Source organism: Vigna umbellata, chromosome 7 (assembly GCF_029865625.1).
Source record: "Vigna umbellata cultivar VRB3 chromosome 7, Vumbellata_1.0, whole genome shotgun sequence".
NCBI classification, from domain to species: Eukaryota; Viridiplantae; Streptophyta; class Magnoliopsida; order Fabales; family Fabaceae; genus Vigna; species Vigna umbellata.
The window spans coordinates 43,891,126-44,035,304 of NC_142171.1; the positions used below are offsets into that span (position 1 = coordinate 43,891,126).

At 33.1% G+C, this 144,179-nt stretch overlaps 10 protein-coding genes and 1 non-coding gene across 11 annotated transcripts; 4 read left to right on the forward strand and 7 right to left on the reverse strand.

The window, feature by feature from the left end:
• Window positions 1-1,092: 1,092 nt before the first annotated feature.
• LOC124833872 (Glycosyl hydrolase family protein) lies at window positions 1,093-10,501 on the forward strand. Its single transcript, XM_088094473.1, has 6 exons — window positions 1,093-1,903; window positions 8,050-8,216; window positions 8,331-8,428; window positions 8,526-8,873; window positions 9,203-9,619; window positions 9,814-10,501. The coding sequence occupies exons 1-6, from the start codon at window positions 1,178-1,180 to the stop codon at window positions 10,419-10,421; spliced, it is 2,364 nt and encodes a 787-aa protein (XP_087950599.1). The 5' UTR covers window positions 1,093-1,177; the 3' UTR covers window positions 10,422-10,501.
• Window positions 10,502-22,852: 12,351 nt separating this feature from the next.
• On the reverse strand, window positions 22,853-28,949 carry LOC124833867 (DNA-binding protein, putative (duplicated DUF1399)). The gene is made up of 9 exons (XM_047308428.2): window positions 28,758-28,949; window positions 28,214-28,402; window positions 27,610-27,727; window positions 27,249-27,503; window positions 26,346-26,801; window positions 25,234-25,772; window positions 24,279-24,471; window positions 23,907-24,062; window positions 22,853-23,796 (listed from the first exon to the last, which is right to left on the reverse strand). The coding sequence occupies exons 2-9, from the start codon at window positions 28,369-28,371 to the stop codon at window positions 23,188-23,190; spliced, it is 2,484 nt and encodes an 827-aa protein (XP_047164384.1). The 5' UTR covers window positions 28,372-28,402; window positions 28,758-28,949; the 3' UTR covers window positions 22,853-23,187.
• Window positions 28,950-32,331: 3,382 nt separating this feature from the next.
• Window positions 32,332-36,170, reverse strand: LOC124833871 (endoribonuclease E-like protein). The gene is made up of 6 exons (XM_047308430.2): window positions 35,856-36,170; window positions 35,108-35,382; window positions 34,568-34,733; window positions 33,965-34,209; window positions 32,967-33,154; window positions 32,332-32,874 (listed from the first exon to the last, which is right to left on the reverse strand). Exons 1-6 carry the CDS (start codon window positions 36,034-36,036, stop codon window positions 32,658-32,660), a joined length of 1,272 nt encoding a protein of 423 aa, XP_047164386.1. The 5' UTR covers window positions 36,037-36,170; the 3' UTR covers window positions 32,332-32,657.
• A 10,149-nt stretch (window positions 36,171-46,319) lies between these two features.
• On the forward strand, window positions 46,320-55,117 carry LOC124833862 (ABC transporter G family member STR2-like). The gene is given in 4 exon segments (XM_047308420.2): window positions 46,320-46,403; window positions 46,405-46,806; window positions 53,299-54,017; window positions 54,142-55,117. Coding segments are annotated over 4 exon segments (2,181 nt in total).
• A 3,400-nt stretch (window positions 55,118-58,517) lies between these two features.
• On the forward strand, window positions 58,518-67,123 carry LOC124833863 (nodulation receptor kinase-like). Its single transcript, XM_047308421.2, has 15 exons — window positions 58,518-59,212; window positions 59,515-60,019; window positions 60,620-61,086; window positions 61,495-61,642; window positions 62,079-62,150; window positions 62,254-62,322; window positions 63,025-63,096; window positions 63,208-63,279; window positions 63,360-63,535; window positions 64,161-64,387; window positions 64,634-64,760; window positions 64,833-64,901; window positions 65,771-65,960; window positions 66,419-66,551; window positions 66,645-67,123. The coding sequence occupies exons 1-15, from the start codon at window positions 59,113-59,115 to the stop codon at window positions 66,981-66,983; spliced, it is 2,766 nt and encodes a 921-aa protein (XP_047164377.1). The 5' UTR covers window positions 58,518-59,112; the 3' UTR covers window positions 66,984-67,123.
• Window positions 67,124-69,725: 2,602 nt separating this feature from the next.
• Window positions 69,726-70,385, reverse strand: BRK1 (BRICK1). Its single transcript, XM_047308423.2, has 2 exons — window positions 70,153-70,385; window positions 69,726-69,962 (listed from the first exon to the last, which is right to left on the reverse strand). The coding sequence occupies exons 1-2, from the start codon at window positions 70,283-70,285 to the stop codon at window positions 69,838-69,840; spliced, it is 258 nt and encodes an 85-aa protein (XP_047164379.1). The 5' UTR covers window positions 70,286-70,385; the 3' UTR covers window positions 69,726-69,837.
• Window positions 70,386-72,066: 1,681 nt separating this feature from the next.
• On the reverse strand, window positions 72,067-85,158 carry LOC124820316 (Zincin-like metalloproteases family protein). The gene is made up of 17 exons (XM_088094269.1): window positions 84,760-85,158; window positions 84,465-84,632; window positions 84,067-84,190; window positions 83,531-83,607; window positions 82,854-82,997; window positions 82,534-82,764; window positions 82,374-82,464; window positions 81,940-82,061; window positions 81,229-81,336; window positions 80,895-81,140; window positions 78,738-78,883; window positions 74,799-74,916; window positions 74,207-74,366; window positions 74,085-74,116; window positions 73,830-73,895; window positions 72,423-72,494; window positions 72,067-72,302 (listed from the first exon to the last, which is right to left on the reverse strand). The coding sequence occupies exons 1-17, from the start codon at window positions 85,141-85,143 to the stop codon at window positions 72,219-72,221; spliced, it is 2,373 nt and encodes a 790-aa protein (XP_087950395.1). The 5' UTR covers window positions 85,144-85,158; the 3' UTR covers window positions 72,067-72,218.
• Window positions 85,159-89,592: 4,434 nt separating this feature from the next.
• Window positions 89,593-89,666, reverse strand: TRNAN-GUU (transfer RNA asparagine (anticodon GUU)). The gene has a single exon. It is a non-coding gene; the product is annotated as a tRNA-Asn (tRNA).
• A 2,656-nt stretch (window positions 89,667-92,322) lies between these two features.
• On the forward strand, window positions 92,323-93,505 carry LOC124847715 (uncharacterized). Its single transcript, XM_088094917.1, has 2 exons — window positions 92,323-92,798; window positions 93,265-93,505. Exons 1-2 carry the CDS (start codon window positions 92,485-92,487, stop codon window positions 93,338-93,340), a joined length of 390 nt encoding a protein of 129 aa, XP_087951043.1. The 5' UTR covers window positions 92,323-92,484; the 3' UTR covers window positions 93,341-93,505.
• Window positions 93,506-102,681: 9,176 nt separating this feature from the next.
• Window positions 102,682-107,048, reverse strand: LOC124829623 (uncharacterized). The gene is made up of 11 exons (XM_088094429.1): window positions 106,754-107,048; window positions 106,335-106,415; window positions 104,963-105,100; window positions 104,376-104,871; window positions 104,093-104,286; window positions 103,764-104,014; window positions 103,518-103,685; window positions 103,334-103,441; window positions 103,168-103,243; window positions 103,001-103,096; window positions 102,682-102,926 (listed from the first exon to the last, which is right to left on the reverse strand). Exons 4-11 carry the CDS (start codon window positions 104,647-104,649, stop codon window positions 102,837-102,839), a joined length of 1,257 nt encoding a protein of 418 aa, XP_087950555.1. The 5' UTR covers window positions 104,650-104,871; window positions 104,963-105,100; window positions 106,335-106,415; window positions 106,754-107,048; the 3' UTR covers window positions 102,682-102,836.
• A 2,056-nt stretch (window positions 107,049-109,104) lies between these two features.
• LOC124829622 (MADS-box transcription factor 23-like) lies at window positions 109,105-119,259 on the reverse strand. The gene is made up of 8 exons (XM_047303168.2): window positions 119,124-119,259; window positions 118,812-119,023; window positions 112,218-112,296; window positions 111,158-111,219; window positions 109,998-110,097; window positions 109,827-109,868; window positions 109,706-109,747; window positions 109,105-109,541 (listed from the first exon to the last, which is right to left on the reverse strand). Exons 2-8 carry the CDS (start codon window positions 118,991-118,993, stop codon window positions 109,383-109,385), a joined length of 666 nt encoding a protein of 221 aa, XP_047159124.1. The 5' UTR covers window positions 118,994-119,023; window positions 119,124-119,259; the 3' UTR covers window positions 109,105-109,382.
• Between the last annotated feature and the right edge of the window lie 24,920 nt (window positions 119,260-144,179).

Consider the following 144,179-nt stretch of genomic DNA (forward strand, 5'->3'; position numbering starts at 1 on the left):
AAGATTATTTCCTCACAAGTAAGCCTTATGTATCAAGTTAATGAAGACTCTCATACCGGTTTAAATAAAATGAAAGAATATGTGTATTACAATTTGTATCAACTGAGTGTATTTATTGAATTAAAGAAACTATAGTCAGTAACAATAACAAAATATATAAAACTGGTAGTAGCTAAAAATAAATTGTGATTTAAAACTAGACTTTATTATAACAATAAAAAAACAAATTATAAAGATCTTTAAAAAAACATTGTTGTTGTTCGCGAGCAAAAACTGGCTTAAATAGCATCATTGATGTTATTCATTTCATGAATAAATAAATAAACGACATCCTTAATTTTTAACTGAAATCAAAATTAGAAAACAAAAAAAAGTGCACTGTTGGATAAAAAATGCCTTTAGGAACTCAAGTGAGGGACTCATCGAGTAAGGTAGTTCACTAAATCATTTTAATCAATACAAAAAATTATTTGAAAACAATGTCAAAATTGTTTTCAAATTAACTAATGTAAAATAAGAATGCAAAAACTTTTAAATGTAATTTAAAAAGTTTAAACGCTAACCACTTACATTTTTTAACAATTTGTCATATAGAATCTTCATTTAAGAAAAAACGAAAGTTAAAGATAAAACACGCAAAGTCTAATTTTAAGAATAAGGCACGTAAACAGCTAAAGAACATAGTGCATAAATGGAGAAAAGTCTCTAAATAGAAGTAAGTGATGTTTAACTAAATCCAACTTCAATATCAGTGAATCTTTACTTGTTTCTTTTTTCATACATACTCGTAATGGGTATTTTTCCTCTTTCTTGTATATTTATCTTTTTACTTAAAAATTATATTATTCTCCTAACCTGAGAGAAAATGTAAATAGGAAATTTAGGAAAGTGTGAATAGGATTAAAAAAAAATGTCTGTATTTTGGATGAATTTGTTGGAAGTAGTCCTGGAAGAGAAAGAACATAAGGAGTTACATGTGACAAAAGCTTTTCAATACTTTAAATTGATTCCATTTATGGATATAAGAAATGAACTTTAAGCAATAAAATGAAAACCGTGAAAAATGAATTGCTTAATTTAATACTCGGCAACACAAACACAAAACTGTTTTAACAGTATCTGGTATTAAGTAAGACAACAGAATAGAGTGAGTGTGTTTGAAGAAAGCAAGAGTGAGATGAGGAAGCAATGGGCAAGGAGTTCCATGATGATGTTGGTTCTGATGTTGTTCATTGTCTCTGAAACAGCCACCGCAATAAGCAACGACTACTCTTGCAAATTCCCCCACCACTCTTACCCTTTCTGCGACGCTTCCCTTCCCACTCTCGCTCGAGCGCGCTCCATCGTTTCTCTCCTCACTCTCCCGGAGAAGATCCTCTTTCTCTCCAACAACGCCTCTTCCATTCCTCGCCTCGGCATCCCCGCCTACCAGTGGTGGTCCGAGTCCCTCCACGGCATCGCCCTCAATGGCCCCGGAGTCTCCTTCAACGGCACTATCCCCTCCGCCACCATCTTCCCCCAAGTCATCCTCTCAGCTGCCTCCTTCAACCGCTCCCTTTGGTTCCGCACCGCCGCCGCCATCGCCCGCGAGGCCCGCGCCATGTTCAATGTGGGCCAGGCCGGCCTCACCTTCTGGGCACCCAACATCAACATATTCAGAGATCCCAGGTGGGGCCGCGGCCAGGAGACTCCCGGGGAAGATCCCATGCTCGCTTCTGCCTATGCTGTTGAGTACGTCAAGGGCCTTCAGGGGATTCGTGGAATCCATGATGCTGTTGGTAATGATGATGATGATGATGATGATGATGATGATGAACTTATGGTGTCTGCGTGTTGCAAACATTTCACTGCTTATGATTTGGACATGTGGCAGCAGTTCGCGAGGTATAACTTCAATGCTGTGGTGAGTTCTCTTATCTTTTCTCTGCTTCCTTCAGTGATCATATTTTCTGATGATTAATTTCTTCTTACTTTATACACAGAAATGAATAGTAGTCCCAAACAAATAAACAAGTAATGGATATGTACTTAATATCTTGAGAATCAGTAGTATACCCTGATGACTCTCTTCAACTCAGTCTTAGATGAACTAATCGGACTTCTGTAAACAGTACCCAAAATCACCAATGAAACAGTACACAAAATTCACAGTACTGATATAGCAGTAAAGTACTCAAATAAGTTTTGCACCAGTAAAAGGAATGAATATTGGAATAAATTTTATTCTAGAAACGGAAAAGTTTAGGAATCATCCTATTGCTGCCATAGGCAATGTCCAGAGAGAGAGATACGGTACATCAGAGAAAAGAAATTATGCAGAGAGAAGGCAAAACAGAATTTCCAACCACTCCTCCCCTTTTTCCCTTTCCACCCCCAATATACGACTATGCTTTTCACCAATAGAAATCCTCCAGCCTGGAGTTTGTTATTTTGTTTCTAGAACTCTTTCTCACTCCTTGATGAACTGTATTAGCATTGGACCCTTCTGCCCTTTCATCATGTGTTACAATTCCACCCCCATTAAGACCAACCTTGTCCTCAAGGTTGAGATTCGGGAAAGCTTGCTGCAGGGTTCTTTGATCCTCCCAAGTGGCGTTATCAACATCTAATCCCTCCCATTGCACCAAATATTGTGGAACTTGGTTCAGGCCTCATAATAGGACCTTGGATTTTAAAATGGCAACAAGGTGAATAACTGGTGGCAATTCATTGGAAGTAGTAGGTAGAGGCACATAAGGCTGAGAATGATCCCCTCTACAAGGTTTCAACTGGGAGCAATGGAATACTGGATGGCTTTTAGTGGTTGGGGGTAGCAACAATTTGTAAGCAACCTGGCCAATTCTTTGAATAACAGGGAAAGGACCAAAAAATCTCATACTCAACTTCTGATTTTTCCGAAGAGCTACAGAGTGTTGTCTATAGGGCTGCAGTTTAACCAAGACCAAGTCACCAATTTGGAATTCCATGAACCTCCTTTTCTTGTCAGCCTGTTTCTTCATGTATTGTTGAGCTTTGTGGAGATTAACTTTCAATTTGTTGATTGTTACATCTCGTTGCAGTAATTGTTCTTGAACTGAAAGAGAATCATGTGGATTAAGGTTGTATTTCACCAAGGCAGGAGGATCTCTTCCATACACGATCTTAAAGGGGGTCATTCCACAACTATGGTGATAGGAAGTGTTATACCAATACTCAGCCCAAGGCAACAACTTTGCCCAATCTTTAGGAGATTCATAAGTGAAACACCTCAAATACATTTCCAAACATTTGTTTAAGGATTCAGATTGGCCATCGGACTGTGGATGGTATGCAGTGGACATGTTCAAAGAAGTACCACTTAATTTGAATAACTGCTGCCAAAAATGACTCAGAAAAACTTTGTCCCTATCTGAAACAATAGTCTTAGGAATGCCATGTAGTTTTACCACTGATTTAACAAAAATTTCTGCAACTGATTTACTAGAGTAATCAGCCTTAAAGGGGAAAAATGGCCATATTTAGATAATCTGTCAACAACTACCAAGTTGACCGTAAAGCCATTTGAAGAAGGGAGGCCCGTGATGAAATCCATAGCAATGTCTTCCCAAATTTGCTCTGGAATGGGGAGTGGCTGTAACAAACCAGCAGGGAGAGTGTGAGACATTTTTGCTTGTTGGCAAATCAAGCAATTTTGAACAAACTGTTGTACATCTTTGTTCATACCCTTCCAATAAAATTGAGCTGCAATTCTAGCCAAAGTTCTTGTAAAACCAGCATGCCCTCCCATCAATGAGCTATGAAACTCATGTAAAATCTGTTGGATCAAAGCATGAGATTGAGGAATAACTAAACGACCCTTCCAGAAGAGTAAATTATCATGCACTGAATAATGGGGGTGAGGAGGCTGATTTAGCAAACACAAGTCTAGAACACCCTTAAGATGAGGATCCTGAGAAACAGCTTCCCGTAATGCATGCAGAATTTGGATCGAGAGAGAGAATCTGCAGCAATATTATCTTTCCTCGGCTTATATTCAATGGTAAAATCATATCCCAGCAATTTGTGCAGCCATTTTTGTTGTTCTGGGGTCTGAATAGCTTGCTCCGTTAAGCTTTTTAAGCTTTTTTGATCTGTTCGAATCACAAATTTATGGCCCAGGAGGTAATGACGGAACTTGGCAATGGCTTCTGTGATAGCAAAAATTCTCTAGTGTATGTGGATTGTTTTTGCATGGCAGCCGAAAGCTTCTTAGAGAAAAATGCAATCGGATGATGCTCTTGGCTGAGAACTGCACCGATTCCCACTCCTGAGGCATCTGTTTCTAAGACAAAAGGTTTCGAAAAATCGGGCATAGCCAAAACAGGGGCTTGGGTGATTGCCAATTTTAATTGCTCAAAAGCTGCATAAGCCGATGGTGTCCACTGAAAATTGTCTTTTTTTAATAAATCGGTGAGAGGGGCGGCCACCACTGCGTAATTTTTTATGAAGCGTCTATAATAGCCTGTAAGGCCAAGAAAGCCTCACAACTGCTTCAAGGTGTTAGGACATGGCCAATCCATCACAGCTTGCATCTTGCTTGTATCCATTGCCACTCCTAAGCCGGAAACAGTGTGGCCTAAATAGTCCACTTGTTGAAGACCAAAAGAGCATTTAGATAGTTTGGCAAAGAGTTGATGTTGCTCAAGTTTCTGCAAAACAACTTCAAGATGCAGTAAATGAGCAGACCAAGAAGAGCTGTATACTAGAATATCATCAAAAAACACAAGAACAAATTTCCTCAATAAGCCTTGGAAAACGTCATTCATCAAGCTCTGAAATGTGGCAGGGGCATTGGTGAGACCAAATGGCATTACAACCCATTCATAATGACCTTGGTGGGTTCTAAAAGCTGTTTTGAATCTGTCCTCTTCCTTTACCAAAATCTGGTGGTAGCCCGAACGCAAGTCCAATTTAGAGAAAAATTGCATTCCATGTAACTCATCGATGAGTTCATCTACGGTTGGGATAGGAAAACTATCCTTAACAGTGATAGCACTGAATGCCCTATAATCAGTACAAAAGCGCCAAGTTCCATCTTTCTTCTTAACCAGAATAATTGGTGATGAAAAAGGACTAGTGCTAGGTACAATAAGTCCTTCCTTCAACATCTCTTGGACCATTATTTCAATCTGGTGTTTCTGGCTATGGGGATACCTATATGGTCTCACTTTCACTGGTTCCGATCCTTGTAACAAGGGAATAGAATGGTTCTTTGACCTATTAGGAGGCAGCCCCGAAGGAACAGAAAAAACCACCTTATATTTATTCAATAACAACACCAATTCAGGGTCGACATCGTGGTGTAATTGCAGTTGTTGCTTTGGAAAACCGTCTAATTGTTCGAATTGTAATGTAAAAAGCTCAGCTATGGCATGTGTATGAGTCATACGTTTGAGATGATGAAACTGAGCTTGTACCGGTAAAGTGTTTTGCTCCCCATGCAATGCGACAAAATGATTGCCCAAATAAAATTTCAGTGTAAGAGTGCTGTAATCTGAAATATGAGGTCCAAGAGTGGCTAACCAGGCAGCTCCCAAAACTAAATCAGCCCCAGTAACAGGTAGTAAATATACTGGCAATGTCAAAAAGTGACCCTGAATTCGGACTTCCAAGTCTTTAACCAATCCTTCAGCAACTAAAGTATTGCCATTGCCAACTAGAACTTTAAAATTGGAGATTGGCTCAATGGGCAACTTTAAACAGTGAGCGATTCTGGGCTACAGAAAATTATCACTCAAGCCACTGTCAAGTAAAACTTGAACTGTAATGCCATTAATTAAACCTTGGAATTTCATTGTACCCAGTCCAGAAGCTCCTTTTAAAGCATTATAAGATAGGTGGTGTTCTTGTAACAAGTTTAATTCACCTTGTTGCTCTGTATCCGGTGGTTCGGGTGGTAAGTCTGCAGCATCCGCGTCTTGGCATTGTAGAAATAGGTATTGCTTGTTGGGACATCGATGGGTAGGAGAAAATTTCTCCTCACATGTATAACAGAGCCCTTTTTCCCTTCTCAGCTGCATCTCAGCTGGGGTGATTTGCTTGATATGGGTATTTCGGATGGTGGTGGAAGCTGTGATCGGAGTTGAAAGCGTAGATTTGTGGATTTACTGGTTTGGTGTATAGACTGGCTAGTGTTTGCGGTTAGTGTTTTGGCTGCTGTATAAGGTTGATATGGTTTGGGTTTGGTCATGTATTTTTCTTCATACAATTTAGCTAAGGAAACTGAGCGAATCAATGTTGAAGGGGATTGAGCAATTACATCCCTTCGAATATCCAGTTTTAACCCTCCAATAAAACAATCTAACAAGGCTTCAGTGGTGACACCTTGGACACGGTTAGCCAGGACAGTGAATTTGACATAATATTCCTGCATAGAATCTGTTTGGGTCAACTTAAATAAATTGGATCTAGAACACTCATAGGGAGAAGGACCAAATTCCAATTCTAGCGCACGAGTAAAAGCAACCCAGGAGTGGAAGGTATCTTGACGGTTCATCATTTGAAACCATGAGTCTACATCCTTGTCCAGATGTATGGCAGCAATCGTTAAACGATGATCATCAGGAGTTTTGTAATATGAAAAGAATTGCTCTGCCTTGAATATCCATTGCAAGACATCGGAGCCATCAAAGAGTGGAAAATCCAACTTGACGTTATGCACCTGAAACGGTGGAGCAGGGTTTGCTGTTTTCTGCTGCAGCAAGGCATCAACAGCTGACTCTAAGGTTTCAAATCTTGTGGCGTTTTCACGGTCTCTGATCTCCAATACGTCGAGGATGCGTTTGACATCAGCCTTGAGGTCTTTGAGGCGAGTATTCTCCACCATGGGCAATGAAAGCACCAATTGTAACAGTACCCAAAATCACCAATGGAACAGTACACAAAATTCACAGTACTGATATAGCAGTAAAGTACTCAAATAATTTTTGCACCAGTAAAAGGAATGAATATTGGAATAAATTTTATTCTAGAAACGGAAAAGTTTAGGAATCATCCTATAGCTGCCATAGGCAATGTCCAGAGAGAGAGATGTGGTACATCAGAGAAAAGAAATTATGCAGAGAGAAGGCAATGAGTTTGTTATTTTGTTTCTAGAACTCTTTCTCACTCCTTGATTAGCTGTATTAACATTGGACCCTTCTGCCCTTTCATCACGTGTTACAACTTCACTCGAATGTGGTAGTTGGCTTAGGTACTTGGTAATTCGGCTCTCAACTTTCCTAGAAAACACATCGACCTTGGTGAAACTAAAGGTTGTTTGGGGGAATCCTCACAAGCTTACATATCATAATACTCAAAAAGGCCCGATTCTCTTAAAAGGAGTGAATATCAATTGTTTTGGGTCTATAAATAGACCTTTACACCATGACCGTGAAGGACACACTATGCTTCTAGCTTAAAATCTCTCAATATCTTTGGCTAGAACGAGTAGGAAGATAGTGTAGGAGAGTTTAGAATTGGAATTTGACTAAAATGCACTTAGTCATACAATCACAAATGGCCATTGATAATGTACCCTCCCGAGCTACCAGCCTATCTAGAGCTCAGACACACCTTAGCATCATTATCCTCTACTGCTCGAGACCTAAAGATTATGTTACGTCCTAGATTTGTGCTAGCCTTTTGTGACGAACTGATTCTTACAGTGTCTAGCTCTTAGGCAACCAGGTTAAATATCGTTAAGGGGATAACACAAGCATACTGGGGTACTGTGACGATGGAGTAACAGTCCATGGAGTTACGTACTGACCCTCAGTCTTGCTAGGAAGCCAGAGAATACCCACTTGAAAGGACCAGACATGGTAGAGCTTTGGACCATCATCTAAGGGTTTCCTAAACTGAACATGTAAATTCATTGATTTTTATAATAATTGATTACAATTTAGAATTATATCTTGTTGGTTGATAATGTAAAAATATTTACATTAACAATGCATAGAATTTTGTTTTTTTTGTAAGGGTTTTATTGTTAGTATTGCTTGGATTTGTAACGTGTTGGTTAGCCTTCATCAATTGGTTTTGTGATTGTAGGTATCACAACAGGATTTGGAAGACACATATCAGCCACCTTTTCGTGGTTGTATCCAGCAAGGGAAAGCAAGCTGCTTGATGTGTTCCTACAATGCGGTGAACGATGTCCCTGCTTGTGCTAGTGAGGAACTCTTGGGACTGGCTAGAGACAAGTGGGGGTTCAAAGGGTATGGGATTTTGGGTCTTTGAATTTGTAGCAATGTGAAAATTTATGATGAAAAACAAAATAGACAAGAATATTTTGTTGATTATCAGGATTGGTGGTTTTGACTTTTTAATAGGTACATCACTTCAGACTGTGATGCTGTGGCCACGGTTTATGAGTCTCAGAAATACGTTAATTCCAGTGAGGATGCTGTTGCTGATGTTCTCAAAGCAGGTGCTTTCGTTTGTCTGTTTAAATGCATCTTTCATTGAATTTTTTGCAGCAACATTGTTCGAACTCGACAGTTTCTGACACTTTCTCAATTCATCAGGTATGGATATTGATTGTGGAACGTTTATGCTTAGACATACTGAACATGCTATTGAACAAGGTAAAATTAAAGAGGAAGATATAGACAGAGCTCTTCTTAACCTTTTTTCTGTTCAACTGCGCCTTGGACTGTTTGATGGAGACCCTATAAGAGGCCAGTTTGGAAAATTGGGATCAAAGGATGTTTGTAGCCTAGAACACAAAACACTGGCGCTTGAAGCTGCAAGGCAGGGAATTGTACTGCTGAAGAATGACAGGAAGTTTCTTCCCTTGAATAGGGATATTGGTGCCTCCTTGGCTGTCATTGGTCCAATGGCAACTACAACCAAACTTGGTGGTGGCTACTCAGGTATTATTTTCATATTGGAATGTTGTAATTTTCCCATCTTCATTTGTTTGTTTCATTTAATTTTGCTTGCAGTAGTTATTTCTGGTCAGGCTATCCCTACCCTGCCAAAATGTTTGTTTCATATACCACTGCTTTATGTACCCAGGACATCCATGCCTGCTAAAATGCCAAATACTTTCTCTATTCTAAAATAATTATCGTTTTAGCAATTTACTACTTGTGTGTTTTATAATTTTTAGTCCATCATTACTCTAAATGTTTCTTTATCTTTTATAAGACCCCTCAATTCCCTGATACTGAACTGCATGATTTTGCACCTAATAATGTAGGAATTCCTTGCTCCTTAACAAGCTTATACGGAGGACTTGGAGAGTTTGCAGAGAGGATATCATTTTCTTTTGGTTGCCATGATGTATCGTGTGAATCTGATAATGGTTTTGGTGAGGCTCTTGACACTGCAAAAGAAGCTGATTTTGTTGTTGTAGTTGTCGGACTTGATGCAACGCAAGAGACAGAGGATCATGATCGAGTTAGTCTTCTCTTGCCTGGAAAACAGATGGACCTTGTATCCTATGTAGCTGATGCTAGTAAAAATCCAGTCATTCTAGTTCTTATTGGGGGAGGACCTCTTGATGTCTCTTTTGCTGAAGAAAATAATAAAATTGGAAGTATTCTTTGGGTTGGGTACCCTGGTGAAGCTGGCGGAAAAGCCCTAGCTGAAATAATCTTTGGGGAGTTTAATCCAGGTATGTATACTTGTAAGTTATAAATGAATATGCTGTTAGACAAGGGTGTCTTCATCCATTTTGAACATTTGAAGTTAGATAAGGGTCTTTGTACTCCAATAGTCATAGTTACTATTTTAAGCTAACTGCTGTTAAATGATTTTTTTCTTCTCACCAGAAGATTTTTAAATATCCAAATCCTTTTTGTGATGCAGTGGGAAGACTACCAATGACTTGGTACCCTGAGGCATTTACTAATGTTCCCATGAATGACATGAACATGCGAGCTGATCCTTCACGTGGTTATCCAGGAAGGACCTACCGCTTTTATACTGGAAGTAGAGTATATGGATTTGGCCATGGTTTAAGTTACAGCCATTTTTCCTACAATTTCTTATCAGCCCCAAGTAAAATTAGTCTGTCAAGAATAATCAAAGATGGTTCTAGAAAAAGATTGCTATATCAGGCACGGAAAGAAGTTTATGGAGCTGATTATGTTCCAATTAATGAGTTGCAAAATTGCAATTCATTGAGTTTCTCAGTGGATATTTCTGTGACGAACCTTGGTGATTTGGATGGAAGTCATGTTGTAATGTTATTTTCTAAAGGGCCGAAAGTTGTAGATGGTTCTCCAGAAACCCAGTTGGTTGGGTTTAGCAGTCTGCATACTGTTGCTAACAAATCTACTGACACAAGCATTTTGGTTCATCCTTGTGAACACTTGAGCTTTGCAGATGAGCAAGGAAGAAGGATTTTGCCAATGGGCCACCACACCTTGAGTGTAGGGGATGTGGAGCACATTGTTTCAATTCAAATTTATTGAGTGCTTGTAAAATGCTAAATGTGTAACTTAATGAAAATTTTAAACAGATATGATAAATTTCAAATAATGTTCGTCGAGAATCCAAGCTTTTTGGTCATGAATTTGTTTATTGCGGGTAAAAGTGGGAACAGAGAAGGTTATGTTGTGTGGTCATGATCGTTTTTGTTTTTCTGCAAGACCTGCTAAACATAATCGGAAAATGAACAATGAATATGTTAACAGCCTTGTTGTGTAGCAGTTGAATAACTAGTTCATAAGTTATTAGTGGGGTGAAGAATGGTATTAGAATGTGAAAGAAACAAAGAGTGTGATGCAAGAAGTAACTAACAAAGTATGATGAAAGAAGTTTTCTTGTTCATTTTGGCCCATATTCAAAAAGAAAAACGAATAAAGGTGCAAAACATCTCCACATAACAGAATTTCAAAAGTTAACAATTGAATTTAGATAACTCTTTTTATCCAATAATTTTTAATGGCGAAGTCAAAATATAAGACAGTTTAAATACATTTTCTTTCTTTCATCCTTTAAGATATTTTTTAAAAGATAAAACCATCACAAACAAATCTTCAAAGTGAAAAATACCTTAAATATTAGGTATGACAGGTACAATAATAACAGTGATAATTATTTCTGGTTTAATTTTTTTGGATAACATAAATTTTTATTCTGTAACACTTCCTATATAAATTACGATAGTTCGTTATTTGCATGCCAAAACTTTTAGGGTATTATCATTATTTTAGTTAACAATGTTGAACTAGAATTTATTCTATTTTTTAGGAATAACCGAATGATTTCAATCCGTCATATTTTATTTATTGTTGTGGATTTTAGCGGATATTATATTATCAACCATGAACACGATTCTAAACCCAACCATATTTTCACACTAGGGGCTTCCAATAATACTCAGACCTCCTTAAAGAAACACTTGTTGAATAAAATACATATTTAAAAGTTATAAAAAAATTCCGATCATTAGAAATTAACACATAACTTTCTTATATGATCATGTTAGTTATAATTAAATTTCAATTTTAATTATGACTTAAATATGTTTTCACTGTACAATAAGTAAGTTTTTTTCTATTTTAGTTTCTCTATTTTTTATTCTTCATCCTTTAAAATTTATAATTTTTATTTTTTTCTAGTTTTAGATTATTTATTAACTATTTATGTGTTTAATGTAAGAACTCATAAAATCATATTTTTAGAAATGGTAGACTGGCCTAAATAATGAGACTTGAATATTTTAATGTTAAAATTTCAAAATACAAATAAAAGTTTTATAAGACGAGTTTTATTATTTTAAATCATACCATCTCTCTAAAAATAGTTTTCTCTAGAGTTCTTCCTTCTCTATAAGTATTCTATTTGTTGGGTCATCTGTTTGAAAATCAAAGGGTGTCAAAGTGATCATTGCGGCAAGGCCTTCTAGTCTAGTCGATCAATTCTCGCAAAAGAGTAAGTTAATTTCTACTTTTTTCTCTAGGTTTCATGTTTTTTGATGCATGCGAATCGTTTTCTACCGCATGTGTCATCTAAGTGTTCCTTTAGATTCTTTGTTGATCCGCGGTTCTAACCGCGTACTCTAATCATGATTTTATGATTTGTAGATATAAGCTCTCTAAGCTGAGAAAGTGGTTTTAGGTTCTTTTAAGACCGTTTGGTCGTTTAACCGGTAAGGAAAGCTAATGTTTGTACTTAAATTAGATAATAATGCATAAAATTGTGATTGTAAGTATGTATGTTATTGTATATCTAAGTTGAATATGTATGAAATGCTTGTTTTGGTGCTAATTGTGTTTGATGTGAAAATAATGAATTAAATGTGCTTAATTCTTTGTATAATGTGTGAAATGAGGTATGATCTTGTGAAGGTATTTACTATGAAGGTATTGGTGTTTACTTTGGTTAAATTTTTAAGAGGAAAGATATAAGTATCATTATAGGTCTAATTTAGTCTATATTGGAAGTTGAGAGGTGATTTGTTGAGATATTATTTTGAGATGATGAATGGTGATTTTGGACAACTAATTTGATCTTTGGTAACTATTTTAAAATAAGATGGTGGTCTTTTTGGGTGTTTACCATGTGGTTTAAGGGTTGTCTTAGGGGTTTTGATAAGTGTTTTTTCTGTAAAACTGGTTGGATGAAGAAAACAAAGGTTTGGGGACAGTTTTCAAGTCATTTAAGACTTGTTGAAATTGTAAAACCAATAAAATTTGGTATGGAGTTCAATAGTGGACTAATGAGTGGGTAATTGAATGTTTTTGAGTAGTGAATTTCTAAAGGAGTGATTTTAGAGAGAAACTTGATGTTTAGGGTTGGTGTTTAGGCCATTTAAGACTTATGTAGCTTTTTTGTTCAACTAAATCTGAGGTAAAATGTTTAGAATATGATATATGAGTTTTAGTTGTATATTGATTTGTTGAACCTTATTTCCTTACCAAATCATCAAATTGTTATCTAATTTAAATTATAAACATGTTTTTGAATCATTCTCACTGTCTAAGATGTCATTTTGACCATTTGGATACCAAAGCTAGTTTTAGAGTTGATTTTCTGGTATAGGGCTGAGTTCCAGGATTGTAGTGTTGAACGCCTCCATTCTAGTGGTGTTGGGGCTGAGCATTAGGAAAGTAGTGTTGAGCGCCACTTTCCAATTGGTATAGGGCTGAGAGCCAGAATGCTGGAGTTGAGCGCCATGGGTGCAACATTGGTTTATGTTCTCTGTTTTATTGTTCTTATTGGCTTTTGAGTTGTATTTGGTACTTTGATAACTTGATTGGATTATTTCTGGTTCTTTTGGTGGATGTTTAGTGGATTCATGTTATTGGTATGCAATGAGGCTATGTATAATGATATTCGAATAATACGTGAATTGTGGATTTAAGTATGATGTGAGAAAAGAATTCCAAGGAGCAATATCCTAAGTTGGTTATGTTGTGTAATGTATTGAACTAGGGACTCCTGGATTGGGGAATGATCCTGACACTCTCAATAACCCTATCTCAAGTAGAGATAAGAGATTATGTTGTGGAGAGTAGCCGGAGGTCCTACTCTATGGTCACTGATTTTGGCTATAGATGTTTGACGGATTAATCTTGGTATATGACATTATGGTTTTGGTTAAGGTTGTAGTTATTATTCTGAGCAAGTTACTCCACCATACATGGGTGCATGTTCCCCATGAGTCCAACATTTATACATCTATCTGGATAGTCGAAGTACAAGGTTGATAGGAATTATTTTATATGTTGCTTGATTCATAATATGGATGTATATTGTTATTGTTTTAAAATGTATGTATATCCTTTTTGTACTTTAGCTTACTCTTCTGTTTGTGTCTGTTCGTATATGTACTTGTTTTCTCTTTTGCAATGATCACCTTAATGATATGAGTTTAGGTGATGTCTTTGGAGAGCAGGTGCTAGTTGGTAGTAGCGGAGCTAAAGCTTAAAGTAGGACGTTCCGACTTTTCCTTTTTATTTGCAAAGTTTATCTTACACTTTTGGTTCAGTGTAATATGTATTCTTGTAGTGTAAAAGGGATAAATATTTCTATTATAAATTATTTATGAATAATCGTAATAGGATTTTTATATGTTTTTTTTAAGTTAAGTGTTTATAATATTAAGGTTTAAATATGTTTTTAGTCCATTAAGTATCACACGATTTTGGATTTAGTCCCTACTCGAAACTTTGATTGCTTTTAGTCCTCATAGTTTTGAAACTGTTATAAATAGTCCCTAATTTTGGATGGCATTAACTTTTTTTTGACGTGACTAACGACCAGTCCACGTTTGATGCCAGGTATGAGTTTATTCTCTGCCATGTTTTCTTTTCTTTTTATTCTAAATTTGCACACAAGCCCCTAATTTCTTCAATGTTTACACTTCAGCCCCTAACTTCTTTTCAAAATTGCATAATAGCCCTTGTTTGACCAGCTAGGTGCAGGATTGACTCAGGTGAGTCTGTCCAGTGAAACCATGCCACATGTCAGTTCACCCTTTACCCAAAATTAGGGTTTTGAATTGAGCACCAGGAAAAAAGTTGCGCCTACGCCGTCATGGCAAGAACATGAGAGCGGGTTGCTCTCTGATGAAGCTCAACTTGCTTCATCGCGAAGCAGAATTGCTATGGAGGCGCTTAGGTGGCGCGAGTTGCTGCGCAAATCTCTCTTAGGTCTGGAGGTTGATGACTTGCGAGAATGGGGATAGTGGCTTCGTGATGGGTTTTTTATGTCTCTAGCTTCTTGGTTTTATTCCTGCAGGTTTTTGGAGGTTGATGCGCTGGCTTGCACGAGGTGGTCCGGTGAAGATGAAACTGCCATCTAGTGGCTCTAGTTTTCTCTCTCAACGATGATGGCACAATTTGAAGGAGATGACGGTTGCGCTTCTGCTTGGGGTTTGCAAGTGGTTGGCTTAGGGTTTTTGTGGCGGCATGGAGGCTAGGTGGTGGCGGCCTTGCGTTGGAGGTTCAACAGCGATTTGGGTTTCGCCTTCTGTGTTTCTGTACGTTGCGAGATGGCTGCCAATGACTTAATCTTTTTGAGGTGTTCCTTCTGAACCTTAATTGCGGTGTTCCTTTTGAAGTGTAAACATTGAAGAAATTAGGGGCTTGTGTGCAAATTTGGAATAAAAAGAAAAGAAAACATGGTAGAGAATAAACTCATATATGGAATCAGACATGGACTGGCTGATTGCCACGTCAAACAAAAGTTAACGCCATCCAAAATTAAAGACTATTTATAACAGTTTCAAAACTATGAGGACTAAAAACAATCAAAGTTTCGAGTAGGGACTAAACCCAAAATCGTGTGATACTTAAGGGACTAAAAACATATATAACCCTAATATTAAAGTTTTAACATATCCTACAACAGTGCAACACTATAAAAAAAATAGGAATATTAAATTTAACGAAATATCAACTCATTATTCCTATTGAGACAAATTTAAATTGTGAGATAATGTTAGTTTGTGAATATTCAATTTGTGACATTTAATTTTTAAGATTAGTAAGATAGATGATATTTACTCATCATAGAATTAATATTATAAACTGAAAATAGTGATTCTAATTTTTTGAGAGAAAAAAAATAAAGATTTTTTTTATAGAATCTAAAACTAAAATTCACAAATTTAATAGAACCTAAAAATGATAATTTCAAAATTTATAGAGAAGAAAAGAATAATTTCTTTTAAATGGATCTCAATAAAGTTCGTTAATTTAAAAAATAATAAAAGCATATTTAATCCTTTCACCATTATTGTCTAACTTAAATTTATGGTTAATAATGTCTCATATACATATAAAACCTTAAGAAGCAGTGATTGGACCTTTATTTAACAATGACAATTACCATAATATTTAATTAAATACACGATCCTTCATCTCATGCTTATTTATTTGTCAACGTAATTAATGATTGTGGCTGGTAATTACTTGTTTAAAAAGTAAGCAATTCCCAAAGCCTAAAAGGAATTATATATATGCAATTTGATTTTGAGGAGTTGGTCACCCCAACACTATGAATACCAAAAGGTCATTGCTGCTTAAATATTCATATAGTACTTCACATTAAACTAATTTATGGAAAAAGAAATATTTTATTTAAAAAAGGTAACACAGAAAAAGAGATTGTCTTTGGAGAACCCTATAATTAGTTTAATAATAAATAAATCCCCTAAATTGTGCTTAAGAAACTCATATTTTGATAAAGGTGTTGAACTGGGACATTGACATGGTATCCGATTAGGATAAATTTATAAATATTAATAAAAAAAAACGATTCTCTTTTATTTAATATAAGTTTTAAGGTTTTGATTAACTTTTTTTTTTTACATTCTTAATCAAACTTAAAAACTAATTAAAAAGATAACTAAATAATTACCAACCACTCCAATAGGCCAATACCTATCTCATCGTCATGTTGTTTGGAACTTTCCATAGTTGTCACTCATCATCAAACTTCTTCAAAAACACCATCTCGTGATCTCACCAATTGAAAATTCAACTCTCCTTTTCATTTGCCTTTATGTATTTTTCTGACATACACCAAAATTTACAAAGGAAAAATTGTGACCAGTAATTTTTGTTTCCTCAGAAACTTAATATATATTCAGCAAAACCACTGACTGAAAAAAATAATAATGATGAAAAACCAAACATGTATTATTTTAGATTATATAATAGAGTAATGACAGACAAACCTCTAATAATAATGAAAAAAACAAACATGTATTATTTAAAAATAATATTTATACTTCAAATATAAAATAATTTAAAATAAACCCTCAAAGAATAAAGTTAAATGTTTTTAAATAGGTGTAGAAAACTTAAGAGGCGTTTATGGATTTTTTCCACATATATAATATATACTCCTATGTTTTACTTAAAATATGTTTATGCGATGAGAATATCTGACTCCAATGGACAAAAATAAAAAAGTTATATTGTTTTAATATTTTGAACTAAAAATGGTGTTAACTTTTATATAAATTAGTCATATATTTTATTATTATTATATTTTTTTAGGTTTGTTTGTAGATTATTACATGTAACTTCGATATTTTGTCGCCTCTCTCCTTTTATTCCAATATATCTTTTACCGTATGTCGATTTTAGTTAATCTCAAATTATTAATTAACAATAAAATGGTTTAAACTCCAAGATTGATGATACTTTTGGTCGCCTGTTTTTGGATCGAATTTTTTCAAGTTGAGTTTTAAATATTCATCACTCGTGATTGATCATCTTGATTATATATCTGTTTGATCAATTCAAGATGGTAAATCATCAGTCGAACAATCTAAACTTCAAGACTGATGACACTCTTGGCCGACCACTTTGGGTCGACTTTTTAAATATATCACTCATGATTAACCACCCTAACCAAATGACATGGTTGACCGATTATAAAATGGTTAGATTAACATCGAATCAACTTGTTAATATCGATTAAGATATGATTGGATCATGATTAGACCGACAAAAAGATAAAAGCCTATAAAAATCACTATAAATAAAGCTCTAAGGTATGACTTTAATAGAGATGTATTACTGCATTAATATTATATCGATCGATATTAACTTTAACATCGGAATACCTTTTGTAGGTATCACCCGACCGGACTAGTAGACTTGATCCATTTTCCGTTCGGGCACAAAACAAGCATGAACATTTGAGTGGCACAAATAAGCAATCTAAGAATGAGTGGTACTTGGCGTTGGAGACCAACTACAAGCCGTACCCATACATCCCGAAAGGGTCGACCTCTTGGACATGACCATCCTGACTAAACGACAGGTTGACCATCTTGATAAAGTGGTTAGATTAACAATAATAATAACAAATCAGCATGTTAATGCCAATTATGATATGATTGGACAAACAAAAAGATAAAAACCTATAAAAATCACTATAAATAAATCTTTAAGATATTACTTTCATTGACATGCATAACTGTATTAATACTATAATGATCGAATATTTACTAACTTTAGCATCAAAGTATCTTTTGTAAGTATCTGGATTAGAAAACTCAATCTAACACTTATTAAATCACAAAACTCGATATGAGCACCCCAAACACTACAAACAAACAATATAAAAATCAATAATATTCCGTGTTAGAAATTGATCCTAACCCTATATTCCGAAACACCTATTTTCTTTACTTATCTCTCGAACTAAGTTATACAACCTAACCTTTGTTTAATATATATATATATATATATATATATATATATATATATATATATATATATATATATATATATATATATATATATATATATATATATATATATTCTGGACTTTTGAAAAGGAATAATGAAAATGCATGGATCCCCACTTTGAAAGGAATTTGAAATTTGCAATCAATGTATGTCATTGCAATATGGCAGAAAGTAAAATAAGACTATTCTTTCTTTTGACAAAAAAAAGCATTCACACAATAACACCTAAACAAGTGCGTCACACCCTCAGGCTGCAGGACAAGGTTCTTTCTAGGAGTAAACAAACAACACCCTATTATTAAACAACTACAATTTTTAACCTTTAAAACTGTTTTCTCCCTATTCGTTTTATTCTGTTTATTCAAGAGGATTAAAAAAAAAATTAAAGAATATAATCAATATCTTCATTATATTATTTCTTTTCAGCTTTCCAGCAAAGTAAAATAATATTAACCACTTCTTTACTGTAGAAATAGGAGTATTTTTATTTTACTTGGTACCGATACAAAGTATAGCTAAGAAAGAATCTCATTTTATGAATAATTTCTGGTTTAAAATAACAAATATTGTGTTTCAAAATAAAAATAAATATTAGTTGTTCCAGCATAAAGTGGCGAAGATAAGTATGAACGAAATCTTCAAGAAGCAACGGGACACACCTCTCAAGCCTACATCATTGGTCAATACCTAATCCTCATCAAATGAACCAGAGATAAAGAATAATTATTAACTCATTATTTATTCACCAAGGCCATTTTTTTTTCTCTGTCTTTATATTCTCTTACATACTAAAAAAAAAGTTAATGAGAATTGGTAAAAAAATCGATTTTTATTAACAACTTAGTAGTGCACTCCTTTGTAATTCTTAATATAACTCCAAATAAAAATTTATATTCTTTTTTTCATTTCTTAACTAGTGTTTAGAAAGTCTTATTAAACATACTATTTTTTTTCACAAAATTGTTTTATATCATTAACTAATAAAAACTATACGTATATTTCTTTATTACACCATAATTTTTATTCTCTAATACTTTTTTAACATAAAAATATTTTTATTATTAATCTGAGATTTGAAATACTGGTTAACTTAGTTTTACAATTTTTGTGGCAAGTTAAAACAAGTGAAACATAAGGTAATCCCTGTCTTCGAAACACGTGGGTTTAATATCATAACGTAAAGCCATTAAAATAAAATCGTTGGCGTAAGTCTAAATATAGGAGATGAGTTCTGAACAGGGGTAGGTTCTGGGAGAACTTGGTATGGAAAGTTGTTTTTGTTCTTCTGGACATCCTTTTTCAATAGAAAAAATAGGTTTTCGTATTGGCGAAGGTGAAAAGATGAGAAAATAAGGATTTTAAAAATTAAGAATAATATATTTCTAAAGTTGACAAGGAAGGAAAGAAAAAAGGAATAAAATTTTTCGCGTGAAGAAAACAGGCATAACTCAGGAACTTCCTTCTTCGTCTGCTTCTGCTTGTGTTACATTTCTGCTACAGAAGACTAACACTCATATCACATCGTAGATTAGAGTCACAAAGCTCTCAACTTTTTGCCACAAATGAGTGACCCCAAGTATGCATATCCCTACCCTGCTCAAGGACAAGGTAAATTTCTATTCTTTTTTCTCTTTTGGTTATGCCCACAGAATCAAGCAAAACATTTAAGTTCATTCTTAATTACACCGAAGTGGGATCCTCTGCAGTTTGGAAAACCACTGCACCATGATTGTACTCATAATAAGTTTCATCCTCTGAATTCTGAAACAAGTCCAGAGTTGTTTTTCTCTCATGTGGATCTTTTTTTCTTCTTCTTTTTTCCAGATTTGGTTCTGTGTTCTTTCATTATGCATCAATTTTATTTTATTTTTTACTTTATGGGGGAACTTTTGTTGGCAGGGTACTATCAAGGTCCTCCGGTGATGGCACCACCGCAATATTATGCTGCTCCACCACCCAGAAGACAAACTGGATTCCTTGAAGGATGGTTAGTTCCCTTTACACTTTTTCCTTTATTACTTGTATTCTTCTTTCTTTCTCGCTTTTCATTACCATCAGAATAATACAAAAGAAAGAAAGAAAAAAAAACAACTTTTTTTGTTCTTGCCGCAGTCTTGCAGCTCTGTGTTGTTGCTGCCTCATAGACGAGTGCTGCTGTGACCCTTCGATCATATTTATCAGTTGACAGCATCAGAGTTTATCACTACAAGTGCAAAACTTAAATAAAGAAGCTACAAATATACACAGGCTTTATTATTAGTTAGTATAATATCTGTACTGCATATTTTTACTTTATAATTTTTCCAACTTGGTCAATTTGGTGTGTGTGGTTTTAGCCTCTCTTACTGAAGGTTGGTTCTTCAATGATTTCATCTGCAATGTGGAAATTAGAAACCAAACTATTCTTGTGCAATTAAAATGAACAAAAATTGTTGGTCATTCAATGGGTTGGTCCCTCTGTTCCCCAATTATATTTGTCTTGGGTCTAATCATTTTGAATTTGGAACGTCGAAATTAGTAACTTGGCATACAGCCGATGTGACTTTATCAAAAGCTGAGTGTGACCCTATAGTTTTCTGCAACATTATATTTTTTGAACACCTCTTCCCTTTTCTACCCCATACCTACTGAAAAATATTATCATTTATTTTTCTAGGTGATTTCTTTTAAATTATTTTATATTTTCAAGTAAAAATATTATTTTATAGGGGTGAGATAGGAGTTGAATGAAAATTTAGATCTTTGTCTATCAACACCATATTTTTTTTAAGGTGTATTTACCTACGAATACATTGACAACTTTTAGTAATAGGTTAAGTGTCCTGCTAATATGTTTAAATTTATTTATTATTTTATTAATTTGTTTAAATTTATTTTAAAAATATATTTCAAACAAGAACAATCACAAATCAAAAATATTTTAAAAAAATTATTAAAAAGATATTTTTCTGTACTATTTTTCCTGTTAATTTTTATGAATAAGTTGTGAAATTTTTGTAAGTTAATACTTTTGTAACTTAATGCTTTTATAACATATTCTAGCAGATTGTATTTTTTTAACTGTTTTTGTTTTTAGCTAATATGAGAACGTGAAAATAGACATGTTTCTAGGATTAACTTGAACTCTACACGGAAGAATTCACTTGAACTCAGGATAATAAGGTCTTAGAAAACAAATAAATTAAGGAAACTAAAATAACAAAGATTTTTCAAATGAGATCCAAGTTGTAAAAGGACTTCTCATGAGTAAACTTTTATTTATAACATTTTCTTCAACTCTTCCTTTCTTTAATTTAATTTCAAACAATGAAAATTTCTTAATCAATTTAAAATTATAACATACGCATAATTTTTTCAGTATGGTTATTTTTCAGCCTCTCCAGCAAAATTTTGTCTCCTGCAAAAGCCATAACCACATATTGTATTATTGGTTGTTTAGAGTTGATACTGACATTTATATATCTGCATAGACACTATAAAAGTGGTGTAATTGTAACCAATTTTACCATAACGTTGAGATATACGACTATTTATCCTATTGAATATACAAAAGCCATGTTTTAATTCCCTCGTACTATCGGAAAGGTAGATCTTAATTAACTCAAATGTATTATACAATTATAATTAATTGGTGGACACACTGAATTCATCCAAATAGATAGGGTTTTATTATACCTCTTTTTTTATAATATTTTTTAATTTCTCATATTAGTCTCAAGCTTCATTGCAATTTTATTTTTAAAATATATCTCAAAGAATGAAAGAAAGAAAGAGTATTTAAACTTGTAGTACTTAAATTTAATACTCTTTTACAACAATTATCACATTTGTTTCTAAGTTTCATTTTCCTATTTTTCAACTTATTTCATTAACTTTTTTTTTGTCTCTTATGTATATGTTTTATTTTTACCTTTTGTAACTTTTCTTTAATTTACTTAGACACTCTTGTAACAAAAATTAAAAAAAAAATGTCCGAGACTTTGAAAGATAATAGAATTTACAAATATGTGACAATTGTATAATATATAATCTTATTTTTATTCAAATAATAGTATGTAATAAAATGATTTTTTTATGATTTATTAAAAACTAATTTACTTTTAAAAATTAAGAAATTCTTAATGTTAAAAATTGATGGAAAGATAATATATATAAATGCATGCAATAATGAAAAGTTAATAAAATAATTTTAATTTACGCAATTAAATGAAATATAATTTTTAAAATGCCATGTGCTAACTTTAGCGGAAGAACTTCAATATTATGTATAATCTTATAAAAAAAAAATTGGTTCGACATATCACAAATTAAGACATTTGTTAACATAAATTTAATTCATTAACAAAAAAAAATAGTATTATAAAATATATTACTAGAGCATTTCTAAAATTTACATGCAAGATGTTCTCTTACCTAAAATATTGAGAAGGACAATGTTATGTCATGAATCATGTTGAGGTGTTCTAAGTATGAAGTTAAATGATAATGTTGAATATGCCGTTTTCTTAATAGGAATAATTGGATATACAAGCAATTTATTTACAACTCAAAGTTTAATATTTCAAATTTGACTATCAAAATTTGTTAAAAAATAATTTGAAATCTAACTCAATCTCACTTAACTAAGTTATAAAGTAAAATTTGCATGAAACTTTCAACAAAATCCACAAACGAAGGAAGAAAACTTTATAAAGTGTAAAATTTATTTCACATATTATTATATTTTATATCCTTATACATAGGACCATGCACAAAATAGGAGCATAAGAACACACTCATAGTTGAGAGTGATTATTATGTTTAGTTGATTATTTATTACACATTCAATCCTTCTCCTTATTTTTCTACCTTTACTATCAAACAAAGACATTGATGGAAGAGAAGCAAAGCTGAGGACATAGACACACGTTCATATATACAATGATAACATGCATAATCATGCATGTTTCATGCATTAACTGCTTCTTCGATCACGTACTCTAGCTCCTCCTTCACACCCCCTCCTCCACCACCACCACTCTTAATTAATCATATTTCCACAGCCACAGCCACCGCCACAACCACCACAATCACCATCACTACCCCCGCAGCCACCACCCCTAATTATACTTCCACAGCCTCCCCCACAACCACCACAACCAGCACCACAACCCCCGCAGCCACCACTCCTAATTATAGCTCCACAGCCTCCGCCACAACCACCACAACCAGCACCACAACCGCCGCAGCCACCACTCCTAATTATAGTTCCACAGCCTCCGCCACAACCACCACAACCAGCACCACAACCGCCGCAACCACCACTCTTAATCATAACACCACAGCCTCCACCACAACCACCACAGCCAGCACTTTCCATTGCATTCCCACAGCCACTCCCGCAGCCACTGCCACAACCTCCACTGGAGAGTCCAGACTTCTTTGATATACCAACATCTTCACTGCACACATCAGGACTCAGCCCCATTCCGTTCAAGACTTTTTTTCCATTTTCCTCATATACACCATTCACCTTCCAATCTTTACTGTTAGCATTAGCAATGACGCCTTCATATTCTTCCTTTTTCATTACATTAGAAGCAATAAAAGCCAAAATGATTGCGGGCAGAACCATCCACTTTTCCTTCGCCTTTACAAAAACAGGCAGAAAAGGCAGAAAACAAATTAAGTAATAACGTAGAACAAAAGTGTCTCTCTATAAAGTGTGTAACATATATATAATAGCACGAAAGTAAGTACCGTGACATGTTTAGATGTCAAGTCAAGCAATGCCACTGCTTTCCCATAAGGCTCTTCTATGGAGAATTCAATAGCTGTCAAGAAGTCCATTTCATTTCCTCGTTTTCCATGGTGTCCCGCTTCATAATCTAGCTTTCTTCCAGCGAAAAATTTCAACTGTAAAAGTTACATGAATTTAATATTATAACTTTGAATTTGTCTCATTTGAGGCATGCGCATCTTTAGCAATCTTATGTGCAGCAATGCTATTGAAAATTGTACTGGTTACTGGATATGTGAAACATGAAATGAGTAATCAAGGATTCAAGATCCAAGAGAGCTCTTGGCAGGACAACATATTTTAAAATGGAATACTTCAGAATAAATACATACAGTCTTGGCACCAGTAAGCTCAAAGAGATGGCCATCGTTTGTGCACTTGTGTGGAAGGTGGAAGAACCACAGATTCTCCAAAACAGACCACCCATTTTCAATAAACTCAGCTAGAGTGCGAATTTCGCCAGACTTCATTACGCCAACAACCTTCTTTCCAGGGTTTCCTATGTTCTTTGCATTCTCCAAATCCCTAAAATGTAATTGGGAAGATCAATAGCTTAACTAATTGAGAATACTTCATTACACGAGGCAGTAATACTGGATAATGTACATAAGATAGATTGTGTTGTATTCAAAAAACATGTATGACAAACACAATTAGACACTGTTAGAAGTTTTCATACTTTTTTACAGCTTTTCTTACCACTATTTTATGGAATTTTAAAAATTTCGGGAAAACTTTGCAGAAAATTCGTTTCTTACTAACTTTTATGAAAAATCCGTACGAAAAGTCTAGTAATGAGGGAAAAATTTCTTCAGGGACGTAAATCTGCTCAACTGGTTCAACTGCATTATAAGTATCCTCTCAAATGGATTTATGGACTAATGATATTTTGAAACCATAACTTTTAGTCATAATTGTGCTTGGATGTTATAATATTTGTAAGAGTTCAACATTTATATTAGGATGCACTGAATGGCAAACCTCAACAATATCTACATACAGAAAACTATAGTCAAAATAAAAATTGGCTTTCAATTTACACGTCTAATCTTGGAATTAGATGACTTGCAAGAACTTGTTAGTAGGAACATTAATATTCACATACAATTTGAACAAGTTGATATGTTCAAGACACAAGACAAGTTGCAAAGCAAATCAGTTTTCAAGCAGCAACTAGCCCTCATCAATTACCTAACACCAGTCCCAACACGACCATGATAAAATGAAGTACACATTTTGGCAAGGAACTTCAATTGTTATCAGGCATAATATAGAGGGTAGATGTACCTCATTTGAAGGCGGATGATTCTGTTTCCATTTTCATCAGTGACATGTGTCCAACTATTAGCATGTTGAGATCTAACAGGAGGGTTGGAGAGGCATTCGTTTTTGGAAGATGGAGGAGAGAGAGTCATTTTGAGTTTATATGGGGCAAGAACTGGGACAGAAAATGAGATGGCTACTCGTAACAAGATTGGCTTTGAGCTCACAGTACCAGCACTTGGTACCAACTCAAACCATTTCTCCACATGGAGTTTTGAAACTGGGTCAAAATAGTCTTTTATAGAGAAAGAAGCTGAAGCGATTGTCTTTGTTGATTTTCTTATAGATAAATTGGAAGAAGAATTGGACGCGAGTTCAAAAAGCAGCTCTCCCGTAGGTTCACACTGGAAAGATGCAACCTGTTTCTGTCTAGATTGCGATAAAATAGTCAGTCTTCTTTTAGCACCAAAGAATGCATCAGGCTGTGATTTGGAAAATAAAACAAATATATCTCCTTCCTGTCCCTCTGGTAAGTTTTTAGCTCCCACGAACTCCAAGAGAACCTGGTTGGATGTAAGAGGAAATTGCAAATGTTATCTCATATAAACAAAAGCTGTTTCAGTGATAGTTATTCAATTTATGCCTGTATACAAGCAGAATAATAGTGCAGCAGAAGCCAAACAATAACAAGTGATAGTAATATGATCTCCAACATCAAGAAAGATTGTCCTTAGTATCCCAAACAATTATGGTTCCATGTGAAAGCAGACAAAACAAACTCAAATAAGACAACTTGTTAGAGGTCTTGGTCTGCATTAGGTGATCAAGCTCTTGGTCTGACAGAGCCTTTATAAACAAACCTTCCAACTTCATTGGCTCAATTTCAAACGGCTTATATGTTATGATGAAAAACATTTATAGGGAGAAACGTCTACACTAAAATTGATCCGGTAAAAGGCTTATACATGCATGGAGTTATATTTGCATATTCGTGCACACGATTCAATAAATTTTGCATGGAATTGTTTATGAAAAATGTTTTTTTAACAACTTTTTTTATACATGCCTACACTGTAATTCAGAGCTAGAGCTTAAAACACGTAACATATGACACATAAGAGGAGATCTTAAAGTACCTCCATGACTTTTCGATCTGGTAGTGAAATTTCTTGTGGGTACTCATTCGAAGAAACAACCTTCTTGCAAGTAGTGTTAGATGAAAGAGGGTTATTTGTTATGGGAGATGGTGCATTACCCCTGTACATTGCTCCAGCTTTCCAATATCTTGTACCAAATGTGACTTCCCACTGTTTGGTGGTTCCAGAAAAACCAATATCCAATTTCTTGCCTTTAGTTCTGTCTGAGTCTGTATCGTCATGTTCCAATACTTTTCCAAGTGCTTCATTGAGGTCTTTACAATAAGAAACTGGATGTAACTGATGAGAGTGCCAGATTAGGTCAATATCATATGTTGGAACACAAAAGCGTTTTCTACCCTCTTCCTTGTTTCTCTTGATAAGATACAGAAACCCTCTGTATCTGGCCACAGCTTCTTTGATAAAGAGATCATTTTTCATGTGGGGTCTTGATACCTATGACAAAGAAAACAGATATTGAATCCCTTGAGATGATGCAATATTATTATGTACTAGCCACGCACATGAAAGACCATTGGTAAATTAATTTCTCGAAACTGTTTGTAATGCTACTAAACTGAAAGCTACATTCATATATCACCAAATGATATTAATGTTATTTGGAGATGCTGTCAATTAAGAATGTCGCAATAAAATTGTATGAACTTAAGATTTTTCAAAACAAGGTACTTATGAAACCACATGCATGTATTGGCAAGCAAGCAAAGCACACTCAGTCACAAATTGATAAAATTGAAGAGTCAGGTTGAACACAGCCTAAATCATGCTAACATTTAAATCAGAGCTTTGATCGAGACAGATGACAGACTAGAACTGGCTTGGTAAGGCTTGGTAATTCTGCTAGAATATCAAGCTTGTGAACAAACACTAACTTTTCTTTACCTGGTAAAAGAAAGGACTCTGCCTTTTAGCAGCTGAAATCAGATCATACTTGGTGTACTTTTCAAGCCTAGAAATCCTTTCAGAGATATCCCCTGGGAAAATATTAAGCAAATCAGCATTGTAGGGCTCATCAGGATACAGTTTATTCCAGATTTCTTCAGTTTTCCTGCCACAAACTCCTTCAACAGTAGAGACAACACCAAAGTTGTCAAGTACTCGTCCATAAAACTCCTCACAGTCAGATTTGTATCTTACCTGTGTAATAAATTGGAACCGAATTTTATTACTAGTACCTCAACACAATCAAACAGTACTGTTAATAATCAGGAATAATATATATATGTCCTTGTCTGAAGCCTACCGGGTTGAGCCTGTGACAATGCCAGACCCATTCACAGTCAAGAGGAACTACCAAAGGTCCTTCAAAAATCTTAGACTCGGAATGTTTGGCAAGCAAGGGAAGCCAACAAGCATTGTACCTGAATAGACACTTTCATTGTTATTAGATCAGCAGAAGAAAATAGTGTTGTTCAGTTGAAACGATGCGAAAGGAGGAAAGAGGATATAAATGATCTTTTAAAAAAAGGGAGTCACCTTACTATTTCTCAATCCCTATCTTCATCTCTTCTCTATTTCTATTCAAGTAAACATTTTAACTTTCTAATTTTTATCTATTTCCACTTTACTGACTAATTTCTTTCCAACCTATTTTTCTCCTCTCTTTCAAACAGAACATATGAGAGATTGATCAACTACAATGAAAAGCTGTCATTTGACAGCAGATAGATGATTTCAAGGACAAATTATAATCCATAACACAAGATTCTAAAGGTCCATCCCTAGTGCCCTTTATAGAATTCTTGACTCAAGCTTAGTGAAATAAATAAGTAAAAATAACAAGCAATTGTTCTTTGAAAGAAACTTTATCCGCAGCAAATACAGGAAATACTTCATGGAATGTTCACCTATAGATAGCCCTCTCAAGGGCAGGGCCATCATAGAGGTGACGGTTCCTGTCAACAGCTGCAAGAAACTGAAGCTGCCTTTTTGCTGCAACTAAAAGATCCACGCTTAGTTGAATCTTCTGAGCTTCATTCCATTCCATTTCTTGTTTGGCATCCATCTCTCAATTTAACCTGAAAAACAGCAACCTTCTAGAAACATTTTGGTGTAAGTTAAAGTGCCCTTCTAGACAGTGTTGTCTCAAAATTTGCAGTAAAAATGGAATTTATTCGCAAGAAAGCATGTTCCACAAACATTTTTTTGCTATCCACGATTAACTGAGGAGATCTTACAAGACAAGAAAAATATAATATTCAGAAAAGGGTCTATAAATATAAAAGAAAGGTATATGCAGGTTGGTCAAAGCAAAATTTCAAGAGAAATCTTTCAACTAAGCTCATGTAACAAAAACAAACATATTACGATCATCCACAACATACAAGCAATATACAAATTCATTGTATCAACACCAAAAAAAGGGAAGAAAACAGGGCATTTGGGGATTACCAGTTTCTCTGAAACTGTGAGGCAGAGATACTGTAGCTGCAGAAACGGAAATTCCTCAGAATGAGGATCTGTATTTGACTGAGCTTTTTATGTTCTTTTCTGATTTTCTGACATCGCAATAGGCATTACATGATTCAACTGTGTCTTACGTTGTGTATATGTTCTGACTTGTACTGCACCTGAAACTAGTTCCAGGAATGTTGTACGTCTGATCTAATTAATAGTACAGCAAAATACTCCATCCACAATCATGACTTGTACCAAAATTTTCAATAATTTTCATTTCTTAAAATAGTAAATAAGGGAAAATATATTGCTTAATTTTTAATAAATTATATCATTACTTTTATTTTAGTCCTATATTCAGTGCATTTTCCTTGTCGTTTTATTCTCTATAAAATTGTGAACTTTTTGTCTCATGGGAAAAAAAATCATTTTAGTTTTTTATTATTAAGGTAGTATATATTTATTTTTTAATATTCATTAATCACGCTATCATTTATTTAATACGAAATCCTTGCATCTCGGATTAAAATTAAAAAAATTGATAGAGACTAAAAAGGATTTTTAAGATAAAAACAAAACACATTTTGTATAAAAAAAACACTAACAGCATTTTTTTTTATATTTTTGATAACATAAGAGACAGTTATGGTTAAATATCCACACCAAAAGTAATAATAGAAGACAAATGCAAGGACCTTCTTTTCTATTTCGTGTACCCTTTGCTAACTGCGAAAACGACCATGGCGTGACCAAATAATATATAGATATAAATATATTAGAAAACGATAATGCTCAATAATAGTTAAAGAGCAAAGTTGAAGCTCGATGCTTCACGCTATGTTACCTATTCTTTGCAATGAAAACAGCTTACTTGATGCTATAATATCATGTGGGCACAGTTTTCCATCACTATCTACCCCAGCAAAAATAAATAAAGATTACAAATCAAAGTTGAAATTATATATATAAAAGAATTAACTTCTATGTATTTGATAATGGATATGATGTTTACCGAATACACCGTAACAATGAGACTTGAACTCTTAAGTAATTAACATCCTTCTCAATTAAAACATCTTAAGATAATAAGTTAGTAAATTTTGATTCTTATATGATATTCTACTTTTTTTTTTTCATTTTGACACAATATAAGGCTTAGAATTATACTTTTTAATATTTAATTTAAAGTTTATACCTTTACTTTCTTAATATGGAAATTCTTTGTTAAATGTAAACGAGTTGAAGTAATACTTAAAATGTAGATTTCTTTTTGGTTCCTAAACTAAATAACTTAGTTTAACCAGTACCCTAAAAATCTTGTTTTTATTTTAATTTAATGTTTAAGAAAAGTCTCAGGAAAAAAAGTGAGGGTTATTCATTTATAAAAGGACAAGTTTACTCAGGATACTGGGGCTATTGTTTTAGGTTGATCCTCGAAAAGAGTGAACAAAAACATTCAAACCGGGTAAGTGGTTATTTTAGTCTAAATAAATCTATTTTAACTGGTTTGGTTCAAATATTTCTTTAATTTTGTTCTCGCACTGAATCAAATTAAATGATGATTCTATATTAAACATTCCAACAATACACTTTAAAAACTATATAAGGAAATAATCACATATTAATAATATTTCAGATCAATCTTACAAAAGATAAGACGTATGCTTATGACCGAACGGTCTTATAAGATAACGGAGAAATTAAAACTGTATAAATATGCAATTTAGACCGAACGGTTTACAGAAGACGTACCGAACGGTCAAATAAAAGAAGAAAACAACAGATGATCAAACGGTTATCACACAAAGAAACTAACTACTAACCAAACGGCTCTACTGTTCGGTCTTAACTTCTACCTCGACCAAACTTTCTTCTTCCAACACCTCTTCCAGCAAAGCTTTTCCTTCTGCTCACATCCACACGGATGATCATTGCAACAGAAGGACAACCACCAAACGTACAAAACGGACAAGACAAGAAATAAGGTAAGCTTATGTAATTTAATTCAATTATCAACATATATCTCACTCAATCAATTTAAACAAGATAACTCATTAACTCTTTCATGCAAAGCCTAATACTAGACTCTGACTGTCCGGACTGTATGAAATCTGTGTAGCTACGATGTTCGTGCACCGGGTGATGTAGTAACTGGGATACCCTCAACAGCTACCACCCGAGGTTAGTCCGTTCCATCCAAATTAACCATAAGGACTAGGACCTCCTGCCATTCCCACACATGACTTACCCTTCTCTACGTGAGAAACGAGTAATCACGGAATATCAGGATGAACCGCCAGCTTAGCATGCCCACATTCATACTTTACCAATTCCAATATACATTCATGAGATATTCCTCCCCTGAATACTCGTTCATAACCAAAGTCATTTCATCCATATCATATTCCATCATCTTTCATTATTAAAACCTCAACTGAACCAATTTGAATAAAGATTCCTTAGGATACCAAATACCAAACGTTAGTTTTTAATCCAAAACAAGACCGAACACTTGGAGTGAGACCGAGATGTCTCCAACTCAAACATAATGAAATTGAGAGAGTTACTCACTAGTTGTGAAAAGGACCGAATATAATAATACTTTTCAAAGACTAATATAATCGAATGTTGTTTACCAAGTAAGCCAATTCAATGAACTGACTCTTGAGAGTTCAAACCGAACACCGTAAAGCCTAGGCCGAATACTAAGACTCTAGGCCGAAACCAATTAAGACAGATACTGTAGGACATCAAATAATAGCACTTGACGGAATCATATGAAGAAACCGAACGTCAATAAATACTTAGCTTCATAATGAGTTAAACAAATAATAGCTTCTTAATGATTTTCGGATCCCCTGCCTTGACACATGTAATCCACTAAGATGGAGTTTTGAGTGGATTTTAAGGGGTCTGACACGATATGTTTGTATTAGATTATCACATTCATTATTAAAATAATAAAAACATAAAAATTTTCATGAAATTTAAATTAAGTATATGATTGTGAAATGATGAAAAAAATTAAATTAAATTCTATAAAGTCCAAAGTTAATAAAATATTAAAAATACAAATATATTATATGATAGTATGAATTGTTGCATACATAAAGGTTAAAAGGGTATTATTATTTTCACATCAACAAATTTTTACATACACTATTTTATCTTTAATCTCTCTTTTTATTTATAAAAATACAAAAGTAACTTTATTAATTACTAAAATGGTCATAAAAGTGAATTATTAACCTGTACAATATTCAAACCTACTTGTAAATTATTTCAATCACACTCACTTAACACGTCATCTTCAAAAATATCAGTTTGACTCAACTCAAAATTGATTGATAGATTAAATAGATCAACACAATATTTTAAAATAGTTATTTTTAAACTAAGAAAATAAATATAAACATTAATTTCTTATATTTAAAAATCATCATACTGAAAACTAAAACTCTATTATACACTTTTAACCTAACAGATGGCGACTTGAATTGACAGATGGTTTTGGATTCATTTTTAATTCTCTACTTTCGAGATCTAGAAATAAAAATTTGAAACACAATTCAATATAAACAAATTTAGATTTTCTTTCGGTTGAGTGGTTCAAATTGGATTGATACGTTAACGTGCCCACCTCCACTCAAAAACATTTATCATCATCCAACTTCCTCAAGCAAAATGCATTATAATCTACACCTAGAAGTACAATCCTAAACTTTGCAATGAAAATCAGATGAAATATGTTAACATCTAACTGGAATGTATTACAAAACTTTGAAAGGGTAGTAACTTCATTTTATTCTCCACTTCAACCCACCATACTCTTGATCCAAAAAAGGCACGGAACAGGAAACACATTGGTAAGAAAGGGTGTTCACGAGAAGCAACTCAAAACTCTACTGGTTTGGAGTCATCTTTCGTCTCAGACTTCTCTGTTGTATCTTTTGCCATATATTCCTGTTCAATAGTATCTTTCAGGATAAACAACCTCTGAATAACAATAGGGTCAGTCATCTGCTTGGCTTCTCTCAAATCTGTTTCTTCCTTGTTCAGATGATACGCATCAAGCATGATCTTAATCCACTTGTGCAGCTCCTGTGGGGTGCTGCTTAACCAAATCAAAATTAAAGCAATATATCATATTTATCACAACACTAAGATAATATTTTAGAGTGAACCAGAAGAAAATTCTCTCACGTGTATAGAGCATAAGGGTCTTTGGCTTCATGGTTATCACCAGGGGAGAAAGCCGTTGCCAATGCAGAAAATCGCTCCTCAGGATCTATGATGTTTAACAAATGCTTGAGTAGTTTTATTTCTTTTGGAGTAATACTCCTTAGGCTGCTCTTTGTGGCCTTGTACAATTGATACATTATATCTTTAACCTGCACAGTACAAAGCAAGGTTGTTGAGCACATATGATAATGCAGTCTAATAATATCTTCTAAGCTTGAGCAGTCAAAATCAAGGTCCAACATGCTAGATGAACAAGAAGGAAGGTGTTCAGATTATACCAGTTGATTTATAAATCAGAACCATCAATTCAGTTTGTTTCATGGACCATGATATTTTAACAACCACTTTTAACAATTTTTTGACAATAAACTACATGTCACTATTTTATTGGTTCGTATATTTTAAACGGACCAATCATAAGCTACCACATATGCTATTGTAAAAAAGTTGTCAAAAAAAGTTATTAAAGAGGTATTTTCCTTGTTTCATTCGTAAGACCCTATAAAAGATTCGTACTTTTAGCTGCCTATCCTGGTAGGTATCAGTATTATATAGGGAAAGACATGAAAACCTCTTAAAATTTCCATCCCACGTAATTTCATAGTCATAACCAATGTACGTAACTACGTGTGGAATTATGATGGAAGATGGTCCAGGATCATAAGTATCCTCCACAAGAGAGTATGTGATTTGAATGCCTTTCTGACTCTGCAATATAGCATAAACAACCAGCATTTTTCTTTTAAGTTCTTTATTTTAAAACTTCAAAAATAAGAATCCGCAGTCAAAACTGTTTCAAAATTAGCAGAGCAAGCAGAAAGCAAAACACTCTCTTTGATTTTAAGTTTTATAGAGCCTTTTATTAATATTTGCTGGGGACAACTAGAAATACATGTTGTCCTATCTTCCAAAAGGATGGAATTAAAGAACAAAACCAAGGGACATCATAAAATTTGCACCTCATTCTTCATGGTTGTAGATTCTTTTGCTTTAGCCCAAGCACTGCTTATCAACAATATCAATGAAGAATCAAGTTCCTTTGCCTTTGCAAGACTTTTGATCTTCTGACAAGCAACATCAATAGAAGGAGAATTGAGGATATCATCAAATTTGGCCTGTGCAGCATCTAACGTGTCCACAACCTCTAGAGTATTATCATATGCACTGACAGCTGACAAGCATCTACTCCCCAACCTTGAAATACCTGTTCAAAACATGCCAATGCCACTCATAAGAAACATCCTACACAAGGAGAAGAATCACAAGTGTTTAACTTTGTAGAGGGTGCAAGGGGAAGGCTCATTATGTATATTTACCAACATTAAACCCCCAAAGCTTAATGCTGTAAACATCTACCAGACAAATGTTAAACTTCTCACATCTTCTTCCTTTCTAAAAGAAATCTAATTTTATGATCAGTTCTTTCTTTCTTATTAAGTTACAACTACAAACATTCTTAACTAACTTTACTTATTTCTTCTGGCCATTATTGGTTACAGAATTAACAATAGTTGAGCCAAATACTCAAAATCAAACATTTATTTGTACTTCTGCATAATTACCATCACGATCTTCCAAGCTGTCATATGTTTCTGAAATAAGAGAGAGGTAGTGGAAGAATTCTCCTGTAAAATCCTTACGCCTTCGTGCAACAATGGCATTAATGTCAGTTGGGCTATCTTGTATTTCCTTCAGGAGTTCACAGTGTACTTCCATTTCATCATCAATCTGCAATGCTTACTCCTGATCAAACAAAAACCGGGGAAAGAAGGTCTAAAGCCAGGCAACTCCCTAGATATGAAATTAAACCTTGATGTACAGATTTGTGCTTTCTTACAAATAAATTGATTGGCGACAAGAATAATGTTATCTTATTATTAGTTTGGCAATAACTTCCAAGATAGTGTATCTCATCTTTTCTGCAAAAAAATAACTGGACTAAAATTTTGTTTTCAACATTTTGGGCCAGAAAAAGGGCGAAAACCATTAGATTTTGTTAAAAGCTTCTTTGCCTTTTTCAACTTTCATTATGCAGCAGGAGAATCTATTTCTTAACATTGGAAGGGGGCATGGTAGTGAGGAACAAAAAACATGGAGACTACCTTCTTCACTTTTCTTTGCAATGAAATGAATTTTTCCTTCATAATTGGATCATTCTCCAAATCAACCCTTCTTTGGCACCTACTGTAGAATCTATCCTTGTATTTTTTCCATTCCTCTCTGAATATTAAGTACCCTCTCCATTCCTTTGTTTTGGTTTTCTCATTCAAAAAGAGATCTATGATTTTGTCACAAAACTGAGTCATAGTATAACCATTTGCAATTTCAACTTCTTGCTCCTCAACCTGAGCTGTGGAAGCACTGCTAGCCTGTTGACCTGAAAGGAATTTCAGTTTGTAGTGAGACACAAAAAAATTACACCAAGAAATTAGTCAGAAAAAAAAAACAAGATAAAAAAAGACATTAAAAAAAGAAGAAAATATAAATAGGCTTTCTTTTCTTGTGGTTTATTAGCATCCCGGCCAAACCAGTGACATTCTAATTTCTTACACTGTCAGCAGTTCAATAAACTAAAACAAAACAAAAACTGCAGACAAATAAAATAAAATAGAAAAAAAAGGGATATGGAACATGTCACTGTAGTTTACAGTGTGAACTTCATAGGTTTTCCCTCCACCTTCACATCATATTGCTACCCAGCCCTAGAGACACCCTTAACACTTCAAATAAAGACCAAAATTTAAACCTTTTTACAAACCCATCAAGTTGAACACATAAAAAGAATACAACATATAAAGAAATAAACAACGGGGAACAAAATGACTGAAAAAAAAGGGAAATGATACTCACTGGACAGAGAAGTGCATATAACATGGGGTTTGAAATTCTGAACTTTAAGGTTTTGCCTTTGGCTAAGGAAGGAAGGAGAAAAGTTTGAAGCAGTATAGGAGGAAGAGGATGTGGGGTAATTCGGGAAGAGGTTATTTTTGAAAGAGGTGAAGGTGGTGGTGCTGTTGAAGTACCCTTTCATGTTAAGGTAGTTCCTTCAGCCACAACACCGAATTGTCTCACCTTTCACTCTTCAGAAGACATTCAACAGAGGCAATGTTGCCCGAAATCATCCTCTCTTATCCTTTTCAGGAACAAAGCAGAGTTGTGAATAAATTGATTAGAATAAAATCATTTGAAAAAACCGGGGATATTTGTATATTTGGGAAAAAATATATTCATCCATAACTATTTCTTATGATTTCTTCAAAAAGAAATTGGATATTCTTTTTCATCAATAGTTTTTCAAATTATCAAATATAGTACTCACAAGTTATGGCATTTGGGTTCATCTTATTTAAAGGAAAAAGTATTTAGTTTAATTATGTTTTTAGTTATAGTAAATTTTTTTAATCTTTCAAACTAAAAAATGTTAACCTTTTTTAAAAAAAAAATTATTGAAATGTAATTTAAATTTCTGAATATTAAATTTAGAAAACTAAAAATTATTTTAGTTTTTCAACTTTAATTATTGTAACTAAGAAAATTGTAAGTACATTTTCTTTCATTTTAATTATACGAAACTATTGGAATGTACAAGAACACTGATTATTAGGATTAAAATTATATTTTTTAAATTTTGAGAAATTAAAATAACTTCTTTTAATTTGAAAACTAAAATCAAAACTACCTTAAATTTCAAATTTCAATAAATAAAAAAAAACATAATTTAGCCAAATCAATTTTTGGAGGAAACTTCAGTCAATCATATTTTATATAATTAATCGTTTATGTATGTTAAAATATCGGTAAACTATACTAGTAAAAAAGAAACTTCCAAATATATTAATTAAAGGTGAGCTGTGATGATTGTATTGATATAAAGAAATTTATTTAATCTTTAGTTCTAAAATTGATAGATGATCGTGGATAAATAAGATAATTTTTTCTGGGTGAAAATTTTCTATTGACTCCTATAGTTACTTCCTTGACACATTATTCATAAGGATGCGTGATCAAAGTGAGTTTAGAAGCAGAAAAAATATATTAAATCATGATTGAAGTTAAATACAAAAATTTCGATGGTTTCTAATAAAATATTAATAAATTATAATTTGTCCATGAATTTTACATTTCAATTTAGCGTTGGATACTTTTGTCAATACAAATTTTGTTTGTAAAGTTTGTCCAAAGATTTTGTTAATAAATTATAATTATTATTATCAATAAATATTTTTGTTCATAATTTATTAATATACTGATGATCTTATTTTGTCGGTAAATCTATTTCCATTTCCGGAGGCAAAATTTTTATCTAATGTGATGATTTTTTTATATATACTAATAGGAGATGCGCCAATGAATTTATTATATCAATAAATTTGTTGGACTTTGGTCAACAAATTTATTCATCCAAAAGTTTATATATATATATATATATATATATATATATATATATATATATATATATTAAGAGAAAGTGAGTGAGGAGAGAGAAAAATATAAGAAAAAGATGACGTCTAGTGAAGGTGGTGGCACATATGTTGGCAAGGTAAAAATAATAATAAAATAAAGAAAGATACCTAATCGTATATTTTACTGATAAATATTTATTGATATGCATTTACTAATGAATTTTTTATTGTTGGTACTTATTAATAGATATTTATATTAGTTAGTACTTACCAACATATACATGTATTTTATTGATAAAATTTATTAATGACTGCTTTACTAACAAATTTATACTTGTCAGTTATTTATAAATAAACATGATTTATTCACGAATTTTTAGTATTACTAACTAATAATAAATATTAGTAATATACAATTATTTTTAGTAATTGTGAATTGGGTTTCCAAAATTACTTATCATATATTTTCTTTTAAAAAATTATCATATAATTTTTTGTCAAAATAAAAACAATAATATAGTTTTAATAAGGTTTAATGTTTCGGTAGGACCTTATTTTCGTTCGGAATCTTAAATAGGTCATTTTCTTTTCTGTGTCTCAATTGGTCCTTATTTTTGTAAAATTAAAACAATTAGAGGCTTGCCATTAAATTGGACAAACGACTTTTAAGTTTGGGTTATGTGACATGGTGAGTGTATTGATTAATCAGACGTGGCATTAAAAACGAGTATGAATTAATTTTTTTATTAAAAAATGGATTACACATAGGTTAAATCAGATGTACTTAAGGAAAAACTGGGCAAAATAAAAAAAAAATTAAGTGCAGTCCTGCAATTTGAGAAATCCAAATCAGATTGGGAAAAAAATTGGACTCACCTTCCCCAATTTGATTTCTATTTCGCAATTGCACAAGAGAATAGGCTCTCAACACTTAATTTAATTTGATTTTCCAACTTTGTCCTTACTTAAATTATATTTCCACTCTATACACTTAATTTTTTAATTCAAAAATTAAAAAAATACAAGTGACACACGTTTTTAATGCCACGTAAATTAAAACTACACTGTTAGCATGCCACGTAACACCCTCCTTAATGGCGTTTGATCAATTTGAAGCCTTTATTTGATTCAATTTTACAAAAATAAGGACCCAATTGAGACGCCGAACAAGTCGGGAACGTATTTGAGATTCTGAACGAAAATAGAGACCTACCAAGGCATTAAATTTTTTAATAATAAAGTTAATATGGGAAAGAAAAAGAGTAAAATACAAGTAAGTTCATATTTATCTCAAGTTAAATCAAATTGTTTATTAAATGTTGCATCTATTAAAAGTAAGTAAATTTAAAATATGTAAAATATAATAATGTAAAGTGATATTTATGTCAAAATCAATTTCATCTAGATTTATAAGAAATTGAGATCAATGAATAAGCCTTTGAATGATAATTACTCTCTCTGTCTGAAACAAGAAGTCTCACGAAACATTCAACTTGAACGATTTTTTAACCTTAGACCCAAATTCTTTATTAATTTTAGTGGATTATTTGGATTTTCACTATGAATTGGTGTGTCCAATTTTTGTGTTTTGGAGTTGAACTTATAGTTTAATCATGGAATTTTTTTTTACTTCATACTTAATTTTTAGTTAATATAATTATCTACACCTTTATTTTTAAATTTCATGTTGGTTTTCGCAAGATAAATGGAAGAACAAATTCGGTTGTCGAAGTCAAAAGAGACAAAGTAGTTGACTCTTAAATTGATTCACTCAGTGGTTGTTGAAAACGATGTCTACGACTATAAACGTGAAGTGGTGGTAAAGAATAATATGATGTAATGGTGTTGGACAAGGCACAACTAGAGGACCACAAATAAAAGAAGTATTGACTGTATTAAATAGAGATATATGAGAAGAATAATAATCTTTAAAGTAAAAAGAAGACTTATTGAAGGTGATATCTATAGAAACAAAATAATGATTAAGAGAAAATGAAAAACACTTGTATCCTTTTTGTGATATAGTAAATCATAAAAAAAACATTTGTGTGATTGAGGAGGTAACTTATGAAGACTAGGACTAAAATTATAAAAAGAATGAAATATTTCATTATTTAAAATTGAAGAGGGAGTGTGATTAATGAGATAACATACACTAAGAATAACATCACTCCAAAAATATTGAGGAACCCTACCATGAATTTAAAGAGCATAAGTTGTTTCAATAAAATGTATATTTTTACACTTAACTACCCCATTTTGTTAAGGTGTATAAGCAAATGAAATTTGATAGAGAATGTTTTGAGAAGCCATAAATTGTAAAAGAATGGAAAAAATATTTACGGTCATTATCACTTTGTAAAGTTTGAATAGGAAAACCAAACTGAGTTTTAATTTCATTAAAAAGTGATTGGAATATATGAAATAATTTAGAATAATTTTTTATCAAAAACAACCAAGCATATATGGAAAAATCATCAATAAAAGCAAAAAAATTTTGAAAACCTAAATTAAGACTTAACACAAATAGGGCCCAAAATGTCATAGTGAACTAAGATAAAAGGGAACGAAGCACATTGGGAGACATTAAGAGAAAATGAACTATGATTATGCTTGCCTAATTGACAAAACTCACACTAAACTAGATAACTTGGATAAGCTGAAAATAAGTTACTACAATTTGGCAAGACTATGATGACCTAACTGAGCATAAGGAAAGGATGAAGACTTAATAAGTGCGCCAACATGTGTAGAATGACAAAGATGATAAAGACCATGAGACTTACATATGATGTCAATCACCTATCATGAACTATGGTTCTGTAAAAAAAATGTTTGGAAAAAGAAATAACACAATCAAGAGAACAAAGACAACTAATGAATAAAAAGTTGAAAGGAAATTTGAGGACATAAAAAACATTATTAATGGATAAAAAAAGAAAAAGGTTATCAGTCTCAATACCATGAGCTAAAACCTTAGACCCATCAACCATAGTAACAGAAGGTAAATTATCCGAAGAAGATAAAAAGAAATCAAATACTTGTTACAAGTAATGTGATATATATGACTTATGAGTCGAGAACCCAAGGACCAAGAGAAGTCATACCAATAAAAATATCTACTTGTTGTGTGTTATAAAAGTAATGGATCTAGAAGGCTGTTGATCCTAATACTGTTTGAGAAAATTACTGTTAGTAACAGATTTGTCGGTGATATCTTAGATGAAGAAGGATCCACAAGAGGTGATTGTGAGGGATGATCAAATTGAACAACAATAGTAGATCAAGGAGGAAGTTCATGTAATGCATAACAACTTTCAATCATGTGGCCTAGCTTACCACAATGGTCATGTGACATCCTTTTTCAGGCTTGCGAGAGAGATAGTGATCATTACATTAGATGTTAATGTAGAGGAATCATGTGCAAAAGAAGGTATATCATTGATGGGTTTACTTGGTATATGCAAAAGAGTGGAACAAGTAGAAATCAAAGTGGGTACAACAGGTGAACCCAAAAGTTGATCACGAACATGAGAATTTTTATTAACAAGTCTATGTAATGCAAATTCTGTGAAAAACTTTGACTGTTGCTTTATTTCTTAGGCAAAAGTAGGGGTAGGAGGTAATAAATCATTAAATTATTGATAAAGAGGATGAATCTTACCTATATAATCAGTCATCGAGTCTTGATGTTGATGGGCAACAACATTGAAAAAATAAGAACAAACACTATAAAGATATTGAGATAACAACGGAAGAAACCATAGATAGAAAAGAGAGAGAGAAAGGAAAAAATCCTAAAAATCCAAGTTTGTCCAATCAATGCAACAAGACCAGATTTGAAAAGAAGAGAAAGAGACAATCTCGACATTGGTCGCTACCAAAAAGGGACAAGTCGCCATGCATGACAAAAAGTGACGCAGGTGCATGACTTTAGGAGGCGCGTGAGGACGAGAGGAAGCTTCAATGAAGGCATTATTAATGACACGGTGTGACTAAGTTAATCAAAACCATGTGATCTTCAGTTTGAACTAGAACTCCAACAACGTTGACAACCACAACGACTATTGAAGTGGCAAAGGTAGCAAAAAATTTTCTAAAAAAAACTTAGGCTTATCATATTGAACATAGTGAAAAATATGTTTGTAATTAATCTCCCTTGTGTAAAAAATACATATTATATTTATAATAAAAGAAATATAGGCTAAACCCAAAGTACAAATAAAGAATAATAATAAAGTACCTAAAGATAAAAGATAAAGATAAGATATCTAATAATATAGTATATCTAACTAACTTTAAACATATTTTTTTGTTACTATAAAATTGATCATTATTTAGGAATTTTCTTGTAGTGTTGGCTTAACCTAGCATTAGGTCAACTCTACTTAATCTAGGTCCGACCAACTTGACATGATCAGGACCTAGACATACTTGACTCAAGTTAGGATAGATCAATTTGGCTCTACTTAGACTTAGATCAACTTGATTTGACTTTGACTTTGAAATACTCGATTTGACCTTGAATGAGTCTCATGTAATACTATCTTACTTGGATATGATCTAAACTTAAAAATAATCTATGTAATTTAAAGAAAAATTTTGTAAATATAAAATGATTTTTTTAAGAACTTTGAAAAAAAAATCAATAAGATGAACCACAATATTATCCATATTTATATTTGTTATCTTTTAACATATTTTTTATATTTAGATAATTTTTTTAAATTTTGTGGTAATTATAATATTTTATAAGTAAATTAAAATTCACTACATTTGAATGATCTTATACAAACAACAAATATTTAAAAAATGAAACAATTTAAAATAAAATTAATTCAAAGTAAATTTATTTAAGGGTGTTGCTCCCTTCACCACCACCCCTTGCTCCCTCCACCTCCCCTTTACTGTTTTGTCCTTCAGTAAAATTTTATTTTTAGGGTTATTATTTTTGAATTTTTACCCACTCTTAACCCATTGCACTAATGACCTATTACTAGTCCCCTACATGAGCAATAATTTTTTCTTTCATTTTAACCTTAGACTTCTTCCTCGTTTTGTTTCGCTATGAGAATATGCTGTGTAGTTTCATTCGTGGGTATACTTAGTGAGAGGTTGCAAAGGTTGGTGGTGATGGTGGAAAGAATTGATCAAGCGGTGTCAGTCTCAGTGGTGCGGTGGTGCGTGCAGTGGTGCTTCCTCCAGATGCGTAATCAATCCTAGAATAAACCCTAAAATAAAAATGTAAACTTTAAACGGAGTGAGCATCCTTCAGCGGATGTCTACATCCGTTTTGGCCTTTGCGGCTCTGAGAGACAACCAGGCACAATAGCAACACATGATAAACATATATACAGATTTAAACTAACCTGAGATGGAGATGAAAAGCCAGATCCACCGCTATATTTACGCTCTTCCTCTACGCTTCTCCAAATCAACACCAACAATAGAAGAAAGCAAAGGAAAAGGGAAGTGGGGAAGAGAAGGTTGAAAGAAAAAGAAAGAGAAGGAAGAAGAAAACCTTAAACGGAGATGGGAAGAGAAGAAGAGTGAAAGATGTGGTGTGGTGATGGGGTGCAGCTGCCGCGGGAGTGAAAGTGAGAGGTAAATTAAGGTTTTGAAATATGTTAAAAAATTTCAAAAGGTAAATAGTAAAAAAGTTAAAACAGAAGGGTAGTTTTGGGAATAAGATAAATAGGAAAGGTGGAGGGAGTAAGGAGTGTTGGTGGAGTAACAACACCCTTTATTTAAACATCCTAAAAATTATGAAATTTTCTATTCAAATGCAAGGTAAAGTTTTGAGTATTATCCACTTAAAGAATCCCATAAAATCATCAATATAATATTGTAAAATGTGAAGCAGTGAAACTTGTAAGATGGCTTACTCGTCTAATCTAAATTTTTAGAAGGACCATGTATAAAATCACTTCACAAGCTTATAATGTGCCCAATTGTTGCTTAAAGGAGATGACAATATGAAGAATCTCAGCGTGAAATAAAATAATATAATTTAAGGTTGGTTCATCCAATAAATAGTATTTTAGGTTGAATTCTTATTGTAATCAAGTCGTAACAAATTATTTCATTCCCTGACTTGTCTTTCTTCACCTTTGTTCACAAGCAAATGAAACCAAGTAAAAGTCACATAAGAAACACAAGAACTAAAACATAAAAAAATGGTAAATATATAAATATACTATTTAAGAAAGCTGGTAAAGTTAAAAAAAAAACAGAAAAGAGAGGAAAAAAACATAATTTTAACGGCAACAAAATGTTATATATAAATATATAGGTGATGTGATGGGTGGATTTCTTAAATTGAAATTAAACCGATAAAAACGAGCTTGAATGAAAAATATTGTTTTATCTTTTCCTTCCTCCTCCATAATTTAATCTGATTGTATGCATGTTTTTTCATCTTATAATTACTAGTTTCTTTGAACAACGTTCTCTTTCACGATTCGCATTTAGGATAGTGGATATATTGTCCGATACGTTTTATTTTAAGGTAAAATCTCTACGTTAACTAGGTAGTCGTGTATAAGTAAATACTTTGACATTTTTATTATAATTTGTGAAGAAGTTTAAGGTGGAATGAGAAATCTTCAATTGATGAATTTCTGATCCAAAGTGGTGTTAGTCTGAGCTGTTGATAGGAGTGGATGGAAAATTCACCTTATGGTGAAATTAAGTATTTATAGACCTTTGAGTCTACAAAGGATATATATTAAGAAAGTACATCTACAAGGATATATTTACTGTCTACCTAGGGTTGCGTGGTTTGAAGTGATGCGAAGCGTTTTGGTGCTAAAATGTTGGTCCTCTTTGTTTTTAACTCTTGATTTGCCTGAGTCTCATTTGCTCTTTTTCGTTATTGTTTTCGCGCATATGCTCTGTGCTCTTGTTTTATTTATAGGTATTATAATGAGATGCGTTTTCAGTAAATACTAGTTTGTTGGATTTATTAAATCCAAGCTTAATTATATCTTACAAGTGTATCCAAACTTTAAAAGAATGTTTTTCGTTAATTTGTTTTTTGACAAAAAAACCTACAAATAAGATAATGTTTAATCCGAATGGCCGAATGATCAGAAGTCCATATTGTAAAAAGTGTAGCACTAAGTGTATTAAGTCAAATCATCTAAGTTGTTTTATATTTTTTCAATTAAGTAGTTGAGTATTAATCAAATCACTTCATCCTCACTCTAATTGTGTAGAATATATTGTATTAGAGTTTACTAGCCCGTGAAACCCAGATATATAACACACTTTTGCCAACTAATTGCAAGAGTTGTTAGATATTTAAGTTGTTTAATAATATTTTAATTAATTAGTTTAGTATTAATCAAATCACTCTATTCTTTTTGATATTATATTATACCTTACTAATCTTTCAAACTCAAATTCAAAACTCAAATTCAAACTCATATATATATATATATATATATATATATATATATATATATATATATATATATATATATATATATATTTCGGATATGAGTCAAGATAAATTATTTATTGTTATACAAAACAGTTTAATTATTCGTCTTCATGTTATAATTTGTTTTTTCTCAATTATGCCGGGGTTATTTGCTGAAAGTATATTCTAATACTGAAGTTAGTAAAAATTTTGATTATCAACCTATTAATGCGTATTAAATATTCTCATAGTTTTTAGTGTAGGTCGGGGTCAACGATTTTGTATGGTATGAATTGTTAGCGGTTCAAATGTTTGTCCTCATACTATCGTTATTTCTTGTCGTTTGTCGTTTTTTTTAGAGGTTAGCTATAAAAGATATTTCGATATTCAAGTTGATAAATATTTGATAACTCAAGCTATTAATACGTATTAAATGTTCTCACCTACTTCTTTACCTGTATTTATAGATTTCGAAATAAATTTTGAATTAGTGAGAATCGACCCAATTGATTATAATTATTATTTTGTCTTAAATTGATTAGTGTTAGAAGAAATAATTTCTCTACAAAGTGACTATTCGACCTATTGCTCACAATGCACAATCTGAGAAGTAGTGAATGATTATGTTTGTGACATGCTAGGCCGTTTGGACCATCAATCTAAAATTTATCATATAATCATATGACATACCTTGATCAATTGGTTTTTCACGTGTTTCGTAAACACACAAAAAAAAAACTTAAAAGTTAGTAAAATTCCGAACATAATTATTTAATAGAAGAAAACTTGGAGATCATGACCAATTGATATATAGCTTGGTTCGGAAAGAAAAGATATTCCAGCAAAGAAAATCACATTTTGTTTAATAGCTAATGGTAGTAACTTGTACTTTTGAAAGGAGGTACAGGGATAAGGATCTTAAGCCGAATACGGAAGCAAAACGTACATTTCAATATCCATTGTTGAAAAGGATGGTGCTATAATATCATTTTCCAATAAATCTTATTGCATTTAATCTTTAATATTTTGCCTAAAAAAGAATTCGAAAGTAGCAATCTTTTGTTTTTCTAATATAGTTGTAATCGGTAAGTCCGTTAGCATCACAATAAATACAATAATGAAATGTATATATAAATCCAAAAAGGTATGGTTCATTGCCAGCCTTTCTTTACTGAATATTATATGAAAAATGATACACACATGCATGCTTAATATTTGCGAATATAATGAACGAAGCGATGAAGAAAACGAGAAGCCACTTTCACCTTTTCGATGGAAACAACCTGAAATGGATTATTCAACGAAGACAGTGAATAGCTTTGGAAGCACCATCTTTCACCGGCTGCACAAAGTCCTTTTCTCACATTCTCTCTTTTAATACATCCTTAACCCTCCACCCTTTCAGTTTCAGAGCCCTTCTGAATAGGGTCTATACCCTCAACATTTTCTCAAACACTGAAATAAACTTCCTTCAGCTTAGCCTCAACTATGGCTGAAGCCAATGGCCACCGTCGTGTTGAAACAGTGATTGACATAAGGAAACCACCGGTGAGCTTCAGCGGGGGTCTTGTGTTTCGAGTGCCTGACTTACACTGTGACAAAAAAGGCAAAGGTGGAGGGGCAGTGGTCGAGTGAAGAGGTGGACTTGCTGCATGATATCACTAGTTATGCTCCAAAGGGGTGTATCACTGCAGTGATGGGCCCCAGTGGTGCAGGAAAGTCCACTCTTTTGGATGGCCTTGCTGGGAGAATTGCTACTGGAAGCCTTAAAGGGAAGGTCTCCTTGGATGGTGCAACTATGAGTGCAAGTTTGATCAAAAGAACTTCTGCATATATCATGCAGGAAGATAGGCTTTTCCCCATGCTAACTGTCTATGAGACTTTCATGTTTGCTGCCGATTTCCGCCTTGGACCACTCTCACTTGCTGATAAGAAACACAGAGTGGAGAACCTCATCAATCAGCTTGGCTTAACGGTATTCAAATCTCATACTAGTTTATTCACTACTTTCATTTGTTTTTTTAAGATATACTTTCTTCGTTATATCTTCTCATCGACATAATTCCAAAGCTTATAGAAACAACAATGTTTAGGCTTTCCCTCCTCACACCACTTTAGGGAATATAGTATATAGTATATACAAGCAACTTTTTTTTTCTTCTAAATAATCAATTCTTTTTAATAATAAAAGTATTAAAGTAAGATACGTAATTAATTTATAAACTAAATTATTAAGTAAAAAGATTAATAAGACGTAGGATGATTATACCTATCTGAACTCATAATAATAACTCAGTCAAAATTGCGAGAAAAAAAAAAACTGATCACGATCAAACAAATTGTCTAACAATATTCAAATCTTCATACTTTTGGACAATGATTATTTGATGCCTAAAAGTTTTTTACACCCATTTTACAATATCTTTCGCTAGTCTTTATTTTATATTTGTCTTTAAAGAAAACAAAATTTTACTTTTGTTAAAATCATTTTACCTTATAATAGATTGTCAAATTATAGTTATTGGTGAAAAAAAAATCTTTTTGTATACTTCATTCTGGAATGCATCATGCATGGGTGTTATTATTTTGATACCCAACAAAATTTTACATAGATTTTACTTTTATTATTTTACCCTTCAATCTCTCTTTTTCTCTACAATTAACTTTTTTTAATTGACCAAAATACTTCTAATAAAAGTGAGTTTTCAATTGGTGTTTCACTGTCAAAAAAATATTTTAACATTAAATGCACACTTAAATATTTTGATCGTTAAAAAAGTTTAGTTTTATATTTATAAAGAAAAAGAGACTGAAAAATAAAATACCAAATATATACTCTGTATAAAAAATTGTTAATTAGGTGTAAAAATAATAGTAACGTAGAACATATGTTTAGCAATATTAGCTAGGTTTGAAGGCTACACATTCATAGGTCAATCTATACCTTTGACTAAAATTAAACTCTTATTACAAGGGAATGAAAGTAACAAGAAACCAATAAGCAGTTATCTTTCTACTTTGTCTTTTTATAAGCAAACACCTATATAAAAATAAATTGTTAGAATTGCTGTAACCATATACAATATATATACAAAATCCAATATATAGAAACTTCTTAAAAATTATCCTTAGTCTGTCATCATAAATATACTTTCATTACTCATAACTAAGATCCAACACTTTTACTACAAATTACATTTAGAACGCTAGCAGTATGGGAAGGATCAATTACAGCAACACTATAAATTACCCAAACTAAGGCATACGTGCCATACTATTTGAAATTACCACCATTTCTTAATGTGACTATTGTAGACCAAATTTGCTCCAGCTCATCATTCTAATTTTACATCCTGTTCAGCTTCTCTTTTTATCCCAATTTTCTTTGGATGTTGTTGATTACTCTTGAGTACTGTGCTTCACCTGCGAAAGAGCTACTTCTAACATAGCAGCATTTTTAGTAATAACATTGTAAACCAGACTGATCAATTAGTCAATCTTACTCAGTGGACTTAGGTAACAAAGAGCCAACTAAAACCAACCTGTGTTTGCAATAAAACTGAACCCTACATTTCACATCATCACATATCGCTGTGAAATACCAATAGTTCCTCATCTCCATTCTTATACAGAAATGAGTGCCATTCATCTCTGCCTCTGTGAGAAATATCGTTTCTACCCCTGTTTTGTTATGTTTATTTGCTTTCTGTTACTGTGGTAGATTTTGGTAGATATTTCTAGCATTCTGTTATTGTGCTAGACAGGCTGTAATCCTCTTTATTTTCTTCTTTTTATTTTGTACAATGTGCTGAATATATATTGAGCACTTTCAGACTTTATTAGATGGAATGAATAATGAGGATTAAGGTGCTTGGCCATTACTCTGTCATGGTATCATCGCTAACACCCACTGCTTCTTCCGCCTGAAGCTTCTTTTTCTTCTTCCTCATTTTCTGAAAATGGCTTCCCTGAGCCATCCTATTACACAAACACCGGATCACCTTGTGAATCCGGCAAACCCACTTTATCTTCATCCTGCAGAAAACCCAGCATTGGTGCTTGTTTCCCCTCTCCTTACGGAGAGCAATTTTCATCAATGGGAACGTGACATGGTCGTTGCACTGGAGACCAAAAACAAGGAGAAGTTCATTGATGGTACTCTTCCTTGTCCCCCTCTCTCAGATCCACTTCACGAAGCTTGGCGTCGCTCAAATCGAATGGTGATGTCCTGGCTCACACGATCCATGACTTCTTCGATCAAGCAATCGGTGATGTGGATGGATACAGCATCAGAGATTTGGAGAGATCTCAAGGATCGATTCTCCCATGCTGATAAATTTAGGGTTTCTGATCTTCAGGATCAGATTCTCGCTTGTCATCAAGGTGATTTACCTGTTTCTGAGTATTATACGAGATTGAAAATCCTATGGAAAGAGTTGGAGCTCTATAGATGTGTTCTCAACTGCAATTGCTTAACTCCCTGTGCTTGTGGACTTCTTGCGAAACTTCAAAAAGAAAGAGAGGATGATTATGTGATTCGATTTCTCCGTGGTCTCAATGAGAGCTATGCCCAAGTTCGTTCTCAAATCATGATAATGGATCCCATGCCTTCGATTGTCAAAACTTTTTCTATGGTTCTTCAGCATGAACGTGAGTTCATTAGCACCAATCCTAAACATCCTGTTTCCGATTCTTTGGCCTTCACTGCAGTTTCGAATGCTCAACCACGGTTCAACTCTTCCAACAAAGTCCCTTTCAATGCTAGTAAGAACAATTTCAAGAACAACAAATTCTGTGAAAAATGCAAGAAGACCAATCACACCATTGAAACCTGTTATTTTCGCATTGGTTTTCCTGCTGGTTATAAAAAGAACAAGCCCAACACCAAAGCTTCTGCCAGTTTGGTTGAAGTAGATTCAGCTGCCTCTCTACAGCACCTTGATTTGGATGGTAGTCCTCCCAATGACCAATTCACTTTCTCTAAAGACCAGTATCAAGCAATTTTGGCTTTGCTTCAACAGAGTAAGGATCACTATTCCTCAGCGAATCAAGCCTCTGTTAAACACTCAGGTATATCTTCTGATTTTATTCCCTGGATATTTGATAGTGGTGCCACCGATCATATTTGTCCCACCAAATCCTTATTTCATAACCTTCATGCCATAACACCCATACACATTAAATTGCCTAATCACACTACTGTCACTGCCAATTTCTCTGGGAATATTCACATAGGTGACTTATTCCTTCTTGATGTTCTTTTTGTTCCTGACTTTTCTGCTCATCTAATTTCTATTTCCAAACTTGTTTCCACTATTGACTGTATGGCAGTATTCTCTGATTCTCACTGTCTTCTTTTCCAGAAATCTCACTTCAAGATGATTGGAGCAGCTAGGAAGATTAATGGCTTGTATTGTCTTGCAGAATCAAATGCTATGCGTTGCAATTTACCTTTCCAAACTGATGTTATCAATAAATCAAATGCTTTCGTTGTAAATGCAGTCAATACCAGTGCACTTTGGCACCATAGACTAGGCCATACTTCAAATTCCATTTTACAATTGTTATCTTCTCAACATGCTGATATTATATACAAGAATTGTACTCCTTGCGACACTTGTCATTTTGCCAAACATAAGAAATTACCTTTTTCTCTTAGCACCTCCAAGAGTTCTCAATTTTTTGAGTTGTTGCATGCTGACATATGGGGACCCTTACGCACTGTTTCTATTGATGGTCATAAATATTTTTTAACACTTGTTGATGATTTCAGTAGATTCACATGGGTTTATCTTCTAAAATCAAAAGCTGAGGTCCAAATTGTTCTTCCCAATTTCATACATCTCATTGAAAATCAATTTGACACTAAACTTAAAAGATTAAGATCTGACAATGGCAAGGAGTTTTTCTTAACTGATTTCTTCTCTTCTAAAGGCATTTTTCATGAAACATCATGCATTGAATCACCCCAGCAAAATGGAATAGTTGAGCGTAAACATCAACATATTTTGAATGTAGCTCGCGCCTTACTTTTCCAATCACATCTTCCCTCTGTTTTTTGGTCTTTTGCTATAAGACATGCTGTACATCTCATAAACAGGCTCCCAACTCCATTTCTCAAAAACCAATCTCCTTATGAAATTGTTTTTAGAAAAACTCCTGATTTTAAAATGCTTAGAGTCTTTGGTTGTCTAGCCTTTGCAAACACTATTACTTCTGGCAGAACCAAATTAGACAAAAGAGCTTCTAAGTGTATTTTTCTTGGTTTCAAATCAGGGGTCAAAGGTTTTCTGTTATTTGATATGACTACACATAAGCTTTTGCTCTCTCGTAATGTCATTTTTTATGAGTCTCATTTTCCATATTCTGTTTCTCATCATCATCACACTGGTACTGCTGCATCCCAACAATCATTTGATTCTTTGATTGCTTTTGATATATCTGGTTCACACTTTAATGATTTTCGTATTATTTCGGATGTTATCTCTAGTAATAATGATAATCATGTTGTTGAACCAGTTATGCAATTTCATAATGATTCTACTGATATTGTACAACCTGTTGATCCACCTGGTAGACTTTCAACTAGAATTAGGAAGCCACCTGCTTATTTGTCTGATTATGATTGTTCCACTGTTTCTTTTGCTCCTACTTCTAGCTCCACAGCTTATCCTTTACAATCATACTTGTCATATTCCAAATGTTCTGACTCTCACACTGTTTTTTGCATGTCTTTATCTGCTTTCATTGAGCCATCTTCTTTTAAAGAGGCTTGTCAACATGCTCATTGGCAGCAGGCCATGCTTGCGGAAATTAAGGCTCTTGAGAGGAATAGAACTTGGTCATTGGTCCGATTACCACCAAAGAAAAGAGTTGTTGGTTGCAAATGGGTCTACAAGACTAAATTGAATGCAGCTGGGGTTATAGAAAGATATAAGGCACGCTTAGTTGCCAAAGGGTTCACACAAACTGAAGGCATGGATTTCTTTGATACTTTTTCCCCTGTTGTGAAGCTTACAACTGTCAGGTTTCTCCTTTCCATTGCTGTTTCTCATAACTGGTTTTTACACCAGCTTGACGTTGATAATGCTTTTTTGCATGGTGATTTGGATGAAGAGGTTTATATGAAACCTCCGCCGGGCTTGATTCTTCCCGAACCTCATTTGGTTTGTAAATTGCACAAGTCTCTCTATGGTCTTCGCCAAGCTTCTCGACAATGGAATGCTAAGCTCACAACTGCCTTACTTTCTTATGGATTTTCTCAGAGTACCGCTGATCATTCATTATTTCTTCGACAGTCTGCTACCTCTTTTACTGCTCTTCTAATATATGTGGATGATATCGTTCTAACTGGTGATAGCATGGATGATATTGTTGCTGTTAAGAAATTTTTACATCAAGAATTCCGCATCAAAGACTTGGGAAATCTCAAGTATTTCCTTGGTTTTGAAGTTGCTAGATCACAACAGGGTCTTGTCTTGAATCAACGAAAATATTGCTTAGAAATTTTAGCTGAATTTGGTCTCACTGGATGTAAACCAGCACCTTCTCCTTCAAATCCTACCGATAAGCTAAATGATGATGATGGTGATCTTCTTTCAGATCCTACTTCTTATAGGAGATTAATTGGCAAACTACAGTATCTAACAAACACACGGCCTGATATTTCTTTTGCTGTTCAGCAAGTTAGTCAGTTCATGTCCAAGCCCAGATCCTCTCATCTCAATGCTGTTTTCAGGATTTTGAAATACCTCAAAGGTTGTCCTGGATTAGGCCTCTTTTATCCTTCCAGCAATCCTCACAGACTTCAAGCTTTTTCTGACTCCGATTGGGCTACTTGTTGCATCTCTAGAAAATCCATCACTGGTTATTGTGTATTCTATGGGAATTGTCTTATCTCTTGGAAATCAAAGAAGCAATCCACCGTGTCCAGGAGCTCTACTGAAGCTGAATACAGAGCTTTAGCCTCTGTTGCTTGTGAATTGCAATGGTTGAAGTATGTTGCTGATGATTTATGCCTTAAAATTCCAAGTCCTTTTCCTACATTTTGTGATAATCAGTCTGCCATTCAACTGGCTAAGAATCCATCCTTTCATGAACGCACCAAACATATTGAAGTGGATTGTCATCTTATTCGTGCTAAGGTTCTTGCCTCTCAACCTTTAAAATTGTGCCTTTCCCTTTCTGTTTCATGATTCTCAAATTATAAACCATCCTAACTTCTCAAGGATTTTTAACATGTTATAGGACTTAAATACCAATCTGAGTAAACAAATTTTGCTTTTTAGTATTTATTACTTATCCATCCCATGTTTTTAATTGTACCAATGTGAATATTTCTGTAGCATCTTCCTAAAGATAATACAGTTCTTTGATTCCAAGTTCTCTTTCTTATTTTGTACACCCTTCGAGTGCAGTGAAACTTGTTCCCATCTTTTACCCGTTTACCTTTGTTGTGGTGGTGCAGTCATCTCGGAACACCTACATAGGAGATGAAGGGACAAGAGGAGTGTCCGGCGGAGAGAGGCGGCGCGTCTCAATCGGCGTGGACATCATCCACGGCCCATCACTTCTCTTTCTGGACGAGCCAACCTCAGGGCTAGACTCTACCAGCGCCCACAGCGTGATCGAGAAAGTGCACGACATCGCACGCAGCGGCAGCACCGTCATCCTCACCATCCACCAGCCCTCGTCCAGAATCCAACTCCTCCTCGACCACCTCATCATCCTCGCACGGGGCCAGCTCATGTTCCAAGGGTCGCCGCAAGACGTGGCCCTCCACTTGTCACGCATGCCACGCAAAGTCCCCAAGGGAGAGAACCCCATTGAAAGTCTGATTGACGTGATCCAAGAGTACGATCAGAGTGAGGTTGGAGTTGAAGCACTTGCAGAGTTTGCACGCACTGGGGTGAAACCACCTCCTTTGTCCAACCAGCCCCACTCAGTGTCCACTATTGCACCCTCTTATGCCAATCTCTCTCACCTTAGCCACAGGTTTGACGAGAAGTCTGTGGAGTTTTCTCACTCCTCGCAGGTGAGTAGAAGGGCAGTGGACGGTTTTGATCACAGTCTCAGAAGTCCCTATAACAACACTTCCATGTCGTGGAGCACTGGGAATAGTGCAGCATTTCTCAAGTTCACACCAGCACGGCTTAAGAATGATCACAAGCCCCACAATACCACAAGGTTTATATAACTTTTTATTTTGAAATTATAGCTATCATAATTTCTAATTGGTTTACGTACAACTCTTTTATAGCAATATAAATACCGTTGTTGTCATGCTTATAATGAATTGTGTGCTGCGCAGAAACAATGCTTCACCTGGCTACTACACATACTCGAGTGAAATCTTTCAAGCCACTCCAACACCCCACAGCAGTGACTACACAGTGAATGAGAATGACTACCTCACTCCCTCAAATGGCACACAAGAACACCTTGGCCCAAAGTTTGAAAATTCTTACATAACAGAGATATGGATACTCATTCGCCGCAACTTCATAAACATAAGGCGCACCCCTGAGCTATTCCTCTCAAGACTGATGGTTCTCACCTTCATGGGCTTCATGATGGCCACCATGTTCCACAACCCTAAAAAAGATTTGCAAGGAATCACCAACCGCCTCAGCTTCTTCATCTTCACAGTGTGCCTCTTCTTCTTCTCTTCCAACGATGCTGTCCCAGCCTTCATCCAAGAAAGGTTCATCTTCATAAGGGAAACTTCTCATAATGCCTATAGAGCTTCCACTTACACCATTGCAGGCATCATCACTCACATGCCATTTATTCTTCTTCAAGCAGCTGCCTATGCAGGCATTGTTTGGTTTGCCCTAAAACTCCGAGGCCCTTTTCTTTACTTCTTGCTTGTTCTATTCGTTTCTCTTCTGTCAACCAATTCATTCGTTGTATTTGTGAGCTCAGTGGTGCCAAACTACATATTGGGTTATGCTATGGTTATTGCCTTCACTGCCTTGTTCTTCTTGTTCTGTGGATACTTCTTGAGCAGCCATGACATTCCCCGTTACTGGCGTTGGATGAACACAATTTCAACGATGACATACCCTTATGAGGGGCTCTTGATGAACCAGTACCAGGTCAACGATACGTTTGGATATGTGGATGGAGTACCCATTACCGGTTTTCAGATCTTGGAGAGTCTACATATCAAGACTGATGGAAGTAGGAAGAGGACAGTGGTGCTTATAATGTTTGGTTGGGCTGTGCTATACAGGATTTTATTTTACCTAGTCCTTCGTTTTGCATCGAAAAACCAGAGGTCGTAGAGAACTGTATCTTAGGGAAACTGTGTGAGTTAGTGAATCGTTTGATTTGTTTTGCACTGCAAACATTGTTTTATGATGTTAAATATGTTGCTTCAATGTATTTTGTCTTGCATTAAGCTTTGTAAATTATATAGCTTGATGGGCTTTTTATATAGCGTACAATAAAGCAAATCTAGGAATTAGAGAAAGCCTTTTAACAAATCTCAGCGATATTTAACTCTTGTTTGCATAAGGAAAGACATGTGCCTTTTTTCAGTGTTTTCTCTTAAGTCAATGTGATATATAGTGGGGTGGAAAAAGAGATATTTGACGTAGGTTGCTGCAATTTGACACCTTTTAATGGGTAAAATTGTCCTAAAAAATTCTTTTGTATTTTTAAAGGAAAAAAGAGAGAAAAAGATAAGAAAGAATAGTATGAAATGAGAGTAAAAAGCTTTTGGTGTCAAATTATGGTTGTGTTTACGAGTTTATGACCATCCGATGAATTTTCTAACGCTGATAATCTTTCTTAGGCTTGATTTTTCAGAAAATAAAATGAATTTTAAAATAGAAATTAAAGTTAGATCTAATCACCGAATCGTATTATTCAGTGTACAAAGTTTTCCCAAGGAAAATGACACAAGAATACTCAAAACACTAAATTCCACCAATATCGTGGAGAAATAGAAATGAAAGAGAATAAATAAAGGAAACCTGGAATTGCTTGGTTAGTTGAAATGTGTTTCTTTTTTGGCTGTTTAAACCTGTGACTGTGAGTAACGTAAGAAACGCTAGTTTATTTTATTTTATAACTTTTTTTCTACTTTTCTCAAACCAAATATATTCGTATATCTTAATCTATTCGATATTTATGTTATATTTGAAGTTTCTTATATTCAATAATTTTAATGTTTTTACAAAATTAAAAAAGGATATGATAGATAGTGTGGTACAAAATAATGAGACTACAAGAGGAACGATAGTTACTCTAGTTCATTTCCATTTGAAAGAAGAATTTGACATCAAATCCATTGAAATGAAGGAAAAGCTAATATTACTTCAATTTAAAAAAACTTGGGTTTTCCAAAATATAAAAAAAAAATTGACACAAATTTTCTTACAATATTTTAATATAGTATACGTATTATTTCTTTTACTGATTTATTATTTATTTGTTATTGTATTGATATACTCTAAATTTAATAAAAAATATATTATATCAAAATATTATAAAAAAAAAACCTGTGTTAACTTATCATTGTTCATATAAAATTAATTAATGTTGAGTTGATAATTTCAATTAGTATTGACTTATTAAAGATGAATGAAATGTTTCCTTTTTCTTTTTATTACTATTATTTTGGTTGATGATTGATTATGAAAGGTCTTCTACCAGTTGTCGTGCCAACTGTTTGGATGATTTTTTATTTCGTTTCTCATAGATAATATGCAGAGTTGAAGTTTGGCCTTATAACAAAGGTTTTGGACATGTATATGTATTATTAGCAGACAAAGCTTAATACAGAAATATGCCACTAAATCCATTGGAAGTATCAAATTCGCTTTGTCGGGTATAGGCAAGCCAACTTGGATGGAATAATCATATTTAAAATCTTAGGCCAAAATATACAATATATATATATATATATAATGGGGGAAAACCTTTAATCATACCCAAAAGGCTAATTTACCCTGAGTTTGGCAAGATGATTTATTAATGTATGTCACCATAGATTAAGATTTCAAACTTGAAGTGAAGAATTGATAAATTGAATTGGATTGACTTAATGTTCACGTAAAATTCCAAAAAATATGATGATGACTGCATCAAATTCTTCTATCTTCGATTTGAATCCTTTACAAGCTTTGAAATTACCGGCAATATATAAATTTTCTATGCAACTTGTTATTCGGACTAATTCTATAAATAACAATATTCTTTTTACACAGAATAGAAGATTTTAGTTAACGAGATGTGCTTGAACGTCTGCTATGGGATTGAGACTGACCAAGCATAACGTTATATGTTAATCATATCAACATCTGTCCTTTCTGTATTTACAATGCCTTCCATTATAATCTGGATTGTTATGCCTTTATATATATAAAATAAAAATAATGAGAAAATTCTATATTATTGGAACAAGGAAAAACGCATTTACTCAACTGAATTACAAATTTTACCTACTAATGACTGTTTGAATTAGAAAAAGTTAAAAGGGCTTTAGTTAGATAAATTACAAACTATAATTTCTAAATTCTTAATTATCATTTCCAGTTAAACATGTCAATTTCCCCCCAACGTGATAGCCACTGCATCCTTTACAGCCTGAGTACATTGTTTTGAACATTTTTTTTCTATATTTTACCAAGCAAAACAGAACGTTCTACATTCACCCAAGTTTTTTCCTTTTTGCAATAGAATTTTCCTTATCCACTGGATTTGAGACTAATTCCAATCTTAATACTATGATACATCAGACGTGAAATTTACTGATACATCAGCTCCCTAGCACTCAAGAAGAGTAATTAAGAAATAACTTCAACTATCAGTAATATTATTAAGCTTACAAACCTTAAAAGTACTAAGATAAATTATTGAATTCTGGTTTACCTTAAGGTATCCTACACATAACAACCTGATTTCATCAGTGCACATTACAGCAAATTTAATCATGATAATATTATGTTCACATGTTGACCATCTGACTTTTGACTCAGTATGTGAATTTTTTAATCAATATATCTAACAAGCTCAAACACAAATGGGATTGCATCCTAAGCACGCTTTGTTTCTATCAAAATAATTAGTGTAAAATATGTTTATAATAATGAATAAGAAATAGGATGTAGTATGGAGTGTGTTTCCTATGCCCTTTGGAATTTTCTTTTTATATGACTAAGAAGTTATATATGAGATTAGGTAAGCAATTATATTGACCAAAAATTCTGCTAAATTGATGTTAATTTAATTTGCAAAGTAAATTTTTAGTCTGATCACGCTTAAAAGTTAGGCTAGTACTACAAGGATGTCAAGGGGTTACCTGCTCTTTTGGGGTTTCCTTGAGCCACTTCCTCTTGATACTTGGTTTCAAATGTTTATCTATAAGCAAAATATTATAGAAAACATGAAAGGGAATAATTGGTGTGTTGATAGTGCTAGGCATGAGAATGAACAGTCTCATCTTTGAAACTCTTCACAATTCCTATCTTTAATAATTTTTTATTTGAATTCTTTTCCCCTATAACTTCATTACCTACCTAAAGCGTAATCAGAAACATGAGACTAACAATAATGCTCATAACCATTAGTATAAAATTGCATAGGTCAACATTAGTGGAAAGCTAAGTATGCAATATATAATAAATATATTCAACGATACGTCACTAACAATTGCTACGTATGTATTCCAGAAAAGTTCAAATTTGTTCCAAGATACCACTCTTATTTTGATCATGTAACATCCATGGTTTCAAATGAGAAGAAGGAAGGCAGAAGAAGACGAAGGAGTGGTCTGTCCAATTATTTTAAACCATATCAATATTAAATACACATAATCAAGCAACCACCACCACCACTCCATGAAAAATAATGTTTAACATCAATAACATATAAAACTATAAAAGAAATATTTAACAATGGATTTATACTAATTCAATCTCCTTACTCGTCTTCCATCTCTTTCCTATCTACTACCTCCTGCAGTTTCCAGGCTTGAAGTCAAACCCCTATTTCTCAAGGATATTTGTTCTTCTAATCCTCCAACCAATTCAGTACTTGTGCAAAATGGCTTCAAAATCTTTCACAAGAGACAAGTTCTCAGAATTATGGGATTAGGCAAGCTTTCTTTCATTTCTCCCCTAATCTGAGATATAGGAAAACTCAAGAGTGTTGGTGATCAAGGCAGAGAAAGAAATGGAATTCAGAAGAAAATTTATGGTACTAGGTGGAAGATGAAGTGTTAGTCGGCATGATTCAAGTTTGCAAACCAATGGGGTAACCCCTATTCCAGATTATGATGGAGTTACGCGAAATTTGGGTATCGAAACTGGTTGTGGCATGTGCTGTTTGTCTGCATATATTTATCAGATCAGTTTCTGGCTCTGCAACTGAAGGTTAGTAGTTAAGATTATAATTCTTTTAGATCATGATGTCTATTACCTGGTATATTTTCCAATAATGATAGCAAAAAATTTAATATAAACTAAAGGTCAACTGATGATCAAGGTTAAATCGAGAAAAAACAAACAAAATTTGTGAGGATAAAGAAACAGAACTGATAGTTTTATTCTTTCCAGTTTCCACCCACAGAATCGTAAAATCATTTTACACTTTCTTTTATTTATGTTGCTCAAATTTATTTAGGGGAAAATCCCTTTTAGTACAAAATAAGTCTAATTCGTGACATTTTTTGTAGGGTTTGAAAACATAGCATGTTGTGCTGATTCAAATTACACAGATCCCCAGACCACCTTAAATTACACAACAGATTACACATGGTTCCCTAACAGAGGAAGCTGCAGAAGACCTAAAATTGGTTTGAATGAAAAAGTTCGACTGTTTTCTATAGATGAAGGAAAGAGATGTTACAATTTACCAACAATTAAGAATAAAGTATATCTGATAAGGGGCACGTTTCCATTTGACAGTATAAATTCTTCATTTAATGTTTCAATTGGGGTAACACAATTAGGTGCAGTGAGACCATCCACGCCCCAGGACTTGGAAATTGAGATTGAGGGAGTTTTTAGGGCTACCAAAGACTACATTGACTTCTGCTTAGTGAAGGGGGAGGTGGATCCGTTTATTTCTCAGCTGGAATTAAGGCCATTGCCAGAAGATTACCTACTTCATGATTTGCCTGCCAGCGTTTTAAAATTGATAAGCAGAAATAGTCTCTGGGACACAAAAGATGAAATCAGGTATGTCATATACTTTAGTTTGAGGTAAACTTCACCACCATTTGTCAAAGAAGTGTATCTCCTAGAAATCTACAAGGCTTAGGAATTATCACTTTATGGTTTTTATGGAAGCATTATGTTCACAATATAGGAAATGGATGTTAAATATTCAATCAACGTGTTTATGGAATAAATAATAGCAATTTTACATTTTTCTTGGTAATGCTTTAAACAGAATGAAGTTGAGCTCCATGTGCAAGGATCATACCTATAAATGCATGAGATAACCTATCTTCACCTAATAGACAGAAGTGTAACACACCTTTATGTACAGCTTCTTTTCTTTATGATGCAATAAGATGCATCGTAATGAAAATAACAAAAAAACGAGAAGCCAAAAACCTATTATCACTCAATCCATTATAATGTGACTCACAAGAATTACTGTCATAACTTATAAACCATAAGTGGTGCAAATTGAAAAAAGGGTGTCAATGGGATTTATCCTTAGTTTATTGAAGTGATTTGTGTTTAGTGTTTGGTTTATAGCTTTGTGTTGCTTCTTGATACCATGGACTATGAATGGAAGGTCTTATAATATGGCTATTTACCAAATTATAGGTTCCCAGATGACCCAAGTGATAGAATATGGAAAGCAACTTCAAGTCCATCATCTGCTCTCCCGTTGTCTTACAATGATAAAAATTTTGACCTCAAATCCAACATGACACCACCTCTACGAGTCCTACAGACAGCTCTTACCGACCCTGAGAGATTGGAGATCCACAGCAGCCTTGACACTGAGGATTATGAATATCGTATATTTCTCTACTTCCTTGAATTAAATAGCACTGTCAAAGAAGGGAAAAGGGTGTTTGACATCTATGTTAATAGCGAGATTCAAAGGGAAAAGTTTGACATATTGGCGAGAGGGTCCAACTATACATACACTGTCTTGAATGTTTCAGCAAACGGTTTACTTAATTTAACCTTGGTCAAGGCATCTGGTGCTGAGTTTGGACCCCTTTTGAATGCTTATGAGATCTTGCAAATGCGACCATGGATTGAAGAGACCAACCAAAAAGATGGTAGTGTGTCTGTGTTGCATTCCTCCTTTTTTGGGTGGGGTTATTGCACTTGGGACCTATTTGGATAAACTTCTCTCTAAGAATTTCTACAAGAAAAAGCTAACGAGAAAAAATAACATCAGCTTCTTCAAAAGTTAAAATTATTTTACAAAAAAACTTTGTAGAAACTTTCACGTATAACTTCTCTAGATTTTTATTTTTTAATATGTGGTGAGCTAATTCTGAGTAGTTCATATAATTTTTTCTTGTTTTTCTCTTTTAGAAAACCTTATGGAGAAGGTTGTCCAAATAGACCCTTTGTTTTTTACATTCCATTTTCTTATTCATGTCTATAATTAAGATGGTTTATGGATGTATTTTAATTTGTAACCAGTCTTCAATCTCTTTCTCTCTTATTTTTACTTTTAGTGGAAGTGATTCAGAAGATTAGAGAAGAACTGTTGTTGCAAAACCAAAACACTAAAGTGCTAGAGAGTTGGACCGGAGACCCTTGTATTTTCCCCTGGCACGGAATAGAGTGTGATGGTTCAAATGGCTCGTCTGTTATCACCAAGCTGTAAGTCCTCCAGTTCTAGTTAAAACACTGCCACATGTATATCAACTCGAATTATGGATTTAGTAACCCAAGACTGGATGATCACAGTGGAAATGAAATGCAACCCTGGTGAATTTAATCCAGAGCCAGTGATTTGAATTCTTACGAGATTCAAAAACTTTCACAGCTGAGTTTTTGAAAAAAATAAGAAAGATGTATTTTTACTCCATGCATACTTTACTAAACATCCACTCAATCTCACAACTATGTCTATAGGAATACCTAGTCAAAGACCACTATGTAGACAAGGTTTTAATGCTTTGATACATGATTGCCAACCAATCCATATCTCTAGCTAAGTAGGTTCTTGTTCAGATAAATGAAGTGTTTTTTTTATGTGCTTATTCCCCTTTTCATAATCTTTTTATTGTTAACTACATTTTTTCTCTATTTCCAGGGATCTTTCCTCAAGTAATTTCAAAGGACCAATTCCTTCTACTGTTACTGAGATGACCAACTTAAAAATACTGTATTGCATTCAAAACTCTCTTTCAATTGCTTCTGCATCTATTTTTGGAGGATAACCTGGGACTCTGTTATATGCATGGATGTAACTATTTGGTCATGTGCAGGAACCTGAGCCACAACAATTTCAATGGATATATTCCCTCGTTTCCACCGTCCTCCTTGTTGATATCAATGTAATGACCCCTTCTAATGTTTAGCTATGCTAGATGTCAATTATAATACTTCTATTATACTTGTTAGTGTTATCGTGAAAATAAGCAGAACCAAAACACTTAATTACTGAACGAAATGCTAGTTAGGTTCACTACACGACTCAACATGCATTTACCTGAAATTTGATTTAAATGGGTGGCGAAAATACCATGATTTAATAAAAAAGTTTAGTTCCTAGCCTTTGTTCTCCTTCTTGAAGCAGCGAGGAAGCATAACCGTGTAGTATTACATGGATTCAGTATCCTACACACATATGGAAAACACATAATTGCATTAGGGTTAGCACTCTATTGAAATAAATCCTTCTGATTTGATGTCTCTGTACATGCTCTAACATCCTATGCATAATTCTAGGAATTAGGTCAGTCACATAAGAGATAGAAAATATCAAATTAAGCAGTTATCTATAATATTCACGAGCATCCTAACCCTTATTTCTTTGTGACACGTTAGTAGGTGCAGATATGCCTCTGTATGCCATCTCTGTATGGATAATATTTGGAAAGACGTGCTTTGACATTATTATGTTACATATGATGATCTTATTTGTTCCTTCCTGCACTTAGATTCAGATCATAGAGAATATTCCTACTAGTGTCATCAAGAAAATTACCTACCACTGAAAGTTGTTCATATGTTGATTGATTTATATTTCCGAGCAGAGATCTAAGCTACAATGATCTTATGGGGTCACTTCCAGAATCAATTGTCTCACTGCCATATTTGAAATCTTTGTAAGTATTTGAGTTGACATTCTATTTCATCCGTACCAAGAAGTCACTTTTGATTATTTAGTTTTTTAATATACTTTCTACAAATTTTGCTTGTACTCTATTCACTCATAGGTATTATGCCTGCAACAAACGCATGAGTGAAGACACTCCAGCTAATTTGAATGGTTCCCTGATCAATACAGAGTATGATGCACTCTTTGAAACGAAAAAACAGACGCTTTAAGTAAAGCATAATTTGATTTTTTTTAGCATTAATATTTCAGTTACGGAAGATGCAAAGCAAAAGAACCTAGATTTGGACAAGTATTTGTCATTGGTGCTATCACATGTGGATCACTTCTGATCACATTGGCAGTTGGAATCATTTTTGTTTGCCGCTATAGACAAAAGTTGATTCCATGGGAAGGATTTGGTGGAAAGAACTACTTAATGGAAACAAGTAGGCATTTTGTCTTCTCTAATCCTTTTTTCCTTTTTTATCCTATGTCTCTCAGCATTCTAAAACAGTACATTTACTTTTAAGATTAGAAGATATACTCACTTTCCTCTTTAAATACAACCCCAGATCGTGAGATCAATGGTCCTGAAAGATTATCACCTTTATTATGTACATGGTTTTACATACAAAAAGAATTAGTTTAAACTTATGAATGAGATTCTGCTGTTCTGAAGAAAGGTTTAAAGAGCCATACATCTTTAATTGCATTATCCTTCTATTGATCTCAACGGCCTGTCTCCAAGATTAATTCCAGTTTCTTCTATTGTTTTTAAAACAAATTTAGGGTTAAGCTACCATTTCAGCTAGGAACTCAGCACATACATAATGTTGTGTATAGTGATGAAAGTAACAAGGGGGAAAAAATATTAGAAAATTAACATATCTCATGCAAATTTCTACATAAATTACTGTTACAAGTTTGAAATCCATACCTGTGCACTTAGCACGAGAACTTCATTGATCACACCGCTACCAATGTGTTTTTTCTTCTGCGTGATAGGGATGCTGATTAGTTTGTTCAATTTACACGGAGTATATGACATAATTTTCTACAAAAAACATGCAGATGTAATATTCTCTTTGCCAAGCAAAGATGATTTCTTAATAAAGTCTGTATCAATTCAAACATTCACTTTGGAAGATATAGAGGTTGCCACAGAAAGGTACAAAACTTTGATAGGAGAAGGAGGATTTGGTTCTGTTTACCAGGGCACTCTAAATGACGGTCAAGAAGTGGCAGTGAAAGTCCGTTCAGCAACATCAACTCAGGGAACTCGAGAATTTGATAATGAGGTACAATAGGCATTGTTCAGTTTATTATACTAACAGTTCCCAGGAAATTTTTCTAATTAACATTTTTTGGATGCAAGAGTAATTCAAAAGCTGATGTTTGCATCCTGGCAAATGCTAAAGAGAATATAAGATACTCCCCTTTTTTCACTACATCCCTGGCTCTTACATTCCCCAAACCCTCTTTGTTTAAATTTTAACAATGGCCAACTTTTCCACCGACTGACCAGTCTGTGATGTATCTTGCAGTTAAACCTTCTTTCGGCAATACAGCATGAAAACCTAGTACCTCTTCTTGGTTACTGTAATGAAAATGATCAACAAATTCTTGTGTATCCTTTCATGTCAAATGGTTCTTTGCAAGACAGACTCTACGGTAAACATTCCAAAATCCTTTCAGCTTATTTGTTTTGGTACCCATTAATTCTAAAATTCAATTTTATAACAGGGGAACCCGCAAAGAGAAAAATATTAGACTGGCCAACTAGACTCTCTATTGCTCTTGGTGCAGCTCGAGGCAAGTAATATATGTTTTACTTTTCCTAAGATGCAGCAAATATACCTAATCAACACATAAGCTTAAATCAAATTAGGAAGGAAAATAAACTAAAATGATTCATATTGATTCTATGGAATAAAAGAACTCCAGGAATCACATGAAAAGTGACGAAGCTTCACTGATTGACAACGATGCTGAAATCAGATTGGTTTCTGCCACCTTTTAGCTTAAAATGATTAGGATGAAGATATTTGAGGGGGAATACCAGAAGAATCCGACAAAGAGCATACATTTCATAATAGTATTTTTCATACCCAATGGCAACACTTTGGACACACTCTACAAGTATTCAATTTTCTTCAAACAATTTATCAATTTTTGTTTTAAATTTTGCTTCTGTTATTGACAATGTTGAGTGTTGACAATAATCTTTTCAAACATTAAATCTAGAAAATAGTGATTTAAATTGGAAGAGGAGAAAGCTCATGAATTCTTGATGTTAAGATCTAAAAAAAGATAAAGTTTAGTCAGACTATCATTGCATAAAATAATTTATTAGGTTTTAAATAGGGACAGGAAGATTAGAAGGTGTTCGTGAAACTTTTTCCTTAGAATTTTAGATAAAGGAAACATGGTGAGATTTACTGGAAGGGGCAGAAACCACATCATTGATAGTTTTTCTTCATAGTTGCAATACAGTAGAAGAGAGAGATAGAAAGACAATATTCACCAAGTAATATCTGACAATGCTCTAATTGGTTCATCATAAATCTACGTTGATATATAGAGAAACATGGCACGATGCATCCTTAGACTTAACTCTCTTCGTTACAATTTTCATTTTCATCCATATCATGTTGAATGCTAACAAATATTTTAGCAAGCAGGTTTGGCATATCTTCACACATTTCCAGGACGTTCAGTAATACACAGGGACGTGAAATCAAGCAATATACTTCTAGATCATAGCATGTGCGCCAAGGTTGCCGATTTTGGTTTCTCAAAATATGCTCCTCAGGAAGGAGACAGTAACGTTTCTCTTGAAGTCAGAGGAACTGCAGGGTACCTGGATCCTGAGTAAGTGGACATTTTCGATCATGTCTTAACCTCAACTTCTAATACTGCTTTACTCCATCACTTTGAGAAAAAGAATTATTAACACTACCCACATGAAGGATTCTAGGAATCATCTCAAAAAGGAAAGGCCCTTAAACACAAATAATATCTGAAAAAAAATGCTTACCCTCCTATCATGTACCAATTGAGTTGTGTGTCATGGAAACCCTGTCAACTACAGACAGCTTGAAGAAATGTCTCTGAATAGAATTTCCTATAAGAAGTGTATATTCATTCATAAACGTTTATAGAAACAAGACGGTTCCATACATAAGACAAATTACAAATGATAATCTGTGCGATTTCAAATGAGACGAAGAAGAATCTGTCACTTCAACTCAATTTTTCCTTTGTTGCAAAATGCAACTATGATCTAAACAACTTTGACAATACCAGAATTTTATCCCCATGCATTGCAGATATTACAAAACTCAACAATTATCTGAGAAGAGTGATGTCTTCAGCTATGGTGTGGTTTTACTTGAAATTCTGACTGGGAGGGAACCTCTTGACATAAAGAGACCACGGAATGAGTGGAGCTTGGTTGAATGGGTATGCTCCATGTCCTAAATGTTTTGTTTTACTGGATTGTACTAAATCACATTTTGCTCACGTCACTGAGAAATAACTTTGCATGCACTGCAGGCTAAGCCATATATACGAGCATCAAAGATGGAAGAAATTATGGACCCTGGCATCAAGGGGGGATACCATGCAGAGGCAATGTGGAGAGTGGTGGAAGTAGCACTGCAATGTCTTGAACCCTTCTCAGAATATAGACCAAGCATGGTGGACATTGTCCGTGAGTTAGAGGATGCGCTCATCATAGAAAATAATGCATCAGAATACATGAAGTCCATTGACAGCCTTGGAGGATCCAACCGCTACTCTATTGTCATAGAGAAAAGGGTGCTGCCCTCAACTTCATCAACAGCAGAATCAACCATCACAACCCAAGCCTTGTCCCATCCTCAGCCGAGATAGTATATGGTTGAAAATGGAATTCTTTTGATTTGTTTTTCATAACTGCTTTAGTAATTATACATTTCATATGGTAAAAAGGAGAAAATGCTAGTTTTTGTGATGGTACTTTCATCCACTCTATGCACCTTCAGACTAATCTCTTGCTCGGCCTCATTTTTATGAGTGAAAAGAATAAAGTGGGAGTCATGCAAAAGGCCATATCATTTGTCAAGTCCAAACTTGACTGATAAAAAATTGCGTAAACTAAATTGATTGTGATTTAATCTTAAAACAGTAGAACTGTGCATTGAACAAAGCTAAATCTTTTATTGATGGACTTGGACTGGTTGCATAAAGCAGGAGGAACACCTAAATCTGTAAGGAATATACTAAGTCCAGCCAAGCAATTATTAAGGGGTCCTTTTATCTCTTTTTCTCAGGGTACAAATATGTCAACAACATATGGCAACTTGTATGTTCTTATTATTGTGGAATCACGATTGAAGTACTACTGATAAACAATCATCGCGTCAATGTGTTCCTAGAACAATGGTTTATGGACGAGGAATGAGTTGACCATAAAAACCAGTCACGTGTTGTTTCTTAGGAAGCATACATAAAACTCAAACCTTAATGAATATTTCAAGTTTTGGACTGTCCAAACTCTCAAATGAAACGGAGGGAGAGGAAAGGTTTTATTGTATTTTGCGAAGCAACTTTATTACAAGAAAACAATTTCCTCGGAAACCAACAATCCTCATTCTGAGTTTATAGCGTCCCTCTGAAACATCTATTCTTTGATGGGTATTATTGAACAAATGATTGACTGTGACAAAGCATAGTTTTTAACGAGTTATTACATCCTTACAATATATTCTATTAACATTTTTCCACAACTTAATTTTTTTCTCTACATTAATGTCTTTATCTTACCGTATCTCCTTATCTTTTTCCCAATCGTAAAAAAAGTCATAGAAAACGATTGCAGGAACAAATTTTTCATTTATAATAGGCTTGAGTAGATACATTCAAAATGTACATAGAGACCGAATGATGCTGGTTTAAACGAGATAATGTAGGAGCAAAAGAGATTATCAGGGTCGCCTGATTCAATCAAAGTTATTTTCATCTCCGTTTCAGAGAAAAGAGGGAAATTTTTCATTTCAGTTCGGACACTCTTCTTCCTCCCCTTTCCCCCCCACCTGGGATGCCCCTAATTAATAAATAACGTGTTGATGACAATACCAAAGAAAAGGTCTGAAATTGTAGTGACAGCATATTTTCCATACTATGCAGAAGCAATACTAAAAGTTAAGCATAAGAAATTATTTTCTGATTAAAAGGCAAGCTTGAGTTCCACCGTTACACTAAAGTGATAATAATTTTTCCCCTCCAAGGAAAAATTACCTACACAATCATATTGAACAACTAATCACTGAGGGTTTTGCGTGATCAACTTCATAATCCTAAATCACACTGTTTCTTCCAAGTTGTAAATTATGCCCCTTAAGAAAAGGCATAAAAGGCATAAAAGGAATGCTGTTGGGAATGAGCGAAAAATCTATTAGGGGCAATGTTAACATTCCTCACTGTGTATATGTAAAATGTCAAACTCAGTAGACCGTTTTGAAGAAAAAATATGGTATACAGTCAGTACAGATTAAAAACAAAGAACAGAGTATCAATGGTACTTTAAATTGTGGTCTAACTTACGTCACATCTCATCCCCAAATTAGTATGTAACAATCCATTTATATGTAGACAAGAAATCCGTATTCTTTCAACTAAGCTTCCTTTACCTACAAAGTGGAAGGTATTGTTGAGAATATTTACTTAATATATGTATTATTTAAATTAGCTTTTAGGAAATATTCTAGTTTTAAAAATATCTTTTAGTTCTAAAAATTAGTAATTATTTAGATTTAGGAAATCAAGATTGGTCTATTATAAATATTTGATATTTTGTTACATTTTATATATAGAGAGAGAGAGAGTGCATGAATAAAATAATAACAAGTTCTTCCATACAACAAATATTTCCTATATCTCTCATATATCTCATATCTCTCATATTTCCAAAACCCCGTATAATAATAACTCTCAATCAATTGATGCATTCTTTCAATTACTACATTCTTCAATTACTTACTACATCTAAGATGACTTATGCTTCAAACCTAAAGCGATTGATTATGCATTAAAAGAATGTCGCAAATGAAACTAAGGTGGCAGCATTTTATCATGTAAGCTTAAGCACTAGACAGGTGCAATGAAAACACTCTGGCTACGATGAAAGGGACTGCAAGCCTAAGTAGATAAATTTTCTTTAAAAACACTTATAAAGGAAAAAAAAGGAGAAAAAGAAAACGAAAATTAAAATTAACTTAATATATTAGTTGGTTTATAGAAACCTTCTTATATTAGTTTTTTTAAAAGCTGATTTTCATAACTTATTTACATACCCTATTTCGGCTAATTTAAGGTTACGGAGTTTTTTTTCTTTTTCTACTTATTCTTTTTCTATAGATGCCTCAAGAGAATTTTATCCAAACAAATATACAATGGCATTGGAATTGGCATTGGAAGGGACTAAGTTAAGAGGCATTGTGAGTTAAGTCACATGGCAAACAGGGTAAGAATCTGAGAATTGCAGCAACCCGTGCTTTTGAACTCCAACTTGCAAATAAAGCAGTGCAGTAAAATAGAGGATCACACAGTAAATAGAGAAACCAAGAGCTATAGTTACAAAACAAAGCATGACAATGATCAAACACTTCACTTTTGATTTATAAACGACTTACATATTAAGAATTGCGTTTAGATTTTACATCATAGATGGAGAGTGCTTACTGGAAAGCCGTATTACAACACAAAATCATGTGGCAAAAAGAGAAGGGTTGGCCGAGGCATTGCCCACTTGAACTTCGAGCAGTTCCAACCTGCGCTCCAACACATCCAGCTTCTCATTCAGAGACGCCAACTTGCTCTTCGTCGTAGCCTCTGAAAAACACATTAAATTTTAGAGGGGCAGAATAAAAATTCAAACTTTGAAATGCTTTTGGCGTGATTCAACGTGCTCCAACACTCATGGGATACCCAATAAGGTGAAGGACATAATGGTGATGAGGTTTCACGGATAGACAAAACGACACCGTGACGGGTAGTTTGGGAGAGAAGGAAAAGTGGGTACCAAATTGAACAAGGAAGTCGAAGAGGCGACGAACGTTGAGAGATATATGAGAGATGAATTCGCGGTTCTCCCAATCGGCTTGCACTGCGATTCCAACGTTTACTGCATTTGTTATCCCTCCCGCGCGAGCCATTCTCCTTTTCTTTCTCTTCTTCTTCAGCTCGCTTTCAGATCCAATGCTAATGCACTCTGCAGATTAAAATGCACAGTTTACTTCCTCCCCCTCTTTCACACGGCTAAATATATATATCTACAGTTTTGTTAAATGTAATCAATTATACATTATTTTAAATTCTATTCTCAAATTAATTATTATACAATAGACCATTTTTTTACTGTATGTTTATATTGTTTTACCAATAGTGATTGATTTTAGTGGAGACTACTAATTTATTACAAGGTGAGATTTGTCTTAGAGTACACTTTTTTTTGTCCTGAGATTTCAAAATTAGGTGATAAATATTCTTGCCTGACACAATGACAAGGATAGATATGTGGATGGAAATTGAATCATAAGTTGACAAAGGTTAACTCTATTGCTTTTATGATATTAAATTATTTGTTTTTCAATTGAAATATATTTTTTATTGTCCTTTTTTGACAGAGTAAAATTGATATGGAGATTTTTGTTTGCTTTCTGCAGTGGCAGAAACACAAAGTGAGTTAGTTGAAAAATGGTAATGGCAAGGAAAGGGAAAGAAATGAAGGGTTGACTTCATTATTGCCAGTGAGAGAGAAGAGAAAGTTAATGCCAAACTAACATATCCTCTTTTAGGTGGAGGTTATCATTATGAAACTTTTATGTATGATTTTTCTTTTGTTTAATTTTTGTTACAGATAAAATATGTGAATTAAATGGCAAGACTTGATGAGAATTTTTGTAATCCATTAAGACCATTATTACGCCCGCTTGTTTCAAAAGGCGAAAAGTTGGAAGAAAAAAATCAAAGAAAAACACGAGAAATAAAAAAATTCTCCTAAATCATTCTCCTAAAGCATCAAGTGGTTGGAGACCATTCTTCAGTTCTTCAAGTATGTAATAGTTTAAATAGGATTAATTTAGCAATAAATAATTTATGTGGTGTGTCTGGTGTATTTCATTTGAGCTTTTCGAAGCCAATTCAGTATTACTTACATTTTGATTTTGTTTAATAATTTTGCATTGAAGAAAATGGAAGATAAAAAGTTGAAAGAAACGTTTGTTGATGGTAGATAGGGCAGCCACCTATTTGGAAGACGTGAAGGCAAGGAATGGAAGTTGTTAGAACGTAGCCTTCACATTCATCTACCAGCCACTAACAATTCTAGGCCTCTTCACTCTATTCATTCTCAAACACCATGTAATCTAATTCATTCTCAGAATCATTAAATTTCATTTTAGATGATAAATCTTATTGCATGTTCTTGAATGTCTCTATAAACCCTTAAAGTTTCAATACTGTTTTTTCAGAAAGAGTGAATAAAGTTTGAAAACTCCAAAAGAACAATTTGTAATTTAATTTTTTGGTAAGAGGGTAAAGAAGAAAAACCTTTTCTTCCTGGGTAGATATTGTTGGTTTAAGTCGAAAAATTCTAGCAAATTTCCTTTACTACTGTAATTGACAATTATACTTTTTATTATTTTAATTGATCAAAAATGTAATTTTGTTATACATTAACCACACAAAATTTAATAATGTTTGGTAGTTTGAAAAGATAGAAAGGAAAGTTTAAAAAATAAAAAGATCAGTCCCCCTAAAATTTTCCGATTGAAATTGGAAAGATACCAAGAGAAAAAGTGCAATTCTGTACTTCTATGTCAGTCTTCGTACTGCTATTTTTCTTTCTACTTGTTTTTCTCACGCTCTTTCGTCGACTTTTATTTCAGAAAGCGAATAAACCATAAATCATAAGGGGATGTTGTTGAAATGTAAATGGCAGAATAATCATTTTTCAAATTTAAATTCCAGTGTCGTAAAAGCAAACTCAAAAGAGTAAGAAAAACTATAAATGAAAAAAGTACGATTCCCTTTTTTTCTTTCCGTAATTGAGTCCCATTTATATTAAGTATAAAAGTGGCAACTCTATCATGAAGCTGCAACTGGTAATAGGCCATTGTGCCTAAGCAATGCATCTGGTGTTGGTTCTCGGCCACGGAATTGCACAAAAACCTGCATACACCACACCACCGTTATTACATGTTCAACACATTAGGTGAACAGGAATAGTATAGCCATAATCAACAACACATTGAACTGTCTTATGACAGTCGACAAAAGAAATTGTCTTACATCCAGTGGTTCCTTGCCACCTCCAAGAGCAAGAATGGTCTCCCGGAACCTGTGCCCCGTTTCTTTAACAGCCTGTGCATATAATCAAACTCAAACATGTAAGAATCATAGGCCAAGGAGAAACAAATTTGCCCATCTAGGCTCCATGTTGAGGACTCAATGGACATCATTATTAGAAACACTAATATTCATTTAATTCTCATCTTAATAGTTTTATAAATTGTATCTTTTAAACCCTATATTCAAAAATCATTGATTCTAATCGTAGGAACTAAAAGAGATTAAAAATAGTGTGTATAGACACTAAAATAAATTATTTTCAAGTATAGAAAATATAAAAGATATATTGTTCAACTGTAGTCACTGAATGAGTAATTTAACCTTATTATCATAAACACTAAACCATCAGTGATAGTTTGGGTTTGAGTCATATGATCACTAACTGATAAGAAAGAAGCAGGAAGGCAAGGGGAGTTGAAAAATAAATATATATACCAATACCAAGTTGCAAGTAACATGTATGACAACAAAGGTGAGCAAAATCAAGTATGGCTGAAGTATCGTTTTTCAGAAAGCGGAATGATATATTTTTCCTCTTTTACAATAGAAGGGAAAGCAAAACCACAAGACAAAAAACAAAACCAGGGCAACAAAACTCAACCTTTGCATTGTATATTGTTATACACTAGAACGTAGGATAAACACTGCTAATTTGACCAGTAGTAACTTCATGAAATGTGGTTGTCCATTGTAATGCCACATCCAGAGGCATACATAAATCCATAGATGTCTCAACAGTGCTACTAGTTTAATAAATTACAAATTAAAATTCATTTTAAGATTCCATTATCACACTATGGTCATTTGAAAAATAACTGAAATCACTATCGTCCTCCAACTGCGGGAAGTAACATCAAAATTTCCCTTGGGACTAAATTGACGTCAAATTTCTTTAGAAGACTAAAAGTCCATCTCACCAATATTTCAAGGAGCAGATTATGTCAAACCAGTCCTCTGGGGAGGAAAATGATGGCGTCCTCTTAGGGTTTGTTTGGTAAAAAAAAAAAGAAATAGATTGGATAGAAATAAAAATGGCAGATGGAAATATGAGAAAAATAAGGAATAATAAGGAAAGATAGAAAGATGAATGAAAATATGTAAAAAACAGAGTAAAAAGGTTAGTTTTGGACTCCATCCTATTTTCACTCTATTTCCGTTCAACCAAACAACAATTATTTTCACACTCCCTATTTCCACTTTCTTCCTCCTATTCTCATACTACTAATCAGGAGTATTAAACATGGAAAGGATTTTGTTCATTAAAGACAAAGGCAAGTCCATAAACAGTAAAGTGCAACAATATTAACAGTATAGGTCCTCCATCCCGCACAGAAAAAAGAAACGTACCTTGTCATTATCCAATCCAGCATCCTCAAATGCTGAGAAAGCATCTGCAGACAGCACCTCAGCCCACTGCATAACAGACAAATTTACCATAAAAAACAAATAGCTCTGTCTCCATTCATTGGAGGACAGGGATATTTCTATAGGGGAAAAGGGAGTCTACCACAATCATAAAAGAAAAGGAGTGGAAAACACATTCAAAAGAGATCCTCAAGACATAAGAAATGTTAATCAACATTAAAGCAATGCGGAATATACCTTGTAGCTATAGTATCCAGCTGCATATCCACCTAACAAATGGAAACCCCAAAAATCATTTTTTTTTGTTGAGACACTTGCATAATTACCAACTACATAGAGAAACAAGAAGTGCAGCAAACCTGCAAATATATGGCTAAAGCTGCAAAGGAACCTGTCCTCTGGTAATGGAGGAATCACTTGAGTTTTCTCAGAAACTCTGCGGTCAACATCATAGATGGACTCGGGTCCCCCAGGAACATATTTTGTATGAAGTTCCAGATCTAGACTTGCGAATTTTAACTGCACATTATATTTATAGACAGATTAGAAGACATCATGGGAAAATGCATATTTTAACGATACAAGAAACTAAGGACACAATTAGCATTGATAAATAAAATACTAGGATCAATTAACAGAATATTTAAGCCAGACAGAAAAGTCAATATAGTAAAGCCATGGTGCAGATTTTACTTTTTCGGGATGCAGGGTTGCCAAAGCACTATATTTATGTAAATGAATATGGAATAAGGGATGGGAGGTCCCAAATTAACCTATACTGAGGCAGACCACTTTTAGACCACCAAACCCACATGAACAAACTAGTTACCACATAATAAAGTTCTGAATTAGAAATGAAGTAGTTCAGCTTTGATTGAAAAGTTAAGGAGAGTAACATCCGCAACTTCAAAATTACAAAAAGGAATAACCAACCATTACATTCACACTGACCTGTCGAAGACTTAGAGAGCCAGCTCGAAAAGTCCTAGCAGCAACAAGCTTCAAATATACTTCTTCAGGGAGACTCTCACCAGTTTCAAAATGCTTTGCAATGCCCATTAATGTTTCTCTATAGTAAAAACGAAATATCATAAACACAAAATACCTGATGTTTTTTTATTCAAAAACTGTAATGTTAATTTTGCAAGACTTGAACTCGAACAGTCTAGTCATATCATACAGCTCGTCCATTAACTGCTTTGATGATAACAAATAAGATTAATTGAGGTACTAATGTTTGATTAAGATATATTAAAGTTACAAGATAAACAAGAATTCACCAATTTAATTAATTGCAAACAGAACTTCATGTGTTATTTGACTTTTTATGCTCAAGAACAGCAGACAACAGTTACAAGCATGAACATTCTGTAAAAGGCGAAACTCAGTTGCATGAAGAACAAGAACAGTCAAAATAAACTATCTTTTTCATGCAAAAGAACTTCAAAAGTTGTGTGTGAGCATACAGATGTAAAAAGCTAGCTGTTTACTCAACCTTGTAGACTTGAAGAAAAAAAAATTGTAATATTCGTCACCAAGGGACGTGAGATTCTCATAAGGAGTGTGATAGGCGTTAGAAAGTGCCTTAGCAGTTAGAAAAAGGCGGGAAGTATGGGTATAAAAGGAATAGCGCATTATACTGTGATTAGACAGAAAAATCAAATACTTTGTATAGACCGGTGTCAACACCTGGTGAGAGGGGTTAGACCCTCGTCTTACACATGTTCTCTTTATTCATTTCATAGAATAATATACCCATTATTTGATTCTTTCTTTTGTGCGAGATGCGTATCAGTGAGCGAGAGATACAGTTAGGATCCTATTCTTGGATTCCTAACAAAGTAGGCCGACCTGCCGGATCCTTGTGGAGAGAGATCGGAGAAATGAAGGGAAGAAACAAAGGACGCCTAAACATGATGGAGAACCAGCTCGAAGCGATAGAAATTGTAGTAGATGGATTGAAGCTGAAAACGTGGCGATAAGACAAGATTCAGCGGCCATTCGCCAAGATCTTCAGGAAATCATGCGGATGTTGGGAAATCGCAATCGTGACCACGAAGGTGGATCGGATGGGAGTCAAGCATCCGTGAACGGCAACCGGAGGACGAGGCGAGAGGGTGAGAATGGAGGACTTGAGACGGATCGAACGGAGGGACAATTCAATTGCAGAAAGAAGGTGGAACTTCCCGTATTTGAAGGAGTGGATCCTCTGAACTGGATCAACCGGGCGGAGCGTTTCTTCAAATTACAGGGAGTGACGGAGGAAGAGAAGGTCAAAATCGCATATGTCAGCATGGAAGGGAGCGCTGGCTATTGGTATCGATTCTGGCGGGAAAAGGCGAAAAACCACACTTGGGAAGGGCTGAAATGTTCGATGATCGGAAGATTTGGGGAAAGTAACCGGGGCTTGATCTTGGAAAGGTTAGTGACGAACCGTCAGACTGGAACGGTTGACGAGTACATCCGAGACTTCAAAATTTTGGTAGGGCAAACGAGCGGGGTGACGGACGAACAACTTCTAGGCTATTTCCTCGGGGGTTTACAGGATGACATGAGGAGTCGAGTGCGACCCATGATCCGCAAGAATTATTGACAGTGATGCGAATCGCGAGAGATGTGGAGGTCCTACCGGGAGGGGCGGAGACCTGGGGTGGAGGCGCGAATCGACCACAGGTATCGGGGGGACGAACGTCGGGGACGATAACCCGAGTGGAACCGATGCGCAATCAGGAGGGGCGGACAGCCAGCACAGAGAGCGTAGGTTCTGGGGGAAGAGAAGGCAACTCAGGGAATGTTGCGGGGAGGGGTGCGAGTGCTACGGGGAACAACACCATGGGAAAAGGAGTGTGAAACCTTCCCTATCATGAGTATCTCAAGAGACGGGAAGAAGGACGTTGTTTCAGGTGTGGGGGCAGTTTGGCCTTGGTCACCATTGTCCGAAACGCAGCTTGAGGGTGATGATTTTGGGTGAGGATGAGGAGGAAGACCCTGGAGAAACAGAGGTAGAGGTGGAGTACAAGCGGCTAGAGTTATCTTTCTTTTCTGCAGGAGGTTTGACCCAACCGAGAACCATGAAACTTCAAGGGACTGTGGGAGACAGGGTGGTGTTGATCATGGTTGACAGTGGCGCTAGCCACAACTTTATATCCAAAGTGTTGGTTGAAGAGCTTCAATTGGAGGTGGATAAAGGCCAGACTCATCCAGTCTGTTTGGGGGATGGACAGAGGAAACAGACCCAAGGCTGTTGTAGAGGGGTAGTATTACAGATGGGAGCAATCGAAGTTACAGAGCAATATTATGTCTTCGATTCAGGAGGTGTAGACTTGATCCTAGGGGTGGAATGGTTGGCTAAGTTGGGGGAAGTAGTGACGAACTGGGGCAACGTAACCATGACATTCCAACAAGGAGGACAGGAAGTGACGATCAGAGGGGACCCGACTTTGGCTCGGGAAATAATATCACCAGAAGTGCTGCTCAAAATCACTGAGGACAATTGCAGTGATATGGGGGTTAACACAAATGGAAATACTTGGCGAAGAAGGGAAGAAACAAGAGCTGATGAAGGAACAGGGGAGTGAGCTAGAGAAGGTGCTGGAAAAATATCAGCAGGTGTTTCAAGAGCCCCAAGGTTTACCTCCAAGGCGTGAGAGGGAGCTACCAGCTGATATGCATATGGAGGGACCGACTTGTTGGCCAATACGTATTTTGAATAGAAGACAACAGCAGCTAAAAGAGGAGATAAGAGAGCAAGTGCTGATAGAATGGAATGAAGGAGGGGTGGAGGGAGCGACATGGGAAGACAAAATTACTATCCAAGAGCAGTTTCCGAAATTCAACCTTGGGGACAAGGTTGATCTTCGAGATGGGGTAATGTTAGGGGTTAGAAAGTGCCTTAGCAGTTAGAAAAAGGCGGGAAGTATGGGTATAAAAGGAATAGCGCATTATACTGTGATTAGACAGAAAAATCATATACTTTGCATAGACCGGTGTCAACACCTGGTGAGAGGGGTTAGGCCCTCATCTTACACATGTTCTCTTTATTCATTTCATAGAATAATATACCCATTATTTGATTCTTCCTGTTGTGCGAGAGTGCATATCAGTGAGCGAGAGATACGGTTAGGATCCTATTCTCGGATTCCTAACAGAGTGTTTATTTGTATATCCTCCCTAAAGGAACTTTTCCTATAAATTTCATTCAAACATATCTTTGTTCACAGCAAAGAGTGATAACTAAAGAGTACTCGTGAAAGGCAGAAACAGCTTACTGTTGAAGTATACTAGACATTCTTAATCTTAAAGAGATTAAGAATTTTTTTTCAGGAGTGACCTGGTGTATTCATGAAAGCCAACAGTAAAGAATACTTGTTATAATCAATTTGATGAGAATAGTGAAACCTTTCAAGAGTTACTAAAAGAAGAACTAGATGTAAATCAGGTTGAGTGTGAAAATCGTTTTTATGGAAAGGTTTTTAAAAGCATACACGTTTGTCTATTAGACAGATTTCTAGTAGCTACTGTTGTTTCAAATTTATGAACAGAGAGTACCACTGATAAAGGGATTGGCTCAAAACAAAAAGCCTAAGAATGCAAAGCATAAAGGTGAAATGAAAAGCAGTTGAAATGTTGAATTTAAAAGCAAGAACAAGCAATGTTGATGTGGATAATGGATAGTTGGAAAGAATCAATTTTCCAGCACATGTGGCAAAAGTTATTCATAAGACATTGATAAAAAAGAGAATCAAGCATATAATAATAATAATAATAATTATATACAGTTGGGAATAACACCAAGAAGTTCTTTCTTAACTCTCGTTATGAAAAAAGAAAGGTCAAGAGTAACATCCGACCAAGACAAGGGTATAACCTCACATGGACATATTTACTTACCTGTGGTAACACCAGTTTTCCATGAACTGAGAAGGTAATTCAACAGCATCCCACTCTATTCCTCTAATACCAGCAACGAGACCCTCATCTTGTTTGGTAAGCATATGCTGAAGTGCATGACCAAATTCATGGAAGACAGTTTCCACCTAAGAAAAAAGAAAAAGATAGTTTAAACCACACGATGTTGTAGATAGGTGAATAGATTAGTAACTGCCGCCGATTCTATACACAAAATTCTATGCAAAATATGGCCTGTTTGGACAAACTTATCATAAGCACTGCTACAAAACAAAAATAAGAAAAAAATGAGATGAACTCCTTCATAAGCTAAAAATAGCTAATTCACAAATTGAAAATAAGAATTTAGAAAAACTATATGATAGACTTTAACAAATTAATTTATAAATACTTTAATTTTAACTTACAGAGAAATTCATTTCAATTTTTTTCTTTTTCTTTTCTTTCTCAGATGTACATAGAAATTTGTTCAAACATATATTGTATCTCAGTTTATATTTTGTTAGGCCAAATTTTAATAATTTTTAACTTACTTGTATCGTTTCAGTTGGGTAGTTAACAAAAATATGCCAAAACCAACTCAACCTAACCCAATTCTAAACTATCCAATCAGGTCATTTTCCCCCTAAACCTCACTTGTATGCAGCCCACAATAAGAATCAGGTATCAAGTTGTTGAGTTCGGAACATATTGGGGGTTTTCTCAAACTAACCTTTAGCTAAGGGGTCTTGCAGCCATTCTATATTATTATTATAAGCAGCCATCTGGTGCAACTACTGCTTAGTTTAACAATTGGCAGAAACATGAGAGCCTTGAAAAGTTTAGACTTAGTATTGCTTTATCTTTGTCCACCATATCAAATCAAACAAGATGTTTCAAGATTTTCCTTTAAATTTTACGAATTTAGTATGGACGGGAAATATTCTGTTTTCCATTACATACTAATTTATGAATATTTTGATTGCACTGCCATCAAGATACAGTGTTGATTTTTAAATTTTATTTGACATTGTTAGCATAAGTAGTAGTGACTTGTGTCCCTTAATTAAGTGACCCAAAGTCCGAATCTTGGATACGGAATAAATAGGGCTGAGGGCTTCCAAAGTAAGCCTTTGTTTAGCACAGAATTATTTTGTGAAAAAAAAAATCATTGTCAAAAGCTCAATAATCAAAAGCCTACCATTAACCCTAGACTCTAACTTTATTTATACTAATTAATTCCCACACATCTCTTATTAAATATTTCCCTAGAATATATATGCATTTAATATAAATGTCCCTATATTTAATATAAATATCTCCCCATATATTATCCTAGCATATATCCTTAATTATAAATATCTTATATTGAATATTTCCCTGAATATATATTTATTTACTCTAATTAACTTATACTATATTTATTTACTCTAATTAATTTATACTATATTTATTTACTCTAATTGACTTATACTGAATATTCTCTCTGCTTCCCATCGGCCTGGTCGCTCCCCGTTGTCCACCGTTCGGTCTAACCTCCCCATGCCTCCCACTGTTCTGCCTAACCTCTCCATGCCTTCCACCGTTCGGCCTTCACGGTCAATACCGTTCGGCCTCACTTCCCTCCTACCTTTCTTCTCCTTCTCATTACCTCCCACCTTATACCCTAACAAATTGTTTCCTTTTTAACCCCTAAAATAAGCTAACTTTCATGATTACAAACTTATTATTACAAAGTAGTGGAAACACAAGCATTGTTGTGCCTATGAATCGACATTACTGTAAGGTGAAATTGTGAAATTGTACAACAAAATGTGAAATAGTTATCATAACATAAAAGCAGCTACCAAAACGGTAATGGTGAAATTGTACAACAAAATGTGTACACCCAAAGCAGTAATTGAAATTTGTATCCTCTTTATATATTAGTACAGAAGTATAGATGTTAATCCTTCACTTATTTAAGAGGAAGCTTTGCAATAAATGCCTTCACTTCAACAATTTGACTGAATACAGTCAACTGAAATCAAACCAAAAATCACTTATCCAAATACGAAAGAAGTGTTTCAATTAGCTTTTAAGCAATTTTTTTTTCCTCACAGATAACAATCATAGCAAAAAGTTATAAAATAGACAGACACAACATAAAATTGAGGTTACCTCACGGAATGTCATTAGACTTGGCTTGTTTCCTACTGGAGGAGTTTGATTGCACACCATGTGAGCAACGGGCAACCTTGCTGAGGTACCATCACGTGATAATACACGACTCCGAGCAAAGACTTCATCCATCCATGCACCTTGTCTTTTTTCTGCAGGACGACTATAAGGATCAAAATAAAAATACGCAATTGGCCTACCAGAAGAATCCTTAACACGGAAGAACTTGACATCATTATTCCAGACCTGAATAACAATAATAACGTGTCAGGAAGTTTAAAATAGGTGCTCTCCTACAAGAATCATAGCTAAACAAAAAAAGAACCTAGTTTACCGGAGCTACACCATCAGCTGGTTCAATTTCAATGCCAAAAAGTGAGTTTGCAAGTTTAAAGAGACCGTCCATAACCTTCGGCAGAGAGAAAAAGGGACGCAGCTCTTCCTATGACATACAGAAGCAGAAGCATGAGCATTTCCAACTCCAATAAAATGTTTACAATAAAAATACGACATACAATTGAAAGTAATTAAATCTTGTTGAAACAGCAGGTACACTAGTCAATGGTGTGAACCAGTATTAGCAACCCATAAACTGTAATTAGAGGGTAGGACTGTGAGAAGAATAAACGCTTCTTGGCAATTGACATGAATACAAATAATAGCTTCGATAATTTAAAATGTGCAATGAGCCTTACTGTGAAATATGAAACTTTAAACAATCTAAATATTTTAAAACAAACATCAATGGATAATTTACAACAGTCAAATATTTTGCAGGCCGATGATATATTCTTGTTACTTTACCATAGGAAAAAAGCATTCAAACTTATTGTAAATCATAACAATTCAACAGCTAATAATAAAATAGTTGTATAAAAAGTATTGATTCCATGAGTAATTCCATACATGAACAATGTATTTGATACTAAATAATGAAGATCTTTCTTCTAATCGTTCTATATTTCTTAATTCTCTAATATAACATTCTTAATTTATTTATTTTTTGTCTTTCTAAACCATAACTGAGATAGTGCAATAGAGAAACCTCATTAATATCATATTTTGACTCGCGTAGCCTCTCACTCCAAAAGGTAATGTCCCAATGAGTCAAATCACTAGCTTCTAATGCATCCTGACTTTTGGAGAATTCCTTAAGGTCTTCAATATCTGCAAAGAAAGATGCAACACCTAACTTATTTCATGATTGAAGGAAGAGACACATCTATATAAAAAAACAAATTTTAAATAGACAATACAGTCTCCCATGGTGCATATATGTCAGAACTATCATGAGTTGGCCATTTAGAATCCTTCCAAAACAACATCTACTTTTTGCTATTTTAGAATATTCAACGACAATGAAAGGCTAATTCTAGAAAGCTTAAATGCAATGCATTATCCTCATGAATATATAATAAAAGGATATACAACTCAAAGTCTTATACAAACACAATCACAAACACATTTTATACACACTACCTTGCACTGCAGGATCCCAGGAAGCTCTGCGAAGCTTTTCAAGAAGTTCTTCGGCTTTATCAACAGTTGCCATTTTGGTTGCCATGCTAACCTGATATATGATTTATACATAAGCAACCTACAACTGGGTTGTGTTCATAATATGGCACATGAATCATACCTCAGCATAGTTATTGTAGTTGAGAAGTTTGGCCTTTTCCAACCTTAGCTTTAAAATTTGATTTATTATTTCTGTATTATCCAAATCTCCAGTAGATGCCCGTGACACATATGCACGATATATCTCCTCACGCAAAGATCGGTCGCGAGCATGTTGCATAACAGCAATAAAACTAGGGGCATCCAATGTAATTACCCATGGCCCATTCTCAGCAGTGGCATTTTCATGCCCCTGCATTTGCCCATTAAGTAATCAAAACTCAAAAACATAACTGATTGTCACAACTTGAGAATAATACAAAACATGTAAGATATATATACCTTGGTTACTGCACTTTGTGCAGCCAACCCAAGTGCAGTAGCAGGTAATCCTTCAATTTCCTTCTTATCAGTGATTAGTTTTTCAAACTTCTTTGTTGCATCTAGAACATTCTCCCCAAACTTTTGTGATAACTTTTCCAGTTCCTATGGATAAAATCCAGAGAGAAAATAAAATTATAACTAAGAGAAAAGCACCAGTGCATGAAATATTATATTGTTAAGTTATGAAGTCTGATCACTATGCTTTTGGAATTTGAGCACACAAAAAGAATTATTTAATCAAAAATTTATTACTTGGTTTAATTTGGAGTTGGGATATTAAGCAAAATCCTCCACTCTTCTCAATTTCCAAAAATATGTACTGCTAATAAAATTCGGATTGCTAAGTGCTGTTCAAAATCCATATACTGCATTTGGATCTTTCTCAATTTTCAAAGTTCATGTTGCCTATTATGTTATTTGTCACTCACATTTTCATAATATGTATAATTAAGATTTCATTTCTACCCTTGACTGAGAACAGGATAGGCATGGTTGCTTCCACAGAATAGAGAACAAAGATCAAGATATAACCAGATTAGAAAACCTAGTAGATAATCCTAAACGATGGGAATCAAATAGCATGTGTGACTAAAAGATATAGTTTACAATTTTGTTTAGTAGTTAAAATAGCACACCTGTTCAATTTTGTTAAAACTTTCTCTTTTATCATCTTCAAGGGAAACTCCATTCAAAACCGCCTCCTTTATTTGGCCTGCAAAGACACACATTCTTTTATTAGTTAAATGTAAAATGATGGGCTCAAAATAATACATGTTTAAAATTGAGAGATCAGTGAATGGAACAACATTCTGAGATTTAGCATGGCCTAGAGTATAGATTATACAAGGTATTCAACTACGTGTAAGACAGACAATGTCACACAGGTATTACATATCACAAATCAAACACTAAAGAGAAGACGGCGACAACTCTTTCGCACCAAAAAAGCTCAGCATCAAATTGGAGACTAAGTAGACTCAGAAGTCAGAAAATTTTGCACCAACTTCACACCCTGCGTCTTTCACCTTATTAGATGAAAGTCTATAAGCTGAAAAGAAGTATTAGGATACAGACAGCAATTTCAAGCAACTTTTACCGTAAAAGCATGGCAGTACTGAAACAAAATCACATCACAACAACAACATATCAATAAGATATCACAATAACTTACTTTCAACAATGCGCTTACGAGCATCACTAAGTGTCTGCCAATCAGGAGATTCTCGAATGGCTTTGAACGCATTATAAATAGGCTTGCTTTGACCCAGTCTAAGCTGAAACTTAACCTTCTCTGCCTGCAAACAGAAAGCAATCCACCAATCCTCGTTAGCACACCAAAGCTACTGTTTTCATTTTCCAAATATAAAAAGCTGAATAGCATATTCTAACATGGCTCATGTATTATAAGCCAACCAAACAAAACATACTAAATCTCAAAAATTGTTACACTACAACCCGACAGTATAAAAAACAATTATACTAATACAAAAACAAAACAGAATATAAAATACCCAAATACGTATTAAAAAAAGCACCCAATTTATTTATTTTTCAATTTAAAAGCAATACCTGCACATCTTCAATAGCAGAACGTAACTCAGAACTATCCTTAACAGCCTTTAGATGATTGACCATGCCCCAAACAACAGATAACCGATCAACTATCTTCTCCAACGGTTCCACCAACTTTGGCCACGACGGTTCCACATTTCGTTCCAGATCTTCCAATTCACGTTCCTATCAAAAACCCGAAAAACCCCATCATGCAAACCAGCCCCAAAAACCCGAATCAGCCCCGACCCATTTCCCGAATCCCGACGGAGAATCCAAAATGAGAGAAAAGTATCGAACTTGTTATAATTACCAGCTCGCCGAGGAGAGCGCGAATTCCGGGTCGCACGTGCTTGGGCTCGACGACATCGAAGGGTGGGAAATCGAAGTTTTGCAGAAGAGGGTTGTCTTCGATGACGCCGTTGGGTGAAGAAGCAGCCATGAAGGGAGAAGAAGAAAAAGAAGAAGAAGCGCGAAGAGGAGAAGTAGACTTGTGGAGTCTATGGAGGCAGAAGGAGAATGAGGAAGACCAGAGAGGACAAGGATGGGATTTGGGGAATTGTTTGAGGTTTGAAATGGAACAGGAAGTGCGGGATAGGAGTAATGGGGGAATGGAACGAGAGAAAGTAAGGGAGAGACGTGTTGCCATGAGCACGTTTGCTATAAGAAGGGTACCTAATAGACTTGTGCGTCTCATTTTGAGAGTTTCTGTATACAATGATTTTTGTGTCCAGGTTCGTCAAAAAAATCTAGTATGGAACACTTTTGTTTGTATTTACTTTCCTATTTCCTATTTCCTATTTCCTATTTTTACTTTTATTCTTGTAATTCAATTCTGTTTCACATCCAACTCTTATTCAGAGTACCTTAACCTGTGTCAGTTAAATTTGTCAAACCCCTTACGACAGTTACTTTTGGTTGGTTTTGCCTTTGATATTTGTGTCCTGTTATGATTCAATGTAGGTGTTGATGAGATTTTTCTTTTGTTCACTATAGATGTATTCTTTTCGAAAGAGTGATATAGGAGTTTTCGAGTTTACTTTACGCGTAAAAATTGCAATTTGAACATATACAAGTTTTGAACTTTAAGAAAATAGGCTGAATATGCATTTGTTGAATTGGTATTTATTGGAAACCTTTTTTATAGTTGTTTTTGCTAAAATATGAAGTGATGAGGAGAGATTAAAGTAAAAGAGTACTTTTTTAGTAATTTTTATTTTATTTTATTTCATTGGGTTTCGATGCTTATCAGATAAGTTATACTTTATTTTTTTTTAGAACAATATTTTTGCCTTACTTTAAATCGATTGGATTATTGTCCTTTCTCTTTAGACCTTTAATTAGTAGATGATGAAAAGGAAGAATTTCGCTCAAATTAAGTTGTTCATCTTAATTTTACTTTGGTATCTCATTTTGTTCCATTTGAAATATGCTAATATGGTGGTGATAGGTAAGGATTTTGTATAGTTTCAGTTGTGTGTGATGATCCCTTTCTCTTTTGGTTTAGTAACTTGTCTATGAAATTACTAGTTTTTTTTTTCATACCCTCGTACTAAATCAATTACATGGGTTGACACTATCAGTGTAAAGTAAAGTCGTGCATCAAAATTAGTCATTGATCCAAGAATGTCTTAGGTAAAAAAAAATTGAATCAAGTGACAATTTAAAACAAAAGAAGCTCTTGTTTTAAATATTGAGATCGTACTTTATGAAAATTGAAACAGATGAATACCGTATAAAAAGAAAGGTAAAAGATTATTGTGTTAAAATGTTATATTCAAAATAGGGTTTGATATCATTGACCAAGATAAATAATAAAAGTATTGTGTATAAGATAAATACTATATAATGATAAATAATTAAAATTTGTGTATTAAAATTGATATTTTGATTTATTTATATACATGTGTTCATAGTCAATTAATATTAAATCTTGTTGTTGATGTATTTTTCTAGATAATCAATAATTTATATCACATAATCTAGACCTTTAACATATATATTCTAGGATTTTTTTAATCGTTGTGTCTTCGTCTTTATGCATATATAAACACTTTTGTCTAATATTTTTTATAGGTTAACTTTCTCTTTCATAAATCAAGAAACTAATGCTTTTAAGCTTTTTTGTCAAAAAAAGAAAGAAAATAAATTCAAAATCTCGTGTTTAGATATTACTCAAACAAAATTTATCCAAATTTAATATTAGGTTAATAATATAGTCTTATATCAATATCTCTTTGTTTTTGTGTTAGACAAATATATAATTAATGAGTCTAACGAAAGGTAAAAATTAATTGGAGACAATAACAATGAAACACAAACCCCACAACCTTCAATCCAAAATCTTATCTTATATAATGTTCAACTTTCTCATTTCTATGTAATGTGGAACTTAAAAATACATTTAGAATCTATCACTAATCAATATATAATATTTTGGAACTGAAATGTGTATGATTAGCATAAATGTATAACTAAGAGAAAACTTTTTTTTCTCCCGTACTTCATGTTAGTAGCTTTACCAAAATCAAGAAAATTGTTTTCCATGTGACAAATATTTATAATCTCTTATTGAAAGTAAGCTTATAAATGCATTATGGCTATAAAGTCCTTCATTTTTTAATATGATTAAAAAAATCATTAACAACCATATCTTAGCTTATTAAACCATTTAATAACCAAAATCAACCATGTTTAGATAAAACACAAACTGAAAAAATATATTAAATATTTAGAAACTTTTGCATTATATCTTAATCTTCACAATAAAACTTACTACTGCATCACAAAAATCTCTCACCTGTACGAAATCTTCAACAAATCCCTTTGAATTAAAAGTTAGGATTCTTAAAAAGGTAGTATTATTTTCACCCAACAAAATTTCACACAAACTTTACACTCATTATTTTACTTTTCTATCTCTCTTTCTTTATAAATACAAAAATTAACTTTTCTAACAACTAAAATATTCCTAAGAGTAGGTTGTTAACTAGTGTCAAGAAGATTTTTCCTTCTTGAAATCCACTATATTTGTTAAGATCATGTATTTGAATGAAAACACAAAAATCAATAAAAAAATATGTGTACATTATTGACTGTAAAACCAATGGCAAGTGCATCGGTCGCAGCGTAGCAAGTGATAAATATTTTTCTCTTCCTAAGAGACTTGTGCAACACTTAACAACTCTCACAATTCACAACTCAATTAGACATAAAGATATCAACAACACAATAAACTCTTTTTACATTTTTATCAAACAGTTGGTGTGCAAGGAAATGTAACATAGAGTATTTACAATTTGTTGAGACAATAGTTCAAACACTTCATTCTCATGCATTAACAAACATCTCAATTTCTTATTCTTGTCAAAATCAACTCACGGACATATTTAAATCCTATCCTAACAACTTTGAGCATGTGATAACTCATCAAGTTCCAATTCTTTGAATCTTCAACAAGCAACCATGCATTAAGTTCAAAAGTCTTAAGATTACTAATGAATCATGTTCTATCCCTAGATATAAGTTCTATTAGGTATTCAATTTCAGTTCTAGGTTCAAGTCACACTTCTCAATACATCAAGAACCACAAATCAAGTCATGGGTAATCAAACCACAACAAGCATTAAGCATAGAAATCAAATAATAACTCTGAAATGGAAAATCATATGCATTAACATCACAAAATACATAAGATTCAATTTATTATATCTAATCTCAACGAATAAGAATAAAACATGGTGGAAAACTTAGGATTCTACAAATTGAAGAGAAGGAAGAAATTAAAAAAAGATATTTGTTAATGCATGTCAGTAGAAAAATTGAACTTACAAGTTCTTTTACTTTCCTTTATATTTGTTATTATTTATTTATCTCTTTGAATTCTATTATATATTATATTATTGTTTTGGTTATGTTATTTGTTGTATACAACCGATAAATATTTGGTGGACAAGACTCAAGTTTAATTTGCTAGGGATGAAAAATAAACTCTAAAAAATAAGAATGGTGTGGATTGACAAGTATGAGATTTTTTTTGCATAGATTGGTTAATAAATCTCATATAAACAAAGAAGAAAACAGTTATATATTTTAAAACAATTAAAAAGTGAAAATACTCAACTATTTTAAGAAAACTTAAATTATAATATTCTTTTGTTACCTGAAGCTAATAAAATAGCAGCAAAAAGAAAACAAGATCACACAGCCCGTTCAGATTGGGGTAAGGCCATGTATACATCGATAGAGTATGTTGCTCCCTCCACCACCACCAAATGCCCTGCACCACCCCATACTTAATTTGCCCTTTCTATAAAACAGATGTCAACATCCGTTACACCTTCAACGGATGTTGACATCCGTTACACCTTCAACGGATGTTGACATCCGTGAACGGATGTTGACATCACTTTACATATTTTATATTTTAGTTTATTGTTTTTATTAAAAAAAAAAGAAAACTTCAACGGACGTGGCACATCCGTTTAATAGATTTTTAAAAAATATTTTAATTATTATTTAAATAATAATACATAAATTAAATTAATAGTAATTATTTTGTTAAATAAAATAAAATAAATTTATAAATAATTAAGTAATAATTTTAAAAAAATTAAATAATATTTATATATTAATTTAAAATACAAAACATTTAAAAAACTAAAAACTAAAAAAAAAGAAAACTTCAACGGATGTGGCCACATCTATTTTAATACATTTATAAAAAAATATTTTAATTATTATTTAAATAATAATACACAAAATTAAATTAATAATAATTGTTTTATTAAATAAAATTAAATTAATTTATAAATAATTAAGTAATAATTTTAAAAAAATTAAATAATATTTATATATTAATTTAAAATATAATAAATTAAAAAACTAAAAACTAAAAACAAAAAAACTCAACGAATGTGACACATTGTTAAAGAATTTTTTCGTTAATAGATTTTGACATCCGATAAAGAAAAAAAATAAAATATAGGAATATTTTAAAATATAAAAAATAATTTTAAAATTTAAAAAAATATGATGATGCAGAAAATAACGTGGGTGGTATAAGGAATAACCCTCACAGCAATAAGCACCCAACATAGGCCCAAGAAAAGAAAATTGAAAAAAAAAGTGCCTAAAACCCAGAAAACGCTAGAAGGAGGGCTTGAACCTCCGACCTTGTGGTTAACAGCCACACGCTCTAACCAACTGAGCTATTCCAGCTTGTTGATTAAGCTATCAGATATAAATATAATATACAAAATATATGGATAAACACATTTTCTCGTTTTCATCTTCATGTGATTTATGGGATATGTAGAAGTTTTTGAATTAGATTAAAAAATTGCAGGTGCATAAATTTAATTTCATTATCTGCCATTTAAAAGAAAATTTTTGCAGCTTACAGGGCTTGTGATGAGGAAGTTCATAATCATAATTCATGTGTTGTGTCCTGTTCTTGGGTCCCTCATGTACAACCTACATCATAGCCATCTCTTACTTGTTCAATATAGCTATACTTCATTGATTTTTACTGTCATCACACTATTCATTTTACTGGTAAACACACCTGATAACCATTTATGGAACATGGACAAACTGATCAAGCAACTCCTACATTAAAATTTTCACCAAACAGGAGTCTAACCTATGAATCAGTGAAGAAGAATATAGTGAATAAAATAAAACAAAATCACTTGAGACCAGATAGAATATGCTTTTAAAGTTATTCCATTTATTGTTCTTTTACGTTCCTCTGTATATAAACAATAAAGTATAATAACTTTACTTTCTGAGGAAAATAATGAATTTTTTATAGCTTTTTTTTCTGTAAGCAGATAATAGTGCATAATTGTTTATAGCTGTCGATGTCTTTTTCATTTGATCTGATTCAATTTTATAATAAGTTGATTGAATGGGGGGCAGTGGAAAGAAACAAGAGTAGGGGATAGGGATTTATCATTTAGTAGGTGAGTGCATGTGGGCTCACAATCTTTCTGCTCCCATCTTCTGATCCACATTCAACATGTGCATAAGATTCTTATAGCCCCCCAGATGACCCTTATGCTTCTCTACGTTGCTCATGACAGTAAGTCTACACAAAAATTCAAAATTTGAAGCATCCAACTACATTCATACTTACTATGTCACAAACCACTAAAACCAGTTTTTGTTTTTTATCATGGTAAGGGACTACAGTAGTTTCAAAGATTGCTATGAAAATCTTAAACTTTGTAAACTGGAATAAATAAAATACACTAGTACTTCCCTGGATAAAAAATGCTGTTCCTAAAGACTAAAATAAAAATTTAACTAGTAGTTATACTTGAAGATTTTCCCGTCATTAACTTGTATATAAAGTTTTTTCTTTTGTTTTGTCTTAGAAACCTTATTCTACAGGTTTGTCTTGGAAGATTGAGGGACTTAAAGTTCAATTCTATATTTGAATAAGATTATATTATATTTTAATGAAATTTGGTATTTGTTAAGTTTATTATTCTATACATTACAGTGCGGCTGGTATATTCCATTATTTATTAATATTAGTTTCATATTTAAAATGTACATTACTAAATATAAAAAATTGTTGCGAATCTAAATGTCGAGTCTAAGTCCTACATCGGATATAAATGAGTAAGTAGAGCATTATACAAGACTCATTAATCTATTGTTTTTAAGATTTTGAGTAAAGAGTGGTGTCAATCTTTTGTGTAATTAGATTCAGATTTCATTAGAGTTTATGTCTTCTAGATAAACTTTTTCTTGATAGACCCAACAAAGTGGATTGAAAGTTCTATATTAATTATAAATATGATTAATTTATAGATTTTATAAAATTGAGTTTGTCTTAAACTCTAAGCCTTACCAAGATCATTACTTTAAAATGTGTCTAACGTGTGCAAGATGAACTAAGATGTAAAAGGAATCCAGCTATAGATTAACTAAGGCAAGCTAGAAAAAAATGACACCAAGACCAAGGGAGGTGCTGAATTTTCTTTTAGCTAACGACACTATCCTCTGGTTCAGCCCTTGGTGAGTCAGAGAGACACGACAGATTCCCAAGTCCCCACACAAATACAGCGTTAGGTGTGGTTTGTGGAGCTGTGATTGTACCAAATTCACATGCCCCCATCCTCATCATTTCTTGCTCTTTTTGCCATCGCTTAATTTCTTTTTACCTTTTCTTTCACACCGTTTCTCTCGAATGTTTCCGTTACTGAATGGTTTACAAAGACATTATTCCAAAGAATTGCTTGGCTCATGTTGTGTCTTTTTCTTCTCTCCTTTCCATTACTCTAATCCTCCATTCAGAAAGGGCGGGTGCATGTCCTCATCAATCCCATTTTCTCTAACATTGATTGGAAAATTGAAAATCTTTATCTTACCCTTTTATCATGATATGGTTTTGTATTTCCAATTTGTATTATGCAATATCCATTAACCCCAAATTCATAATCTTTTCTCCCTTAAATATGTAATCAGGGTACAAAAACATGGGCTGAAAGATATCAGTGTTACTCTTTACTGGGTGAAAGTTTCAGTTCAGTAAAAGAAAATATTATTTATCTTTAGTGATTGATGTTATATCTGTCTCTTACCCTAAAAAAATAAGGAATCAATATCTCTGTTTCATTTTTTCAAACTAATAATTGATAGTAATATGACGATTTCCTAATAATAATTCAGTTCATTGATTTTCAGATTTGGCTCTATACCTTACACCGATTGTTCTTTTGTCACTTACATACGGCTACTTATTTTCTAATCCATACTGTTAACTCCAATTTATAACCAGAATAAGACAACGTACCATGTGATATAATTAATGACAGATTAAACCAACACACATTTAAAAAGGCTGTGAAGAAGAAAACTTTGAATGAGAGTTACCCTTTTACAGCATAAGATACTATGCAAAAATGGTAACAGCCTAAAGGCACCATAGGCTCCTCAAACCAACTCTTAGCCAAAGAAAATAATTGAGAAGATAAAGAAGCATATACTCACACACACACACACACACCTCAAAAGGAAGGATAACATGTCAAACTCCACTCCAATGGAAAAGGATCTCACAATGACAGTGCAGCGTTCCTCATACATGCCGGGGTGCATGATGTCCCCTTCGTGCTTGCCAATCCACAACGAGTTCCAGTACTCAAGAATCCACTACTGCAGCAGCCCCAGAAAGAGGGTGAGAAGGTGGAAGAACATTCTCAGAAAGTTCATGAGGGAGAGCAAGACCTTGTGTAGATCCAAACCTATATCATTTCAATATGACCCTGTTAGCTACTCCCAGAACTTCGATGAGGGTTGCCATCTTGATGAACCAAGACCAGGGTTGCAAGATGTTAGGTGGGATTTACATCATTGATTTTATGTAACTCTGGTTTTTACCTGTTTAGGATTGAAAAGAAGGACATTGAAATGACCCTTTTGTTTTGACACATGCCATCTTTTAGGTAGTGTATGGCACAAACAAGTTCTTCCTTCTTCAAAATTGTATATGGTGTATCTCATTCACATTTGTCAAAGTACCGTAGTTCTTTTAATTGAAAACTTTTTTGTATATATATTGGATCCACCAGTAGTACTGATTGAGATGCATTAATATTACTTTACTGTGCAATCTTGTGATTGCTTCAATTCTGATTGTTCTATGTGTGGTGCTGCTTTGTTCTACTGGTGGGATTCTTCAAAAACAATGAAGCAGTAATTTGCTGTCTGTGTTTTATCGCATCTGGCAGTTTGTAGTCAGTGAACTAGAGTATGTTTTATCAACTAAGAAACCCCCTTGGTATTTTTCATTAGGAGAAAAAAGGAGATGCTCTGCAATTGAATTTTTCTCTTTGGATTATGAAGACAGAAGAATGCAGATTCTGGGGTGTGCAATTTAAATGCCTTTTTAACAGTGAAGGCATGAGGACTATGATGTATGGTTGGTATATTTATTGTGGCTTCAAAAAGCCACCACACTCTTAACTGAAATGAAATTGTTTGAAGATGTGTAATACGTTTGAAAAATTGTAATGAGGCAAGCATGTTAACTTGTTTGTTTGTGATTTTGCTCATGTCATTGGGGTGTGGTTGTGGGGTATATATTTATTTATTCACATGTACAGAAAGAATATGCTAGTGGTATTGATAATTATCATGTACATAAATCTGAACTTTTCTACTTTCTTTTTTGTGGTTTTGGGTAGCATAGTTGCACTTCACTTCAGTTTTTCTTGCTACTCTAACTCATAAAGGGACAATTATTTCAAGAATCAGACGCTGATATGAAATTAGAAGTATATTGAAACGAAAAGAACAATCTTAGGAACTCATGCTGTAGAAGAAAAAAAATGAAAAGGAGAAAAAGAATATGAGGGCCACCTAACCGATTCTTTTCACCCTGTGTTTTCTTTAAATTATAAAATGTTTATAATCTTGTCTAGGTACATAGAAATGATTATAAATGGTTAACTTTTAGAAAAAATATTTAATTTATTAATGGAAAAGCTTTATATACTAAAAAAATATCAAAATTCCGCGCATATTTTGTGATAAACTCTCATAACAGTTTTATACTTTATTCATTTATTATATTACTTATTTTGTTTTTTTTTTCTTATTTTTCTCTTTTTATTTTGTAAATAATATATTAAGTTAGCGTAACATTATAATTTTCATTTTATTTTGTAAACCCAACTAAATTAACTTAATAATAATTATCTTTTTATCAAGATATATCCAAATTAAAAATCTAACATAATTATAATATAATGTTACATATTGATTTTATAAAATTAATTATATTTAGTTTATAAATAATAAATGATAAGTAAGTCTAATATAAAGTATAGTTATTTTAAGTTTAATATCTCTTTGATTATTATTTTTGTCCATTTTGTTTAACGTGAGATTCGACTTTTTTGAGTATTTCACATTTTTCGTAATTTTTGTTCAATTTAATCATTTTCTATAACGACATCTAAATCGTTAATGACATAGTGTTCACGCACTAGTAAAAAAAGCCCTTTTTAACACGTTATATATACCCCGGTTTTACTAAAACCGAAGTATATAAAAACGCGGTGGTATTTTTGTAAATATTGTGTAGTTATATGCCTCGGTTGTATATTAACCGATGTCTATAAACTTTACTGTCTCGAGTAAAAGGCGAACCGAGGTAATTTCCTGTGACTGAAAGGCTTTAGGCACCGGTTAAAATTTGACCGAGGTAATACTCTGAGATTAGGCACCGGTTTAAATTTAACCGAGGCAATACCCTAGGTTAAAAAACCAATTTCTCTTTGGCACTCTGCACTCTCGCGCGCCCTCTGCCTCTCACCCTCTCGCCCTCTTCCCTCTTCCCTCTTCCCCTCTTCCCTCTTCCCTCTCGCCACTCGCCCTCTCCCCTCTCGCCCTCTCGCCTCTCGCCTCTCGCCCATCGCCCTCTCGCCCTCTCGCCCGTTCCCCTCTCGCCCTCTCGCCCTTTCCCCTCTCGCCTCTCGCTCTCTAGCCTCCAGTTTCTCTTCTCCACCAAACCCCAACCTCAGGGCACGCCGCAAGCCGTCGTTCAACCCTTGCCGCAAGCCGCGTTCATCCCTTGCCGCAAGTCGCCGTTCATCGTCACGGTAAGCCTTCTGCCCTCAAACATTCATAGATCTAAACCCTCTATTAGGGTTTCTTCTCCTTTTCACCATTTCCCTTCGATTCCACCGATTAAAACCTTGTTTTCACCGTTAGAAACATTTTCCACCGATTAAACTTTGATTTACACCGATCAATGGGTCCAAAATAAGTTTCCTTTTTCTTCTAGGGTTTCTAGGGCGGAAGAGGGCTTTAAGGGCGGCGACGGCGGCAGTGGATGGAGGCTGTTGTTGTTGGGGTCGAGGAGGACGAGGTGTTTGCAGAGGCATGCGGGACAGAAGCCGGTGAAGGCTTCGTCGGGGTGGCGGGGCAGAGGCGTTTGCAGAGAAACTTGGCTTTCTGTTTCACCATGTGCGAAGAGGAAGAAATTTGGCTTCTCTGACTTTCTGTTTCATCCATCTCTGAGTTTTTTCTGAGTTTTTCTGAGTTTTTTCTGTTGCTGTAATATTGCATCTGAGAATGGAATTCTACTGCATCTGTAGAGACAATTTTCACATTATGTTGTAATATTGTTTCTTGTTTGATTCTGTTATGAAATTCTTGATTGTTTTGTTTTAGATTTTTGAATGAACGAATGAATCAAGTTTGGCGTGACAGAGTGAATGAATTTTCTTATCTAACTTCTTTCATTTTTAACGTTTTTAACGTTTTCAACCTGGGATTCTGGGTTCTGGGTTTGAAAAGAATTAAAAAAAAATCCTACTACCTCGGTTGAGGTTCTAACCGAGGCCGTAGAGACCAAAAAATAACCCGGTTTAGAACCGAGGTAAAAAGGTTATCATTTTTTACCTCGCCTGAATATGCCTCGGTTCAAAAACCGGTGTCTATCAGTGAAATTAACCGGTGCCGTATCGTTTACCTGTACTAGTGACGTGAGCAATCAGTAAATAAATTATTAGTTTTTGACATACATGATTAGGGTTGGCAAAAAACCCACGCCCGCAGGTATCCGCGGGGCGGGTAAAATCCATTGCGGGTAATTGGTACCTGCGGATAATACTCGTGGGTAGCGGATAATTTAGTACCCGCTTATTATCGGGTTGGATTCGGGTGTCATGGCATTCGTACCTGCGAGTATTTGTTACCCATAAATAAACTTAAATTACCTTATTATCCTTAGGTTTAAGTTTATGAACTTTGTATTTTATCTTCTTTACTTGTGCGGCTGCCATTTTGAACCATATGCACTTACTAAGCAAAGGGATCCACGATTGGTCAAGAACGGTAATCTACCTTCTCTTTCAACTATCTCTTTTTTTTTTCTTAATTTCTTCTTGTTCTTTAGTTTCCTCGAATGATGTTTGAGGTGTTTGAGTGGGTGGGTGTGAATTGTTCATGGGTAGTGTTTCCGATGAATCCCTTGTTTCCTATGTCTATGAGTATCTTCATGAGATGGAGGTAATTTTGACTTCTTTAGATTAACAAACTCTTAATTTTATCCTTGAGAATTTCATGTATCTTAGTTTTAAATTTGATCTTTTTTTCTCATATGCAAAAAATTAGGAGACCAATGGTTGACTACATTGAGAAAGTTCAGAAGCTAGTTACACTAACCATGAGAACAATCTTGGTGGATTGGTTAGTAGAAGTGGGTGAGGAGTACAAGCTTCTCTTGGACACTCTTTATCTCTCTGTTTCTTACATTGATAGGTTTTTGTTAGTTAATCCTCTGACTAAATCGAGACTTCAGTTGTTGGGTGTTTCCTCCATGCTCATTTCATCATAAGGCTGATATCCTGTTTTCACAAGTTGTTCAATATTTGTTCTCTTTAACTTGCTTAAAAAAATTACATTGTATCTTTTTAATATGTAGCAAATATGAGAAAATAGATCCACCTTGTATGAACGATTTTTGCAATATCACTGATTACACATATCCACCTTGCGCGATGCTATTTTATTTTTGGGAGTACCGCATTGCTTTCTTGTTAGTGATTTGTCTTTTTTTCAAATCTTTGGTTTTCATGGCTAATGATTATATATATAATATATATATGTATATATAGGTTGTTAAGATGGAAGCTCACATGCTAAAGTCATTCAACTTTGAAATGGGAAATCATGTTGTGAACACCTTTCTTAGGTAAGGGCCTAATATTGTGAATATGAATATTTCACCTCTATTGACATGAAATTAATTGAGTGTTTTGTTTAGGATGTAGGATCGAGACTGCACCTTCACACTTTCTACTACTCCTTTTCGTCTTACACGAGGTATCTTTGATAATGTTTCTTAGTCTTTCTCTTCTTCCAAGTCCAAGCTGAGCGAGTAGGTACTTGACAAAGGCACTCCGATGCTCAAGTCAGTTAAATATATCGATCGATTGTCACAGTTAAGTCTTAAATGCTTAATAAATGCAATCACCCACCTCCTTACCTTCCCTCTATATTTATAGATTTCAAAGTGGGCTTTTGATTAGGGTTGGTCCAATCACGACTTAAGATTTCATAAATATGTTTTGCCTTGTTAGTCATGCTGGATTTATGAAGAGTAATTTGCATTGTACTTACCGATCAGTAAGTCCTGGAACGGAGACTAACCGATTATATGGTACAAGCCCTCTCAAGCCTGTTTAGGAAGGTGTTCATAGTTGTGAGGAAGTTGACCTGTCGGTCAATGTAGGGGAGTACGTTAACCGACCGGTTATATGGTACATTATTTATTCAAAAGGTTTGTTGATGTTGTTTCTGACAATGAAATGGTAAGTTAAACTACTCCACTCTGTCTTAAAAGCTTCATTGTGCTTCACCTATTCTTATTCATTGTCTTAAAAAAGCTTCATTGTGTTATTCATTAGTTACTTTCCTTTTATTTGTTATTTCGGATTCCAAAGTCTACATGGTAACTATGTTTCAAAGACATGGTGGCATGTGTCCAAATTGTTTAGGAATGCCAAACCATACAAATTGGAGTAAAATATGAATTTTATCCATAATATGAATTTGGTAATGTTACAAACTCTAATAATTCTCAAGATCAACATGGTTGAACTTAGCCTGAGCCGATATTGACTCAGCCTGACTTAGGTCTCAATCAACACGGTCTCATCCTAACTTAGTTTTATGTGGATTTTCTTTGACTTGGATACAAATAAACTCAGTCTAACCTAGGCATAAGCCACTTTAGCTTAACTTAGGTTTTACCAATTCATATTGACATAGACTTCAAAATTATCTACCAAGTAGCATGAACTAAGTCCAATACAGCTCAACTAAACATTAAGTAAGTTCACTCGACCTAATAGAAATTAACTTGAACTTGAACTCAATCAATTGATTTTTAGTCGACTTAACTTTTATTTAAGTCAAAATCATTATCTTTTAAATTAGGAATAAAATTGATCATAGAAAAGGTAATTTTCTTGATGTTATATTAAATCTCATTCTCCATTTTATATTTTCAAAATTCCTAAATTAATATTTCCTATATATACATGGTATTTTTTTTATTGTGATAGTCAACATACTTTACAAATTAAAATATTGTACTTTTAAAATATAGTATATATTAAAGAATATTCTATGTATAAAATATTTGGATAACATTAATGCATTTCAAAATATATATTTATAGGTGAAACCGGTATAAATATTCATGTCTGTTAAAATAAAATTGAATTATACAATTATCATTTCATAAACCGATTTTATAATTTTAAGTTAGAAATACATTCACAACATACTCCACATTTGTTAAACCAAAAACAAACTGACTGAGAGAGACTTTAACAAATAGGATTTTTGGGTTATTTTATTTGATCTTCCTTGCATAACTACAACCCTGCAAGCTTAAGAGCCAACCTTTACAAATTAGAAAAAACCTAAAAAAAATCTTAATATATACTTTTTATCATGTTGAATTTGAATCTTATAAAAACTAAAGATTTACTACACTTATATAAAAGTTAAAAAAGAGAGATAAAGATTAGTGCTTTCTTATTTACCATAAATAATAAGGAAGTCTATTATAAAAACATATTAAAATAGAATATAAAATAAAATTTAAATTTATTAATAATCTATGTTATTAAAATAATAAGTAAAAACATTAGTTATATTCTATACACAAACAATCCTACTTAAAAATATTTAAAAAAAAAAATTTATAGATAATGGGTCAAACTAACGTGAAGTTTGATATCTGTAAACGGATTATACTAAAAAAACCTATATAGAAAAGGAATTTTTTTATGTATCCTCTCAATTTTTTTATCCTTATTTAACACTTAATAAAAAATATTTTTTTACCTTTTTAGTTGATTTATTCTAAATTATTTTATATTTCAAAATAAAAATATTATTTGATGAGTATTGGATATTAAATAGAAAATAAAGAATTTATATATCATCACCCTATAAAAAATGTCCATCTCACTGTTTTATTTATTACATAATATATGTAATAGAGTTCTATGTATTTATATTTTGTAATGGTATTTGAATGTGGTATACAAAATGTAGTTATTTTCGAACACATTTACTTTCAGAATTTTTATTTAATGATACATTTTAAAATGATTACAAAAAGATAGCATGTATTATAAAACATTTTCAACAAATATAAATATGTTTTGAAATTTGTTTTCCATTTTAAATACTTTAAGAGCTAGTTCAAAAACTCTATCCTACCTGTGTTATTCATAATAGGTATAAAAGTCTTATATTTACACCTAATACCATGGAAGCAGGTATAAAAAGTCTTCCTCTAGAGAGAAAATCTTCTTTTTATACCTACTCGTGCTATAATAGGTGTAAAAAGTGACGTTTTTTTTTAAAAATATTTTATTTGTATGTACTACTATCCATATTCAGACCTGCATAAAATTCAATCACAAAATACAGTTTAAATAATCAATAACAAGTAAAATAATCAAGGCTTAATTACCTACTTAGTCCCCATGTTCGGAGGTAATTTGCTGTTTAGTACCCGGTTTTAAAAATGTAGGCATTTGATACCTATGTTTTGAAATTTGTATCAATTGAATCCTACCCACTTAACGCCGTTATAAATCTAACGTTTTTCTGACTGTGTATGTGATTTGTGGACGAGCGTTTGTGGACGAGCGTTCGCTTCGTTGGACGAGCGTCCTCTTCTGCCTGACTGGGCGTTCGCTTCGCTGGACGAGCGTCCTCTTCTGCCTGACTGGGCGTTCGCTTCGCTGATGAGTCAATATTTTCTCAATTTCACTTAGCTTATTGTACCGAATTTAATCAGGGAATTGTGCTTAAATATCCAGTATTTTCCCATTTTTCTTAATTGTGCTTAATTTGATCGGAAATTCAAATTTTAATTAATTTGAATTATTTGAGCTAATTATTTGCATTATTAATTGTAGGGAAATTTTTGGAAATATAATTTGAGACATTTGGAGGTGAAAAGAAATACCACATCAAATATATTTTAAAATAAAATGAAAGAGAGGTGTGGGTTTAAATTTTTGATGCACATGGGAGTGGTGTATGCATTGAAGAGGGGAGTGACGTCCAGCAAATTCAAGAAGCCAGCAGCAGCAACACGCGTGAAGCAGCATGTGGTGTCAAAAGAAAAGCTGGTCCAGCAGCTTTGAATTGGTACAGCAGCCCACATTGAATCATACGTACGCTGGGAGGTGCACACGGCAGCAGGCCAACCCCATCTTCTTTCCTTTTCCAGCAGCACTTCACATGCTCACGAAAGCAACACCTCACCTGCACGTGGTCAGCAAGTGTCACAATCTTAGTCCAAGAAAGCAGCCCACATTGAGTCACACGTTCAGGAGGTGCTTTGAGAGGTGAAGCGGCCCACACTTGGCATGCACAACAACTCACGGTCCAGCTGATCCAGCAGCTTCACGTCCAAGCAGTCCAGCAGTGTGCGTTGGAAAGTCTTGCATCCAGGAAGCTCACAGCTGGAAGGAGAGGTGCCACGGCCAGCTTCCACACGGCCCAGCTAACGTCTAGCAGATTGGAAGTGGTGTGTGCATGGAGAGAAGGGGGTGCAAAACGGAAGACAACATTTTTCCAGCAGCACACGCTCCTGTGTCACGCAAAATCTCCACGGGTCATTCATCTTTCATTCCTTTTAAGCTCCAGCTGCAACCTAGGAGAGAGGGGTTGGACGTGTGAGGCATCCAGCCGCCACCTAGAGTTTTTTTTTTGGTTTTTAGCATTTTGGCTTTGAACGTCTGAGGAGAATGTAGGAATTTGTTGTTTTTTGCTTTGAATCAGGAAGATCCGCCACACATTTTGGGGCACTTTCACTCTTTCGGTCTTTGGTTTTGGAGACTTTTGTTTTTGAACTTCTCTTTGGCTTTTGAACGCTGTCACGGTGGATGAATGAGGGAGATATTTTGAATTTTATTTTCATTCTGCAAATGCTGTATTCATGAGAACCATGTTTTCTTTAATTTCTCATTCAAGCAAAAATCACAAGGGGTACGTCCAGTATCGTCCCACCACGGTGACTCATTACTTTTGAAAAGCGCATTCCATTTTGTCCAGCAGCTACCACGTCTTGGATGGAGAGGAAGGCACACACTGATTCCAGTAAGCTGCATGACGAGCACGGAGATTCAATGAAGGAGTATTTTGCTGTGCACAGTTATTCATAGATAAAGAGTCTCGGTTTTATTCCAGCAAGAGAATTGAGTGTTTCTTTCATTTAGCAAAGTGTAGCACGGTGACGTGATGGATGGAGAGTCCACAAGCTTTTCTCTTGACGCGTCATTCAAGCAGCACAAGGATTTAATTCTTCTTTTCTTTTAGAATTGGATGGTGATTCATTATTGGGGGGAAAATGCTGATTTCAATTTGGAGTGCACGTGATTTTATTTTGGTGATGCAGCACGGTAAAAAATATATTAGGAGAGCTATCATTTGCACTTTCAATTTCTTTTGATAAGCATGAAGTGGTCTTCTGATTTGGAAGAAGCGTTGGGATCTTATTTTAGGCTTCACACACAAGTTGCAATTTTATATTTCATATATTAATTTTGCATTTAGCATTTTTCTAGTTTACATTATGCCTTTTACTGTTGATGCCTTTCTTTTCCTTTTAGTAGTGTTGATGCGTTCCAATGCTATTTCGTTTCTTGTCTTTTATGTTGTTTAATACAATGAGCAATTTATTTTTTTTTTTACCTTTACCATTGCATCCTAATTGGTCCAAACAATTAAACATTGAATGTTTTATTCCAGTGTTTTCCTTATGTTTTCAATTATGTTTGGTTGTATTTAATTTCTAGTTTTAATTCAGTTCGTTTCGAATCACAAAAACATTTACAAAACCCCCCCACAATGTGTTTGATTTGAGACTGAACCAAAATTGGTCCTTGAGAGACGACCTAGGAGTCGCTTCCTAGTCTATACTGCATTCTTTTATGCACAACTTTTGTGGGAGGTGCGACCCTCTCATCAAGGACGCTCGTCCAACGAAGCGAACGCTCGTCCATAACCGCTCGTCCACAAATCACATACACAGTCAGAAAAAACGTTAGATTTATAACGGCGTTAAGTGGGTAGGATTCAATTGATACAAATTTCAAAACATAGGTATCAAATGCCTACATTTTTAAAACCGGGTACTAAACAGCAAATTACCTCCGAACATGGGGACTAAGTAGGTAATTAAGCCAATAATCAATATTGTTTTCATCAACACATCAAAATGTAATATCTACCTAACAAAGTTCCTAACTATATTTACCTAACATAGTTACTTAACATATTACACATAAAATAGTTCCTAAACTCAAAATGTAATATTGAAACATCCAATTATTTACAAATGGTTAAAAGAAATGCAGCACATTGCTCCCGAACATCCTTTATGACATGTTGTTCCATTGGAGACGTGTCATCAAATATCTACACAATGAATAGTTTGAGTAAAGCTATAATATTAATGACTTAAGATCTTAGTTATAAAATGTTCACGTTACCAATTTCCATGAGTCAACGACATTTGCGGATATAATTTTCTGCATGTGCCTTATGACATAATATCCGCATTCAAAGCTTCCCAGTTGACGTGAGCACTACAAGTTAAATTTATAAAGTATCATAAAATTTATAATTGTATTTATAGTTTGAAAGATTAACTACTTACAGTTGGTGCAATGAACTGCAACTTCTTTCTAGAGACGATATGTGTTCCCTGCAACCTTGAATATGCCTCAACCACTCTATAAAGTTAAATGTACATTGAAATGAGTCCTAAGGAACTTAGTAAAATCAGATATGTCTACACTACAAATAAATTATTAAAAACTTACAATATTAGTGTATTTTTAATTGCCAAAGTGTGAGGTTTTTTGTGCAATGAATATAAGAGAACTATAAGAAACTGTTGAGGAAGAATTAGTAACAATTGCCAGTGACCCCTGTAGATTCAAACAATAATAGTGTTAAATAACATTTACATAAATAAAATTTTATTAATAAAAATTATATACTTACTGTTGCAAATAAGGTGCTAAGTACACTTGCTTTTTTCCGTTTACAAAAGCCTCTAAGAGGTAGTTTTGGACCTCTTCACCTTTATTCCCAACTCCTTGAATGGCAACAGGGTCAATAAAACCGTAAATGTGATCATTCTTCTTTTCAATGGTCAACCGATGTAAATACCTTAAACATTGAAAATGAATAATGTTAGAATAAAATATTGAATATATTTAAACTTCATAAATGTAGAAATTTACTTACAACAACCAAAGTTGTAGTACTGATATACATAACATATCAGTGCCAGAGAGAATTTCAAAAATATCCCTTTGACATATGAAGAAAGAGAGTGAAGATGTCCTGTTTGTGACTTCAGGAGGCATTTGTAATTCTATAGGAGAAATGGAGATCTTCACTGCCAACACACCAAGTTGTTCTAGAATTATGTGTTGTGGCGGCTGCAACTGTTGTTGCAGTGATTCATTCATATCTTCCTGCCCTTGTGCTTCAACCTGGTATACATATTTAAAAACTTACAAAATATTAATATTACTAATAAAAACAACAAAGTGCATAATTAAAACAATTACCTTCTTTACAATTGCTCTTGATAATCTAAGGGGCCAAAGGATAAAATTTCCAAGGGCCTGTCCCACTGTCTGAACATCTTCAGTGAGCATAGGGACTCGAGCTGTAGCATTTCGTACGTCTACAACCACTACTCTCATCATATCGGATGTAATGGTTTCATGGTGTATGGTTGACCCCAATGTATACATTTTACCTAAGTTATCCAAATAATATTTGTAAAATATATCAAAGAATATGATTCAACAAACAAGTACATCTAGACAATATAATAAGATAAGTTACCTAAGGCCACCAAGCACTGTAGGGCATCATCACTAAACAACTCGTAGTCTGCATCAATAGTGGGAGAAGCATTTTGAGGAGAAACATCACAACTCTCCTTTGTGCTTATATAAAGATGAGAATGTTGAGGAAGATTCCTAGGTTGGCTTGAGGAGGAGGCTAATTTTGCTCGCACATCTGCTAACAATTGTGCCCGCATATCAGAGTACTCCTTCTTCAATTGTGCTCTCATATCACCGTACTCTTTCTTCATCTCACTGATCTCCTCCCTCATCTCCTGTCTAATTTCTTCTCTTATACCCTTGAGGACCTCCTCACTAACATGGGTTTTACTATGATGACTTGTTGGAGGACCAAAGAATTGACGGATGCCAATAAATTTACCAACACCTCGAACACGTCCAGAATGCTCTGGACGACCAATGGCAACTGCCAATATGTCCTTACGGCCCTCGGGAGTGAATGTACCTTGTGTGCTCTGCTCGACCAACTCATCCTACAACCAAATATTTAAAGTTAAGTTAATCACATATGGGAGATCATATATTGTTATTATATGAACTTACAATGCGCCTAACTATGCTCACAGTTTCCTCAGATGTGTACTCCCGAGATGGTCTTTGACGAGCTCTCTTCCATGTAACATGGCGTGGAAGACGAGTTATGGTACTCGTATCAGATGTGTACACCCACCTTACTACATTTTTCTCTTTACCTCTTTCTCTCTAACAAGAAAAAAGAATGAATCATCTATAGAATTTACTGCTACCTACTAGAATTACTAGAAATAAAAATAGTTATACGCTCAACCATACAACATTGTTTATATATTCAAACTATGAAACTTTTAGTAAGATAACATGTTCCAGTAAAATTAAATAAAAAAAATCTCGACATTGTAATTGGAAAGTTGGAGAGCCAACACCCTCATAAACAACAAATACTAAACATTTTCTCATCCTTTATAATCAGATCCTAACATCTTACAAATAGGTATGGATGAACTTTTTAATTGAACCTAAACATTTGTGCAAATCCCTTTATATATAGCAGCTTTAAAACACATTATTAGATTTAGAGAACATTTGTGAAAATCCCTTTACATATATATAATAGCTTTTTCACATTATTTACAATTTTTTCACAACGATATTTTGATGCAGAGTCTCTTTAGGTAGTCACATATATGAAACATTACCCTCTGTTTGAGAGGAAAGAAAAAGTTGAAATATGAATTGAAGAGAAAATGGAAGGAAAGAAAAAATTAAAATCTTTTTACTGAAAGTTCATTTTTTTCCCCTTTATTTTGTCTTCAACAGAACAAACAGTAAACATATTATCTATTTTTTCTCTCCTCTCACCTAGATGCAGCATTAGTATTGGGCAACAATTTGCATCTTTAGGCAGCAATTTAGGCACGAAGAATTTATGGGTGTGTGTGATAGTTGTTGAATGGTTTTATATATGTAGATGGCATGACAATTTCTGTATTAAGTGGGTAGTTTGTACTAAGTATGTTTATGAGAGAAAGACTCTGAAAGGAGATCAGTGTATTATTCTTGTTGGACTAAAATTCTGGTTTGATCCAGAATTTCTATCAACAATTATAAATTTTGTAGGTTCAAAATGTCAATTTAACCAAATTGAAGATTATAAACATTTGATAACCAACCACATATAGTCGTATGGTGATGAGATTTTGGAATCACCCCTGCAAAGCATTATAATTTCCAAGCATTATTCACAAAACACCATTGTCTTTTAATTGCATTCCATTCTGTTCTGATAGGAAACTGCCTTTTCCAGTAACCATTAAAATAAAGGTGTAATGAACTAAATGAGGGAAACTGGAAAACAACAAATACAGAAGTGTGCACTGTAGAGCCCAATCAGGCCATTGGGTGCTTTATAATGAATGATAGAGGAATCAGACAACAATAAATAAATACATAAACATACCTCAACGGTTCTTAGTTCATTAAGAAGAGACTCTGATGGATTGTTCCAGCTGCCCACTTCCAAGCAACCCCAAAACTTTACCTACATACAGTTCATAACAACTATAGTAATGAGACTATATACATGGTTTAAATCAACTAGAAAATAGGCTAAGTAACTTGATAGGGCAGTCATCAAATGTTTGCCTTAGACTAGAGAACTTGATGGTTTAATCGGTGCAAAACCCTAAAGGAACCAAGGAACCCTATAATGGACCGATTGATCGGTGGAAAAGGGGTTTTAAATGGTGGAAAGGGATTATAATCGGTAGAATGTGATTATAATCTGTGGAAGATGTAGATTGAAGGTGAAATAATGTTTAAATGAAGTTTCAATCGGTCAAAGATGAAAAAATGAGGAAATGAGAAAGAAACCCTAACCTAAAGGTGAGGAAGATGCTCTGTGATGGTGAAGGATAAGCTCTCGAGCCACTGAAGATATGAATGCTTGCGAGAGAGAAGATGCTCTCGAGCGACTGTGATGGTCAAGATGCTCTCGAGCACAATGAGAAATGCTTGCGAGAGAGAAGATGTGAATGTTGCTTCTTGGGAAGATGTGACAACTATGCAGCTTCACCCAACCTCCTTGTCCAAACGGAGAACAATGGCAAATTTTTGCGTAGAAGATAAAGTATGGCGGCGGGAAATGTAAAATAATCAATAATGTATACCTGGTCTAGAGTTAGTAGGTATAAAAAAAAGATTTTCTATACTTGTTAGGATTGCAAGCGGTGTAAAATATTTGTATTTTATAATCCTCCCACCTTTTATACCTATTTTTAATATAATCGGTGTAAAAAAGTTTATCATATTTACAAAACTGCCATCATACCATATTTTATGCCTGGTGAATTTTAACAGATATAAAAAATTGATATAAAAAATATATTTTCCACTTGTGCTATTTTCTTTTTTATGTATGTATATTTAAAATAAGTATTGTTTTATAACTCAAAACATCATATTTCTGTATCAAAATAGTATATGAAAATATACTTGGAAAGTCAAACACAAATTTTAGATAAAAAGTAGGTAATTTTTTTATATACTCTAGAAAAAATAATCCTAAAGAAAATTAATTCCATGTTAAAAAATTATAAGACTAAAGTCATATTTTTTTTATTTAGGTATGATTTTTTTTTCATTTTTTTTGTCGATTTTTTTAATATAGGACTCATTATTTTTTGGATGTTCAGTATGGTTTTAATTTTAATAATTTATATTCAATTTAGTATTTTTTTTATGATGTCACCCGTTAATGACAGATCGTATACGTTGGCAGTATTTCAACGAGTTATTCAAATTTTTTCTCAGGTGATCCGCCGAATATAGTGTTTATATTATCACGTCATTATCTTCCATCTCCCAATACATCATAAACCTTAGTTACCACTGTCAGCCACCACGTACCTCCACTACATATCGTCAGCGATCGCCATTTTCGTCCAAAACGTGAACCACACCTGCATCTTTCCACGCACAGATTGATCATCCACCTGCAATTGAACATAAATTATCTGATTACATTGAACATCTAAAAAAATAGTCCTACATTAAATAAAGTCGATAAAAATATAGACAAAAAAAGAATTTAAGCCTTTTATTTTATTTAGAGAGGAAGACATTTTCCATAATCATATATTATCACAATTGATTACCACGACAATTGGCCAAACCAAACACACTAAGACCATTTTGAAAAATGGAAAGGAAAAAGTAGTGAATAAACAAATTTTCCAATATATATAAGAAATTTGTTTCTCTTGTATAGACAGACATAGACCAGGAAAGGTAACGTATCAATATTTGCCAAAATTATAATGTCGTGTTTGTCATGGAAAACATGTGGAAAACAGCAGGACAAGTGCAGGTACTAAGTTGATACATATATGACTTGGATCGCACCACTTAATTGATGGTCGGGAATTCAATTGTTCGGTAAAAGTAAGAAAGTCCAACATGAAGATCCATAAGTCCATTGTTATAATGAAACATATTAGTGTTAATATTTTATGTGTGAGTTGAATTCATATATTATTGATATTGCAAATTTTTAGTGATTTTTCTTGAAAAGAGTCATCAATTAATTCCTTATCTTATGTGAACGACTATAAAAATAATGGATACAAGTAAGGTTTTGGGTTGGATACTTTGTTCCTCTCCCACGCGTTCCTTAGATATTCTGTTTCCATCTCTTTATCCTGCAGTGCAGGTACCATCAATTAACAACCATTTTTTCTTCAACCTTCTTTGCATCCACAATCGCAACATCAAAATCCACCCTATTCATATCATTCCATTTTTATCTTAAACATGTATGTCTCTTAGTTGCTTCAATGAAATGCTGTTGGATTGGATTTCTGTAGTGATGGATATACACAGCACTAACACTTGCAAAGTGAACTTTTGCATTTGTGTGCAGCTACAAACAATAAGAGAGCATGCAACAAAATAGCATTTGCATGTGTGAGAAACCGCGTATTGAATGTTACTAGCGTAAATGAAATGCTAATCAATGACTTCGCTTAGCATGAGAGTGATGTGTTGGACCTTCATAGTTGTAAAGGCTTTGTTTTTTTGTGTGTTCAAAATAGCTCTAGAGCTGATACAGTATTTATCTTAGTTTTTGTTTTCTGTGTTTTTGTAGGGTTAACAGAGAAATTTTTGTGTTGGATATCATACATTATGGTTTATCTCCTCCAAGAAGAATTGGTTAAAGAAGGAAAAATTTAGGTCCACGTTGTGTTATTCTAGATTTTTTTTTTCATATGAAGTTTTACAAGCAAATGTCATTTTACTGATTAGATTTTACATAACCAATACAATATCAGGGAGTGCATTGTTCTCTGCTGGAATTCTCTTAGGGAAGTAAAGTGAGAAGAAGCATTCATCCCCTAGGCCTAGAGCTCTTCGCTTCTTGTGTGATTCATTATTGAGCTGCATATATCATCATATAGCTTTCTTTTTCCAAAAGCATTACTAAAATATTAGACCAAATAAGACTTGACCATTATTTTGTGGCAGTGTCTGATGTCTCATAAGCTTCTTGCTCAGGCTGGCATAACTGAAGCTGGACTAATTCTTGTGGAGGCCCTCCTGCATGCATACCAAATGGAAGTGGAACAAATGCATTTCTGCTTGTTGTGGCTGTATCTGTTGTACCATACACCTGGGACATCAAGCCTCATCGTTAAGCATCTGTGCTTTCAATTGTTGCACTTCATGGCCTATGTGAAGATAAGTCCCTTGTAATTTTTTGGGAAGCCATACATATTACCTAAGCTGGGCTACCGTTTTGCATATTAGTGTGTGTTCTTGGTGAATGAGGTTTACCTTCTTGTAAAGTTCCACATTTTCCTGGAAGATAAGGTTTCCCTGTTTGTGAAAAAAAGGAAAATGTGAAGTTCAGTCAATGTTGTAAAAGTTTTGAGAACAGAAGTTATTTTAGAAAGACCTTCCGGTTCAGCTCTTGAATTTCATCCTTTAGAATTTGTTCCTGCAGAATTTGACTAAACTTGTTAATTGATTTCTAGTGCTCAGCTTGGTCCTTAATGAGATTAATCAAGCAAGCAAATTTACTTCCATTCCCTTCTTCCTTATCGAGTGAATTTAAAAAGCACTTGACCTTTTTCATACGGACACCTTGGAGGCTCATTTCCAGTTGATTCTCCAGATCTTGCAGGCTTCTGACACTCAGACCATAAAGTTGTTCTCCCATCATTTGCCTGTGTCCTGAAAATGTTAGTGTCTTATGCATGGGGCTTAATGAGATATGTGAATCCGTTGGTTTATCTGCTATTGGCAAAAGTGAAAAATGACTTCTCATTTGACTGTTTTGGAGTTTATGTTGTGCATTAAAGTAGTGTATGATTGATAATGAACTCTGCAGTTGAATTTTTATTCAATCCAATCGTATCGTGTACATAGTTCTATGATTGACATGTGAAGTTTCCTTTACTTAATTTAGAGAAGAAAAAGTAAAGTAAGAAGGTCATCACTTCTGCCACAACCTTCTTTATGGATTGTACCTGGTGAGACATAGTATTAATGTTTATTGTAAGTAGTCTAAGATGGAGATAAAAGTGAGTGCTGCTTATGCATGGACTATTTTTCATGTTATTCTGAAAAAGAAAGAACTACCGTGTGAGTGATTTAGAGAAAGAAAGGAAATTGTTAATATTCAAATACATAAGTCTATGTTTCTTCCTAGCAAGAGCAAGAAAGTATGCGTGATGATGTTTAATTTTCTAAGAGTCTACATTTTTATTTCTTGGATCTTCTTGTGTATTTTTATCTATAAACTCGCTGATACAGTAGTAGAGGATTTCATACTCCAGGTCCTCACTTCTAATTCAATCTTAGGTTTGTAAGTTCTGCTCAAATTATCAGTGCAGAGTTAATTGTTTTATTTGGTAGTATTGACACAGTAACAAACACAAGAGGACACTTAATGGCAGCGCATGACAATAACCATTGCATTATTTTTCCCATCAAAGTAGCTAATGTTTGATTACTTCATGGTTTCTTAATCTTAGTTTTGGTTTTTTCTGCAAATTCAATAAGAGGATTACTTCTGTCAAAAAAAAAAAAATTAGGAAGTTATTGCTAATGATTTGAGACTGAATAGAGCTTGCAATGTCAGTAAAATCTTAATATATCATGGACATTTTGTTGGATTGGGTGCAACATGACATGACAGCCAATCTACTATAGTACTGTAATGTCCTGTTTTATCTACTTGTATAGAATATAAAAAAATTGCTAAATAAATTTAGAAGTTTGTACCGATGGTTTTCTTGTAGAATCTGTAGTTGTTGCCTTAGAATCTCTGCCTCCCTCTTCCAAAACTAGAAAATTCAAGTAAAATGATATACATAAGTGATACTGAGGGAAAAGAAATGCAAGGGATACATTGTTATCATTTTGACTTAGGTCCAAACTGAATGCTTCAACATCCCCCATAATAGATATGAAATCACTATGTTTAGTAGCTGATAGTCATATTTAGAATCCAATGTAGAGCCACTACAGGGAATAGTGTAAGACTATTCACAATATACTTATAAATATATATCAAGCAAAAAGCTGAAAGAGTTTGACAGGTGTTGCTTTTACAGTGTCTTCACATCCCTAAGAAATGAAGTTGTCTTAAATAGAGAAAACTAAGACATTAATATCCCCTACAGGAAAACAAAATTCCTAAAAGCTTGCATATATAGTTTCCCAAAATTAACAAACATAGTAAGACATGGAAACCTAACTCCAAAATAGAACTTTACTTTCAAAAGCCCTGTTATTATTATTATTATTTAACTTCCTATTGTCCATTTTCTTTTTTCTCCAACTAGGAGGAAATAAAATTGTTAGTATTTGAAAGGGAATAAGGGATGAATTTTATTCTAGACCTTCCTCTGTTTCAGCTTCTGTCTCCAATCCTTCCTCACCTCTTTCCAATATTTTTGGTCCCAAACAGTTTCTTGGTTCTATAAGGACCAGTTTAGCAAATATATGGTTTTAATTCAAGAGTTAAAAAAGGATGGAAACTTCTATTTTGCTTTTATATATCTTTAATTTCATGTGATTAATTTATATAACTACAATTGAAGATCTGTAAGTAATTCATGAGGTTCAAAACTTTGGATGTGCATGCAGTTGATATCATTAACCGAAACAAGTGGCAATAGTTCAGAAATGTTACTGAACAAATAGAAACTTGAACTGAGGTCAATATGAGACTGATTTGAACGGAAAGAATATTCTATTTATTTAAGAATGCAAGCCTCCAATCATAACTACAACAGACATTTTATGAGGAAATTCTGAAGAGTGATTAGCAGGAACATACCTTGACTTCGGCTTCTGGATTTATCTGATGGTGTTGTTCTTCCTTGCATGCATTGTATCTCTCAATTATGGATTTCATGCTGGTAACAAAAAAATATTTTCATTATTCTTATTTTGTATACAAAATTAAGAATTCCATTCATCAAGAAAAGCTGTATCAGGAGAAGACACAGTGAAAACAAATATCACAGCAAACCACCGAAAGATATATCTACCAAGACATTGGACTCTGATATATCACCATCAGGCAGAAGTTGATTTTATTTTTTAGAATTTTTCAAACAATCCTATACTGTATATGGACTCTGATAGTTAAAACCCTCATCTCTGTCTTCAGTAGTTCAATATGTAAAGAAATGGAAAAAGGGCTAGAGCTTGTACTAGTCCTGCCAAAGTATGCGCTTTTCAATTTTAGAAGTCAACTATTCAAAATTTTACAAGACTTGAATGTTAATTTCCATTATGTTTATAGGTGTGTATGAAATATGAGAATTTAAAAACAAAAATGTATGTTATTTGAATATATTTGTGAATTGTATTTATTGGTAAATTTATCAACTGGCTTGCTATAACTTTAAATAAGATGTGTACTTATCTTACATCTGCAGAAGGAGAAACAAACAAGATATATTTGTGGCAAAATGGGCAAATAATGACATGTATTTATTATCTGGACCATGAAGAAATAAAGATGACGGTTAACATTTTATTAAGTGAATATTAATTCATTTCAATCCCTATATTAATTCATTCTTAAACAATTAATAACATAATACTCAAGCAGGACGATAAACCTAACAGGGTATTTGGACTCAAGCTAATTATGTTAGGTTAGGCTAAGTTGAATTTAGCCTGCACTAGATCGGTTATGCATATTTAGATTAGGTCAAGTCAAAACAATTGAGATGGATTAGACTAAGTAAATAGGTTCCATGTTGAACTTAGATAAGTCACACCCACCTTAAGTCAATTATGCCTAAGTTGAGTTTGATTCATCCAATTTGAATAAGATTGAGACTAAATTAGGTTAAACTAAGTTAACTCAAATCTAAGTTAAGTTTAGATTGAGTTGGACTGAAATCAAGTAAATGTGAGTCAAATAAAGATAAGCTTAGATTGAGTTGGATTGAACTCAAGTAAATGTGGGTCAAACAAAGATAAATCAATGTTAAGATGGATAGGTTGGATTTAATTGAATCAAATCCAAGTTAAACTAGGTTTGAGTAAAGTGAACTTGATTTAATTGAGTTAAATCTACGTTTGGTTAAACACGACAATATCAAATTTATATTATTTCAAATTTGACCACATTGAATTTAATTTAATTTTAAAAGTTAATTTGAATATAATATAATGAGTAGACCGAATTTATTTGGATTTAATCCAAATCGAATTGAATTAAAGAAAATATAAATCAATTTGAACTAACTAATATGAATATAAATTTTAGATCCATTTATTTTATTAAATTTGAATTAAATTTAAAAAATTCAATCCATAATCATATCTAATTCTAAATCTTCAAATATTAATATAGAATTATAGTTATTGAGTAGAGCTGCATCTTAATGTTTAGGGTTTTGGGAAGAAAAAGTTATTAATAGAGGGTATTTTATTGAAAGTTGCGTCATGCAGCTTCTTTTAGAGATTAATCACTAATAAAATTAATAAAAATTTATATAGATAAAATATGTATAAAAAAATAAACATTAAACGCTCACCTTTCCCATATTTCTGCTTTATTTGAGAACTTTTTGTTAATCTCTAAGCGCTAAAATTTTTAGAATGGTGTGTTGAATATTTTTGTTTGTCCAAGTTTCAAATAAAGTCACTTATACACTTCCTTAATTTTATTGTATATTATTTAGTAAATAAACTATTGCGTTTCTAGCTCCATGAAAAAAAAAAAAACTTTAGCTTTTGACCTTTTACAGGATACACCATTTTGTTATCGTTTATATTTTATAGTTAGTTTTCTTCTCACACCTTGATCTTTACATAATTTATCAAATTATCTTATTGTGACTTCTCCCCTTGTAACTTTTCATGACTTTTACTATATATATTACGCTATTTTAAGAATATATTTAATATTTCTTTCGAATATGCTCATGCCCGTGAGTATAATCTTCGATAGGTAATCCTAAAACATATTTTGGACATTAGAGAAATATAGTCATAATCATACACATTATTTCTATAAATAAAATAAATTTTTTAGAGTAATAAAATATTTTTGTGTTGAGATAAAAGACAAGAGTGGTTAGGATTATCCCATTTATAACTTCATTGAATTCTAATATGCTATCTACTTTAATATCGGGTAGTAAGTTGAAAATGAATTTATCCCTTGGCTCTAATCGATGTAAAATGGTTAGAATACAATTGATCTAGAATGTGATGGTTTTAAGAAAAATAATCATGTTCTTGACATTTTTCACTAATCGGATAACCATATTGGAAAACTTGGTATTTAGATATGTAAAAAAGATAATAACAAACAAACTTCTCAATCCTTGAAAAAAATATGAATTAAAAAAGAACAATAAAGTTGTTAATCCTTGTAAAAAAAAGAAAAAGAAAAAAAGAAAAAACAGTTAAACCAGCAGCTCCTCTGTAAGACTTTGCTGAAACATACAATTATACCACCGAAGGTGATAAAAGCTTATATCCTTATCACACCTTCAACGATACAATCTATGAAGGTACAAGTTGAGAAGGAAGAAATGATAATAGTATGCAACACAAGGTTGCAATGAAGAAGTAAAGGGGAATGTGTGAATTGTTGCTCTAACGTAAGAGATTTTACATGGTTTGTCTGAATAGCTGATGTAGTAAGTAAATCCTATATTAGCTGTACAAAGAGTTAAAGTATATTTGATGATCCTCCTAAGTTAAATTATGTTGCTTCTTCTTCATGCAACCTTCAAAAAACACACACACACACACACACATAAATATATATATATATATATATATATATAATATATATATATATATATATATATATATATATATATATACACAATTAATGTAACTATTTGTTCTTAACCTATTATATATAATTGTAGAGTTTTCAAGACCCTAATACCAAAACTATGTTTCAAATTCATGCATTCTCATGATTAAATATGAGATATTTTTATTTCACCTAAGTTCTTAATTCAGCTATGGTATATAAACTTTGTGAGCTTGCATGAGGCATATGTTGGAGTAATGCATGCATTTGTTATGTTTCCATGTGCGTCTTTGCATTGCACCAAATTTCCTATTGTAGTTTTTCTTATAGTCTATTATAATGTACGCCAAGCATATCTCAGATAATTATAATTCAACTTCTATCTGTTTTCATTAGGGTTTCCTGATCTTTTTAAATGTGAAAGTATACTTTGTGATAAGATTGTTTAACACGTGATTTTGGCCACAAGCTAACACAACTGAAGCAAAACTTTTTATCCTATTAGAGATAACTAAGGATTTGATATATATATATATATATATATGTCTTCAAATATTCAAGTATGATTCCAAACGTTGTATGCAATATTAACACATGAAATGAAATAATTTTGTTTAACAAACAAATATCTTCACTTATTAAGCTAGGCACAAGGAAGAGTTCCCACTAAACACTTCATTTTTTTTTAAAATTATCTGTTAGTTGGTTTTATCTCGAGTTAGACTGAGTTTCATTTTGTTATAGGTTCGAATTGAACTTAATTGATCCGTATTTAATGAGGAATACCATCTACAATATAACAACAATAGATAAATGAGAACTTGAAAATTATAGGGATTCCCTTCACTGTCTTATATATGATCAATTCGAACCAAAAGGTTTGTTCTTGCAGGAGATATATTTCAGGCTGCCAAGTCATTAATATGCACATATAATTAATATTATTGCGTAAGTTTGGTTAAGGTTTTCGCAAAAAAATTAATTTCGCATGACAAAATACAATAATCAATACAAGTTGGAATAGCTTATTTTTAAAAATTAGTAATATCTTCAAAATTTCAGTGAGAAGTCTGAAAAAGCATAGTTATTATGTTTAAAAATAGTTTTCTTTTCAATATACTGTTTTGCGTTAGGTTTTATTATTTTTTTCTTTTTGAAGTATAACTTTGCAATTAATAAATTTTACTTAATAATAAAAATGAGTTTTACTATGTTTTTTATACTTAACTGTTTCAAAATTTTTATTTGAATATCTAATAAGAGATTTGTTCTCTCGACCTATTTTTTATATTTATTTTTAATTGACATTTATTTTAAAAAAACAACGTTAATTGACGTATAGCATAGTGACTTAACCTAACAAGTTATTACTTTATTTATAATTTGTGCGAGACATTCATATAAATTTTCTAAATAAATTACGTTTTTAATTGTTCATCAACTAGCTTAATACTCGCTATGCACAAATAAGGATTAAAAGCACGTTTTTTTTTTATCAAAAAAATACATTTTTATTGTCTATTCAAATTCATAAATGTCTGGTTGGTCAAAATTTTAATTCGAGAATTTTTTGTTTTGTTTTAAAGTTTGGAGAAAAATGATTAAATCACAAAGAATGTGAAAGAAAGTCCTATTTAAAATGTTACCCCTATGATTTATTTATTTTTTCTAAAGAACTTTTCATTCAAAATTTATTCATCATAATTATTTTGGTTCAACTAATAACCAAAACAGAAATAGTTAGGGTCAGTCTAGTCAAGCGGTGAGGACTTCGGACTTTGGATACCAATAATTATGTATGAGATTTTAATTTTAATTTTCATTATAAAACTTAATTTAAAAAATAAATAAAAACTTATCCTCCAGGCGTCCTCACTCTACACGACATTATGAACTTTAGTTTAAAAGCGAAAGGTTCAATGCATGGTCTAAGACTAGGAAACAAGTATAGAGGATCATAGTAAAACAGTACTCATTCCCACTTGGCCAAATATATATATATATATAAGAAACCAAAATAATAATGACAAAGAAACCTAGCAAAAAAATGCTTGGATAGCTAGCTAGGTTTTAATTACCTGATAAGGTTGTCTATATCAAAATTAGTGGTGACATCACTTTTTATCCGATGCATGCATTTGCCAATGATAGAGATCCTAAATGGGACTTCATCATTTTGCTTATGGGAGGGGACATGCCACCAATGTGCTGCTACCTAACACATCCACATCCTCAATGATTTGACATCGACTAATCAAGGCCATGGTATCAGCTAAAACCGTTTATGGGTAAAATTATTCATATTTCCAATCACGCATACTTTTATATGTAACCTTCTAAAATTAGAAAAGACTAGGTTGATGGGGGCATCATATCTGTAAAAGATGCATCCAATCAGATACTATATACCTGCCTATTCAAAACAAATCTGTGTACGTTGGTTACAGCTCTGTGATCAATCATTTTGCTGGATAATAATGCCCCTTTCCCTTTCATGCCCACAAAAGTTCTACTTTAAATTTCTGTATTTCAACCTTAATCTATCCTCAAACTGTCTATATATCGTTTGTTGTAAAGTCTTATAAACCATATATGCATTATGCAGAATTTCCAATACTGTCTGAGGAAAATAGCTAGGTTGGACTGGTGATGTTCAGTATAAGATAGGTCATGCATGGACCTGAGCTGAGACTAGAAGAAATTGACAAATGAGCAGTGATTTTTCAATATTCCATTTTCCAAATACCTACTTTATACTTATCATCTATCTCTATCTCCCACTTTCCCACTTCCTGTCATGTTATATCATGTATTATACCTATACTTTTTTTTGCTCTTCTTATCTCTTCAAAAGTAAGTTTGAGGTGTTCAAACGAATATAATATAGTTATCTCTTCTTGGAGGGGTCTCTGCCTTTGAATGAGCAAAACAGGAAGGTTAGATTCAGAGATGCGATGTTACATCCTCATGAGTTCAAGGATAAGTTTTTTCTTTTTTTTTGGTTGTTAAGGATATCTGTTGTCCCTTAAAAATATTATCATATTCAAACCGCAGCTCTTTTCATTATTGACTTCAGTACAGATTTCTTACGTTTCCAAGATGATATTCTCCCAATACCCCACAAACTCTGGCAGGTTAAATTCTGATATAGCATCAGCTTTACTATATACAATGTCAGAAACTTGAGAAAAGTGTTGTTAATTCATATGGGTTGAAACATATGAATACACTCGCTATCCAGGACTGTCTAGCATCAGAAGAATCTCCTGTAATCATGTAACTGTAGTAATTTTGCAGATATGTATATATATATAACTACATAATTACCCAAGATTCTCTAACAATACTTTGAACGTAATCTCTAAGAACTTGTAGCCATGCATATATTTATCTCTTTTGCATTATAGTCTTCGGATTTATATGTTGAGTGAGACCTAAAATACATGGAATTTCGCTCAAATAGGGATGACTTAATTAAGGTTCTTATAACAGATAAAGTTTTTGGTACCGATCTATTTAATATGCATCAAACTAGTATGGGAACAAACATATAGTGGGAGCAGTACGTAAGCACACAAATATCCATGGTATTATGCAACCAAATAAAAAAGATGATGGTGATGATGATAATCAAACCTGGTGCTGGCATACTCGTAAAGCTTTCCCGTGCTGGAGAATATGAGAAGGCCAACTTGTGCATCACAGAGGATTGCAAGCTCTTTGGCTTTCTTGATCAGTCCCTTTCTCCTCTTGGAGAAAGTGACTTGCCGGCTTGTGGAATTGTCGATCCTTTCAATCACAATCTTTCCCCTTCCCATTTGTAGCGTTGAGTTCACACTTTAGGGTTTCTAAAGCAATTATGTATTGGAGTTAATTATATAAATAGAAAAAGTGAAGGCATAGAGAAAGTTGAGTAAAGGTGTGATGAGACAATGAAAAAATTCTTACTTGGTTGTGAACGCTATTGAAGATGGTGCAAGGGAAGAATAGTGTGGCGCTGGCTTTCCCTTTTATAAGCAGAAAAAGCAGTTTCTGGGTGAAAGGTATAAGCCGCTTGTGGCAGTGGAGAGTGGGGCAGATTACTATGTGGGGTTAAATTAAAAATTGGATCACTGATAAAACCAGTCACTTTAATTTTTGCATACTTTGTACAGTGAAGTATTCAAGAATAAAATGTATTGCTTCAATAGTTTTGAGAATTTTTATGGCGCCGCCAGCCGTATAAGCCTCTGACACGTTAAAGGTGCATACCATGTTCTTACTAAAACCCTTCTCACAGATCCACTTCAACTCTATTTATTTAGGAAAATATTTTTTTAATAATTTTTTTTAACAAGTTTTTTTACAAGGTACACATAACAGTTTATGATTGGTTTATTTTTAAAAATAAATTTAAATAGGTCAATAAAATAGTAACACAATTTATTATCAAAAAATTATTATAAAAAATTATTAATATATCGTAATCCATTTATCTACCACTATATAAGTTTTATTAGATTTAAATATACAAAAAGAAACACTATTTGTATTTTAAGAATATAATACATTGTATTAATACTATAAGTGCAATGGAATTAAACACTAGCTGTTATATAATATATTTGTAGTCAAATATCTCAATTTATTAAGGTTTATTTGCTTTATTTAGACTTAGATAGGGTTATTGACAAAGTTAATAGTAGTACGTATCATCTACATTTTACAATGAAATACTTTACTGTATGCATGTTGGGGATTTTATTCTGTTTGGAATTGCGCTAAAGCTTGAGAAATTATTGGGTGGGTGATAAAAATATTACAAGTGTTCAAATAAAAAAAGTGTTCATTAGTTATTAAATTTGTTTTATTTGTATATATATATATATATATATATATATATATATATATATATATATATATATATATATATATCATTATATCCAAAGTCTATCATTTTATACAATAAATTAGATGTTAACAAGTGAGCTTTAAACCTAACTTAATCTCACAAAATTGACTTGAAGGTAGGGTTTACATTCACTTATATATTATGAAATCGTCTTATTTATAGTTGATGTGAGATCTCCGAAACACTCTTTACGTCGAGACATATACATCACAAATGTGAGACTAGACATTATATGTGTGATCCAATATAGTGGAAGACATGATAGGTACAACAAACAACACATTTCTCTTTATAGTAAGCGGTACAATAGGCCCAACAAACAAAATATCTCACTAAGATGAGTTATAACCCTTGAATATGATATTATGTTAATAAATGCACTTTAAACCTAACTCATTGGTAAAAAAATCATTCGTACACTAGTGCAAAAACAACGTATAACGTCACACGTTCAACGTCCAACCACCGAATAATCAACGTTAAAATTAACTGATGGTATTTTTGTAAATAAATACAATTATTAGGCGTCGTTTAAAATTGTGATTCGACATCCATTTGTTATATCAGGTAAATTTTACGAAAATGTTTTGCGCGAAGGTGAAAATGTATATATGTATGACGTCAAATTCCTTAGAATTAAACGTCCAAAGGATATAAAACGTTGAATGCCCCAATGTTAAAAGGTTAGTGAATTCAATAAAAATTTAAGCGGCATATTGAAAATTCATTCACTTTATCTTAACGCGCAATACTCTCTTCTCTGCTCAAACTTTTCTGAAAGAAGTTTGACGACCATAACATGGAATCTTTCTTTCATTTGTTACAAATGCATGTTAATTAACTACTTTAGGCATGATTTTCGTTTGTTTTGATCGATTATTTTCGTGATCTTGTCCTTTATAGGTGCATTCTGCTTTCTCTCACACTGGTGGCAACACTTTATTTCGACGAACCCACCTTTTAAATGTTAATTTTCGTTTTCGTTTTGAAAAACTTATTTATTGAACTTGTTTGTTATTTTTTTTTGTTGAACTTGTTTGTTGTTGTTGTTTGATTGAACATATGTTTGTTGTTGTTTGGTTGAACCTGTTTGTTTTTGTTATTTGATTGAACTTGTTTGTTTTTGTTATTTGATTGAATTTGTTTGTTGTTGATACTACACTATACGTTCATAGTTCATGCTTTATAAAATACCAAAAGCTAAAATTTGTTGTTTTTATGCTTTTCAAGTATCGTAGAGTTGTAAAAAAGATCACAATTAATTAAATAAAACAAAAAAAATTGATTAACGTCGAATATTGACAAAATTCGACGTTAATTTGCTTTACTATGAACGTCGAATTGTTTTATGTTCGATGACGTCGACCTCGAATTCGATGTAAAAGGACGAAAAACATCGACGTTATACTGTATTTTTGTACTAATGATAAGAAAATATTTACATATACTTATATATATATATATATATATATATATATATATATAATAATAATAATAATAATAATAATAATAATAATAATTTGACTTTATCACTATATATGATTTTGAGTTCTATATTAAATCTTAATATAAACTTCTTAATATCCACTAATATTACATTTAATTTTTATTATATGAGTATTATTTCCTATATTTAATATGTGTAATTAAAAGATAACCATTTCAAATAACCAATTTAACATGCCAAACCAAGTTTGAATGACAATTACTTATGATCAATTATAAACTATTTTGTAAATAGTATATTTGGACCACTTAATCCTTCGTTGGTTAGTTGAATTTTCAGAGTTTCACAATACATAATTTTAAAATTTAATGACATTTTGCATGTTAAATTAGTGTTTTTGCCACATTAGGGTGTCAAGGTACCATTACTTTTTCTATTATCACTAAAAAAACATCAAAACATGAACAATATTTTCTCTTTCTCATTCACATGTTTTCAGTTATTTCAACTTCCCAAACTCCATAGTATCAATGAGAATGAAGTTATATCTTTTGTTTGGATGTTGTATATGTGTTGGATAAATGTAACATATTGCTTGGGCATAAACTCTTTAATTAAGTATATTTTCATGTAATTTTTAATTTGCTTCTAAAATCTTAAAATGTATGTGTCTACTTTTGTCTAAACATTTTCTAATGTTAAAGTGTATGTCTCTAATTACTCATATATTTATCACATATTTAGGAAAGGAAACAAGTATGGGAAACATGTAAATACAAATATTGATTAACAGATCGAGTTTTTTTGACTTTTCAGTCTATTCCTAATTTTTTTGGCTAACAGAAGAGAGTAAAAGTCTTCTGATACGCTATCGTTGAAGCTATCAAATTAATACTACTTTTCAAGGCAACTTCAGTATTGCTAAGTCAATAGTCAAGAAAGTAGATATAGGATTAAAGTAACCCTGAGTCGTCTTCTAACGAATACGAAAGTGCTTTTCAATATTTTAATCTTATGAATATGCAATGCTCAAGAATAAAAGTGAGAAGTTATGCTAATGGAATTAACGTTTGAAGAACAAAGAGCAAACTTAGAAACAATTATGATGAAATAGGCTAATTCCACTGTTTTTCCAAGATAGATTCATCATCGGTTATCTATAGATCATTGTTCACTTGATTATTGTTCAAGTTTCGAATTAATTAAAATACAATCTTAATTAATTTGAGGGTGATCATGCAATTAACCAAAGTAGATTCTCAATCAAATGCAAGACCTTTCTAGATTATTCACAATGAATTCAACTAAAGTACATTATCAATCAAATCCTATGTTTAATCATGTCTGTTATTAAATCTTCTAACCAAATTAAAGCTAATTAATCAAAGTAAATTTTCAATTAATTATAGTTGAAATTGTTACCACCAATTAAAGTACATTCTCAATTGATAGCAAAAACCCGTTTAATCATATGAAAGTTCCTAAATTTAACCAAAATAGATTCTCAATCAAACCTAGAAACCATTGAACTCATATGATTAATATGCATGTAGATTCAAACACCTTATGACGCAAAAATCATTACTTTTAATATGATTAAGAGATGAAAGACATAGAAGAAGAATAACTCAAATCAATAATGAAAAGAAACAATTTCATTAATTCAACTTAATCTCAGAATCCATAAGAAATTACATTGAAATAGCCCGGGAGCTTAGCCCTCTATGAATGGAGTATAATACATGATGAAATAAAAGTGAGAGGAGTGGTGGATGATGGCTTCCAGTGGGGGAGTCTGAGAATGAATGAGTTTTGTCCCCCCTGGGTCTCTTTATATTGGGCTTGATTGGACTCGAACTTTGAAATTCTATTGACAAGATATTTTATCTTATATCTAATATCTTCCAAATATTCAACAGATTTAATCAGTTTTTGAGAATATTTGATAATATCTTTCATAGATTCAAAAAGATTTGACAAATATTATCTTTTGATATTTATTGATATAGTTAAATAAGATAATTATTTAACCATATCAAATAAAATATCTTAAGATATATTTTCTCCAAATTATCTTTTAAAATATCTAACAGATTTAAACTTGTCCAAACATTTCAACCCTTTTTATTTTATTTAAAATTGCACAAAAGTCCAAAATTTTCCTCTATTGCACTTTAGCAATTTCTTTCTTTTCAAAATTGCATAGGCACCCTGATTTGACCAGATTAGACCGGCTTTGACCATTCAATTTCATGTTTTTAAATGAATAAAATTCTAATTTCAGCTGCACAAATAAACATTAGAACATCCTAAATAATTTATGCAACTAAGAATCACATTTTAAAAATCTTTAATTTCCAAACTCAATAAATCCAATCATCACAAATTCTCTTCAAATCAACCATTTAAGCAAAAGACTCTTAATAAAATTTTGAATTTTAAAGCAGAAATGTGGACATAAATATCCACTCATCCTCCTTTATAAGAGGTAAAAAAACATTATAAAATTATCTGATAAAATGGTTTGATGAGATTAAGCTTGTTGAAGTGTTAAAGAAGAAACATCCCAAAATACAGTAATCACCATAAATCAGAATTAATTACAATTAACAGTAATCACAAACAGTCTTTGTATTAAATCAGATTCACAAAAGCCTAAACGGCAACAGTACAGGGAACGCTTAAAAACGTATACAAAGGACACCCAAAACGGACGTTCTTATATGCACAAAACAACGTACACAAAATAGGGGGATACATGGTTAAGACGAACGGCCTTACAAAATACTTGGCCGAACGTTCTTTAAGCACTAACATTTACAATTCCTATTCTAACGAGCACTCTAAGGCTCAGCCTTTACTTCAACGTCCACCAGATTGGCTTCATCCAAATTTTCTTCTTCCAGCACTTGCTCAAGGGATGCACCACCATCTGCTCACATCCACAACGGATGATCATTGCATTTGGACAAGACGGATATACATGAACAGTAGACAACACAATGGAAATACAAGGGTAAGCTTATAATATTTAATTTATACAATCAACACATACAGTTACATTTCAAAACACACATACAGTTACATTTCAAAAACACACATACAGCATGTGATTCATCAAATAATAATCATAGAAGAATGTAATATAAGACAGACCGTCCGGACTGTATGAACCATGTAGTTACAAGCGTCCTTGCACCCGAGTGGTGTAGTAACTGATCATTCCCCAGCTGCCACTCGAGGTTAACCCTATCTGCCCGAAGTACTCAATGGACTAGGGCCTCCTGCCATTCCCACGCATGAATACCCCCTTCTACTTGAAGAGGCGTATCACGGAATATCAGGATGGACCGCGAGGCTTAACTTATCCAGGTTCATACTTTACCATTCAATATTTCACACATCTGAGACGTTCCTCCTTGGAACGCTCGTTAAATCCACTTCCAATGATTCATTTAAAATATCATTCGCCCAAAATGACCCGTTCTCTTTATTCACATTTTCATTCTGTGTTCCACTCTCTTAACATTAACAACATGCATCCTTTAATCAAATAAAACGAAAGTATTTCAGTTCATTTGACCATACGTTTCTGAACAAAAGGAACAAACTCTTTTCCATTTACGGACGTTAAGAAAACCTAACATATTTAAACGAGATTGAATTTAGAAGATCAGAATAATACTTAGAAGATTTTGAGTACAAGAACCTTAGGTTGAGTAAAGAGGATAAATACCTTACAAAATGGCTTGGATAAATGATCAGAGTAATTGTAAATCAGAAAACAACACTTACTGTCAATGACCGAACGTTCCATAAATAACCGTGGACAAACGCCAGATACGTTCGCTCAGAATTCAATAATAAGGACGAGCGTTCAGTTATAAAACCGAACCCTGCTTGGACGAACGCTGGGTCAATGACCGAGCACAAATCAGAACGACCACTTCGGTATAAGACCGAGCGCCAATTGGGACGAACGTTCAATATAAGGACGAACGCTCTGTAGAACGAACGTTCGACACAAGGTCGAACGACATTAAGGACGAACGCTCGACTTAAGGCCGAACGTCACGTATTTGTAAAGTTTCAAATATTTATCTATACTGAGCTGAACCGAACGCTCATTCACTAATAATGGGGACGCTCGTTCTCGAGCAGAATTCTTTCCAAATGAAAGAATTCCAATCTAAGTTATTTAATGAAAACCGAACGGTCTAAGACCGTACAGTGACGAGCGTCATTTAACAAAGGGGATGATTAAATTGCAGATTTCACAAACTTAACAGACTTTTCCAGATTTAAATTTTTCAAACTTTATAACTTTCATTCCAGATTTAATTCACCTTAAACATCATCATCATACAGATCTCAACATTTTAATCATTCCCAAATATACAATATCCATTCTTCATTCATACATAATCAAATCAACATGCATTTCAAACCACCAACAACATATATATTCCATGCAGCCAGTGATCGTTCATGACAGATAACTCAAACCAGAAACCATATCAGATCTCAGTAAACTTTCATAACAGCTAAATCTTCAGATTGTATCACACATGCAAATCAAAGCATATAACATACCGTATAAATTAAACATATAAGCTTCCCTTACCCGGATTGAAATTCAAGCTTGTCCTAGATGTAAAATAGCTTCGTCCAACTACGTTTTGCTCAGGTTCTTGACTCTTCCAGAACAAACTCTAACTACAGATTATAGATCACTCAGTATACAAGCTTGCATGCAACTAAAACCCTATTTTTCCAGAAACCTAAGGACGAACTACAGTAAAGGGGACTTACCAGGTTGGGTTCAAATTCTGTTCGGTCCAAAATGAAGATCACAGCTGGACGAACACTTCTATGGTGCAGAATTCGTGATTGGAGAAGAGGTGTGAGTTTTACAGTAAAGAGAAGTTTACTGGTGCAAGAGAGAAGTTGGAGAAGATGAGAGGTTTGGTTTTCTGAGGAAGAAGATGAATGGTTCAGGTGAGTGGAAAGATTTTCGAAAATTCATTTTTGTTCCTTCTCATTCCAGACGAACTAGCGTCTCGCGTGATGACACCTGCACTCCCACTTCTGCCTTTAGAATTTCCATCGTGACAAGTGGCATGCGTGCATGCAGAGTTTAGTGCGTTTTTAATGCACTGAGTGTGTGACGTGGTGCGTGTTACAGAGAATGATGAAGCTCGGTTTCGGTGCACTGCAGGGAGATTTAAAAGCAGATTTGAAAAGGGATTTAATAAGCATTATAGTGTGCACTAATCTGGTTTAACACAGAATTATTATTGCTAATTATATAGGGTTTTACAAAGGTGTGAGTTGATAGAACAGTATTCGGCAATCGAGGGAAGCCTTGGCACGCGTGTGTGGAGCTGAGAGCATGGTTGAGCAAAATGGTAGCATTGTTTGCGCCACCGGTAAACAAACTGGGACATCTCCACGCGCTACTATACTTAGAAATATAGATCATGGTGTTTAGGTCCCTAGTAATTTTAAAAATACTCGATTTGGCCTACAATTTTTAGGGCTCAAATGCTCATAAAGCTTCCTCTTTGTCTCCAAATATCTCCACCTTTCCACACATCATTTCTCCAACCCACGTGAACAGTGAACAACTTCTCATTCACCAATAAGATTCGATCTCGCCGGAATTTTAATTTTCAGATGGCACCTCGATCAACGTCCGTAACATCAACTTGCCTGCTCTCGTCAAGTAACTCAGCCAAGTGTCAATCATCAGTTTGTGTACGGAACCCGTTTAACCACTATTTTATTCCGCCAGCTTTGGAAAATGCTGCTTTATTTCACTGGTCATCGTGCCATTGAATCAGTGAAGCACATGAAACTTAATCATTTACAACTACACTCTTCATCTCACTCTCCTGAGTTGCATGTGTGTCCCTTCTTTTGTCCAATTATGATTCGCATCAATTTACGCGTACTGTTCATCAGCGTGGCTCTCAAAAGTAGTAGAACTGAACCCTCAGACCATCTCTACCTACCATGCATGCTCAACTCTATGTTCTTTCTTAATGCTTCCTTACCATGCCATCCTCAACCCACTCATAAATTTATCAAACACTTATTCTGCTTCTCTATTTTCTATTTTTTCACAAACATGTAGCTTTCTCATATCATCCTCATGTCACTGAGTTCAAAAGGATTTACGAGCTACACCTGTCAACCTTTGAAAACCTTTTTACTTCTATGTGGACTCTGGGGTGACGAAATATTTTACATTCATCAAATAGAATCATTTCTAATTTTAGGTTTGTTCTGTTTTTACCACAAAAGAATGATATACATATATACTAGGCCGTACCATGATAATAGAGAAATGAACTTCTCTTCTGTATCAATCCATTGACTTTTCGTTAGTAAGATTTGACTCAATCAATGATATTTTAATAAGTAATTAAAATAAGTTCTATATTATTAATTTTAAGGGTTTGATAAACATTTCTTTTCTATATTATTTCTGTTCTGGTTTAAAGTGAGTGACTTTAAACCATAGAATTGGAGTCTCCTCCCTATGCGAGAGCTGTCTTATATTTGTAAAGAAAAAAATTTAAGGTTCAAAATAAGGAGTGCTAAAAGAAAAACTTTTGAAATTAAAAAGCACTAGAAAATAAACTCTTTTTTTGCTCTGTTAAATCCTTAAATTTTTAACAACGGAATTTCTTTTCAGCATTGATATAATTATTTTTTAAATTAGTATAAATTAATCTAGAAATGATCAACAATTTAACTATAGGATTAATCATTTATTTCAAATTTCAAATTTTAAGGGAACGTAGACAGGTATATTATTAGATTATTGACAAATATATTGTGTGGTATCATACCATAATCTTTACATAAATGATATTTTGACATACAAATTTCTTACATTAATTTAACACTATCTTTTTCTATTTGTTATTTGTTTTTCTTAAAAATATAAAAAAATATTTTTTTATGACCATTTTATACAATTTCTTAATAGTCAATCTAAAAAAACATAAACATTTTTCAAAAAGAAAAAATCGAATCTAATATAGTGGCGTATATTAAAATTTATTTAACACATATTATAAAGATAAAATAATTATAAAAGATGAAATTTTTATTTATAAAAAAAAATCAATTAAATGTAAAAAGAAAATAAAATAAAAAATAATGTCAAAAATAAATGCAAAATATTTATTAAGTGGATTAAAGTATTATTATTCAACTTTATTCCAAGGCAAAAGTAACTTTTGAATTTATTAAGTGTGTTAAAATGTTGACCCACTTCTTTTTATTACTTTTAAAACTCGAATTTGCACATCACTTGTATGAGGAATCAATCTCAAAACCACTTTTATATTGATTTATTGTACTGTTCATATAAACAATATTATGAGCCATTAGTTATGTTTCACCAAAACATTTTAATTTTAAAAAGTACAATATTCCTATCTCACGCCTTTAAACTTGCTATTCTTGCGTCCTCCATTCTAGAAAGTACAATATTCTATTCTTTTGTTCTTATATTTCTTGGTCAGCGTGTTCTTGTTCTTGCTCTTCATTATATTATTTTCACTCTCATTAGACCAACAGATAATTTTAGTATCTATTATTATATTTGGTCACACTAGTACTTGAAACAAACAAAAATTTAAATAAATATGTACCATGCATTTTTCATAATAAAATAAAAGAAATGTTCAACTAGAGAATTTATATTCGAAGACCTAGTTCAACGGTAGATTATTTAGTCAATTTGGTTTACTCCATTTATATTAATTGAAATTCAATTACTTAATTATTATCCGAAAAAAGAGAGAAGAAAAATAAATAAAATTGACCAATACAAACAATTCTTATATTAAACAATAGTAATATATGATAGAAAGTTGCTAATTAATAACTAAGGAATTAGAAAGAATTTGATTTCAACAATACAAAGTGTTGTCCATTGTCCTTATAAACAAAACATCCCATAAGGACAAATAAAAATAATGTATTCTTCTTTTATAAGAACCTGTCCAATCAATAGAATGTAACGAAGACTCTTTGAATTACGAGTACAACTTTTAAAAAAATAAAGTAAAATACTTAAAATTTTTATAACAATAAAAATTTTCATTATCAAAATTCGTGAAATAAATGTACGGATAATAACATTTTTTTTCACAGATTTCCAATGTGAAAATCCGTAAATAATATATATTAGAAGGGAATGTTTCCAAGAATTTTTTTTCGTGGGTGATTTCCGATGGATTTAGTTTGTTCTCTATTATTTTAATATTGTATGTATTCTGTTTTTCTATTAGTTATTTTGTTGTTTTTTTCTGCACGTGTTGTTGTGTTTGCATTATTATTCTGTGTTTTCTGGAAGTATAGGATTGATAATTATAACTGCCAAATTTTGAAAACAATATATTGGGTGCAAATGGATATGTTCCGTGTTCCTGAAATTTAAAATTTAGGGTGTTACTCCCTCCATCATCACTTTTGTTTTCTCTACCTCCTCAACTTTTAATAAAAAAAATTTTTAATTACAAAATTAATCTTTTTTACTTTTTTAAAATCCTAAATTTTTATTCATATTCAGTCATCCATTTTTCTGTGTAGACCCATCTCCTTGCAATTCTCAATTTCTCTTTTCAGATTCTCATCCTAAATTTCTCTCTTTTCTCTCAGATCCATTCTCATCCCCTCCAACTCTCATATCCGTTCTCACTTCTTCCAACTCTCACATCCGTTATTTCTCTTCCATATCCGTTTGTTTGTTTCCTTTTTCTATCTCCGTTCACGCTCGAGATGTTCTAGTCAGGATATAATAGTAGTATCTCATGTCAAACATGTTAATCAAGCTCCTTTCTTCTTTTGGTCTTTTGTAGATTTGATCTCCTTTGTAAGCATTATTGGCGCTATGGCCATAGCCATTAACTCTTGGAAGAGCAACTTACACGCGTAAGGGATGTAAACATGAACAATGTCCGTTTTGTTCTTGCACCCCTTGCACTTGAAAGAATTCTTCATGAGAATTGCACTGGCTATCAACCTACAACGCTCACACAAATGGACCCTGTATGCATCACTTCGATCAAACAATCTCTCCTTTAGGAAGTGAGCAGTTCCATGAGCAATCATGCAGTCTTGTTCCATCTCTCCAAATCAGAGACCTCCATCACATGAGCGTCCCTCAGCAGGTTGCCTTGTGAGGATCTGCACAAGATTACGTCCACAAGAATGGATCTTGTTTTCTCAAGGATAAAATAGGAATAGAGAGATGGAGTGAGGGGTAAAAGAGGAAGGGGAAGGCGGAGGGAGCAAGGGGTGGTGGTGGAGGGAGCAACACTCTAAAACTTATTTATAAAATATTTGAAATAAAATAAAACTCTATAAATGAATTGGACTCTGTTTTAGAATCATTTGGGCTATGTGAAAGGGGAACACATAATTATGAGTAGACAATTACTCCCTGCACCATTTGATTTTCTTCATACACTTATTACTTTCAGAATTTATTTTTTGAAACTAAACAAACTGTTTTGAATTTTGTTTTTCGGAAAATCAATAACCCATCTTTTTATGGAAAACATTTTCCTGAAACTTGTTAATGATGTGAGAAGAGAAATTTGATGGGGGTACTTGAAGCAATTGCCTTATGAGCATGGTGATATTTCTTAGGACCTTTATTATTCAGCATGAGGGTGTTGCTCCCTCCACCACCACCCCTTGCTCTCTTCACCATCCCATTTCTGTTTTATCCCTTCTTCCACCTTTTCATTCCTGTTTTACCTTTAATAAAATTTTACTTTTAGGGTTAATATTTTTTAACCTCTACCCACTCCAATCCCCTATGAAAAGAGAGGTGCGTCACACTGGACAACTTAAGTACCAAGTCTTTCCTAGCCAGAGTGTATTCAAACTAGCCTCAAGTATTTCTCAAAAGAAATTCTTAATAAGAACAATAATAAAGATTTTTCCTAAAATAAGAATGACTGAAGACTACAAAATAACTCAAATTAAATTAAATGTATGTGTGTTAAAAAAAATAAAATAAAGATAAAAAAAATAAAAAATAAAAAATAAAATAAAATAAAATAAGAATCAAAATATTTAAAATACTAACCGTGTTCCCCGGCAACGGCGCCAAATTTGATAAGCTGTCGTTGAAGCTATCAAATTAATACTACTTTTCAAGGCAACTTCAGTATTGCCAAGTAGTATTCAAGAAGGTAGATAGGGCTAAAGTAACCCTGAGTCGTCTCCCAACGAACACGGAATTGCTTTTGAATATCTGACTCTTATGCTATGCAATGCTTATGAATAAAAATGATGTTTGGAGAATGTTTAAAGAACAAATAATAAACTTAAAAACAGTTATGATTAAATAGGCTAATTCCACTGCTTTTCCAAGATACATTCATCATCGGTTATTCACGGATAATTGTTCAATTGATTATTGTTTAAGTTTCAAATTAATTAAAGTACATTCTTAATTAATTTGAGGGCGATCATGCATTTAACCAAAGTAAATTCTCAATCAAATGCAAAACCTTTCTAGATTATTCACAATAAATTCAACCAAAGTACATTCTCAATCAAATTCTATTGTGTTTAATCATGTCTATTCTTAAATCTCCTAACCAAGTTAAAAGTTAATCAATCAAAGTAAATTCTCAATTGATTATAGTTGAAATTATTACTACCAACCAAAGTACATTCTCAATTGATAGTAAAAACCATTTAATCATATGAAAGTTCCTAAATTAAATCAAAGTAGATTCTCAATTTAAACCTAGAAACTCTAAAACTCATATAATCAATATGCATGTAGATTCAAACATATTATGATGCAAAAATTTTTGCTTTTAACAAGATAGAGAGATGAAAGACATAGAGAGAACAACTTAAATCAATAACCAAAGTAAACAATTGCATTAACTGAACGTAACCTCAGAATCCGTCATGGAATTACAGCAGAATAGCCCTAGATGCTTAGCTCTCCATGAATGGAGTTGAATACAAGATGAAAGAAAAGTGAGAGGAGTATGAGAGAGTGAATCAAGTGAAGTCCTCTGGGTCTCTTTAAATAGGGCTTGATTGGGCTTGGACTCTGAATAGTTTGTTGATAAGATATTTTCTGTTGATATATTATATCTTTCAAATATTCATTAGATTAAATCAGTTTTAAAGAATATTTGATAGATATTAACTTAATTATCTTATATCCTATATCTTCCAAATAACTAAAATATTTAGATAATGATAAAATTATTTGGAAGATATTTTCTGTTGATATTCCCAAATTAAATTCAACAACTGAATTTTATCTTTTAGATTTTCTGACTTTCCAAAATTGCACAAATGCCCTGAAATTTCTTCTATCTGCACTTTAGCCCGTTCTGAATTTTCCAAATAAAATCTGATTTTGGGCCTTGAATTGCCATTTGGACCAATAAAACTTATATTCTCAACTGCACAAATAAACATTAGAACATCCAAGAATAATTTATGCGCTAAAACTCACTTTTTACGTCTCTTTATTTCCCAAACCCAACAATTCCAATCATCACAAATTCACTTAAAATCAACCATTTAAGCACAATTATCCCATCAAAAATTTGAATTTTAAAGCATAAATGTGGGCATAAATATGCACTCATCACACTCCCACACTTATCCTTTTGCACTCCTGGGCAAAATTGATTAATTCCAAGACTTTGTTCTGAGTCATTTTATTCCATATTTGCATTTGGATCAAAAGAATGAGTAGCACTAGACATAGATCAATCATCTAGACATTATTTTGTCATGGACATGCAAATGAAATCACTCTATTCTTCACACATAAGTGGACCTTTTTGAATTCCCAAGAAAATGAAATATGAAAGATAACACTCAAGTCAATATGTATTTATTCCTCTCCAACTCTCTCAAGTGTTTTTGGCTTGTGTTTACACTCAAAATACCCATGTAAGTAGACACCCTTGATATTAACAAGACTCTATCATTCACATACTTCAGAAAACATGCAATTATTGATCATGAGGGCTTTTTAAAGGTTGTATTGAGGCCAAGGTAAAGGTAGGAAATTTTCTTGGAATTTCTGAGCTTTTGAAATTGATATAGAAAGAGTAATGACACTTGATTTCAAAAACAACTCTATTTCTTGCTCTTTTAAGGAAGATTTTTTTATTTTTTATTTTTTCTTGAAAACTCTAACTTTTCATCTTCTTTTTTGCTTTTTTAATAGTTATTTTGTGGGTGTGATACTCACCCACACACTTATTCATCACTTTACTTCTAACAGAATTCATTACTCCTTCTTCTTTCCTAAGGTAAGGAACATATGATTTTTCTTCTTTTTGTTTCATTTGACAAAGACTGGGAACGAGAAAAAAAAAATAGGGTTAAGGCTCAAGTGGGTTCCAATGGATTAATGTTAGGATAAGTTTATTTGGCCAAGTAGCTAAAACAAGAAATGCCTTAATCATATCAAATCATGCATATTCTCCTTAGTTGCATAACACAGAATCAAGCTAACTATTAGAGTATCAACAAAACATGGACAATTCACACAAGAAAACTAGGTATGGCACATGGTGGTTCATCCTTAACATTGAGTTCAAAACTCACATGGTTCAAATTTCTTTCACAAAAGATTTAATCAGGAAATTCTCAAGTCAACTCAATCAGCAAATCATAGAAGCAATCCACTCATATCAGCATGACTCATTTTTTTCTTGAATTCATGATCATTCCAGTTACCGATTCAAACTCTCAAATCCAATGCAAATATTTATTAAAAACAAACAAAATAGACAAACAAAATAGGGAACAAAATTAATTGTTTCCCCACACCCCCACACTTAAACTATGCATTGTCCTCAATGTATGCCTTATATATAAAATGCAAAGAAAAAGTATGAGGGAACTTACCTCCTTCATGGTGGAAGGAATGCTAGTAGGACTTCATTGGAAAAGTCATCCTGGATAGGAATGTTATCTTTTCCCTTTTCAATCCTACTAAGATGGTCAACTACTACATTATGTGACCCACTTCTGTCTTGAATAAGAGTCAACTTGTCCTTGTCGTTCTTGACCATTGTGATTCCATATTTGTCGGGAACCACATGTATAGGGCCCACCCAAGTGCTGTCAGAATTTGAATATATAAGACCTGTTTGTAGCAACTTGGTGTCCTTTTTCTTTACAACCCCATCAGTTGAGGATTCAGTCTTCCTTGAGGTTGTCTCACTGGTTTAGCATCCTTCTCCAAAACGGGTGGCTGTACCACAGATGGCAACATCTTACTGCCTAAGGTATTCTCAGCCACCTCAACATCACACTCGGACGCCACAAAGGTATCATCTATTAATACTGCGTCCTCAATATCACCTGCTTTACTGTTTCCTTTTTCGTCTAAAATTAGGGACGACATATTTGAAAAAGAAAAATTGTTTACAACATCTCTTGATAAGTCAATACAAAACAAAGAATGATCTTTAATGTGGTGCTTCCTAGCTTCCAACACGTTGAACCGCACCTTCTCGTCTCCTATCTCCATTGTCAATGATCCTGCATGCACATCTATCTTGGTTCGTGCTGTCATCATGAAGGGTCTTCCCAAGATAATAGTTGTTGGGCTGATTCCTTCATCATCCTTCATGTCCAAGATATAAAAATCTGCAGGAAAAATTAATTTGTCTACTTGGACAAGGACGTCCTCAAGCACACCTGCAGGGTTAACTGTGCTACGGTTGGCCAGTTGAATGACCACACCAGTAGTCTTAAGAGGTCCCAGAGATAGAGAAGTAAACACTGATAAATGCATTACATTTATGGAAGCCCCTAAATCTAGCATGGCATTGTCAAACTTTGAATTTCCAATAACACATGGAACAGAAAACATACCTGGATCTTTGCATTTTCGTGGTATTTCAATATGCTTCTTAATCAAGCTTGACACATTCCTTCCCAAATTCACAACCTCATTATCCCTAAAACGCCTTCTATTTGTACAAATTTCTTTCAAAAACTTGGCATATTTAGGGATTTGTTGAACAACATCTAGCAAGGGAATATTGATCTCCACCTTTTTGAAAGTATTTAAGATCTCTTGATCTAATTCCTCCATTTTTTTGTTTCTCGGCTTCAACCGATTTGGATATGGAGGAGGTGGAGAATAAGATGAAGAAGAATTTTTAGAAGAAGAGTTAGAAGATACTAACCTGGATTTATCAATGGTAGTCTCAGGTGATGGTTCACTCGGTCCTCCATTATCATCAATTTGTGCTCCTTCTTTCTCCTTATCTTCATCCTCTTGAGCTCCTTCAGAGCTTTCTACTTGCTTACCCGTTCTCAAAGTAATAGCACTTACATTTTGCGGGTTGATCACTGTTTGTGCAGGTAGTTTGTTTGATTCCTTAGCCTCTAATTTTTCCACCCTTTGAGTCAAATCTACAATTGATTTCTTGATTTCTGAATTTTGCTCAAGTATTGTTTTCATGAAATCTTGTAGTGACATTTCAGGCTGAGATTGCTGCCTTTGTTGAGGTGGAACATAAGGTTGTCTGTTCTGCTGATATCTATTGGAGGATGAATCATGATAATTCTGGTATGGTCTATTTCCTCCAATCATGTTTGCAGCAAAAGCTTGAGATGGGTTTTCCACAGTGGTCTCCACCAAGCTAGGACATTCATCAGTATAATGGTTAGTTGAAATGCAAATTCCACACTTCTTAACAATTTGTGGAGTTGAGGTTTTAAACAAACTTGCAATCTCGTCGAGTTTGGTTTCTAGCTTATTCAATCTTTCATCTATCCTCTTTCCATCAACTGCACCATTATCAATTTCATGTACTCCCTTCAACAAAGTCACTGAATTTTCTCTTGTTCCATATTGTTGATTGTCTACTGCCTTCCTTTCTATTAGATCTATACCATCTTCTGGTGACCTGTCTAAGAAAGATCCTCCGCTTGCAGCATCTGCCCATGACCTATCAGTAGGACTTAAGCCTTCGTAAAAGCTTAGAATAAAATCTTCCATTTGGATTTGAGGGCATGAAGAACATAGTTTCTTGAATCTTTCCCAATATTCACTAAGATTCTCTCTATCTCTCTGTCTTATATCTTGAATTTCTCTGCGGATAGCTGATAATCTGGATGCAGGAAAATACTTCTCAAGAAAGAGTCTTTCAATAGTTTCCCAATTTGTAATCCGTGCAGAGAGATAATACCACCAATCTTGAGCTGCGCCTTGAAGAGTAAAAGGAAAAGCTCTCATTTTAAGGCTCTCTATTGTGATCCTGGGAGATCTAAAGTTTTCACACAACATGTGAAATTGTCTCAAGTGCTTGTGTGGATTCTCCCTTGATAACCCATTGAACTTTGGTAAGGCATTCAACAGGTCAGGTCTCAACTCCCACTCCTCATTAGGGTATTCAATGTTACTTCGGATAGTTGTATTGTGGGAGGTGGCTAATTGTCTGATGGTTCTTTGTGCCATATTGTTTGGGTTAGGATTAGGTAAATGATTGGATGGTATGTTTTATGATTGGAGATAATGAAGGTGGAATAACTTCAGATGTAGGAAGTGTTCCTTCAGTAGAACACCCAAATTTCAATCTTTTCCGCAGCTTACGCAAATTCCTTTCGACTTCCGGGTTAATTTGATAAAATTCTCCCGGGTTAGCTCTGGTCATGCACTACGTAATCTGCTTGATGTTGTTTCTCTTGACTTCTCTTTTTCTTTTGTTCTTGCTTTAGAGAAAGATTTCAAATAAGAGATAAGAGAGACTTGTTGGATCCACTCCCAGGAAAGAGAGGTGCGTCACACTGGACAACTTAAGTACCAAGTCTTTCCTAGCCAGAGTGTATTCAAACTAGCCTCAAGTATTTCTCAAAAGAAATTCTTAATAAGAACAAGAACAAAGATTTTTCCTAAAATAAGAATGACTAAAGGCTACAAAATAACTCAAATTAAATTAAATGTATGTGTGTTAAAAAAAATAAAATAAAGATAAAAAAAATAAAAAATAAAAAATAAAATAAAATAAAATAAGAATCAAAATATTTAAAATACTAACCGTGTTCCCCGGCAACGGCGCCAAATTTGATAAGCTGTCGTTGAAGCTATCAAATTAATACTACTTTTCAAGGCAACTTCAGTATTGCCAAGTAGTATTCAAGAAGGTAGATAGGGCTAATGTAACCCTGAGTCGTCTCCCAACGAACACGGAATTGCTTTTGAATATCTGACTCTTATGCTATGCAATGCTTATGAATAAAAATGATGTTTGGAGAATGTTTAAAGAACAAATAATAAACTTAAAAACAGTTATGATTAAATAGGCTAATTCCACTGCTTTTCCAAGATAGATTCATCATCGGTTATTCACGGATAATTGTTCAATTGATTATTGTTTAAGTTTCAAATTAATTAAAGTACATTCTTAATTAATTTGAGGGCGATCATGCATTTAACCAAAGTAAATTCTCAATCAAATGCAAAACCTTTCTAGATTATTCACAATAAATTCAACCAAAGTACATTCTCAATCAAATTCTATTGTGTTTAATCATGTCTATTCTTAAATCTCCTAACCAAGTTAAAAGTTAATCAATCAAAGTAAATTCTCAATTGATTATAGTTGAAATTATTACTACCAACCAAAGTACATTCTCAATTGATAGTAAAAACCATTTAATCATATGAAAGTTCCTAAATTAAATCAAAGTAGATTCTCAATTTAAACCTAGAAACTCTAAAACTCATATAATCAATATGCATGTAGATTCAAACATATTATGATGCAAAAATCTTTGCTTTTAACAAGATAGAGAGATGAAAGACATAGAGAGAACAACTTAAATCAATAACCAAAGTAAACAATTGCATTAACTGAACGTAACCTCAGAATCCGTCATGGAATTACAGCAGAATAGCCCTAGATGCTTAGCTCTCCATGAATGGAGTTGAATACAAGATGAAAGAAAAGTGAGAGGAGTATGAGAGAGTGAATCAAGTGAAGTCCTCTGGGTCTCTTTAAATAGGGCTTGATTGGGCTTGGACTCTGAATAGTTTGTTGATAAGATATTTTCTGTTGATATATTATATCTTTCAAATATTCATTAGATTAAATCAGTTTTAAAGAATATTTGATAGATATTAACTTAATTATCTTATATCCTATATCTTCCAAATAACTAAAATATTTAGATAATGATAAAATTATTTGGAAGATATTTTCTGTTGATATTCCCAAATTAAATTCAACAACTGAATTTTATCTTTTAGATTTTCTGACTTTCCAAAATTGCACAAATGCCCTGAAATTTCTTCTATCTGCACTTTAGCCCGTTCTGAATTTTCCAAATAAAATCTGATTTTGGGCCTTGAATTGCCATTTGGACCAATAAAACTTATATTCTTAGCTGCACAAATAAACATTAGAACATCCAAGAATAATTTATGCGCTAAAACTCACTTTTTACGTCTCTTTATTTCCCAAACCCAACAATTCCAATCATCACAAATTCACTTAAAATCAACCATTTAAGCACAATTATCCCATCAAAAATTTGAATTTTAAAGCATAAATGTGGGCATAAATATGCACTCATCACGCACCAGTACATGTGCGCTGAGCGAATTAATGAATTTAAGTGGCTTTAAAAGACGTGACAGAGCGACAGAAACATCCTCTTCTAACAGAAGAAGTTCCGGACAAAAAAAGAAACGAAAACATCTCAGGAACTTCCAGAGACTACTTCAAGGCATCAAGACACCATTGTTGCAAGGGATTGCATCAAATGTGTACGTTTTAGATGACTAGGAGTAGTTAAATTTCTCTTTCGTCAGGATTTGATGTAATGAACTTACTGTGATTTAATTTTCCTGTTCAATATATCATTGTTTGTTCATATGCTCTTTCTTGAATTTATTATCATTGTATGAAAATATAATGTTATTTGAATGTCTTTGATTACTGGAAAGTAACTTTGAACATGAACGTAGATAGAGCACTTAAGTGATTGGGATCTAGGGATAGACTCAATAACTTGATCATTCTTAACATCGACCTTAATGTAAATTGTGTGTTAAATTGACTAAGGGATTATCATTTTAATATATTAATTTAGAACTAGTTGCTAAGGGATTAGGACTAGTATGCCTTGATGTGAATGTTTGAATGAAGTAATGAAATATTGAACATAGTTTTATATTCATATGATTCATGAAACCCAATTCCAACGAAGTTTCTTTTAAATATAAATTTCTTGCACACCAACTGTTTGATAAAAATACCAAAAATAGTTTCTTGTGTTGTTTTGTGCATTTTGATGTCTAATTGAGTTATAAAAGGAAGAATTGTCATGTGTTGCACAAGTCCCTTGGGAGACGATACTTTTACTTATTCATTGTATTACTTGGAACGATTTGGTATACTTGCCAAAAAGTTATCAACTACTGAAAGTGAGACTTGGGAGAGTTGGGGGTGGGGCTACACGAGTGAAAATGGTAAGGAATATGAAGAAGAACCAAACGGATATGGAGAAGAGAAGCAAGAGTTGGGAGATGAAAAGAAACGGATCTGGAGTTAGGGGATGAAAATCTAGAAAGAGAGAAGGAGAGTTGGGAGGTGGGGCTGTGCGAGTGAAAAGTGAAAATGGGTAAAACTTTAAGATTTCAAATTAAAGTAAATAAATAGAATTAAAAGTAAAAAAAATTATTTTTGTAATTAAATTTTTTTTTTGCAGAAAATTGAGAAGGTGGAGGGAACAAAGAGTGGTGGTGGAGAGAGCAACACCTATTACTTTAATGTATTATTACCTAATTGTCCTTGGATTTTGGTCCATACATTATTACGAGGAATAAAAAAAAAACTTTGCAAAATGGACGAATAGAAGTTATAACCAGAAATATTGGGTACACTGCTTTTCACTAAAGGTTTTTCTTCCGGCAGCCCTATAATTTTTAAAACAATACTATCATTTATAAAATGATTTCTTGATGATCTATTAAAAAAATATTCCGGAACAAGCTTTCCAAATTTTCTGAAACATGATTTGCATAGGTTTTGTAGAATAAGATTTTTAGAACAAGTTTTTCATAATACATGAAATACATTTTACAATAAGCATTTTGAAATAGATTTTTTGGAATAAACTTTTGAAACATATTGGATATCTTTTATAACGGACTTTCCGGAACAAACATTTAGAACAGGCTTTGCAAAATATAAATAAGAGTTTTTGAAATGAACTATTTTTCCGAAATGAGCTATTTTTCTTCTTCTTTTTCTCTCAAAGAGTATATGTGAAGAAAAAAAGTGGAACATTGCGCAGTGGTAACGATGATAATAGCAATAACGACAAGCACGAGAAAGATATTTTAATTTTTTTTCTTAGAAGTTTGGAGTGCAATTAGTAATAATGAGACAGGAAGAAAAAGCTTTTAATTAAATGAATAATGGGCTTGATCACTACAAAATAATTGAAATTAATGGGTGTCATATGGGCCCATATGAACACATTTTGTCCACCTGTTTTGTGAAAAAATTAGCAAATTTATGTTATGAATGAAACTTGAAAAAATATAATGCTACGGAATGAAATTTAATTTTAATAGTTGATGGAACTCGACAAATATTATTTTATTCTTGTTATCGTTTATTTTTATTTTATAAATTCCAGTTCTCACTTTTAATAAGAATATTTTATGTATTTACATTTTTAATAGATAAGTCAATTTGATTAAACTCACTTAGTCTTGACCTACGAGTCAAGGTAAGTTCACATAATTAAAATAGCACGAAAAGTTTCATAGGTCAAAGTCAAGTTATAGATTAATATGTGAATTAATATAAGATTAAATCAATAAATTAACTCGTCATAATCTTTGTTGCAGGTTGAGTGGATTATCGATATAATACTACTATTCATATAATGATGAAGAAAAACTACTTTTATATATTAATTTCAGTATTATAATTTTGAATAATTTGAACAATTTATTTTCTATCACAATGGAGTTGCGTCTTTGAATAAAAATAAAATAAAATATGTTTAATATTATTAAGTATAACTAATTGTAATATATTAAAACTATTTAATGTTAAAAATATTAGTATATACAAAGAGGTTAGTGTATTTTCTCACTAATAATTGTTTGTTAAACGATAAATATATAATTAAAAATAAGTTATATATAATAGTTTTCATGTAATAATATTTTTTAATAAATTTTTAGTTATTAATTTAAAATAAAATAAATACTATTTTCCATCATATAATGAAATAAAAGTTATATGTATTTATCGTATTGATAAAAAATAAAATATATTACTTCAATGAATCAGGCACTTAAAAATAATTTAACTGTCCTAACAAATGTATACATTATTTTTATAATAGATTAATTATAATTACTAAAGGCTTAAAAGTACTAACAAGTTGTGAAAGATACAAAGCAACGAAAAAACCACTATGAATAAAATATAACAAGACTATTTGTAGGGATTTTTAAGCCAAACATTATGTTCTTTTTAATTTGTGTAAGAATAAAAACGAAAAGAACAATGATAATTTTTATATTATATTATAATTATTAATTATAAAAGTATGTAAAATGTTTAATTATTTTTTATAGAATAAATCCTTATTTATTATTTGAACAAATGTTTTGTAAATATTCAATATTATTATATTAAAATTAATATATAGAAAATAAATTATAAATTTTAAGTAAGATATAAATATTTAATAAAATTACAATACTAAAAGTAAATTATTCAATGAAATATATATATATATATATATATATATATATATATATATATTATTTATATTAAGTAATATATTACTTAATTAAATTATATGCGTAAACAAATGTCGTTTTTCTTCGAAATAACTTTTTTTATATTAATTAAACTAATTAATAATTTATATTTTTAACAGTAATCAATTATCAGACTAAAAAATATATTTAAAAAATGTCAATAATTTAAAATTAACAAATATTTTAGTAATGACTAAAATAGATGAAGTTGTTAGGTCTAAACACACATTTAAACTTATACTTTTTCTGTATTTTTCATTCTTTATAAACAATATTACATAATTTAATTAACTTTAATTTATATTTTGATACACTATATCAAATTAAGGTTAATCCATCCCATTTTGACTTGCACTGAATTTGAATAGTAAAAAATGAATTGATTTGACTCATTTAAAAAGAAGTGTGAGCTAATCTTTTGATCGATCTTATACAATATTTAACCTGGGGTTTGTGAGGTGACTCATGATTTCGTACAAGAAATTATTTGTTTTGTAAGTTTTTTTTCTTTAGAAATACTAGAAAGTAAGATTTTAGTAATTTTATTTTTATCTAATTATATTAGTAAAATTAATAAATTTATAAACTTATTTCTTAAAATAAGTAATATTTATAATATTCATAATTTTATAACTTATAATTTTTAATTTTTAAGCACATAGCATGTTTAACTAACACAAAAATCAATATATCAAATCCAGAAGTATAAGGATTAATAGTATAAAAGGTCTATTAGTATTGCTGAATTTTACTCTATTTTAAATTAGATATTTTTTTTTATCATAGCGAGCAATTATCAAACTAAATAAAGATATTTTTTTGGTAAAAAATATGAGGTCTAGAATAAAATTTACGCTATTGTAATATATATGACTTATATCATAATATAAAAATAGCTGTAGAGGTATGGTTACCTCAATAATTAAAGCTTGAACTAGATTAGTAATAAATAATACAAACAACATTTTTTTTATTTGACTGATACTTATGTCCAATAATGTGTCTACAATCTATGGGGGTATCAATAAGTAACTCTGTGTTTTGGCATATAATTACAACTTCAAATTGCTTCTAGTAATCGAATTCCTTAGCAATAACTTTTTGTTTTGCAATCTAGGCTTGTCTATAGGATATAGAATACTCATAACGACCTTTTATTTCTGCAATTAAACTTTTCATGGGAATGAATGAATTTGCCTTCACCAAATTGAAGATAACGGGGGCTATCTGCAAAGAATTGTTGATAAAAAGGTATTAGATGCTTCAATTTTTTTAATCTCCCAGTAATGTCAAAACCTTGCTATAAGAAGCTCGTAATCGCCATTAGCATCCATTGCTGTAATTTAATCGAGCTACATACTTATCTTTCTCTGATTCAACCACCACAAATTTGTAATCATTGTTGGTATTGCTTGATGGTAGACAATGTGGCGTCCTTTGATTGAAAGGCTATTCGCTCAACAAGTTGATTTTCATTTTTATGAACCCACTTGTTGAAATTCTTTGGGTTGATGAAGATGATGGGAGAACGTCTTCTTCATCAAATATGTTGTCAATATTGTCACATCTTAAGCATGCAGAACTGGTTGATTGATGAGAGAATTAAAAATTTAATCCATGTAGCTTATTTTGGTCATGAGCTCTTCTTCCTGTATCTCACCTGCACCTCCTATTAGATTGTTTTGCCCTTCATTTAATGAACTTCTGCACCAGTGATCATGTAAAATAATGGCTGTTGGTATAAACCCTGCACCCCTTCTTCGATTCTCACTTGTTATTGTGTTGTGTTGTTCGTGCGAGAGTTTTTGTGGTTATGCTTCCATTTTGTGGTGC

Bases quoted from the DNA above. Each gene is read 5' to 3' on its own strand.
- BRK1 (XM_047308423.2), bottom strand. From the start codon at position 70,285: ATGGCTCGCGCGGGAGGGATAACAAATGCAGTAAACGTTGGAATCGCA. The intron at 69,963-70,152 runs GTACCCACTTTT...TGTGTTTTTCAG, and splicing joins CGACTTCCTTGTTCAATTTG to AGGCTACGACGAAGAGCAAG.
- LOC124820316 (XM_088094269.1), bottom strand. From the start codon at position 85,143: ATGAGACGCACAAGTCTATTAGGTACCCTTCTTATAGCAAACGTGCTC. The intron at 84,191-84,464 runs GTATTGCTTTTA...TTCTGTTTGCAG, and splicing joins CTGCTATTGAAGATGTGCAG to GCAGAGAAGGTTAAGTTTCA. The intron at 74,117-74,206 runs GTTTGCTGCACT...TCCATTTGTTAG, and splicing joins CTTTAGCCATATATTTGCAG to GTGGATATGCAGCTGGATAC.
- LOC124833867 (XM_047308428.2), bottom strand. From the start codon at position 28,371: ATGGATGCCAAACAAGAAATGGAATGGAATGAAGCTCAGAAGATTCAA. The intron at 26,802-27,248 runs GTAAAGAAAAGT...TCTTTGTCATAG, and splicing joins AGAGTCCTTTCTTTTACCAG to GTATCAAGACCCCACATGAA. The intron at 24,472-25,233 runs GTACATCTACCC...ATTACATTTTAG, and splicing joins ATCATCCGCCTTCAAATGAG to GGATTTGGAGAATGCAAAGA.
- LOC124833871 (XM_047308430.2), bottom strand. From the start codon at position 36,036: ATGAAAGGGTACTTCAACAGCACCACCACCTTCACCTCTTTCAAAAAT. The intron at 34,210-34,567 runs GTAATTATGCAG...TGTTTTGAACAG, and splicing joins CAGCTTGGAAGATCGTGATG to GTATTTCAAGGTTGGGGAGT. The intron at 33,155-33,964 runs GTGCAAATTTTA...TGTACTGTGCAG, and splicing joins CTACAACCATGAAGAATGAG to GTTAAAGATATAATGTATCA.
- LOC124847715 (XM_088094917.1), top strand. From the start codon at position 92,485: ATGTCAAACTCCACTCCAATGGAAAAGGATCTCACAATGACAGTGCAG. The intron at 92,799-93,264 runs GTGGGATTTACA...AGGAGAAAAAAG, and splicing joins CCAGGGTTGCAAGATGTTAG to GAGATGCTCTGCAATTGAAT.
- LOC124833872 (XM_088094473.1), top strand. From the start codon at position 1,178: ATGAGGAAGCAATGGGCAAGGAGTTCCATGATGATGTTGGTTCTGATG. The intron at 1,904-8,049 runs GTGAGTTCTCTT...TTGTGATTGTAG, and splicing joins GGTATAACTTCAATGCTGTG to GTATCACAACAGGATTTGGA. The intron at 8,429-8,525 runs GTGCTTTCGTTT...TCAATTCATCAG, and splicing joins TGCTGATGTTCTCAAAGCAG to GTATGGATATTGATTGTGGA.
- LOC124829622 (XM_047303168.2), bottom strand. From the start codon at position 118,993: ATGGGAAGGGGAAAGATTGTGATTGAAAGGATCGACAATTCCACAAGC. The intron at 111,220-112,217 runs GTATGTTCCTGC...TGAATTTTCTAG, and splicing joins ATCCAGAAGCCGAAGTCAAG to TTTTGGAAGAGGGAGGCAGA. The intron at 109,748-109,826 runs GTCTTTCTAAAA...TTTCACAAACAG, and splicing joins TTCAAGAGCTGAACCGGAAG to GGAAACCTTATCTTCCAGGA.
- LOC124833863 (XM_047308421.2), top strand. From the start codon at position 59,113: ATGATGGAGTTACGCGAAATTTGGGTATCGAAACTGGTTGTGGCATGT. The intron at 63,097-63,207 runs GTAAGTATTTGA...ATTCACTCATAG, and splicing joins CTGCCATATTTGAAATCTTT to GTATTATGCCTGCAACAAAC. The intron at 66,552-66,644 runs GTATGCTCCATG...CATGCACTGCAG, and splicing joins AGTGGAGCTTGGTTGAATGG to GCTAAGCCATATATACGAGC.
- LOC124829623 (XM_088094429.1), bottom strand. From the start codon at position 104,649: ATGAGGGAGGAGATCAGTGAGATGAAGAAAGAGTACGGTGATATGAGA. The intron at 104,287-104,375 runs GTAACTTATCTT...TGGATAACTTAG, and splicing joins ACAGTGCTTGGTGGCCTTAG to GTAAAATGTATACATTGGGG. The intron at 104,015-104,092 runs GTAATTGTTTTA...TATGTATACCAG, and splicing joins CAAGAGCAATTGTAAAGAAG to GTTGAAGCACAAGGGCAGGA.